This window comes from Schistocerca cancellata, chromosome 3 (assembly GCF_023864275.1).
Source record: "Schistocerca cancellata isolate TAMUIC-IGC-003103 chromosome 3, iqSchCanc2.1, whole genome shotgun sequence".
Lineage (NCBI taxonomy): Eukaryota > Metazoa > Arthropoda > Insecta > Orthoptera > Acrididae > Schistocerca > Schistocerca cancellata.
Window position 1 is genome coordinate 659,004,260 of NC_064628.1, and position 144,179 is coordinate 659,148,438.

Below are 144,179 nucleotides of genomic sequence, written 5' to 3' on the forward strand. Positions count from 1 at the left end.
TAGTACAAGTTCGGAAGCAGCAACGGGAATGAGACACGTGTTTCTCACATTATGCTTTATTTTGATGTGTACAAGTAGCTGTCGACGTGAAGCAAAATCTCCGCTCCGATGTTTCGCTTTCTGTAGTAACGATAAGTGAAACGTGTGAACAGGGTTTAGCAGGTGTAGCTGCGCGCTCCTCTCCTATGACACGTGAGCCACCAGACGTGAAAAGTTGTTTGCGCTGTGCTTAGTACGCATTAAGCTTCGCCTCCAGCAGGACAGGAGATTCATACGGCCTAGCAAGCAGTCAAGTTCACATGTAAAATGATGTAATGTGGCTGTTACATAACACAAGTTTGTGACAGAGGAATCTGGGTGATTTCTTGAGCGTCTCAGCTTCTGTTACAATACGTCTCTCCTCGTTCTTCTTCACCACTCTTCACATTTTCTTGTGGAAGCTTCTGAGTGAATAAAAACTGGCACACTAGCGCAGAACCGTGGAGTCGGTGGCGAAAGCGCGAGTCGCGAAACAGGCCTCCAGCAGTCGAGTGGTATACTTCAGAAACAGAATGACAACAGCTGTGACGGCGGCGCCGCAGGACAGCGCGGGTGAGCCATTGTTTACAACGTGTTTATGTCACTGGTTTTTTTCTAATCTCCTTCTTTTCTTCTCACGTTTAAACAGTACGTTTAGGCTCGTTACTTGCCCTGACTGTTTTTACTTTCTTAACATCTCCAAATCTCTTCATTAATCAATTGCGTTCTTTCTTGCAATTTCCTAATCGTTTCCATGAAATCATCATGAAGTTTACAAAACTAACAACGAGACGGCTAACATTTGCCGCCAGAAGGTCGCTACTGATAATGCACAAGCGCACAAGGCACTTCCTTCTTACCCTGCCCTCGACACTCTGACCGTGGGCAGTGGACATCTCGTGGGGCGGACCATAGTAACATGATTCGCCCCCCTACCCCAATCATACCTCAGATCCTGCATACATTCTTGGTTCACATCGTTGTCTGACACGTGTCCAACTTGTCATCATGTCTGTGGCTCTCGCACGATCGTTGACAGTCATGTACAGGTGATGATAATGATGATGATTATGATGGAAGTAGAAAGTGAAAGAGTGTGAAATCCTGCAGTGCCACATGATCCACGCTATCAAAACACAGAAAGATACGAATGGGGCCTAAATACTGTTACAGATGCCATATTGTAAATAAAGCGTCAATGAGCGTTTTTACATTGTTGTATCACATTATAATGACCTCCACGTAAATGTGTCTGAACTCATAATCCTCGGCGTGCGTCACGTGATGTGCACTGGCAAGCAGGTGTTGAAGGTTTGCATTTATCTTACTGTTGTCGTAAGTAAACAAAGTAATTTATTTGAGACGCAAAAGGGGATGTCTATTGGTTAACTAATCTCGAAAAGATAAGATTTTTTCTGAAAAACTGAAGTTTGTACTCTGTTTTCATGTCTTTACCATGAATGTCGTACGTATTTATCTCAGACTAATTCATTTAACCTCCGCCGACAAACCTGCACATCTGTATATCCTCACGGAATAATTCTGTACAATAGTAAAACGTGGCGTTATTATAATACGAGCCTATAGATAGTACCATTAATTGCCCTGTTGTCACTGTTGACGCCTGTCAGTATCACATTTACATCTACATCTATGTCTACATCTAGTTCATTAGTTACTTGCATGTTCTGTGGATCATAACTGAGTCCTCTCACTGCGATATGGAACACATCAGCTTTGCGGATATAGCACACCATCTCAGCATAAAATATTGTAACATGGTGACCGTTTACATGATTACTTAAGTGTTTTTTCCATGCATACAGTGGCTTATAGTTAACTCTGTTCAGTCCCTCTCTCTCTCTATCTCCCTCTCCCTCTCTCTCTCTCTCTCTCTCTCTCTCTCTCTCTCTCTCTTATGAAAATTTTTTATGGCTGAGTATCTCACGCGTTCCGGTGCCACACTAAGGATGAATGATGCATAGTGTAAATTATTTCTCCTTCTAGCCTTATGTTTATGAATGTTACTGTTGTTTTCAAACTGAAAATCACTGTTCACAACAAACTTCATGAGGAAGTAACTGTAATTTTAGTCTGTTGTCAATATTCGCAACTGGTTAAAGAGACGTCAACAAAAAGCTGTAGAGATGATACCAAGTATTATTCTGATTGCACGCTTCAGTGCAACAAACACTTTTCTCCTCCATGACGAGTTACCCCAGAATATCGTGCCATAATTAGCGAATAAAAATGGGAACACCAGTTCAACATTTTCGTCTCCAAACTTTGCTATCCGTAACGCAAAAGTTGCAGACATTTACGAATATCTGTAACAAGTGACTTCCAGTTCACATTTTTATCAATTTTAACACCTAAAAATTTAGAATAGTCTGTTTCATTTACTGCATGCATTATTTCTGAAGGCATGGTCAGGATTTGTGGAGTTGTGTGTGATGAAAAAATTATTTAAAGGCAAGAAAACATTTTATTAGCTTTGTAATTACACCCTGGTACGGAAAAACAACACATTTACTGTAAGAAAAACACAGAAGTTACACACAAGCCAAGAATAAAGATATTGACAGCAGAGTCATGGAGCAGCACATAAATATAGACGCAAGGATTTTTTTCTTTTCTTTTAACACTTCCTCGAAAAGAAAAAATCATGAAATTGTTGCTTTGTCTCTTGCATGCCAATTTCTGAACATAGAAAATTAAATCGAACTCGTTCAAGAGGTTTCGTCAAAATATCTGCCAACTGGTTGTGTCCATCAATGTGTTCCAAGAAAATCTCACCGTTCAGATGTCTTTCACGAACATAGAAATGTCGGACCTCTATATGTTTAGAATGTCGATGATATTCTGGATTTTTTGCCAACTTCAATGCACTAGCATTGTCAATGTAAAGAACTGGAGGCTGCCCCAACATTTCCACTAATTCTGATAGCAGACGACGTAACCAAACTAACTCTTTTGCTCCTTCACCTCGGTTGTGGATGTGGCCACTACTTTCTGCAACTGACTTGTCCATGACACTGCACCACCTGGGTACTTTGCAAGAATTCCAGTTGTTGAGCGCCTTGTCCGGTTATCACCTGCGAAAGCTGCATCAGCGTAAATCTTTAACTCTTCTTTTTTATTATATACAATTCCAAAATTTAAGGTCCCTTTCAAATACCGGAAAATGCGCTTTACTCTATTCCAGTCTTCAGTGGTTGGTTTCTCCATAGCTCGAGCAGCTTTATTGACTGCAGAAGTGATGTCTGGACGAGTTACTGTTGAAAGGTACATGAGACAACCAATTGCTTCACGGTAGGGTACAGATGACGAAACTTCTTCGTTTTGATTATTGTCCTCACGTCCAATAGGAGTTGAGATTGTATTGCATTCTGCCATTCGAAATCTTTGCAGAATTTCTTCTGTGTATTTCTCTTGACTTATCATTATTGCTCCATCTTCATATTGCTTTATTTTTATGCCAAGAAAATTGTCAAGACTGCCAGTTGTTATTTCGAATTCATGTTGTAAAACATCCATAAAAACAGCAATTTCTTTCTTGTTACTGCCGACAATCAGGCCATCATCAACGTAGGTTGCCACATAAAGGCTATTTCCATTTCGTCTACGATAAAATAGGCATGGGTCTGCATCACTGTTTGAAAAACCAGCTTTCTTCATGAACTCAACAAAACGTTTGTTCCAGCAACGTGGCGCTTGCTTCAACCCATAAAGACCTTTTTTTAAGAAACATACTCGGCCTGTACCATCTTCGAAACCTTCTGGTTGTTCCATATATACTTCATCTTCAAGTATTCCATTCAAAAAAGCTGTCTTTACATCGAATTGTTCTAGCAGCATTTTCTTTGAAGCAGCTACAGCCAACAGAGTTCGTATGGTGTCATAACGTGCCACAGGGCTAAAGGCGTCGTCATAATCAATTCCTGCTTTCTGAATACAGCCTTTTGCAACCAATCTGGCTTTAAAGCGAGTACCTCCATTGACTGCGACCTTTCGCCGTAGAACCCAGCGGTTTTGCAATACTTTGGCATTCTTCGGACGGTCAACCAGCACCCAGGTATTGTTTTCCTTAAGTGATTGAAGTTCTTCACTAATAGCTTGCATCCATTCTTCCTTCTCGTTTGACTGCAATATTTCTGAAAAACAGTTTGGATCTTTGTATCCAAGTGCATCAACTTTTGTTGCCATACAAAATTCACCACTTTCCATCCAGGTTGGTTTTCTTCGTTGTCTTTTATTCTTCTGTTTCTCTTCATTAGAAGATTCAGCAACTTCTGCTTTTAGAAATTCTGTTAATTCTTTATTTTCTTCAGATTAATCACGTTTAACACGGGAAAATGTTTCAATCAACATATTCAAACGCTGAGTACTGCTACGTTCAAATCGGGCGCGTAATTTGTCCCAGATTTCTTTAGCATTCTTGCGCGTTAAGACGAGTTCTGCAACAGTTTTACTTAGCGCACTTGCTATAAGACTTGCTGCCTTTGCGTCGTCCTTGAGCCATTCCACATACGCTTCTTTTTGTTCACTTGTCGCATCTTGCGGCAACTCTACACGTTCACGTGTACCGTTAATAATATCTTCTAGTCCATATGAACGTAGCACCATAGAAATATGCATTTCCATTTGGCCCAGTCGTCAGGTCCTTCAAGCTTATCAATGCTGACCTTATAATCGCCGCTAGCAGTCATGTTTCTTTACAGACATACGCTCATTTCCAATATTGTTTTAATTAAACTGTGTTGTTTGCCTTTACACGTGTACTGGGCCCATAACCTGATGAAAAATATTATTTAAAGGCAAGAAAACATTTTATTAGCTTTGTAATTGCACCCTGGATACGGAAAAACAACACATTTACTGTAAGAAAAACACAGAAGTTACACACAAGCCAAGAATAAAGATATTGACAGCAGAGTCATGGAGCAGCACATAAATATAGACGCAAGGATTTTTTTCTTTTCTTTTAACACTGTGTATTGTGTTTTATCAAAAAATAGTGACAGTACATTTACACTGAACCAGTTATTAATTTTCAATCAAACAGTATTTACATTTCATGTTTTGAAGTTACTGATTTAGGCTTGATTACAAAATGTACATCGTAAACAACGAGAATAATATCTGCTTTTTGGATATGTGCTCGAAGATATTTTACACAGAGTGAATCACCTAAAACTTGCACCACAAAGACTGCAGAAATGGAAAGTGCTATTGATGTGCGGTTTTCACAGAATGGATTGGTAGTCAGGGATTGCAATAAAACTTAAAAAATATTTTTTGTGCAAATATACACTTTTTAAATGGAACCATCGCTAATAACATTAACGCGCTAAAAGTAGGGCAAATTACAATGTCAGTGGTATCTGTTCCAAGAGTCTAGTGCAAATCATTTACGAGTTATTATATTTTAAAAAGTTTTCACACCGACACTTGTTTGTGTCATTCAATCTGCGTAGTTGCTAGGTATGATGTTATATTTGCTTACAATATGGTTGTGTGTACCTTTAGCGCACTGCTACTTACTAGTCAGTTAGTGTGTAACAGTCCAGCTGCAGGGTTCACCAGCGCAGAAAAAACCGACATGCCCAAGGTGCGTGGAGTGTGTTGAAAGAATGCAGTTCGATGCTGTACGGCGTATGCGGCAACATATGCCAACAGACGTCAAACATATGGTGCATTATTTATCAACTTCCTCTGCCAGTTACGTGAAGCTGCTAGTGCAACATCTAGGCAACATAACAGAAAGAAACAAGTAACGACAGAACAGGGGAAAATTAATTTCAAAGCTTCTGTGGCAGTTGATACGCACGTTAGCTCCCGCGCAGTCTCAAGAGGAAGTTGCATGTCACGCAAGTGTCCTACGCATCCTCCATCGACCTAGGTTCCAGTCCTGTCACATTTCTCCCATCAGGAGCTGCATGGAAATGATTATGAGAACTGTGTTTGCTTTTGTACATGGGCATTAAGACAGGTTACTCCAGATGTATCATGTACCCATATTCTTGTTCACTGATGAAGCCACATTTACCAATCATGGCCAGGTAAACTGCTGAAACAAACTCTATTGGTCTGTTGACAGTCCCCGTTGGTTTCTTCAGGTGGAAGGTCAGCGTCCATGGAGTGAAAACATGTGGTGTGGGATAGTGAACCATCAGCTCATTGGTCCGTGTTTCATAGGCGGAACACAGAAGGCGCACATGTATCGCAGCGTCCTAAAAGACCATCTTCGATGGATGATAGAAGACGTTCCTCTGCAGACTAGGAGGAATCTGTGATACCAACACGATGGCTGTCCAGCCCATAGTGCACGAAGTACTACTGCATGTCTTCATAAACTGTTTACAAATCGTTGGACTGGACGCAGAGGACTTATAACTTAGTCTGCCAGTTGCCCTGATTTGACGCCCGCAGACTTTTTTCTGTGGGTTAAGCTTGATGACGCTGTCTACAAGAACATACCAACTGCACCCGACGATACGCAACGACCTATTACTGCAGCCTGCTCGGACATCTCCGCTGAAATACTAGCACGTGTGCAGCAGTCGTTCATGCCAGACTGGAAGCGTGTATTGCCGCTGTGTTGGTCGTTTTGAACACAAACTGTGATGGCTAATTATCTCGTTACTGATCAGAATCCACTTAACTAGGTTGTGCACTTGTATTGTTCTTTAGTTTGTGCTACCATAGAGACTGTACTAGTTTCGTCGTGGGAACTTTTCAAAATATGATATCTCGTAAATGACTTGCACTACAATCCTGCAAGAAACACCATTGACATTCCAATTTATCCGAATTTTAGTCTGTTAATGAAAATAAGTGTTGTTCCACTGAAAACAGTGTGTGTTTGCACAAAAAATACGGTTTCTAAGTATTATTACAATCCGTTTATCGCCGAACAGTACGAACCTCTGACTAACAATCCATTCCGTGAAAACCGCACAGCAATACCACTTTCCATTTACACATTATTTGCTGTGCAAGTTTTAAGCGATTCACCGGGTATACAACAAGAACATTATCAACCCAATATCGATCCTTGTGATACGCCTGTCGTGATTACTGCCCATTCTTAAGGGGCTCTTTTAATTGTTTAGATTCCAGGAGTTTTTTAATGCAACATTCTGCAGTTGTTTAGATAGACTGGATGAAAACCAGTTACCATCATGATCTCTGATACCATAATACTTGAGCTTATCTAGCAGAATTCCATGAATTTCAACTCCCAAATCCTCTACAAATAAAGGAAAAACATACGTATTCAAAGAAGCAGATAAAAACTCGCTTGGCGCCTTCCTGAAAGAGAATATTCACTCCTTCCAAATTAACAATCTAATGTAACGGTAACTCTACATAAGCAACACTACAAATTGACATAAAAATATTGATACAGATACAAAAAAAGGTCGAAAATAGGTGTTACAGAAAGTGTAGACCAGATGTGACTTGAATTCAGATAAATAGCATCGACAGAAGTTCAGAGCTGATCCCCCATGGCGCACAGAGCATGTCAAAACACTATTGCAACAACAACAGGAAAAGCATACCAAATTTAAACGAAAGCAAAATCTCCAAAATTGACTATCTTTTACAGAAGCTCAAAATTTAGCTTGGACTTCAATGCGAGATGTTTATAATAGTTTCCACAACGAAACTTTGTCTCTAAACTTGGCAGAAAATCCAAAGAGATCCTGGCCGTATGAAAAGTATGCTAGCGGCAAGACACAATTAATGCCTACTCTGCGCGATGGCAATGGAAATACTATCGATAATAGTGTTACTAAAGCAGAGTTACGAAAGACAGCCTTCCTAAATTTCTTCACCAAAGAAGACGAAACAAATATTCCAGACTTCGAATCAACATTAGTAGTGAAACAATTTAATCACTTAATAAAAGCAACTCTTTCGGTCTAGACTGTATACCAATGAGGTTCCTTTCAAAGTAATCAAGAACAGCTACCAACATGAGAAGTGAAACAACTTAATCACTTAATAAAAGCAATTCTTCCGGTCCAGACTGTATACCAATTAGGTTCCTTTCAAACTATGTTGATGTAATAGTTCCATATACAACAGTTACATACAACCGATCGCTCGACGAAAGATCCGTACCCAAAGACTGGAATGTTGCACAGGCCACACCAATATTCAAGAGACGCAATTGGAATAATCCACTAAATTACAGCCCCATATCACTAACTTCGAAAAGCAGCAGGATTTTGGAAGATATATTGTGTTCGAAGGTTATGAATTACCTCGAAGAGGACGGCCTACCGGTACATAGCACGTATTTGGAAAACATTTGTGATACACTGTTAGCTCTTTGCACATGAACCGTTGAGTGCTATCGACAAGGGATTTCATGTTGATTTCGTATTTCTAGATTTCCAGAATGCTTTTGACACCGTACCCCACAAGCGATCTGTAATCAAATTGCGTGCTTATGGAATATCGTCTTAGTTATGCGACTATATTCGTAATTTTCTGTCAGAGAGGTCACAGTTCGTAGGAAATGACGGAAAGTCATCGAGTGAAACAGAAGTGCATTCTGTCGTTCCCCATGGTAGCGTTATAGGTCCTCTGTGGCTTCTTATCTACATAAATGATTTAGGAGACAATCTGAGCAGCCATATTATGATGTTTGCAGATGATGTTGTCGTTTATGTCTAATAAAGGCATCAGAAGATCAAAACCAATTGCAAAACTATTTAGGGAAGATATCTGTATGGTGTGGAAATTGGCAACTGACACCAAATAAAGAAAAATGTGAGGTTATCCAAATGAGTGCGAAAAGGAATCCGTTAAAATTCGGTTACACGGTAAATCAATCAAACCTAAACGCCGTACATTCATCTAAATTCGCAGGAATTACAATTACGAACAACTTAAACTGAAAAGAACACACAGAAACTGTTGTGGGGAACGCAAACCAAAGATTGGTTCTATTGGTAGAACACTTAGAAGGTGCAACACATCTACTAAAGAGGCTGCCTACACTACATTTTCCCGTCCTCGTTTGGAGTACTGCTGCGCAGTGTGGGATCCTTACCAGATAGTGTTAACGGAGTTCATCGAGAGATAGTGTCACGGACATGATACAGGATTTGGGGTGGAAATCATCAAAACAAAGGCCGTTCTGCAGGATCTTCTCACGAAATTTCAATCACCAACTTTCTCCTTCTATTACGAAAACATTTTGTTGACGACGAGCTACTTAGGGAGAAAAGATCATCATAATAAATTAAGCGAAATCAGAGTTCGCACGGAAAGATATAGATGTTCCTTTTTTCCGCACGCTGTTCGAGATTGGAATAGTAGAGAATTAGTGTGAGGATCGTGCGACGAACTCTCTGTCAGATGTGATTTGCAGAGTAGCCATGTAGGTGTGGATGTAGATGTAGAGTTTCCCATTGAATAGCGCTTAACACAAGGTGGCTCCGTATCTCCAAAACTATTTTTGTCAGTCCTAGAAGAAGCAGTATCTAAATTTAATTGAAAAACAAAGGGCATCCAAGTTCTGGGAAATATTTAAAAACCTGATATTTGCTGAAGATATTGTTCTGTTTGTGAGCAGTATAGCGAATACTAGTTAGCGAACTTGCAGTAGTCTGCTCTAAATTTGGTGTCAAAATGAACTATGACAAAACCAAGAGCATGAGGAGCGAACGGACAGCCGAGAAAAATAAATGTGTTGGCAGTAACAATTGAAAAGGGTCACAGAATATGTCTGTTTCCCTCAGCTTGTAAACATGAAAGGAAACTTAAAACCAGAACTGTTTCGATATTGGCTAGCAAACTGAAGGGAGCTCTTCAGTTCTTAGGCCTAAGATGTCGGCTGATCTGAAGCAAAGGGGTTTTTCATCCATGTATGTTACCAGTAAGAGCTTACGACTGTGAGACATGGATATTAAATGAGTTCAGTGCCAGAAAAGTCATAGTAGCTCAAAGAGGCATGGAAGGATATATGTTGGGTTACACATGGAAAGACAGAAAGAAATTAGTAAACATTAGACGCACAACCAAAATCAGTGACATAATGGAAAGAGCAGATTCCTTGAAATGGCGCTGGGCTGGCCATTTTTTTCCAATTTACCAAAAAAGAAACACTGAAATATCTCTGGACAAATGGGCAGAGACTTACGAAGGGCAGCTGGATTCAGCTGGCAACTGGAAGCTCAGAATCGACAGAAATGGAAGAACCTGGCGTTATGCTATGTTACACCCCGGCTCGAAGAGGCCGTATCAGCAAGTGACTGAACTAGCTGACGATGATGACTATATGAAGAACAAGATTTTAGTGCTTTACACGAGATAATATCAACTCCGTAACGATTTTTTATTTTGAGGGAGTTCATTACATTCCGTATTTCTTTGGAAGAGCTTGGAGTTATTGTAGCTTGCCTGTATTTACGTATTGTTCCTTGCGTTTTGTATCATTGCCCAAGCCCCTAGTGTCGTTAGCAAGATTCTAAGCCACTTCAAGGAAGGAATTGTTAAATGTATTGGCTACCTGACTGCTGTCGTTTATTATTTGGCTGTTTTGTATAACAACAAAATTCTCTTTTAATAATTGCACATATATATTTAATTTTGTTACATAAATTAATCATTTCAGATATTATAGAAAGATGTTTTAAACACTTTCCTTAAGATAAAACAGTATTTCTTGTAATTTGTGAGCAGTCCAATTTCTCTGTTTGTCTTAACAAAACAGTTTATTTCTTGCACATAATATTTTGTTTTCATTTGTAATCTAGGGCTTTCTTATGTTTTATTACTACCATACTTTATTCTTTATTGAGAAAGCAGCTGTTAAAGACTGAGCGAAAAATATACACTAAATTTAGAACTGACAACTTCCACATTATACCAGGTGAAGAAGTATGAAACCGGAATTTCCCTATAGATGGTGCTAGCAGCTATTGTAGAGCCCATGAGACCGCGCCTGCAGCGCCATCTCCTTCCTGTAACGGCTGACGACGAATGTCAACACACAACAACATCGGTGCTTGTTTCAAACCCGTAAACACGTCGAGTTTCATGCCTACGAACTACGGTTAGCGGACAGCGTTGGTTTTCTGTTATCATTTCAAGAAAACTGCTGCAGAACAGCATCGAATGCTTGTCGAAGCTTTCGACCGACATGCTCTTGGGAAAACACGGTGTTTCGAATGATTAAAAAAATTCAAAAGTGTTGATTTTGATGCGAGAAACTACGAGCGTTGGAAACCACCGAAAAAGTTCGAAGACAACGAGTTTCAGGCGTTATAAGATGAAGATGATACTCAAACCCAACAGGAACTCGCGAAACAATTGAATGCGACGCAGAAAGCCGTTTCTTTTAGGTTAAAAGCTATGTGAGAGGTGCAGAAAGTTGGAAAACAGGTTCCGCATGAACTGAATGAAAGACAACAAGCAGACCGAAAGACCACTTGTGAAATGCTGCTCGCCAGAAACAAAAGAAAGTTGTTTCTCCAACAAATAGTGACAGGTGATGATTTTGAGAATCCTAAGCGTTGTATATTCTGGGTCAATCCAGACAAACCATCGACATCCACTGGGAAGACCAAATCGCTTTGGAAAGAAGACAATGTTATGTGATTGGTGGGATCACAAGGGTGTCATCTATTATGAGCTGCTAAAACCTGGTGAAACCGTTAACACCGATCGCTACCAACAGCAAATGATCGATTTAAATCGAGCGTTACGTGAAAAACGACCGGAATATGGAAGGCAACACAAAGTCATATTGCTCCATGATAACGCTCCATCACATACAACAAAACGGGTTGGGAAGCGATCGAGGCGTTCAGTTGGGAAATACTAGGAAATACGGCTTATTCTCCAGACTTGGCTTCGTCCGATTACCGCCTGTTTGCATCACTGGGACACGCTGTCGCTGAACAATGCTTCAATTCGTATGAAAATGTACGAGAATGGCTCGCTTACTGGTGCGCTTCGAAAGAACTTTTTTTTTTTTGCCTTGTCCACTCATAGCCTGCCGGAGATGTGGGAGAAATGTATAAATAGTAACGGAGATTATTTTGTATAAAATGTTGTTTATTAGTTTCAAACAACAGTCGTGTAATTATTGCAACCAAATTCCGGTTTCATACTTCTACATCTGGTTCACATCCCTCCAGTCTGTTTCCTGTATTACTACCTTAAAGCTGTGTGTTGTCTGTATATTAATTGCTCTAACTGTGATCAGGTAAGTTGTTTAGCATTGCTACTTGTGCATATGGTCACAGAGATCATTCACTGCTGGATAAACATTCATATCACCTTTACATGTTCCCAAACAAAAATTTTGTTTGTTAGAGTATTACTTCCCTTCGTAATCTCATGGTAATATTAACATTACTTGCTGAAAGTGTTAAGTAACATTTCCAAACTCTAATTTTATTTGAATATTTCATAAAATTAATATTAAAAACTCCACACACTGTCATTTGCTCTCTTTTTCATGTTATGTTGTGTGTAATTATTTAGATTTGTAACAATGTTCGAACGTTTCTTATTGCGGATACGTATACACTGTAACAATTATAAATGACTTTTCTGAGAGCAGTACTTCACACACGAGGAAATACGCAAACAAATGAAGCACACCGGTTGTTTCTTCTAACGCTGAATAACCTTATATAAATTTATCGGAAATCAAACTCGCCTTAATTTCTGTGTATAAACGCAAAGTACTTCGCACTTAGCATTTTTCACGTAATAGAAATGTAAACAAAAAAGATCAAGACGAAAGTTGCCCCGTTTTTATCGTAAACAAATTAAAACCTGAATGTGTGATTTATCTTGTTACTAAATTTTCACATTTAAGTAGTAATCCGACTGGAATCGTGAAATTTCTGTATTCTGAAGCGGAATACACTTATTTATTGCGTAATATAGATCCGATTAATAGCTTTACCGTAGCGCGAAATGACAGCGTCTCGTCTGCAACCAAAGATATGACATAGTCCGCAAACCAATGATAAGTACATGGCAAAGAGTAATTCCCATCGAAACACGTGTTAGTTTTCCTTCTTACCCCATTCGCATATGGGAAACTTGATGCATGGTTGCTTAAATGCCTCTGTGTCTACTTCATCTATCGATGACTTCCCACCACAAAATCCTCTTTCCAGACACAAATTGATACCTCATATGCTGGTACCTTCGTTAATAATCGTTAGTGTAGTGCAGAGTCCAATGCTTTTCAGCAATCAGTAAATACTACACCCCCATGAATGCCGTTAGATTGGCTTTCATGATGTCTTACGCGAAAAGCGTGATTTAGTTTTGTGACCGCTGTTTACGGAATTCTTAATTAATGCCGTCGATAAGGTTATACTATTATGGATATCTCATTACGTTTGAGCTCGGAATATGTTCTAAGATTCTGAAACAGGCGCATGTTAATGATATTGAACGAAGATGGGTGTGAGCTGTGCCTTTGTTGTAATGATCTACGATGTATTATGGTTAAGGGAGGGGCTAGGTCGGCTGCAACTTCTGAATACAATCTGACAGGGACTCCATCACGCCCTGAGACCTCACCAGTTTTAGTGACCTCAGCTGTTTCCAGACACCACAGCCATTAACATTCTTATCACTCATTTCTGAAGTGGTGTAAGAATTAAGCGGGAGCTGTACATTTAGATCCTCCTTTCTACAAGAATATATGAAAATGGCGTTCCGCGTTTTTTTTTTCTTTTGCTTCGCTACAGTCATATCAGTTTCTGTGTCATCAATGAGTGTCTGGGCACTAACTTTTTTGCCATTCGCAGGTTCTACTTACTGCGTGCCCCAGTAGGAATCTTCATTATTCAGGAATATGACAGGAACGATCATTCGAGGAAAGAAAGTCTAGTAAACAAGGGCTCTGAAATGCGTACCTTGAGAACTATGTGCACTTCTTAATCGTTGATACTGTGAAAAAATCTCTTCTACGGCGAGCTCTTTGGTTTCTATTTGTTGGGAGGAGGTAGTACGGACCAAAACAAGAAATGAAATGAGCGTGTGGCATTACTGGCCGGGAGGCCCCATCTGGGGAAGTTCGGCCGCCGAGTGCGAACCTTATTGCAGTCGACGTCACAATGGGCGATCCGCGTTCCGATGATAAGGATGAAATGATTATGAGGATAGCAGAACGCTCAGTCCAAGAGCGGAGAAAATCTCCAATCCGGCTGGGAATCGAACCCGGGCGCACTGCATGAAAGGCAAGCACGTTACCATCCGGCTAGGCAGGCGGACGCCAAAACAAAACAAAAAAAAATTGTCTAGTAAGCATGTGGTCCAATGCTCCAAATTCCTTACCTTAAGAACTGTGAGCAGTTGTTGAGTAGAAGAGATGTGTTTCTCAGGGGCGAAGATCTAGAGGTACTCGTAGCCCGTAAGGTATACCCTTTAGAGCCGCTGTTTATCGGACAATTTTTTTTCTTCTTTTGGTTCATACTACCACTTTTCAAACTATGAACAGCAAATACCTTTACCTTTCGTAAATGGTTCAGAATCGTTGCCTTATAAAGTGTGTTTCAACATCGGACTCAACGAAATTAACAGTAAATATCAAAATGGTAAGCGTGGAGTACCAACTCCCCAGTATATAACCTTTGAACCTTTTACGAAAAATGAAATACTCTAAATCGAATAAACTTGCAGTGACATACAAAAGCTATTTGACTACACCATGAATTATACAAAGAAAGGCAGGAGACCCTTGGATAAGTATAGCAGAGGTAAGGTACATTTTGGTCCAAAAATACCGTGTAGTTTGTAGCCAATCCTCACTTTTCTTTTTACACTATGATTCCATTTGCTAATAGTCTCCTAATGCTCTAAGAAGGAGCTTATATCATTTACGTGACTGCCGCCTGTGTGGGTAACGTTCCTGGTGCAGCTATAGTGTGTGTCGCACAAAATTAACCGTAAGGGGCAGCTGGATCACCCTGTACATTCCATAATGACGTTTATCTTAAATTATTCATCACAATTTGAAAAGAATGGCGATGTTCATACTGCAACACTACAGGAAAAAATTACCTTTATTACTAATTACTGAAGCTGGCAGTGGTTCAAACAGAAGTTCAGTACACAGCAGCAAAAATTTTTGATTTGCCCATTAACATAAAATGTCTAACAGGTAACAAGGCCAGATTTAAATCTAACCTAAAATATTTCATCATGGGCAACTCTTTCATGGACGATTTTTTTATTTTAAAAAAAGTCCTCGTTGCTAAGTACTGTATAGTTGAACGAGGAGGACTAAAAAATAATACGTTCATTAATGTTAACAACAATCATGTATAAATATCCTGTGAACTCTCTCATTCCTCATTATTTCGATAGGAGAATTGTCAAGATGCTCCATGGAACATGTTACTAACTAACTAATATACTAGCTAACTCAGCTGAGACAATGATGAAGACAATTTGGTTCACGTCGCAGGCTTCTGGAAGACGCGCTACACCATCCTGCTGCTGAACTTGTCGGGTCTGGCCATCAGCTACGCAACGCGCGTCAACATCTCGGTGGCCATCGTCAACATGGTCAATGGGACGGCGTTGCAGGAGAGAGACGCCACTGGAGGTACGCAGCTGATCCGTGACCCAGACTCCTGCCCAGGCGAGCTGGTGCTCAATGGTCCGGACGGACACAAGGTGAGTTGCGACAGACGTAAAGTGTGCCATGGGTCAGGCAGCCGGATGAATCTGCGCGTAGCATAGAGATCATAAAATTAGCTAATAAGAGTCTAATGTTGTGGGTCGTATATTTTACAAATCAAGCCGTTGCTGATACGCCAATGCTATACCAACACACGTCCTTCCTGCTGTAGTTACAGAGAGTATGAGGTGCGACAATAAAGTAATGAGACTGATGTGAAAAAAATGTTGCTTATCGTTTTACTCAAGATTAATTGCCTCCTTCAAAGTAGTTCCCTTCTGAATGCACACACTTTTTCTAGAGCGTCTGCCATTGATCGTAACATTTCTGGAAATCGACTTCTGTAATAACCTCCAAGACCCGCGTCACAGTTTTTTGGACATCTTGTGTTGTTTAAAAACGGTGTCTCTTGACCGCCGTTTTGACTCTTGGAAATAGAAAAAAATCGCATGGAGCGATATCTGGTGAATAAGGTGGCTGTGGTAGTTCTGAATTTTGTTTTGAGGTTAAAAATTGCTGTACTGACAGAGCAGTATGGGATGGCGCATTATCGTAATGCAGAATCTAATTATCAGCAATGCTGGCACGGACACGAAGAACTCTTTTGCGAAATCTTTCTAAAATTTCATTGTACTAATATTGGTTAACTGTTTCTCCAGGAGGCACCCACTCTTCATGAACAATTCTCTATGAATCAAAGAAGCACACAAGCATGCATTTCACTTTTGACTTTGACATGCGAGCTTTTTTTGGTCTGGGTGATCCCTTTGAACACAATTGCGAACTTTGGCGTTTTGTCTCTGGATCGTGCTGAAAAAAACAACTTTCATCACCGGTGATAACACGGCTCAACATTCTAGTTTGATTTCGGTTTGCTCTAACAGATCAGCTGCCACATTTTTCCGTGTTTCTCGCTGTGGTGGTATGAGATTTTTGGGGACCATTTTTGCACAAATCTTTCTTATACCAAGATCTTCAGTTATTATTAGACGAACCATTTCTCGATTGATGTTCAGTTCTTCTGCAATCATTTTCACGGATAACCTTCGATCAAATCGTACGAGTTCACGCACCCTGGCCAAGTTGACATCTGTCCGTGAGGTTGATGGTCGTCCACTGTGGTCTTCATCTTCATCATTCGTTCTGCCTTCACTAAACATTTTATGCCAACGAAAAACTTGAGCTCTTGACACTCTCCAAAAGCCTTCTGAAACTTACAGTATGTTGTCGTCGCGTTTTCACCCAATTTAACGCAAAAAGAAATGGCATACCGTTGCACAATATTATGCGAATCCATTTCCATAACGAGAGATACAAACATGTGTTAACTTATTACAGCACAACTCACGACTGAGCAGTTGCATCGATGTACCGCTTGAGTAGAAGCAGCTTATAGACCAAAGTCAAATATATTGTGCCTACACAAGCCTGCAGGGTTGCCACATCTTGCAAAGAAAATCAGTCTCATTATTTTATTGTCGCACCTTGTATGACGATCTGAAAACACTGGCATCTTGGCGCTTCCTACATGTCGACTCACACGCTCTTACTGAAGCAAAATGGTTCAAATGGCTCTGAGCACTATGGGACTCAACATCTTAGGTCATAAGTCCCCTACAACGTAGAACTACTTAAACCTAACTAACCTAAGGACATCACACACACCCATGCCCGAGGCAGGATTCGAACCTGCGACCGTAGCAGTCCCGCGGTTCCAGACTGCAGCGCCAGAACCGCACGGCCACCGCGGCCGGCTTACTGACGCATGCAGGAGAGTAAGGTTAGCTGCGAATTAGTATGGAAGCTGAGTGCATGACCATGCTGTTGTAAAGTAGCATTGACAAGATGAAATGATCGATTGTCGTAATCAGGCGACCTTTAGAAAGCTGTATTTCGTGAGACTGTGGAGGATGTAAAACGAAAATTAATTATTCCAATGTACCCGTTTGCAAACGTGTTTCCTTAGAGGAAGAGTCGTGTCTGGAATGAGTTTTATGCTGTAGTCCACACCTCAGACGAAAAACACAAATTTCGTCGATTGCAAACTAACTGGTTATACTCTTATTTATTCCACCTCCACTATAAGAAAACATTTGTGCTGTGTCAAACGAATCCCACACAGAGAGCAACTTCACTGTTACGTCACTGCAACCAAAAAGCTCGTTTTTTCTGCATATTTTGATCATGACACTTGCATTTATGGGCTAATACAATTTCTGTACTTTGTCGAATACTCCTGTAAATTTATTCTAATAATAAATCACCATTTATAGGATGTATTTCATCCTGATGTGCAGTTGGTGTGTTAGCTGCTGTTGCCATGAACCCACACGTAAGTACACGGGACATTGCGAGAGCCGGTGAACTGAGTCAAAGTAGTGTCATGCGCATACTGCATCGTCACCGCTTTCACCCGTTTCATGTGTCGCTACATCAGCAATTACATGGTGATGACTTTAATCATCGAGTACAATTCTGTCAATGGGCATTAACAGAGAATGCGTTGCAGTTCTACCTGTTTACCGATGAAGCGGGTTTCACAAACCACGGGGCAGTGAATCTACGGAACATGCATTACTGGTCCGTGGACAATCCTCGCAGGCTTAGACAGGTAGAGCGACAGCGACCGCGGACTGTAAATGTATGGTGCGGAATCATTGGCGACCACCTCATTGGTCCTCACTTCATTGCTCTCGCAATGTCCCGTGTACTCATGTGTGGGTTCATGGCAACAGCAGCTAACACACCAACTGCACCCGCTTCTCCTGTGACGGGCCTGTTACGGACCCGTTTGCGTGCTACGACCATACCTCTTGCATACAGTTGGCGGTAGATGTTTTGCAATGTGCGGCACGTTGGATGCTCCCTGTCCGGGTACCGTTCTGCATACACCCTGCAGGCTTCAGCTGCATTTCGTCGACACTCGCCATAGATATGATCTCCGCCTTTTCAGAGTTCGAATACACCATGGTCACAGTTCCTACAACACTACACTATCACAGACGTCTGGTAACACGGTGTACTACAGTTGGTCTGTGTGCGGAGACGAATGCAGAATAACAACAGCAACAAGCGCTATATGCGGACACTGCGACAGCTAGACCAAACCACAACAGTGCACTACAGCCACACTCGTAAACACGGTCGTCATCGTAAACATGTCCCTGCAGATGCTGCTCGCCGACCGTGGCCCGTGTTTGTTACAACACGCAACTGAACGTCGGAGGTTTCAAGCGTCAACTTTAGGTTACAATATCTCCGGATGTAATTAACATTTCACAATGCAACAAACGGCACTGATTACGTATTTGTTTACATGTTCAGATGTGCTAACAAAACTAACGTGGTTCCATTAAAAAACGTAGGTTTGTGTTAAAAAACATACTTCCGTGCATTTTTGTATGGTTTGTATTAAACAATTACACTAGCCCCTCTCCTCACGTTCGGTCTGTGGAATCGGTTTGTCAGTATTTGATGTGGTTTACGAAATATATCCAGCGGTAACGTTAGGTGACTCACCCTGTGTATATACACTCCTGGAAATGGAAAAAAGAACACATTGACACCGGTGTGTCAGACCCACCATACTTGCTCCGGACACTGCGAGAGGGCTGTACAAGCAATGATCACACGCACGGCACAGCGGACACACCAGGAACCGCGGTGTTGGCCGGCGAATGGCGCTAGCTGCGCAGCATTTGTGCACCGCCGCCGTCAGTGTCAGCCAGTTTGCCGTGGCATACGGAGCTCCATCGCAGTCTTTAACACTGGTAGCATGCCGCGACAGCGTGGACGTGAACCGTATGTGCAGTTGACGGACTTTGAGCGAGGGCGTATAGTGGGCATGCGGGAGGCCGGGTGGACGTACCACCGAATTGCTCAACACGTGGGGCGTGAGGTCTCCACAGTACATCGATGTTGTCGCCAGTGGTCGGCGGAAGGTGCACGTGCCCGTCGACCTGGTACCGGACCGCAGCGACGCACGGATGCACGCCAAGACCGTAGGATCCTACGCAGTGCCGTAGGGGACCGCACCGCCACTTCCCAGCAAATTAGGGACACTGTTGCTCCTGGGGTATCGGCGAGGACCATTCGCAACCGTCTCCATGAAGCTGGGCTACGGTCCCGCACACCGTTAGGCCGTCTTCCGCTCACGCCCCAACATCGTGCAGCCCGCCTCCAGTGGTGTCGCGACAGGCGTGAATGGAGGGACGAATGGAGACGTGTCGTCTTCAGCGATGAGAGTCGCTTCTGCCTTGGTGCCAATGATGGTCGTATGCGTGTTTGGCGCCGTGCAGGTGAGCGCCACAATCAGGACTGCATACGACCGAGGCACACAGGGCCAACACCCGGCATCATGGTGTGGGGAGCGATCTCCTACACTGGCCGTACACCACTGGTGATCGTCGAGGGGACACTGAATAGTGCACGGTACATCCAAACCGTCATCGAACCCATCGTTCTACCATTCCTAGACCGGCAAGGGAACTTGCTGTTCCAACAGGACAATGCACGTCCGCATGTATCCCGTGCCACCCAACGTGCTCTAGAAGGTGTAAGTCAACTACCCTGGCCAGCAAGATCTCCGGATCTGTCCCCCATTGAGCATGTTTGGGACTGGATGAAGCGTCGTCTCACGCGGTCTGCACGTCCAGCACGAACGCTGGTCCAACTGAGGCGCCAGGTGGAAATGGCATGGCTAGCCGTTCCACAGGACTACATCCAGCATCTCTACGATCGTCTCCATGGGAGAATAGCAGCCTGCATTGCTGCGAAAGGTGGATATACACTGTACTAGTGCCGACATTGTGCATGCTCTGTTGCCTGTGTCTATGTGCCTGTGGTTCTGTCAGTGTGATCATGTGATGTATCTGACCCCAGGAATGTGTCAATAAAGTTTCCTCTTCCTGGGACAATGAATTCACGGTGTTCTTATTTCAATTTCCAGGAGTGTACATTTGCAACCGCGTAGCAAGTGGAATATCTTCGAGCAAGCGGGCCATTTCTACTTGAAGAAACTGTAAGTACGTCTCGCCAGTTAGACGTCCTGGGAAAATGAATGGTCCAATAAAGTGTGTGTTGATTATACCACACCATACATTTATGCTAAATCGCTGATGAAAATTGCGTTGCCCTGTTGCATTTTTGCTTCAGATCATACGTGCTCGTTATGGAAATTGTTTATACCATCTGGAGTAAACAGTGCCTGATCAATATATAAAATGTGTTTGCGAAACTGCCGATTAGTATTTAACCAATTGCACAACTCCAAACGAAGAGCAGGATCTCCCGGATGTGAATGATGCACTTTTTGGTCCTGGTGAGGATACAGATTATTGTACTTCAGTGTACGCCATACCCTAGATTATGAAATGCCTAATCGTTGAAAGATAAGTCGTGTACTGGTACTCGGGCTACGTTGAACAGCATCGATAATATCCTCATCATCATCTTCACGTATCTAGCGCTCATACTGATTATGAACGCTAGGTAGAGAATCTGTTTCCCGTAACATTCGAAATACTCGACAAATGGTTCGTGCATTCGGAATCCTTCAAGTTGGATAACGTACGCGATATTCGTTAAATGCAGCCGTAGAATTACTATCACATTTGCCACAAGTAAACACCATATCGGCTTATTCCTTCGTCGCAAATTCGAAAGACATCCCTATTTCGTAAATACTCTACAAACTACAACAGTTGCTATGTGGTTTCACTTAAATGTTTCACTTAAATGCACTGTTGTTGTTATGTTCTTTCACTGAACAATAGCGAAACCTAGTTCGTTTGAAGGTTAGGAAACGAATGAAACAACTCACTAACGGTTGCCAACAATGACATAAATATTTCTACATTCTTAATGGAAAGTAAATAAATTTACTTGTATAATAATCTTTGCTTCTCTGAATGTTCTGGAAAACTACTACAGAGTCACGTCTGGGACATGTTTTATTAGATTTACCAGACCAATAACAACAAAATAAAAGGAAATCGTTCTTTACTTTAACCTCGTACAGTTTTGCGATGGCTTCACATTGGCGAAGTTGCTAAATTTCAGGCAAAATCTTTTATTAGCCGTAACTGCATAACTAAACGTTTGCGGACCTATGTTTGTATGGACGTTTTTTCTTTAGTTTTACTTGTAGAATAACGTGTTAAAATATTTGCGTATCTTCGTGAATCACCCGATATATGTATACAGTATATTGTAGGTACGTACATGAATGTACATAAACCTACTTCCAAGTATACATCTATATCAATGAATGTACAAACAGAACAATATTCACTGCTAACCGATCAGTCATTCTATTAGTATACAATAATTGCCGTGCATAGTGGCTGCATGTGTAGCGGCAACGGCGTGAGTACGTTGTTGTACTTGGGAACTCATGAGCTCGTTCTCCTCCTACGCGGGACGAGTCAGCTTGTACCCGACCTTAGATTCAAGCAACGAGCTTTCAAATAAATGGACAGCGGCAGAAAATCGCTAGCTGTGTCTCTGAGCATGCGGAGAGGTAAAGATAATTTCTGTTGTCTGATGTAGCAGTGGGTTCTGAAGTTCATTAAATTTCTTTCGATTTAACCATCCGATTCTTTCCTTGTGATTTCGAGACCTATCACCACTATTGCCATCAGGAACAAACTTTTGACTGCCACGATTAGTTTAACTCATGTTGTTATTCTCTATACATATAAATGATATGGCTGACAGAGTGGGCAGTAATTTCCGGTTGTTTGCTGATGATGCCGTGGTGTACGGTAAGATGTCGATGCTGAGTGACTGTAGGAAGAGACAAGATGATTTAGACAAAGTTTCCAGTCGGTATTATGAACGGCAGCTAGCCCTAAATCTATAAAAATGTAAGTTAATGCGGATGAGTAGGAAGGTCAAACCTGTAATGTTCGGATAAAGTATTACTAGTGTCCTGCTTGACGTAGTTAAGAGTTTTGAATATCTGAGCATAAAGTTGCAAAGCGATATGAGGTGGAACGAGCATGTAAGGGTTGTAGTAGGGAAGGCGAATGATCGACTTCGATTTATTGGCAGAAATTTAGGAAACAGTGGTTCACCTGTAAAGGAAACCGCATATTGGACGCTGTTACGACCTATTCTTGAGTACTACTCGAGTGTTTGTGATCCGTAACAGGTCGGATTGTAGGAAGACATCGAAGCAACTCATAGGCTGGCTTCTACACTCCTGGAAATTGAAATAAGAACACCGTGAATTCATTGTCCCAGGAAGGGGAAACTTTATTGACACATTCCTGGGGTCAGATACATCACATGATCACACTGACAGAACCACAGGCACATAGACACAGGCAACAGAGCATGCACAATGTCGGCACTAGTACAGTGTATATCCACCTTTCGCAGCAATGCAGGCTGCTATTCTCCCATGGAGACGATCGTAGAGATGCTGGATGTAGTCCTGTGGAACGGCTAGCCATGCCATTTCCACCTGGCGCCTCAGTTGGACCAGCGTTCGTGCTGGACGTGCAGACCGCGTGAGACGACGTTTCATCCAGTCCCAAACATGCTCAATGGGGGACAGATCCGGAGATCTTGCTGGCCAGGGTAGTTGACTTACACCTTCTAGAGCACGTTGGGTGGCACGGGATACATGCGGACGTGCATTGTCCTGTTGGAACAGCAAGTTCCCTTGCCGGTCTAGGAATGGTAGAACGATGGGTTCGATGACGGTTTGGATGTACCGTGCACTATTCAGTGTCCCCTCGACGATCACCAGTGGTGTACGGCCAGTGTAGGAGATCGCTCCCCACACCATGATGCCGGGTGTTGGCCCTGTGTGCCTCTGTCGTATGCAGTCCTGATTGTGGCGCTCACCTGCCCGGCGCCAAACACGCATACGACCATCATTGGCACCAAGGCAGAAGCGACTCTCATCGCTGAAGACGACACTCCATTCGTCCCTCCATTCACGCCTGTCGCGACACCACTGGAGGCGGGCTGCACGATGTTGGGGCGTGAGCGGAAGACGGCCTAACGGTGTGCGGGACCGTAGCCCAGCTTCATGGAGACGGTTGCGAATGGTCCTCGCCGATACCCCAGGAGCAACAGTGTCCCTAATTTGCTGGGAAGTGGCGGTGCGGTCCCCTACGGCACTGCGTAGGATCCTACGGTCTTGGCGTGCATCCGTGCGTCGCTGCGGTCCGGTCCCAGGTCGACTGGCACGTGCACCTTCCGCCGACCACTGGCGACAACATCGATGTACTGTGGAGACCTCACGCCCCACGTGTTGAGCAATTCGGCGGTACGTCCACCCGGCCTCCCGCATGCCCACTATACGCCCTCGCTCAAAGTCCGTCAACTGCACAGACGGTTCACGTCCACGCTGTCGCGGCATGCTACCAGTGTTAAAGACTGCGATGGAGCTCCGTATGCCACGGCAAACTGGCTGACACTGACGGCGGCGGTGCACAAATGCTGCGCAGCTAGCGCCATTCGACGGCCAACACCGCGGTTCCTGGTGTGTCCGCTGTGCCGTGCGTGTGATCATTGCTTGTACAGCCCTCTCGCAGTGTCCGGAGCAAGTATGGTGGGTCTGACACACCGGTGTCAATGTGTTCTTTTTTCCATTTCCAGGAGTGTAGATTTGTTGCCGGTAGGTTCGAATAACACGTGTTATGGAGACGCTTCGGTAACACAAATTGAGAAAATTTAGAGAACGAGCATTTGTAACTGACTGCCGAACGATTCTACTGCCGCCGATATATATTGCACGTAAGGACCACGAAGATAAAATACGAGAAATTAGGGCTCATACGGCGGCATAGAGACGGGCTGTTTTCCCTCGCTCCATTTGCGAGTGGAACAGAAAAGGAAATGACAAGCAACGGTACACGGTGCCTTCCTCCACGCATCGTACGGTGGCTTGCGGATTATGTATGTAGATGTAAATGTAGATGTAGATAATGGCCATTTCTGACCCTTTGAGATTAGGGCCTTTCACCTTATATTTTCTTTAAGAGAGTAGTTAAATAAAGTGCAGAGAGAGATAAGAGAATAAATTACTGAAAGTTCTGTGTGAGAGTGAACAGCAGTTATGCATGAGGAAACGTAAACTGTAACGCTTTTTGATCAAGCGGAGATGCATAATGGAAATGGGCGATGATGATATGATCCTAGCAAACGTCTGTATGAGATTGCGTCTAATAAAGTCTTGGTTAAGTGGAAAGTTATTAAAAGCGTGGACACATTTACGTATAAATTTCTGAAACAAGAAGCTGAGATTGCTAATGAGTCTTTGATAGTTGTGGTATTCAGCTGAACTACCACCATGATGACTCTTACAGACGCCCAATGACGACAGCCTTTTGCTTTCCGTTTGTTACGTCAGTCTGTGACAACAGTACAATTGGAAGTATGTGTATACTGTATCTTGTGTCATGACATCATATAGAATTCACAATTCATCAATATTTTTGATTACTAGAAACAATCTTGAAAGAAAAACTAAACTTACGCGAATAGAAGCATGTCAACGAAATTTGTTGCCTGTTATTAAGAGAACCTAATAACGGAAGTGAGTACTGACTTGAATGTAATTATAGGACACAATGTCAACGAAAATAGTGCGACGAGATCTGCCTAGACAAAGTTTTGTAATAGAGCTGCAACTTCAAAAACTTCTCTGGGCCATGTGAATGCGAGGAGTAGTTTTCAGTGATGTAAGATGGGTAAAGTTGGACTGCTGACCGATGAAAACATTGATTGTTTTTGACTATCCTACTTTTACATTGTTTCCTACCAAAGGATATATTTAGATCTGTAGCACGCATTCCTAGCTGTCTCTAATATTTCAGGCGAGCATACCATCTTACCGTTTTGTGGTAGTGATCATTATACGCTTGTGTGCAAAAATTAGGTCGAAATTAACTTTCGCTTGCTGTGTCACAGCTCGATCAAACTTGGACCATGCATAGGAAAAACTACTACAGTATAACAAATAACTGAAAGTAATACGCAATGACACATACAGAAATCACACTTTTACTTGATTGCATTAGTCATCGCTATTCATGATCGCTCCCTGGACATTACAAACGGCGTGATGAAATTCCTAATAGAGTCTGTAATCACCACGGAAGGCAATACATACTCGGCAATGTTCTACCACTCTGAACAAAAGGCCGGTAAGGAGTCCTCGTGGTAAGGCGTTCAATTCTTCCACCAGCGCGGTTGACAGCTTCCGGACATGTTGCAATACGTCTCTTCAATGCAACACACACATGTTTGATGATATTGTTTGGGTTAACGGGCACGCTACTTCATTCGCCGAATATCCTTTCGTTCCCAGAGCTTTTCCGTATGCGCCTTTTGATAGGTCGCGCATTGTCATCCACGAGAGTGAAGTCAGGGCCGAATGCACACCTGCAAAGACGCGCATGGGGAAGGGGTACAGCGTCACAATAACGTTTACGTGTGAGTGACCCCATTCAAAGATTTGCTGGTCAGTAAGCCAATGTAACATTTTACTTTCCGATGCAGTAACACCTAGACCATCAAAATATTTATGTTCGACAACATTCCTTTGTGCATTACGTATACCAACGACTAGACATATAAGGCTACATCCAGCATCGCCGAATTTGATCGTTGTTGGGAGGTATCTACATATAGACTCCGCTAGCCACCAAGCGATGTGTGGCGGAGGGCACAATTCGCGCCAGTTATATTTCCCACCGTCTGTTCCACTCGCGGATCGCGCGAGGGAAAAACTGTCTGAACGCCTCAGTACGAGCTCTAATATCCCTTATCTATGAATGGTGATCATTGTGCGATTTGAAAGTTGGTGGTAATAATACGTGCTCTACATCCTCGGCTAAGATCGGATTTCGGAATTTAGTGAGCAGCCCCTTCCGCTTAGCGCGCCATCTATCTGCAAGTGTGTCCCACTTCAAACTTTCTATGAGATTTGCAACGCTCTCGCGATGGCCAAATGTACCAGTCACGAATCTTGCCGCTCTTCTTTGGATCTTCTCAGTCTCTTGAATAAGACCCAACTGGTATGGGCCCCATACAGACGAACAATACTCTAAGACTGGACGAACTAACGTCTTGTAAGCTAATTCCTTTGTTGAAGGACTGCATCGCTTCAGGATTCTACCAATAAACCGCAATCTAGAGTTCGACTAGCCCGTTACTTGTGTAATCTGATCATTCCATTTGAGATCCTTTCGAATAGTCACACCCAGATACTTGACGGATGTTACCGCTCCCAAAGACTGGGCATTTATTTTATCCTCGTGCATTCATGGGGATTTTCGCCTTGTTATACTCAGTAGGTTACACTTACTAATATTGAGAGATAGCTGCCAGTCATTACACCACGCATTTGTTTTCTGCAAATCCTCATCGATTTGTTCACGACTTTCGTGTGATGCTACTTTCCAGCAGACTACAGCATTATCGGCAAACAGTCTAATGCTGCTGTCAAAACCATCAATTAGATCGTTTATGTAAATCGTAAAAAGCAGCGGACCTATTACACTGCCCTGGGGCACACCTGAAGTTACGCTTGTTTCTGTTGAAGTCACCCCGTTAAGGACGACATACTGCTCCCTGTCTGTTAGAAAAATATTTATCCAACCGCATTTGTCATTGGATAGGCCGTAAGCGTGCACTTTTTGCAGCAAGCGACAGTGCGGAACTGAGTCGACCGCCTTTCGAAAGTCGAGAAATATGGCATCACCCTGGAGTCGGTATCTAGAACCTGTTATATATCATGCAAGAAGAGGGCCAGCTGTGTCTCGCATGACCATTGTTTCCTAGAACCGTGCTGGTTTCTGCAGATGAGCTTCTCAGAGTCTAGAAAGGTCATTATGTCTGAACACAGAATATGTTCCATGATTCTACAACAAATCGATGTCAGTGAAATTGGCCGGTAATTTTGTGCATCCGATTTTCTTTGAGTAAAAGTGTCAAGTCTGTTTGTGTCATTGCGTATTTCTTTTAGTTACCTTCTGTACTGTACTGTACTGTAGCAGTTCTTTCCATATATGGTCCAAGTTTCATCGAACTATATTACTTGACAGTGACACATTATGCGAAATTGCTTTCGTCCTTACGTTTTCATCCCAGGGTACAATGAAGCTGTGTTCTCTAAAGAGGATGTCGTTCAAAGATGAGGATGTACGCATTCATACGTTTGTAAAGTCTGATGATTTCGTTAGGATGCATGTGATGTAACACCTCTTCTTCGTTTCCATAATTGGCAGAATTCAGTATTATAGGTTATTTTGTGTTGGAGAAACAACTGACGGCTCTTTACACTCCTTCTGCATTCCTCAAGATACTGGCGACATTTTTTTGCGATGGGCAGTAAGTTGGGTTAAACTGTTACGGTATCTTAGACGCGACCACATTATACTAGATGGATCTCATATTAGGTCTTGTAACTGTAGAGTTTTAATACACATTACGAAATGAACATTTCACAAAAAAAACTTTTAACTTGTATCCACATTGCAGGATGGGGAATTTATGTGGGACAAGCAGATGCAAGGAGAGATCCTCGCAGGATTCTACTACGGTTTTACGGTTGGCCACATACCGGGAGGCGTACTCGCCGATCGACTCGGTGGCAAGGCCGTCATGTTGTTCGGCATGCTCGTCTCATCCCTCCTGACAGCCCTGACACCGCTGTCTGCGTGGGCTGGCTACTACGTACTGTTCACCAACAGGGTCCTCCAGGGACTGGCTCAGGTATCTTCTACACTTCTCTCATTCTTTCTTTACTTCATAAATGCCTATTGCTTGAATAATAGTGATCCAGGTAAGTGCTTTGGACAGCCATAATACAACAATAAATAAGTTAAACAAAATACTAACAAACGTATCTTGGGAGAAAAATATTTTAGGATTACCTTGGCTCTCGCTACCGTCTTATCAAATAATCGCAAATAGCTATTGACTCCGTAATATCTCTTCGTTCTATTTTACTGAGACTCTCTCCTAGTACTCTGTGTTACCTTTCTGGCACCCACAAAACGCCGCTCGTATCGTCGTCACATCTACTGAATCAATAACAACATGTACTGATAAGCAGAACATCCCTGACCCTACTCTATACCACCCTCTTCACCTTGAGAACGACAGTATGGTTACACACGTTAATATGCTCATACTACACAACAAAAACATAAATACAGAACAATGATTTACAATAATGTTAAGTCTGCGATGGACTTGCCTGAGGTAGACGACAGTTTCTGGTAGCAGAATGATGGACGATGTGATTTCCGGGTACTTTCGCCGCTGCTGACCAGAGACGGCTGCAAGATGGTGTGATTTTATTAAGTGCACTGAAAGCTACAAAGGCTTTGAGAGTCATGAAAAATAGAAAAGCTACTGGAATACATGGAATAAATGCAGAACTAATTAAAATGGAGGGTTATAACTAGATAAAAGCCTTTTACAATTACTAAATAAATGTTGGACGAACTGCAAGAACCGATACTCTTGGTATACAGCAGAAGTTCTTTATTTTTTCAAGAAAAGGAAACATAATGACTGTACAAATTATTGTATCATCAGTCGCCTAAAGACTGGCTACAAACTATACCCAGAGATAATCAATAACCGCATGAGGAACAACGTCACATAAGCTGTTACTTCAGAAGAACAAACTGGCTTTAGATCAGGTCATTCGTACACAGAAAATATCTTCGTAATTAAAAACATTATAGAAAAAGAGAGGGAGTTTAATATAGAAACCCATGTAGACTTAATCGAACTTGAGAATTGTTTTCACCATGTGAGCCGTGATAGTTCATGGAAGATTATGTCTGAATGTGGATATCCTTGTCACCTAATAGAGGTAATGAAAAGCCTGTACAAACATACAAGCATTGCAATAAACACAGGTAGGAATCGATTAGAAGAAATAATTCTTAGCCAAATTGTTAGACAAGGGTGTGGACTATCACCTATCCATTTTAATATTTACATTGACTTCATTCTTTGTAAATGGAAATGTATAGTAAATAAAGTCATTAAGCTAAAGAATGCGCAAAATCTGAATGTACTTTTGTTTGCAGGTGATATCGTTATTATTCTCAAGAATGAAGATGACCCCCAAAGATCAGTATACAGTTGAACGAAATATAGAAGAAATACAACTCTAAATTTCTAGTAATAGAACGGAAATAATGGCTTTCCGAGGAAAATATCCTGTCAGATCAAAAATTGTTTTGAATAATTCGGTTTTAGAATAAGTCTCTCAAATCTCTTATTTAGGCAATGCTATAACTTTTGGTTTTGACTCATACATAAAATAAAATACATAAATTCTAAGCTGTTTCATATTTTTGGCCATGGAGTACAAAAGGAGACCATAATATGAAACTGTTTAAAGTGATCTCGGTTCCTGTGTTATTCGATGAAAGTGACAGCTGAGTTACCAGAAAAAAACCTAGAAAACAAAATTCAGAAAGTAGAGATGAGATTCCTAAGGAAGACGAAGGACTGCACAAGAAGGGACATGATTGGAAATGAAAATATTAGAAAAGATTTAAATATTTTCAACACGAATGAAGACTGGGAACAACATTTCAAGGAACTGCCAGGTAACGGAATTCCACAAAAATCCTGGACTACAAGCTGAATGGGAAGATCATAAAGAGATAGGGATGATTTGTTTGTAAGTTCGGAACAAGCAATAGCCTACTCGTTGGAAGGAAGATGATGATGGTGACACTGAAATTCATGTCCACTAAAATTGAAGTTCCAGAAATAATCCAAACGGCAAGAAATGTTGTACATTCTCGAGGGAAAACCCCTGCACGGGATTCATTCTCTGAATTCTATTAGACAGATGTCCCTACTGTGTTAGGTTATATTGAGTTTGTGACGACCCTGCATCCTCCCTTATAGATATATTTGTCACTCTTTCTGAACTTGGGTCGTAAAGCTATTAATGTGCTTCACCGCAGATACTTTGCTACTTTGGTTCCCACCCTGGGGTAAGTACCACATGAGGGGTAAAATCAAATTTCCTGAGGGGTATACACAAGAAGGCCACGAAACAAATGACCTTTCTAGACTCTGAGAAACTCATCTGCAGAAACCAGCGCCGTTTTAGGAAACAGCGGTCATGCGAGACACAGCTGGCCCTCTTTGTGCATGATATACAACAGGCTCTAGATACAGGCTCCCAGGCTGATGGCATATTTCTCGACTTTCGGAAGGCGTTCGACTCAGTTCCACACGGTCGCTTGCTACAAAAGATGCGCGCTTACGGTCTATCCGATTATATATGTGGCTGGATAGAAAGTTTTCTAACAGACAGGGAGCAATATGTCGTCCTGAACGGGATGACTTCAACAGGAACAAGCGTAACATCAGGTGTGCGCCAGGGCAGTGTAATAGGTCCTCTGCATTCTACGATTTACATAAACGATATCTGGTTGATGGTAGTGACAGCGAACTTAGACTGTTTGCCCATGATGCTGTAGTCTACAGAAAAGTAGTATCACACGAAAGTAATGAACAAACCAATGAAGATTTGCAGAAAATAAATGCGTGGTGTAATGACTGGCAGTTATCTCTCAATATTAGTAAGCATAACATACTGCGTTTAACAAGGCGTAAATCCCCATTAATGTACGAGTACAAAATAAATGCCCAGTCTTTGGTGTGACTATATGAAATGATCTTAAATGGAATGATCAGATTAAACAAGTAATGGGTAAGGCGAACTCTAGATTGCGGTTTATTGGTAGAATCCAGAAGCGATGCAGTCCTTCAACAAAGGAAATAGCTTACAATACGTTAGTTCGTCCAGTCTTGGAGTATTGTTCGTCTGTATGGGACCTTTACCAGTTGGGTCTGATTCAAGAGATTGAGAAGGTCCAAGGAAGAGCGGTAAGATTAGTGACTTAGCCATCGCGAGGGAGTTACAAATCTCATAGAAAGTTTGAAGTGGGACACACTTGCAGATAGACGGCGCGCTAAACAGAAGGGGCTGCTAACTAAATTCCGAAATCCGATCTTCACCGAGAACGTAGAGCATATATTATTACCACCAACTTTCAAATCGCGCAGTGATCACGATTCAGAGATAAGGGAAATAAGAAATCGTACTGAGGTGTTGAGACAGTGGAACAGAGGGGGGGAGGGGGGGGCATATGACTTGGGAGCTATTGGAGTCTATATGTAGATGTAGAAAAGCATTTTTTTTTAAATGATTACTGTTGTCATTACTTCGTAAACCTGAAGTATTGATTACTAATGTTGCTAATAAGCAGTTTACCTGCAAACGATAGAATTAATGTGTCACAAAATGTAGTGGAGGTTACAGCTTGTCAAATAAATGTATAAACGCCTTCCTCACATAGTCACTCACTACACACATAAATTGTATGAAAAAAAACTTTGTGTTCTGCCTTGCGGCAGGTCTTGTCATGGGAGACGCCTCGTCAGAGAGGTCCACCACATGAGCGTCTAGGGAAGTGATTCCAGAGGTGGTTTCCCGTTGCCTTCCACTGATGATGATGAAATGATAATGAGGACAACACAACACCCAGTCCCTGAGCGGAGAACATCTCCGACCCAGCCGGGAATCGAACCGGGGCCTCTTGCCGTGACAAGACTGCCCTGCTGACCACTCAGCTATGGGCGCGGACTACATTTTATACTATTATTATTAGTCGCAGTGATCGGACACAAAGAATTCTGAATTATTCTAGTTTCAATAGTTGAGAAATAAGGTGTCCAGTCAGTGTATATCCTCCGCATGGATAGTAAGCTTAGCTTTCTGAGAAGGAACTGCAGGCAGTGCTCTTGATACATTGACAGTTGCTTCATTATTCTAAATGGAAAAAGACTTGTTATAAATAAGTAGTATTAATGGTTCGTTGACTCAAGTTAGTTGTTTAGTAAAACATCTGCAAAAAGTGAGTAGCATTTATCTTTCACCATTTTAAAAATAAAAGTGTTCAAAGAAAATTCAATTATAACTTAAAGTTCAGTTCTGTTGGTGATGAAGAGAGGGGCGGGGGCGTAGAGGTACTAGTTAATATCTGAATTTACTAACGGGTAAGCCGGCCGCGGTGGTCTAGCGGTTCTAGGCGCTCAGTCCGGAGCCGCGCGACTGCTACGGTCGCAGGTTCGAATCCTGCCTCGGGCGTGGATGTGTGTGATGTCCTTAGGTTAGTTAGGTTTAAGTAGTTCTAAGTTCTAGGGGACTGATGACCATGGATGTTAAGTCCCATAGTGCTCAGAGCCATTTGAACCATTTTGAACTAACGGGTAATGGTGTCGGAAAGGTTGGGAACCACTGTGTTAATCCACCTACCGTTGGATTAGCCGAGTTCAGCATTGCAGAGTAATCGTTGCCGACTGAAAATGCTGTCAGCAGTAGTGATTGTTGTTGCTTGGCACTAGTGCTCAGCCCGCCGCTCAAGTCAGTGCCAGGCGGCAAGTGGTGTTCAGACGAAGTGAGCACCGGCGTTGTTCGGACGTACTTCCGAATTTGCTTCAGGTATAATTATTCCTGCCGCGTTATGTTCACTATAAGGTTCAAATGTGAAATCGTTCATGTCGTATGTTAGTATGTGGAATGTTGCTAAAACCGAGAATATTTAAAAGTGTCTGAAATCAGTAATGAGTTCGGTAATAAACCGTACAATTTGTGATCCGACCGCAGCTACTGTTCTTAATCGAATCCACAATTATTCGCTTCCTCAAACTATCAGTAAATGAAATAAATATATTGTTAACTTATTGGATCGAAGAGAGGCAACGTCGTCGTAACATAGCACATCTAGCAGTCGTGTTAAAAGGTCATCGGTGCCATGCTATCTCACAAAGCAAAAGCTGAGTATCCACTTTCGTATGTACTGTCAACTGGGGCAACATTGGCTCATCTTTTCATTTTCTTTGACATGTAAAGCTCTGATTAGTGGATAGGATGCTGGTACACTGCAATGTAACATTTCTTCAAGAATCTGTATCTCATGCGGTATTCTCATATTTTCGAAACTGTTTCTGCCTGAAATATTTTTTTCCAAAGAAATTGGGGAAATATTACTTTTACTTGTGATAACTTTGATCTAGATGTTGAAATTTGTTCACAGTAACCTAAAGAAATGCACTGCACCAATGTTCGGTGAAATAAGAATGATCGTATGTTTAGCCAGTTGCTACCTAAGTTCAATGAATTGTTTGTTTCCAAAAGCTGAGTTACATAACTAAAATTCATAGAGATAAAATGATCAAGGAAAACACTATTTGCTTCATTTTTATTAAATCAATCATTTCAAAAGCACAACGCAATTTGAATGTCAATAAAACTGATTACGCTAAGCTGTCTACTGCTGCAACAGAAAATACGTTCATTTTAGACCCGTTTTTCGCTTCGTGTATTTTGCGAAACATTCTCCCAGTAATACACCTTCTTAGCATCAACTGAGAATGTTAAAAAAACACCTCTTTTTTCTTTGGTTCTTCTAAGAATGCCTCTCCTACCATGTCGCTTCAGTTTTGTTCATTGGCAAACACCTGCTGCCTGTTTAGTGGAACAATTTCACACTTTTTGTACCCAGAAATTTTGTGATGGGTAATGGCCTTTTTTAGACCCTTCAACAGATCATTTAGTAAGACAGTGAACATATGTCAGCTTGATAGGAAATAATTCCTTTTAAAATAGTAAAAAACTTTTAAGGTAATTGATAGTAGGTGACAAAATAAACAAAACTTCAGCCTAAATTATTTGGGCCAAAGTTATCCCAAAACATGAAATAGTTTACCCCATTACCAAATATTGTGTTTATTTCATAAGAAAACGAAGCATTAGAAGTTTCGTCTTTACACCAAAATTTAAAATGAAATCCATGACAAACAGATGAAAGTTGGAACACTGCTATTCTACCTCGACTGGCAGACCTGTCACATAACAAGTGCTGCTGCAGCAGCAGATACGTGAATTACAGTAACAGTGCAGTAGGAACAGAATATATGTTGATGTATGTATGAGCTGCATGGCACAGAAACATTTTTTTTTCTCTGGGACAGTGATACCAACAAAGTGCCAATGTTACCCCAGCTGACGGTATATGCTTTTAATAAATTATTGTTTTTGTACTCATGTATTACTGCTGATGATTCTCTTTTACAGACGTTGCCCTTTGAAGAGTGTGCAACTAGCGTACCAGCAGGGCACACCCATTCAGATACATGTATCTGTGGCAGGTCTTAGCTTAATCCTACCTTTACGTTGGACACTTACCTTAGGTGTACACAGCACTTACTATGCTCTCAGAGTTAACTAAGCTGAGCTAAATTCTCTCACATGGAATCCAAATAACATTCATCTTTTCATGAACACAGTTCATTAGTTTCCTGTAACTTGTCTACATTGCACAGGCGGAAAATGCCTTTCATGAGGCATAGCCGCACGCTTTTTAAAACACAGTTCACTTACCTCTTCTGCTCAACAGATTTAAATGACTGTCCAGTTAGATATTCCAATTTTTGAAAATAATCTAGCTGTCATTGACCATTTAACTATTCAAAATTACTAAGAAAGGTGTTTAAAAAGTCAAGGAACATGCGCATAATGCCGAAATCAGTGCTTCCAACAGCAGACTTAAAGCTATATAGAATGTAGTGAAACGACAGAAAGCATACCAGCCACAGAAAAAGACAACATCAGTACCAAACTGAATGGAAGGGCTATAAATGATTGGGTAGCAAATGCATTTAATAATCATCTCTTACATATAGTAGAAAGCATAGGAACAAACAGTTCAAGAACAAAATCACAGCAGTATGTCGAATATGTAACTTTCATAGAATTTAATCTTATGAATATGTCACGAATCTCACCTTCTGAAGTTAGGAAAATTATACAGTCTCTCAAAAATGAAAGCTCATCTGGTTTTGATGGTGTTTCCAATAGAGTACTAAAAATCTGTTCCCATGTAATAAACCTAGTCTTCTTTTAAATGTGTAGTGCATTACTAACTAAAGGCATTTTTCCAGAGAGACTGAAATATGCTATTGTTAAACTCCTCTTTAAGAAAGGTGATAAGAGAAATGTCAACAATCACCAATGTGTTTCACTGTTGACATCATTCTCCAAAATATTTGAGAAGCTGGTGTATTATAGAATAGTATCTCTCCATGGCAACAACAGTGTTTTTAGCAAATCACAATCTGAGTTTCAGATGGGTTGCTCTACTGAGAATGTAATTTATATGTTCACTCATCAGATTGTACAAGCATTAAATAGTAAAATGGCACCAGTTTATATTTTCTGTGAACTCTCTAAGGCATACAACTGTGTGAATCACAGTATTCTAATAGATAAATTGATGTCTTATGGGATCGATGGTATAGCTAACCAAAGGATAATGTCGTATCTAACTAAAACAATTCAGAAAGTTGTAATTAGTAATTCAAGTAATGTAGTTCAGGGACATAATTCTGACTGTGGAGAAAGCACATAAGGAGTTCCCCAAGGTTCAATCTCATATATGTAAAGGCTCTTCCATCTAGTATACAACAAGTAGAACTAGTTCTTTTTGCAGGTGACACTAGTATTGTAATCAATCCAAGCATACGTACAGAAACTGAAGAAATGGTAAACAAAGTTCTTAAAAGTATCACTGACTAGTTTTCTGCAAACTTGATTGATGGTCTCACCACCAATTTTAAAAAAGATACAACATATTTAGTTCTGCACGTCTAGAGGTATTACATTAATGATAAGTGTAACACAAGGTGAGGAAATAATAAATAAGGTCGAAATTTCTAAATTCTTAGCAGTCCATATTGATTAGAATTTAAACTGAAGAAGAAACACAGTTTGAAACTCCTCAAACAATTTAGCGCTGCCACATTTGCACTTAGAACCATTGCAAATTTTGGGGAGGGGCAAATCAGTAAGCTTACGAAACTTCCTGGCAGGTTAAAACTGTGTGCCGAACCAAGACTCGAACTCGGTACCTTTGCCTTTCACGAACATCTTCTGCGAAGTCCTGGAAGAAAAGATACTACGGAGACGTGGCTTAGCCACAGCCTGGGGGATGTTTCCAGAATGAGATATTCACACTGAAATGGAGTGTGTGCTGATGCGAAACTCCCTGGAAGATTAAAACTGTATGCTTTGGTAGCTCAGTTGGTAGAGCACCTGCCTGCAAAAGGCAAATGTCTCGAATTTGAGTCTCGGTCTGGCACACAGTTTTAATCTCCCAGGAAGTTTCATATCACCACACACTCCGCTGTAAAGCGAAAATCTCATTCTAGAAATATCATGCATAATTTCATACAGTAATGGCTTATGTAATAATGTTCTTAGATAACTCATCTTTAAGGAAAAAAAGTTTTCATTGCCCAAAATCGTGCTGTAAGAATAATATTTGGTGCTCACCCATGATCATCTTGTAGGCATCGGTTTAACGTGTTGGGCATTCAGACTATTGCTTCACGGTATATTTAAACCTCATGAAGTTTGTTGTAAATAACCCACTACAATTCATAGGGGACGCTAAGCTACATAATTATATTACCAGAAGGAAAAATGACAGTCATTACTCCACATTAAGATTATCTTTAGCACAAAGAGGGGTGCACAATGCTGCACCAAAAATCTTTTATCACTTATCCAGTGATATAAAATGTCTAACAGACAGCAAAGTAAAATTTGATAACAAACTGCGAAAGTTTCTCCTTGACAAAACCTTATGATCTGTATAAGAATTTTTATTACTGTAGTGTGAAAAGATGGTGGGTAGGGATTACTAACTCGTATATCTTCTTACTTTTGGAAAAAAAAAGAAAGCTTAGAATGGTCAGAATGTAACTATGTACGAATTAATTCGTAATGTGAATGTATAATGACTCATTGCCCATCATTATGATCTATTGTGCAAAAGGGTCCATGGAACATGTAATCCACTAACTAACAGTTGTTATATCCTCTACTTCTCTTGAAATATCAAATTAACTCAGCCTCTTCTTCAGTCCTCCTATAGGCTTTTCTTCCTTCTGGAAACATCTCCACTCACTTCAAGTAATTTTTATATATGTGTAATGTTCGACTAAGAGCTCACCAACACGTTCCACTCATTTACTCAGTCTGCAATTACCCCAAAACAACTTCACTTTAACTTCTTCTCATTACACTGCTCCCTCTTCTCCACGCATCACACTATAGACTTTGTCTCAAGAAACTTCTCCTTTCCTCCTTACTCTTCCTACCTTAGAGTACTTTCATCTCTCTCACACTCTTGTTGCTCTAGACTGTCTTCTCTTTCATTGCAAACATAGATGATAGTTATAACGTTCTGGGCATAGTGGTTCAAATCAAAAATTTACATGAATATTACACAAACGTCAACAAAAGTAATGTATTTCCAAATAAGGTGTCATACATGCATATATACAGACTTTGCACTTGGCATTAATAAAACTCAGTTATAGAACATGAAGTGACATAAAATTGAGAACACAAACAATAAACAAAATATTATTGAACTGAAACATATTATTTACATTGGACAGAAATCTCCGTCACATCTCTCCCTGAAACTTTCGTAAAGTTCAAATAGCTTTATGAAAGTTTCTGGCAGTTACTGTCATTAATTAGATTAGTATTATATATTTGACCATTTAAAACAACTTCAATTATTCTTAATTCATATCCCCACTCATACCTCGTTCGTTTATAAGCAAGGTGTGACATTGTCTCGCTTCGCCTGTTAGCATCAGCTGGTGACAAGCACATGGCTGACACTACGTCTTTCATTCATTCACATCTTGTCACTGCACTTGATACTTTCTTACAATGGACAAACCACTCCTTTAGGCAACACAACTACTGTCTGGCACATTCAACCATCTGTAGTGGATTGTAAATTAGCAGTGCCAGCTCCAATCTGTCTGAACACATCTCTCTTTCATACATAGACTTTGTTATATTGAGTCATTTCACGAACATACATAGAATAAACAAAGAAAATACTATTGCAAATAATGTCTTCTAAGCTTCCTTTCTTAATAAATCTCCTGTAAATGCACCCACTTATTGGCCTCTTTCACATATCAGTATCACCTGTTTAATAAGTACCTTCATAAATCGTTGCTTCGTTAGAAATACTAACATTTTGTCTTGACAGGAAGCATTTTCTCAGTACCTTCACCTTCTTCTTCTTCTTCTTCTTCTTCTTCCATCTTGTCAGTAACACTCCTTTCCTCATTATGAAATAAATCCGGCTGCAGTCACTGACTAACTCAGACTGCTCTACTTATGTGATATCTTGCCTCTTCAGATGCATATACTTGCTAACAAAATTTTCTGCTGTTGCTAATCTCTTCAGTTTCTCATCGCTTGCTTCCCTCGGCTCTCATTGCACCTCCTCCTCTTCGTCTTCTTTCTTTTCTTCAGACCCTTCATTTTCTTTCTTCTCTTCTTCCTCTTTAGTGCTATCTTCCTCTACCTCAAGACTATCTCCTCCTCTTCCACGTTCTTCATCCTCTAATTTATGTGTAGTCACATAGCAATATTACTATCACCTCACCTTCTACCTTCTACAACACTATTTTCCTCTTCTCTGTTACAGATTCCTCTTTCTCCTCTCCTGCACTTCTGCTTTTCGTGATTTACTTCTGTCTTCAGCCTCTGTCTTCTGCACTGTCTTTTAGTCTGTTTTCATTGCCAATATGCGCTCTGTTATCGGAAGAAATGGTCCATATAATTTAGCTCTTATCTTTTCTTTGTCTCTTCTTCAGTTGTTATTCTACTTCCACCAGTTACGAAGACAGTTCCTTAAGTACGTGAGTTCTTTCTTCTTCTCTTGTTTCTTCTCTCCTCTTTCCATCATTACATTCTATTCCTTCCAAAAATATTTTTCTTCCTATTACCTATATGTCTCTCTCTTGTTTTTCCACCTCTGGGGTTTTCTAAACAACTGGTATTTAATGATTCCCCATTTCCCCGGTTGACAAGTGTTTCTGCAGCAGATAACTTCTATTCAACTTATCTCCCGCCCTACATTGCCGCTTGTGACGTCACTCCTGTCAGTGTATCTTCCAAGTTACTAAGAGTTCGCTTCACACACTTAATCACTGCGTGTAACGTCACTTGTGTTTTTATTTTTAATGCTCATCCTGCTGCGCTGATTGCTGTATATGATTCCTTGAAACTTGCCAAACAATTTTCACAGTAGTATCTAAGGTTGATTTCTTGCTAACTAGCAGTTACTGCCTCATCTTCTCAGCATGTTTAGAGCTCCTGGTCCTGACTGTTGCCTCGCATTTGTGTAGATATGCTGATAATTCCATCTCCTCTTATCGTCCTCTTCCAATCTTCTGTTATTCCTCTTCTTGTTTGGTCTTGTATCATCACCAACTATAAATCATGCATGTCCATCGTAGTTTGCACATTGCTCTGGTGTATGATTACCGTTAAAGTTGGCTTCTGCCTATTCCATTCTTCTCATATGACCGTCCAAATTAGTCCATAGCTCTGTGCCTACCGATACACAGATTTAGATGGTTTTCTCCACAGTCCAAAATCTTTACTTCATTGCTTAAAAACAAATCCATGCTCACTAACTTGTTAAGCATGCTCTGACACTAGGCTGATATACTGCCCCCCACCCAAAAAAAATAATAACTGAAGCTCCAGATAAAACCTCTCGCTACATTTTCCTGGATTTCACGTGATCAAACTTTCCGAGTAAACTTGTGGATAAACTCCCTGAATATTTCACATTGATCCTGTGCTTTCTATGCCCAATGCTGGTTGTCTTTCTTCATGAGACTACAGGATGCCTGTATTTGACTCACTTCACTCCAACGTACCAGTATGTTCTTTCATAGGCCCTGCATGAAATCCGTAGAATGGACAGATCCTATTTTTAAATTCCAGATAACTGAATTTTGCCTTTTCACAACGTCAATCGTATTTTTCGTGCGGTACCATCAACAATATGCAACCTTCTTCTGTTTGTGGAATCATCATATTTATTTCTTGTTCCACTGCCGTGGTACATTCTAGTAGAGTTTCTACTTTGTTTCTCCCTATCTGCTTAAGCTGTTCAGATATCTTTGAATCCACTTGATCGCTGACATTTGAGCATTTTCTTTCAGCAACCTGTTCAGATTCTTCTTTTGTAGCTCTGATGTTGCCTTCTGCTTCCCGCCACCGATTTTTCAGCTCATTTTTCGGTCTTACTGCCACTTCAGCAATAGTTAATTCCAAATTAGCCAGACCTGATATGATTTTACTATCGAGTTTGCTTTGGTCTTTTCGCATTTAATTTGGCTTCTGTCACTTCTATTTTCTTTTCTAATTTCCTTTACATAGTTTTTCTAATTTTCTTTGACCATTTTTCACTTCCATTTCTAATCGACCTAAAATATTAAGTACCAGCCACCTAGACATACTATTGGTGTTCATTTCTCCCAGAGGCACCACTACTATTGCCGCATTTGTTTTCTGATTCAGTTCTTCCACTTGGCCCTGTTTCTCCTTGAACAACTGTACCCCTAGTCAGATTGTTGAATTCACGTAAACTACCGTGTCTACACAAGACACAATGTGAGTGGACATAACTTTTGCAACATGTGTGTGAAGTGTACATGTTCATCAGCAATGTCTACGCGTAACATCAGACTGTTACAACCGGCCCACATCATCACGTTTTAGGAAGTAATGTCGAATGGAGGTGTTGTATGTTGGACTATTGTTTATATCGTTGTAGACGACGTCACACTGTGGATTACGACATATTCTACTCGAATTATGTACATCACCACTTCAGATTACAAAACTAAGTGATGTGGTATTGAAAAAAGTCTCGTCAGTCTCCACTCAGATAAATTCACATCCAACTATGTACACAGTGTATAACTGCTTATTGTCCACAACGAACATTCTTACCATTTCTCTGTCTTTCGCTACCTTTTCCTCCTCCTCTTCTATTCTTATTCCCTTCTCACGACTGCCAAAGTATCAAAATCTAAGTTCAACGGTGTTTCTTTCAAATTTGAGTGCCATGTGGCCGTTTGTAAGAGTAAATTTTGAGGTTTACGTTAATTGTACCTCCTTTAACGTATACATATTACATAATAAAGCATTTCAATATCTTGTAAGATCTTTCTCATAAATTTATTTTTCATTTTCATCTGATTGTTCAGATCAGACTTGAAGAATGTCTCTTTCGTTTACAGGGTGGCATAATACCAGCTATACAGACGATTGTTTGCAGATGGGCACCAGATCACGAAAGGAGCTTGTTTTCCATTATTTTTCTCGGTAAGCGTCAACAAAATGTAATTCTCTGCAAACATGTGACTAGTGTGTCTACAGGCCTTTGGACCGCAGTTTATAAGCGTAGTGCCATAATATGCTAAGCAGCGTTTGCGTGACATCACACACCCTGGTTGCCTACAAGCAGAGGCGAGCGTGGCATTAGGGATGGGAATAGGCGCCTGAACGCGCGCGCACACACATATGTAAATATATAGCAATCTGTAACTCCTTCTTAAGCGTTGCCTCTTTCTTGGAAGTGGGAAATTAGAAAGCTCCTGAGCTAAAACACATGCACACAAACACACATTTTCCCCTCCCAATCACAGTCGCACAATTTTACGTATGATGAAACCCAGTTTTAGTCATCGTGTTCTCTGTAGCCCTCATTTGGTGACAAAACTCGACTGAAGATCGTCTTTGTACCCATTCCGTACAAGGTACAATGCGCTCTCAAATTAAATGCCACAATGTTATTTCCATATCTAAACAGTCTATATTATTTATCAATATGAAAGTTTCTTCTGACTTATTTATTGGCACTACTGGTGTAACAATAATTATGCTCACTTGATGGAAGACAAAATGTATCCTCAAATAATGTGCGACAATGATTTTCCCATATCTAAATTTCCTGTATTATTGTTTATAAAAGAATATGTCATTCACTTTATTCTTACTACTGGTGTTACTTACGGGTTGAGTTACAGCTGAAGCCTAAAACCTGAATTCCGATCTTTATACCCAGTTGATACAAGGCTCAATGGAACCTCAAATTACGTGTCACATTGTTCTTTCCATATCACACACACAGAGACACACTGCCACTCATAATCACCAAGACAGATTATAGGGGAAAGGATTGGTTCAACAGGTGAAAGCCTTTCTTCTACTGTGAGTCTCGGGAGTAGTTGTATCTTTGGATAAGGTTCCGCACAGAGGAAAGTTCGATATCTGACTATAGATGAAAATTCGATTTTTACATCAAAGGTAAAATAGCACTATAAAATAAACAAAAGTTGTTTGTATTACTTATCATAATATCTAAAGATATGTTTTATACTGGTACAAAATTCATGCTCACTTTATTTGCACTACTGGCGTGATTTACACGTTAATCTACACTTGGCACCAAAAACTTGGCCGTGATTCGAACCTTGTACCAACATGGTGCAAAGTGCAAAAGCTTCCTGCACTACACGGCTATGAACCTCAGAAGCAGTAATATCTTTAGAGAAGTATAATATTACTGATATTGACAAAAAATATTATAAAACTTTTTAATCACTTCTGCTGATGGAAAAGCTCCTAAAATGGTAGAATGGAGCATAGAAAATTTTCACTTGTTAATAATGAAGTTAACACGGAGCATAGATTTAAGTTTCAGGAAGTCGTTTCTTAAAGTATTTGTATGGACTGTAGCCATGTATGGAAGTGAAACGGGGAAGATAAATAGTTTGGGCAAGAAGAGAATTTCGAAATGTGGTGCTACAGAAGAATGCTGAAGATTAGATGGGTAGATCACATAACTAATGAGGAGGTATTGAACAGAATTGGGGAGAAGAGGAATTTGTGGCACAACTTGACTCGAAGAAGGGATCGGTTGGTAGGACATGTTCTGAGGCATCAGGGAATCTCCAATTTAGTATTGGAGGACAGTGTGCAGGGTAAAAATCGTAGAGGGAGACCAAGAGATTAATACACTGAGCAGATTGCGGTAGGTACTGGAAGATGAAGAAGCTTGCACAGGATAGAGTAGCATGGAGAGCTGCACCAAACCAGTCTCAGGACTGAGGACCACAACAACAACAACAATAATGAAATTGCATTCCGCCATCCAGCATCAGATTCCCACAGACAGACGAGAATGTTGGCCGACGGCATTGTTTAGACTTTAGAGGCCAGTGACAGATCTCAGAATTATGCAGTTTGCGTAATTACGTTGCCCAGATACTGATAGAAAAGATCGGTAAAAGAGATCTCCGGGACGCTGAATAAAAGTTTGATAAAGAAATTGCCAACTGAACACAAGTGGCGTTCAATTGTAGCCACCATACAATTCGTCGGCGACTCTCCATCGCTGCAGCTTGAAAAAGTTCTAAAATACAACATAATAAATTTAGATGCGGCATTAATGGAAGAGGAAAGTCGGTTTCTTGATTCAAACGTGGCACTTATAATTATTTAACCAAAAGTTGCAGATACGGGAGCGACACTTACATTTTGTGATACAGCTATCGAAAACAAACGAGAGAGAGAGAGAGAGATCACAGCTCCTACTTTTATTAGTCCAAAACAAATTACTGCGACAGCCTTCGACTTGCTTTATAGAGCATTCTTTTTAAATTAAGTTTCAATGTATAAACATTTCTCTGTAACATTCTTTATCAGAACAGCACAAAAATACATCCCCTATATTAAATCATGACCTTTTCTCCTCACTTTACAGATTTATTTACACAGGAAAAAATTATTCTTAATGTCATTTAGCATTACTTAAACGTTTGGAACACATTTTATTAATTATTCAAAAAGTATCATTTCAGAAGATTCTCTACTGAGGAATATTCAATCTCTGGCCGTGAACGAAAACTGAATCCTTGCACCAAAAGTAAAATAGAGTTTAAAAGAAAGGAAGAATTGTTTGCATTGCCTATCAAAACACTTCAAGATATATTGTTTAATTTACACGTTTCGTATTGTTTACTAGTTAGATAGACGCGATCTAGGCCTACATGTTCCGACTTATAAAGTTTAAAAATCTGATCAAACACACTTGATAACGTAAATTCTCTGAAAGCAAAGTAGTTACTAATTCATTCTTCTGTCATTGTATCTCCAAATCCGTACAGAAACAACAACAACCTCACATAAGACCCTTGTGTCGTTTTTGTTTACATATAGCCAATCTCGCGTCCTTGTCAAATTTAAATCATTCTTTATACTTAATTATTCTTTAGAAACTGACCTTGAGTGAGAAATGTGGGAGCTGTTATGGGTAGCGAGTAGAGGGATTTGTTGCCAGTCTTGTAGGAAATATTTTCACTGGGGGAAGGGGGGATGCAGCGGGGAGAATGTTGGGAGAACAGAAGAGGCTCTCTCCTGAAACTACAGAATATGCAGTAGGAATATTTTGATTAGGGAACAGGAAAGAAAAATCTGTGCCCTTCAGGCACAGTTGGAGGAAGCAAGGAAGGCACTGATAATGATCAAGGGAGATAGGGGGAGTAGGGCGGTTGGGAACTGGCAGCTGGTAGGAGGATAGGAAGAAAGAGAACCTGATCTGACAGTTTTATCATCAACATCAAAGACAGTTAGCTACCACTACCAGAGTTAAGTGGAGAAGAGCCTAGGGTAGCACAAGGAGCAAGAAATGTGCAACACACTTCAACTGAGGCCAAGAAGCCTAGGAATGTACAAAGTGTTAGGAAGAAGAAAGTTCTGCTGCTAGGTAGTAGCCATGTAGCCATGGGTGAGGTGTAGGCCCTCAGTTACAGGAAAGTTTAGGGGCAGCGTACCAGGCCACCAGTATCTTCAAGCCAAATGCAGGGCTGTCATGTGATAGAGGACTTAGGGTCTTTATGTAAGGATTTTACAAAAGAGGTCCATGTAGTGATAGTGGGTGGGATGGGAAACGATTTGGACAGGGATGGGGCATATGACATAGGTGGTGACCTGGACAAGATAGCTTCCCTGACTCATGGCACCAACGTAGACTTTGTTGAGCTGTTCCAGCATCATAATCGACCACACCTTGACGGAGCTGTGAGGCGATTCAATGTCGAGTTAGTGATGGCTCTGAGGATAGCCAACTTTGCTCATGTTTCTCTGGTGCCCATCAGGACTATCGACAAGGGGGTTTCACTAGGCATGGCCTACACCTAAACAGGACTGGGTAGGGAAGGTTCACGAAAATGTTGGGGGGGGGGGGGAATCTCGGGCCCACATGGTCAAATACCTGTTGTCATGGGTAGGAAAAGTAAGTCTTTCTAGGATATATCGAGACAACAGGTTCCCCTGCCTAAAGGATATCTCCAGCACTTTAAAAAATATTGAAACAATCACTCACAAGACAGATTTTAACACTCCAAATATCATGCATACCGGATGTCACAGAGAAAAACAAACCACTGGAAAGAGTAACATGGGGCATTTCAGAGACTTAACAATTCTTCATAAAAACATGCAATCAATAAGAAATAAAATACAGCTGCTGGAAGTTGAGCTCCAATCGTTGAAGTGGACAGTAGTTTGTGTTGCTGAGTGCTAGTGTAGAGAGACAGAAATTCAACACATAGTATTATCATTGTATGAAAGGGCAAACTCTAACTGCAGAACTGCTTCAACAGGTGGAGGATCATGCGTTTATATCGGAAAAGTAACACAGTTCAAATCAAGACATGATCTCAGTACAGAAATTGAAGACAAACACTTTGAAATGTCAGCTATTGAATTAAGAGGGCTTGATATCACCAAGAAATTAATCATTTTGTGTTTGTATGGATCTCCCAGTGGTAGTAAGGACACTTTTTTCAATAAATTAACAGAAATTCTAGATAAAGTCTCAAGCACAAAGGTCAACATAATTTTGTGTGGGGACATAAACATCAACACTAATATCATAAATGAATCCAGCAGCACCCTCATATATACCCTTCAAAGTTTTGGCAAGACCCTATTGGTCAATAGTGCAACAAGGGTTACTACAATGACTGCATCAGTAATTGACCATGTGACCACAAATATGGACATGGAAAAATGTGATGCAGCTGTAAAAGATCTCAGACTATCAGACCATCTCTGTCAAATAACAACAGTAAAATCAGGCATCGAATCATTTTCAAAACTACAAGCCTACAAAGACACATATCAGAAATAAAAAAAAAGATTTTTCAAAAGACCTAGCAAAACAAAGCTAGGATGAAGTGTATAAGGAAACCAAGGTGAATATGAAATTCTCCACATTATTTAAATTGAAATTTGAAAAGGCATTTCCAAAAGTATGCATGTCTGTATCAACATCTCACAAAAACAGATGGATAACAGCAGGTATTAAGAAGTCCTCCCAAACACTTAAATATCTGAGTAACATGAAAAAGAGTTGCAGTGATCCATTATTCTTAAATTTTTATCATAGATACAAAAAGATCAATAGAAAAGTCATTTAATGACAAAATAACATATAATGCAGAGAATAAAAGTGAAGCAATCTGGGACGTTATAAAAAAGGAAATGGGGAGAGGCAAACAAATGCAGAATAACATGCTGCTAAGGTAGGGGGATAATGTAATAAATGATCCACAACACTTAGCAAACTATTTAAACGAGCATTTTTCAAGCGTTGCAGAGAAGTTACACCAAAAATTCCCCAAAACAAATATAACACCTGTAAATAATGTTGCACTAAATACAATGCTGTTACTTCCAACCACAGAGAATGAAGTCAATAAAACTGTTCCAAAACTAAAACATAAGAAGTGAGTAGGCTTAGATGAAGTACCAATGTGCTTACTGAAACAATGCATAGAGATTATACAAGGCCCAATAACAAATATAATAAATGCATCCTTCACATCAGGGACATTTCCAGAGCAGTTAAAATAGCAAGAGTTGTATCTTTGCTTAAGAAAGGTAATGCAGAAGAATTACTGGCCCATGTCCCTGCTGTCACCATTCTCAAAAATAATAGAAGCAATTATGAAAGACAGATTAATGAATTACCTGAATACATACTATCTTTGAAGCGAATCACAGTTTGGTTTCCAAAGTGGCAAAAATACGGAGTCAGCCACAGTAGAATACACAAAAGATGTACTTGATACTCTTGACAAAGATGAGTGTGGCACAGGCATAGTTTTGGATCCTTCTAAGGACTCTGATACAGTCGACCACAAGATTCTATTAAATAAATTAGAAGCATTAGGAATAGGAGGGGTAGCTAATGACTGGTTTCGATCATACCTAGCAGATAGGGTACAAAGAGTAGAGATACACATACTTCAAATAGATCCAAATATTTAGTAAACCACTTATCAGAACCAAAATACTTTAACACTCTGCCGTCCGGCGACAACACGGTGATATTGTGCGCGAAATAGCAGTCAACGGTCGCCGACACCACAGTGGTGTCGTGAACATAGTATCGAGCAGTGGCCGGCGACTGTACTTTAGTATCTTTTCCATTCTGTTGGTGTTTTGTTTAGGTAACAATAAGTTACACATGTCAACAAGTTTTTTTTATTTTTATAAGTACTTGTGCCCTTTCATCATGGCAGATGAAAGAGACAATACGATTTTTTGTGATGAAGGTGCAGAGAAAAACTTGGAGGTTGCCACTACATCATATATGTCTCATCGTGATCCGGTTGACAGACTTTCCAGTCAAGTAAACAGCACCAAGTAATAGGCCTACATATTTCCGAAACGAATAAATGAAAACGAATAAACTGCTATGTATGTTCCAAAATCAAAATCAAAAAGAACAACAAACTACATGAGTAAGTCTTGTGGAGTTGAGTTAAATCTTGGAGTCTGTTTTGCTGCATATCATATGAAAGAGAAATACTAAGTACCAAAGACAACAGAAATAAACAAATATATGAAACAAACAAATTTTGTATTTATTTACATACGTAAATCTTCGAAATTTCATGAAAGTAGGGGAACAGGGGTGAGAACTTATGAGAACTAACGATGAGATAATAATCTCCCGATAATGTCAAGAACAGTCGGAGACAAGCCAAGTAATCCGAATTAGCGCTGCCGGCGCCAAGTGGATAAGTTTTACGTGACGTGCAGAAGGCAAAAATCTTAATGTAGGGGTTCTACAAGGTAGCATAATAGGACCAATACTATTCCTGATGTACATCAATGACTTTCCTGGTAGTGTTACTCATGGTGAACAATTTCTCTTCGCTGATGACAGCAATATTATAGTCACCGAGAAAAGAAGAGAATTCCTTGCAGAGAAAGCAAATGAAGCGCTCAGGGAAGTGACATTGAACATAAAGAAAACTAATGCCATGAATTTTAGTTTGAAGAAGGAAAATGACAATGTTAAATTAAATGTAGATGGCACCTCTATAGACTGTGTAACAAATGCAAAATTTCTAGGAATGAATATTGAGTCTCAGTTGAAGTGATGTGAAAACCAAGCGAACATACAGTTTTCAAATTCCAGGAAAGAGCCATAAGAATAATAACCAAAAATAGCAGTTCAGACCATTATAAAGACCTATTCAGAACACTGGGATTTTAACTGCTCCATATGAATACATTTACCAGTAAGCTGTACACATCAAAAATAACATTGGTAATTACAGCACAAATGGCTCTGTCCATGACCATGGAGCAAGAGCTGTCTCAACTTACATTTACCAAGAAAAATAAACCTAAAACTCAAAACAGATTTTCTACCAAGGAATAAAACTGTACAATAAATTACCAAAAGAGATTAAAGAAATTGCAAAATACACTTATTTAACAAGGCAGCTAAAATACCTGTAATGTAATATATTTTATACATCGAAGGATTACTTAGACAAAACAGAATAGGGGTTTGGTTAAGAAAGATATACAAATCAATAATAATAATAATGATTACAAAACATTCAACATTCCACATAACACTTTCACAATTTTTCCTTCTTTTTACCTTTTCTAGAAAAACCTACCCCTCAAGCTACACATAGCACAATACTAACACCTCTTCCTCTTTCTGAGCTCAACATCTCACTCATTATAGAGGGATGCTGACTCAGTTTTTCAGGATACCAAATAGGCAGTTGCGGTGCAGAAAATGGCCCAGAGATCACAGTGTGTGTGTGTTTGAGTGAAGTGTTATGAAACACTGCGTGTATAGTGTGTGCAGTGACTGGTAGTGAGATATGAGTAAACAGTGTGGCATTAAATTATTTATTATGTTATTTGTAAAAAAAGTATTGTATACCAGGAGCAAATGTTCAAAAGTTCAAAAAATGTTTGAATGTGTGTGAATTCCTATGGGACCAAACTGTTGAGGTCATCGGTCCCTAGACTTACACACAACTTAAACTAACTGATGATGCTAAGAAAAACACACACACCCATGCCCGAGGGAGTACTCGAACCTCTGGCAGGAGGGACCGAGCAATCAGTGACATGGTGCCTGTAACAGCGCGTCCACTCTGTGCGGCCAGGAGCAAAGCTAATGATTGTCTCTAACTAGAAGACTCTAAATGTATGTGTATACGAATAAGCTTATTTTAATTTGGTCTAAACTTGTAAATACTTTGACATGTCCTATATCCTTGTAAAAAGAGATCTATGGATGAATAAAACTGCTACTACTACTACTACTACTACTACCACTACTTCTATAATGGTACATAAAACACACAGCTCATTTTTTTGGAACTATTAGTCTAACTTACAGATTAAGTGACCCTTGACGCCAAAAACTGGCTGTGGTTCTATCTTCCTATAAAAAGGAAAACAGAACTTTAAAAATAGAAAAAATATCTGCATTATTTGTCAAAATACGCAAATACTGGTTCTATATCAGTACAAAACATATGAGGCTCACTTTATTGACACTACTCGTCTAATGTAAAGGTTAAGATACACTCAGGAGCCAAAACACGATTGTGGCTCGATTTTTGTATCCACATGGTGCAAGAAACAGTGTTACAATGTTATTTCCACAACTCACACGCAAACACACCGTCAGTCATAACCTCCAAGATGGGATAGAAATTTAATGTGGAACATCACTTAATCTGCACACTTTCGTAATATGCAATGATAACGTCAAAAACAGTAATACTTTACATCACCAAGCGCTTTTTACAGGGAAGAAGATAATGCATCATGTATTATACATAAATAATGTAATATATATTACTGACTGTTTAATATACACTCCTGGAAATGGAAAAAAGAACACATTGACACCGGTGTGTCAGACCCACCTTACTTGCTCCGGACACTGCGAGACGGCTGTACAAGCAATGATCACACGCACGGCACAGCGGACACACCAGGAACCGCGGTGTTGGCCGTCGAACGGCGCTAGCTGCGCAGCATTTGTTCACCGCCGCCATCAGTGTCAGCCAGTTTGCCGTGGCATACGGAGCTCCATCGCAGTCTTTAACACTGGTAGCATGCCGCGACAGCGTGGACGTGAACCGTATGTGCAGTTGACGGACTTTGAGCGAGGGCGTAAAGTGGGCATGCGGGAGGCCGGGTGGACGTACCGCCGAATTGCTCAACAAGTGGGGCGTGAGGTCTCCACAGTACATCGATGTTGTCGCCAGTGGTCGGCGGAAGGTGCACGTGCCCGTCGACCTGGGACCGGACCGCAGCGACGCACGGATGCACGCCAAGACCGTAGGATCCTACGCAGTGCCGTAGGGGACCGCACCGCCACTTCCCAGCAAATTAGGGACACTGTTGCTCCTGGGGTATCGGCGAGGACCATTCGAAACCGTCTCCATGAAGCTGGGCTACGGTCCCGCACACCGTTAGGCCGTCTTCCGCTCACGCCCCAACATCGTGCAGCCCGCCTCCAGTGGTGTCGCGACAGGCGTGAATGGAGGGACGAATGGAGACGTGTCGTCTTCAGCGATGAGAGTCGCTTCTGCCTTGGTGCCAATGATGGTCGTATGCGTGTTTGGCGCCGTGCAGGTGAGCGCCACAATCAGGACTGCACACGACCGAGGCACACAGGGCCAACACCCGGCATCATGGTGTGGGGAGCGATCTCCTACACTGGCCGTACACCACTGGTGATCGTCGAGGGGACACTGAATAGTGCACGGTACATCCAAACCGTCATCGAACCCATCGTTCTACCATTCCTAAACCGGCAAGGGAACTTGCTGTTCCAACAGGACAATGCACGTCCGCATGTATCCCGTGCCACCCAACGTGCTCTAGAAGGTGTAAGTCAACTACCCTGGCCAGCAACTACCCTGGCCCCATTGAGCATGTTTGGGACTGGATGAAGCGTCGTCTCACGCGGTCTGCACGTCCAGCACGAACGCTGGTCCAACTGAGGCGCCAGGTGGAAATGGCATGGCAAGCCGTTCCACAGTACTACATCCAGCATCTCTACGATCGTCTCCATGGGAGAATAGCAGCCTGCATTGCTGCGAAAGGTGGATATACACTGTACTAGTGCCGACATTGTGCATGCTCTGTTGCCTGTGTCTATGTGCCTGTGGTTCTGTCAGTGTGATCATGTGATGTATCTGACCCCAGGAATGTGTCAATAAAGTTTCCCCTTCCTGGGACAATGAATTCACGGTGTTCTTATTTCAATTTCCAGGAGTGTAATTTTATTACGTTCGATCTTGTGCCTGCTTGATGCTATGTTACTGGTGCTAAGAGATAAAATCTTCATCATCTAACATTTTAGAATTTTAAAGCAGATTTTTTTTGTAAGCAAAGTTTAGGTATCAGTGTTTTTATGAGGAGGAGAACACGCTTTTTAAGGACCGGCCATGAAAACCTCTCATCCCCAACTGTGTGCATTAAATCATCAACATAACATCAAGAACGATGAAGGTGCGCAGCTCACAGTGGAAGAGGCGAATGCTTCTTGCACGTGCATTTAGTGAAATATGATGTGCTTGGAGAGAAGAACAAGGTTTTCAGTCAGCAAAGCTTTGTTGTATTTCCTATGAAGAATTTCAGGAAGATGAAATAAAATATAGAGATCACTGTATCTTTACTGCTGCGTGTAAAGGAACTTCACGTCCTGGTTAGAATTTGAACTATAGACCTAGTTTTACAATACCCATTTCATTTCACAAATTGAGCAATTATGATGCTCCATTTTTATTACAAACATAGATGAAGATGTGATGATAATCAGTGACATAGAAATAAAAGTAATCAGGATATGCTAATTGTTATCATCGAACATGAAGAAGTATAAATCAGCTTTGAGAAACATTGCTGTAATTCACCAAAAAAGATATTGTGATGTAAGATTCAAGTATATAGACTCGTTTACTTTTTAGGGTGTTCTTTAGAAAAGAAAGGATCATATTTAAAAACAGACGATCTTAGTGCAATAAGAAAAAATTTTTCCAATTGAAACAGAGTTTAATCATGAGATTTTATATATCTCTGGTCCCTTTAGATGTAACTTCTCTTTAATGGAATCCAGCATCGTTTGCACTCATGCTGGAGGCGGCAGACATATTTTATTTGCTGTTTCTTGAACAGCCTGCCTATCTCAATGGACACGCCAGCCACCACCATAGCGAAGAAAAACCAGTCCCGCATCGCGCATGCGAAGAGTGTAGCACCTTCTTCAGTAGAGGGCTATGGATGTCAGTGTCTCTGATCCATCTACAATGATGTTGTAGCGCCATCCTTTGGTACCTGTGTTGTTCCAGCGAGGAATATATTGGCGAGTCACTGCATCAAATGTCAGTAAGCACCTGAAGATGACGAGCAGCCATCTTGAAATATTATGCAACTGTCACAACATTATATGACGTGATACTCATCAACCATTGTAGCAATTAATATGTCAGGAAACTCTCAGACAGCAAAAACTATATTATTTGTGGAGGTATGTTCCATCTATGCATCTAATTGAAGGCCAGCCGAAGTGGCCGTGCGGTTAAAGGCACTGCAGTCTGGAACCGCAAGACCGCTACGGTCGCAGGTTCGAATCCTGCCTCGGGCATGGATGTTTGTGATGTCATTAGGTTAGTTAGGTTTCACTAGTTCTAAGTTCTAGGGGACTAATGACCTCAGCAGTTGAGTCCCATAGTGCTCAGAGCCATCTAATTGAAGGCAGTTCATATATCGCCATACACGTTTCGCTTCTTTTATTTGTGAACCATCTTCAGTGGCCTGTAATATACATACACTCCTGGAAATTGAAATAAGAACAATGTGAATTCATTGTCCCAGGAAGGGGAAACTTTATTGACACATTCCTGGGGTCAGATACATCACATGATCACACTGACAGAACCACAGGCACATAGACACAGGCAACAGAGCATGCACAATGTCGGCACTAGTACAGTGTATATCCACCTTTCGCAGCAATGCAGGCTGCTATTCTCCAATGGAGACGATCGTAGAGATGCTGGATGTAGTCCTGTGGAACGGCTTGCCATGCCATTTCCACCTGGCGCCTCAGTTGGACCAGCGTTCGTGCTGGACGTGCAGACCGCGTGAGACGACGCTTCATCCAGTCCCAAACATGCTCAATGGGGGACAGATCCGGAGATCTTGCTGGCCAGGGTAGTTGACTTACACCTTCTAGAGCACGTTGGGTGGCACGGGATACATGCGGACGTGCATTGTCCTGTTGGAACAGCAAGTTCCCTTGCCGGTCTAGGAATGGTAGAACGATGGGTTCGATGACGGTTTGGATGTACCGTGCACTATTCAGTGTCCCCTCGACGATCACCAGTGGTGTACGGCCAGTGTAGGAGATCGCTCCCCACACCATGATGCCGGGTGTTGGCCCTGTGTGCCTCGGTCGTATGCAGTCCTGATTATGGCGCTCACCTGCACGGCGCCAAACACGCATACGACCATCATTGGCACCAAGGCAGAAGCGACTCTCATCGCTGAAGACGACACGTCTCCATTCGTCCCTCCATTCACGCCTGTCGCGACACCACTGGAGGCGGGCTGCACGATGTTGGGGCGTGAGCGGAAGACGGCCTAACGGTGTGCGGGACCGCAGCCCAGCTTCATGGAGACGGTTGCGAATGGTCCTCGCCGATACCCCAGGAGCAACAGTGTCCCTAATTTGCTGGGAAGTGGCGGTGCGGTCCCCTACGGCACTGCGTAGGATCCTACGGTCTTGGCGTGCATCCGTGCGTCGCTGCGGTCCGGTCCCAGGTCGACGGGCACGTGCACCTTCCGCCGACCACTGGCGACAACATCGATGTACTGTGGAGACCTCACGCCCCACGTGTTGAGCAATTCGGCGGTACGTCCACCCGGCCTCCCGCATGCCCACTATACGCCCTCGCTCAAAGTCCGTCAACTGCACATACGGTTCACGTCCCCGCTGTCGCGGCGTGCTACCAGTGTTAAAGACTGCAATGGAGCTCCGTATGCCACGGCAAACTGGCTGACACTGACGGCGGCGGTGCACAAATGCTGCGCAGCTAGCGCCATTCGACGGCCAACACCGCGGTTCCTGGTGTGTCCGCTGTGCCGTGCGTGTCATCATTGCTTGTACAGCCCTCTCGCAGTGTCCGGAGCAAGTATGGTGGGTCTGACACACCGGTGTCAATGTGTTCTTTTTTCCATTTCCAGGAGTGTATAATAAATTAATGTGTTATGTGGTAGTTACAATATGTTACTATGTTATATTTTGTCATGTTTTTTTTTCTTGTTTGTCAGGTTGGAATCAGCCTTTGTAGCACCAATTTCGTGATGTGAAATCATCGTTCGGTGTTACGATTTTCAGTTCTCTTAGCCCATGTGTGTGGTCCTGAAGATGTGTTCATTAGGCTCCATGCTCCATTTATCTGATCTCTGGCGGTCTTTCACCCATATTTGTTTCAATACATCACATACATCACTTTGACTTTACACTTTGTGTTGAACATGTGCATGTTTACAGTGTGTAGCATTGCCAAGTGGCATTGTATGTTTATCTTTTGTTTGTGTTGTGTGTGTGTGTGTGTGTGTGTGTTTGTTGTGTGTAAATGTGTTGTTCTTTGTGGGAGCACTATATTTTTAAATGTATATTAGTATGTGTGTGTGTTTCTGTGTGTATGTGTGTGTGTGTGTGTGTGTGTGTGTGTGTGTGTGTGTGAGAGAGAGAGAGAGAGAGAGTGAGAGAGAGAGAGAAAGAAAGAGAGAGAGCGAGAGAGAGAGGAGGGAGGAGAGAGAGAAAGAGAGAGAGAGAGAAAAATGATGGACAGGAAGGTTCTTTAATCTCTGATTATGTTTCAGCTCTCTGTTTGTTATTGATTTACTGGCTTATATGATCAGGGAGTTAATGCTTGTATGGGTTTAGTCATTAAGTACAATCTTTTCCGTAACAAGGGCTCTTTGTATGTGAAAATTTTCTTGATATTGTCAGGAGCTTTTTGTTGACATTACTCACTCTAATAACTGTCTTATGTTCCATGTTGAATTGTTCACATTCATGTTTTATCAACTGTGTTTCGAAGATCGTATAATGGTTCTTTTCATATTTCCAGCTTCTTATATGTCCTTTATATCTAGTTTTGAAGTTCCTACTTGCCAACCGCAGATATAATGATTCATATTCTTGGCACTCTGACTGGTGCATACCTGTTCCTTGATATTTATATAGTCTCTCTGTTGTTTTTAAATGTGATTGGAGTGTGTTTCTTGTTCTGTAAACAATGTGTAAGTCCAGTTTGTTTAATATATTTGCTATCTTGTGTGTTGATTTGTCTTTGTAGGTTAAATTGCACCTTTTTTCTGTTAGCTGTGTCATTGTGTTTCTGTTTTGTGTTTCTGTAAGTGCTGCAGTGTCTTTAGTGTTGGTGTTCCCTGCTTGTTTTCGTTTTTCTTTGCTTCTATTTTAATATTTTGGTTTGACTTTTTTTTACTATAAGGGTGTTGTAACCATTGTTTGTGGTTATGAGTGGAATATTATTTAGTCTGTGTGACATCTGTTCTGGGGCCACTAACTTCTGATTTTGCAGGTGGTTGGATGAAGCATGTATAATTGTGTCTGTGGCTGTTGGCTTTCTGAAGATGCCAAATGTGTGTCTATTGTGGTCTCTTGTTATATCCAAAAAAATCTGTTTGCTTTATATTTCTTTCTCCATGGTGAATTGAATATTTGTATATATATTGTTTATGCCTGTGTGAAGTTTGCCAGGTTTCTATGTTGGTTCATCTACCATACAGATTATGTCATCCACATATCAGAACCAGTAAATAATTTTGTATCCTTTCTTTGGGGTGACTGTATCAAAGAGTGTGTTTTCTACATCTACATCTATATTTATACTCCGCAAGCCACCCAACGATGTGTGGCGGAGGGCACTTTACGTGCCACTGTCATTACCTCCCTTTTCTGTTGCAGTCGCGTATGGTTCGCGGGAAGAACGACTGTCTGAAAGCCTCCGTGCGCACTCGAATCTCTCTAATTTTACATTCGTGATCTCCTCGGGCGGTATAAGTAGGGGGCAGCAATATATTCGATACCTCATCCAGAAGCGCACCCTGTCGAAACCTGGCGAGCAAGCTACACCGCGATGCAGAGCGCCTCTCTTGCAGAGTCTGCCACTTGAGTTTACTAAATATCTCCATAACGCTATCACGGTTACCTAATAACCCTGTGACGAAACGCGCCGCTCTTCTTTGGATCTTCTCTATCTCCTCCGTCAACCTGATCTGGTACGGATCCCACACTGATGAGCAATACTCAAGTATAGGTCGAACGAGTGTTTTGAAAACCACCTCCTTTGTTGATGGACTACATTTTCTAAGGACTCTCCCAATGAATCTCGCCGGCCGCGGTGGTCTAGCGGTTCTGGCGCTGCAGTCCGGAACCGCGGGACTGCTGCGGTCGCGGGTTCGAATCCTGCCTCGGGCATGGGTGTGTGTGGTGTCCTTAGGTTAGTTAGGTTTAAGTAGTTCTAAGTTCTAGGGGACTTATGACCTAAGATGTTGAGTCCCATAGTGCTCAGAGCCATTTGAACCATTTTGAACCAATGAATCTCAACCTGGTACCCGCCTCATCAACAATTAATTTTATATGATCATTCCACTTCAAATCGTTCCACGCGCATACTCCCACATATTTTACAGAAGTAACTGCTACCAGTGTTTGTTCCGCTATCATATAATCATACAATAAAGGATCCTTCTTTCTATTTATTCGCAATACATTACATTTGTCTATGTTAAGGGTCAGTTGCCACTCCCTGCACCAAGTGCCTATCCGCTGCAGATCTTCCTGCATTTCGCTACAATTTTCTGTGTGGTTGATGAATATATTTGCCAATGTTCCTGATATTGGGAATCCCATTGGAAGCCCATCTTCATATAAGTAAAGTTCTTTTTCAAATTAGAAGTAATTTTAGGATGCATTGCTTTGATGGTTTTAGTTATGTTGGCTGCAGGTAGTGTTTTGTATGCCAGTAAGTTTTCTTCAATTAGTTTTATTGTTTCTGCAGTGGATATTGAGGTGTACATGTTCTCTACATCAAAATAGAAGAATGATGCTGTTTGTGTCTTTTATTTATTTTATGAGTTCATTTGTATTTTTCGCTGTTCTGCTGTTCTTCATGTCAAAATGTTGCATTATGATTTTGTTCATGTGTTTTGCCACATGGTTAGATGGTGCATTCATGAAATTAATAACAGGCCATACTTTAGTATGTGTCTAATGTCATTGAGGCTGTTTATTTTGTATGTCTGGGAAAGTACTGTTGGATCAGATTTGAGTTTTGAGATATTGTTAGAGGAGATGAAGTCTCAAGTTTTTTTCCATATACTGTTCTGTGTAATGCTGTTCCCTTTATCAGCTCTTGTGAGTGTGATGTTGTTGGCTTCTACTTTTCCTTTCTTTTTGGTGCTGTTTTTGGTTTTGCTCTTTCTTTGAGATGGTGATAATGTTGCTTATTTCTTTCTTCACAAGTTCTTGTGTAAGCCCCATATTTGTAGTGTTATTTTCTTGTTTCTCTTCCTCTGTCAGCATGATTTATGTTTCTATAATCAGATTTTCTATGTAGTGGTTATCTATTTTTGTACTGATGCTTCTCTAATAGCTGTGTTTCTTTTTCCATTAATTCTGTATCTGTGAGATTTTGGGTGAAATTTTGATGTTGGGTGTGTTGTACTTTGTTGGGATTTTGTTTCTGGTTATTTTTGCTAGTGAGTGTTCTGATTTTTCGTTTGTATTTGTTCTGTGTATATTGCAGTGTTCTTGCTTCAATGTGTTCAATACGCGCACACACACACACACACACACACACACACACACACACACACGCACACACACACATATCGATTTAAAAAATCAGGGTCCCACAAAGAACGACACACATATTCACACACACATGTACAAATACCCACACACAGACACATACACAAAACAAATGGAAAAAATCAAACCACACACACAACACAAACAAAAGTCAAAAGGTAAACATACAGCTACAGTTGGCAATACTATACACTGTAAACAGACATATGTTCAACACAAAATGTAAAGCCAAGTAATGTATGAGGTGTATTGAAACATATACGTTGAAAAACGCCGGAAATTGGCCAACTGGAACATGGAGAATAATGAATACATCCCCAGGATCACACACATGGGCTAACAGTGTTGATAATCGTAAGTAACACCGAACGATGATTTCAGATCACGAAATTTGTGTTACACAAGTTGATTCTAACTTGTCAAACAAGAGAAAAATATGACAGAATGTAACATAATAACATATTGTAACTACCAAATAATAAATTTATTATGTGTATATAAAGAAACATGTGTTATAGGCCACTGAAGATGCTTCACAACTAAAAGAAGCGAAAATTGTACAGCAATAAATAAACTGCCTTCAATTAGTGGCGTAGACGGAACATTCCTCCGCGAATTTTGAAACAACTAAGGAATGATGGAAAACAGAAAAAGACTATATTACTCACTAAAGAAATTTAAAACAATGGTTGCATCATAAATTGGAATTAAAAAAAAGATTTATAAAATTTTATCATTTAACAACCTCCCTAGGTGTAACTATACATTGAGGTAAATGCACAGAAAAGGGTGAATACAATTATGATTTCAAAAAATGGCTCTGAGCACTATTCGACTTAATGTCTAAGGTCATCAGTCGCCTAGAACTTAGAACTAATTAAACCTAAATAACCTAAGGACATCACACACATCCATACCTGAGGCAGGATTCGAACCTGCGAGCATAGCGGTCGCTCGGCTCCAGACTGTAGCGCCTAGAACCACACGGCCACTCCGGCCGGCAATGATTTCAGGAAGAATTTTTGAAACATATGAGTAACTGCATATTTGGTAAAATGATGAAGAAAAGTGTATACTTAAGGAAAATCGTATTTCTATTTAATTGAATAAACTTGATGTTGTGTTTGATTAACTAACAGAAATTGGAATAATTAGTTTAGACAATTCAAAGATTCATCATGTTGACATTCCCTATGGCTAGATATTCAAAAATTTTCCACAAAATATGTTAAACTGTGTTATACTGAACCTAATAGTTTATTTTATCATATTAACCTCCAAATATTCATGATGATACCAATAATGACATCCCTACCCAGTCTGATACCTCAGGTTTCCTAGAAGACATCAAACAGAACATCTCACTTCTAAACAAAAAGAAAACAGTATTAGTGAAAGACGAGTTAAATAGAGAACCTCTGGTCGAATTTACTGGGCTGAAAGTTAAAAACGAGGACCCACAAGGCTGGGAAACAGCGGGCCTCCCCCTCAAAAGTCGACTCGTATCCCAGATGGCTTTGACGCTGTTTTACGTCCAGAAAACAGGTGCTGCCAAACCCCGCCTCTAATCAAGCTGCATGTGCGACTTTCTTCTCTCAATCGACTGCTCGTAGCAAGCGCACCTGGCTGATTATTTCTGTACTGAGACTCCCTTATCAAGTGCATTCAGTTTAGTGTGGACGTTGGAGCAAAAATTACGTGTGTTGCCAGTGTTGCGTGTTGTGAAAGTGAGGTTATGATGGAACATCCTTCTTAGAACAGTTGAGTTATCGTAACAGCATTAAGTGGATGGGAAATGAATCGTAACTTTATCTACGGCCTGTACTTTAGTTTATAGCCTATGGAACTTACATGCTAGATGCTCATAGTTGTTACACAGAAAGTTCAAAAGTAACTTGAAGAAATCATACGTCTGACTGTAACGTGCAGTGAGTATTTCCTGTTATTACAGAGCTGCTGTGTCGTTTGTTTGCCGACAGGGATATTTATTGGAACCCTCGTATCCATGGCGGTGACGGGCGTCCTGTGCGAGACCATCGGTGGCTGGCCGCTTTCCTTCTACGTTTTCGGAGGCGTCGGACTGCTGTGGTGCGTGCCTTGGTTCTTCCAGGCTGCAGATTCGCCGTCGCAGCACCCGTACATCGACCCAGCCGAACGCAACTACATCAAGGCTACGATACGGTCAGCTGCTAAGGTAACGTGCGCTTTCACCAGCTCTTCCTGTGCCGCAAAACAATGACCCTGTAAATTTACTGTAATTTCCCTGTTGTGACGGTCTGCAGGTGTCCCATACGGCCTCTGCTAGTTGAAAGTTGTGAGAGGTTTACCATACTATTTTTTTAAATCACATTTGCGATTTCGCATAAAAATACCTCAAACTTGTCAGCCGCTTTGCTACAGTTGTGGTGCTGTCTCTACCAAGGACAAAGTTTAAAGTTGATCAGACATGCTCATCGTTTTTGAATTTTACTATTATTTGTATTTTTCTTGTTATATTCGTCAGACACGTTGTCATAGAGTTGTCATAACCTAGTAAGCTGAACACCGTCAACAAGATAGTGCTTGCCATGTATAAGCTACCACTTCAACGCTGACTTAAAAATGTAAATGTTCGTAGCAACCTAAGAGCCATTTTATTACGCCATCGCTTTTGCAGTAACAGACACTGACCACCGAGAAACAGAGAGAATTGTCACTGAACTCACTGTCAGGAGACGTGGTGTTCAAGTCGTCATCTGTGTTTTGTGCATTGAGTAAATAAGAGGCAAAATCCTTGATGGTACCACTGAGAATGTTACGATCGATTTCCTTCCTTATCCCTAAAAAATACGAACTTGGGCTCTTTACCTAACCACCCTGTCGTCAATGGTACGTCAAAAATCAATCTCTATCCTGTGCGTCTTAAAAATATATATCACTAAATGAGTCATTTATATAAGTTTTAATTGTTAGGCTTTTTCATGATGGTAGGAAATTTCACCTGCTGGTTTTAAAAATCAATGGTTATAAAATGTTAATTTAAATTAGCTTCTAAATGAGACCAATATCGAGAAATATGAAGATAATATTTTTAATTTTTCCAGAATATAATTTTGAGCATTATGCCGTCACTTTCATAGAGTACGGTTTGTATTATGCTCCTGCTATTTAAATCTATAAATCTATTTAACCTATTTTTATACGAAACATTTTAATACGATTAAAGTTGATATTTAAATTTATATCCACTCCTGGAAATTGAAATAAGAACACCGTAAATTCATTGTCCCAGGAAGGGGAAACTTTATTGACACATTCCTGGGGTCAGATACATCACATGATCACACTGACAGAACCACAGGCACATAGACACAGGCAACAGAGCATGCACAATGTCGGCACTAGTACAGTGTATATCCACCTTTCGCAGCAATGCAGGCTGCTATTCTCCCATGGAGACGATCGTAGAGATGCTGGATGTAGTCCTGTGGAACGGCTTGCCATGCCATTTCCACCTGGCGCCTCAGTTGGACCAGCGTTCGTGCTGGACGTGCAGACCGCGTGAGACGACGCTTCATCCAGTCCCAAACATGCTCAATGGGGGACAGATCCGGAGATCTTGCTGGCCAGGGTAGTTGACTTACACCTTCTAGAGCACTTTGGGTGGCACGGGATACATGCGGACGTGCATTGTCCTGTTGGAACAGCAAGTTCCCTTGCCGGTCTAGGAATGGTAGAACGATGGGTTCGATGACGGTTTGGATGTACCGTGCACTATTCAGTGTCCCCTCGACGATCACCAGTGGTGTACGGCCAGTGTAGGAGATCGCTCCCCACACCATGATGCCGGGTGTTGGCCCTGTGTGCCTTGGTCGTATGCAGTCCTGATTGTGGCGCTCACCTGCACGGCGCCAAACACGCATACGACCATCATTGGCACCAAGGCAGAAGCGACTCTCATCGCTGAAGACGACACGTCTCCATTCGTCCCTCCATTCACGCCTGTCGCGACACCACTGGAGGCGGGCTGCACGATGTTGGAGCGTGAGCGGAAGACGGCCTAACGGTGTGCGGGACCGTAGCCCAGCTTCATGGAGACGGTTGCGAATGGTCCTCGCCGATACCCCAGGAGCAACAGTGTCCCTAATTTGCTGGGAAGTGGCGGTGCGGTCCCCTACGGCACTGCGTAGGATCCTACGGTCTTGGCGTGCATCCGTGCGTCGCTGCGGTCCGGTCCCAGGTCGACGGGCACGTGCACCTTCCGCCGACCACTGGCGACAACATCGATGTACTGTGGAGACCTCACGCCCCACGTGTTGAGCAATTCGGCGGTACGTCCACCCGGCCTCCCGCATGCCCACTATACGCCCTCGCTCAAAGTCCGTCAGCTGCACATACGGTTCACGTCCACGCTGTCGCGGCATGCTACCAGTGTTAAAGACTGCGATGGAGCTCCGTATGCCACGGCAAACTGGCTGACACTGACGGCGGCGGTGCACAAATGCTGCGCAGCTAGCGCCATTCGACGGCCAACACCGCGGTTCCTGGTGTGTCCGCTGTGCCGTGCGTGTGATCATTGCTTGTACAGCCCTCTCGCAGTGTCCGGAGCAAGTATGGTGGGTCTGACACATCGGTGTCAATGTGTTCTTTTTTCCATTTCCAGGAGTGTAAATTATTTTTATGCGTGTGTGTGTTTTTGATTCTTTTAACTGCGTTCTGTGGTATTCTTCCTGCTGAGACTGTTTTGGCTGTTGAACATAAATTAGAATTTTTTGTGATACAGTATGAGATTATTGCAGATTTTTGCGTTAATCAATTACCATTCAATCCATCATTTCTACTGGGTCATTATTTCATTTTATTTCACGATAATCAGACAAGAACTAGGACTTAATAGCGTAAATAAACAGATTAAGGAGATTAAAAGTAAATGGAGAGATGATGTCAGAAGTATGAATAAAAATAGAATGCCTACGACAATAATGAGATATCCACCAACAGGAAAAGATCAGTGGACAGACCAAAAAACCTTGGAGAGATGGAATAGAAACAAAGCAAAGATAATATAGGAACTGAACAAGAGGTTGTAACAGACAAATGTCTATCTTTTAAAGAATGAAGATGTTTTATATTAGAATCGTTTTAAGTATAAAAAAGAGATTAGAGGAAGAAAAGAGTTTGAAATGGCGTCTTTCCAGTTGGTCAATAGCGCATTTCTTGATGTGGTCTGATTAGGAACGTAGGAAGTTTCACGTGTATGCTTCTTCAGTATGACAGCGAAAAGTAATCTGGAAGCACTAGTAAAGTGGTCTATTAACAAACGATCAGCAACAAGTCATACACTGGCAGTTTAATTGGAGACTCCCCTACCCCCCACCACCCCCCTCCCAGCTCAGGCAATATGGCATAGGATACTGTGTCTTCGCGTTGTGTGCTACGTTCATTTCGACGGCAACGTGTATCGATCCAGGTAAAACCTTTCTTATAGGATTGGTCTTATATTCAAGAAAACTGTGGCTCAAATCGCCTTCCAGTCATCGATATTTATATTTTCCGTAGTTAACCTGAATCGACTGCGGTCAAGGGTGAGAAGGTCCGTTTGAAAATGACCCATGCTTCCCCATTGTCCACATCGAGCCTGTGTTCTTTCTTTAGTGGCCTCGTCGTCGATGGGGCATTGAACCCAACTCTTTCATGGAACCCTTACCATACACTGCGCTACCCCAGCTCCAAACACAGATCCTAGATAAGCTGTCCGGCTGCGCTATCATAATGCGTCAACAAATCAGCCACAGGGAACTGTCCTTGTCAGATATTGTACATAATCCGTAATTACGTAATTGAACCAGAAAACATATGGAAATGGAATATTTGAGTTTAACTTCCCGTCGGCAAAGTGGTCATTAGAGATGAACAGGAGCTTGATTAGGGAAGGATGAGGAAGGAAATCAGCCATGTCCCTTGACAATCACAGCTTCTGGGTTAGCCAGGGCGATTTAGGGAAACCACGGGAAACCTAACTCTGGTTGGGCAGATGGGGATCAGAACAGTCATCTTCCCGAATGCGACTACAGTGTGCAAACCACTGCCTCAGATAGCTCGGTGCATTAATCCAGATTTCATAAAATCGTTCAGTTACCCTTTAACTTTGGGAACTACGTGAACATTACTGAAGAGTATAAAGTTGACGGTGTTGCGTCTTTGGTGTTACAGAAGAACCTGCCTGTGCCGTGGAAGAGCATTATGTCATCGCCGGCTGTCTGGGCTCTCGTCGCTATCATGGTTACTTTCGACTGGATCTTCTATCTGCTCATCACGTCGCTGCCGCAGTATATCGCTCAAGTCTTGCACTTCGATATCCGCAGCGTGAGTCACATAACAGTGCTTCTTCCATAACTGAAAGAGTAATCTACAGTAATACAGATTTTTTTGCTGTAGTGTTTCATTTGCGCAAGATGATCGCTGTTTGTTATGAATAATGCTAATATACTGTGTATGTGCGTACACAGAAATTTACCCTTGCGGACTCTAGAATGGTGTTTCTTGTGTAACACATTTGGTGAGTTTGGGTGTATGTCATTGGTACCACACAGTCTATTTTCGAAAGTACTATCATATGGGATATCGAGTGAGATTTGTGACTGGCCTGAGGACTTTCTGGTGAGGAGGACACTTCATACTCTTTGTATAGAGATTCATCGACAGATTTTGAAGTTAAATCGGTTGTGCCCCAGGAAATGTATTAGAATACTTGCTGTTCATTTTGTATATTGATGATCTTGCAGAAAATATTAATAATAAGCTCAAACTTTTTGCAGATGATGCAGTTATCCATAATGAAGTAGGCGAGAATGTTGTACCTGAAGATTAGTATACCTAGGAACACATGATGTTTTGTGCTCGGTGTTTCAATCTAGTGACTAATTTTAGAATCACACGAAGGAATGCGTTCTAGAAACCGCCATAAGCAGTTTCCAGCATTTTCTTCTGTTTTGTTGTAGTGAGATGTGAGACTGTGTCTTGTGCAGTGATTGTAACTAATACGAGTTCTACATATTTAAGTGTTGTATAGTATATTAAAGCTACTCGGAGGAAACTTAATTGTTCAGTCACACCGCTTTAGGGTGTGGAAAATTCTGTATATTTTTAAAACTAGTTACATAATGTGTGGACGGTTAAACTATACAGGGCTATTACAAACGATTGAAGCGATTTAATAAATTCACTGTAGCTCCATTCATTGACATATGGTCACGACACACTACACATACGTAGAAAAACTCATAAAGTTTTGTTCGGCTGAAGCCGCAGTTCAGGTTTCTGCCGCCAGAGCGCTCGAGAGCGCAGTGAGACAAAATAGCGACAGGAGCCGAGAAAGCGTATGTCGTGCTTGAAATGCACTCACATCAGTCAGTCATAACAGTGCAACGACACTTCAGGACGAAGGTCAACAAAGATCCACCAACTGCTAACTCCATTCGGCGACGGTATACGCAGTTTAAAGCTTCTGGATGCCTCTGTAAGGGGAAATCAACGGGTCGGCCTGCAGTGAGCGAAGAAACGGTTGAACGCGTGCGGGCAAGTTTCACGCGTAGGCCGCGGAAGTCGACGAATAAAGGAAGCAGGGAGCTAAACGTACCATAGCCGACGGTTTCGAAAATCTTACGGAAAAGGCTAAAGCAGAAGCCTTACGTTTACAATTGCTACAAGCCCTGACACCCGATGACAAAGTCAAACGCTTTGAATTTTCGGCGCGGTTGCAACAGCTCATGGAAGAGGATGCGTTCAGTGAGAAACTTGTTTTCAGTGATGAAGCAACATTGTTTCTTAATGGTGAAGTGAACAGACACAATGTGCGAATCTGGGCGTAGAGAATCCTCACGCATTCGTGCAGCAAATTCGCAATTCACCAAAAGTTAACGTGTTTTGTGCAATCTCACGGTTTAAAGTCTACGGCCCCTTTTTCTTCTGCGAAAAAAACGTTACAGGACACGTGTATCTGGATATTCTGGAAAATTGGCTCATGCCACAACTGGAGACCGACAGCGCCAACTTAATCTTTCAACAGGATGGTGCTCCACTGCACTTCCATCATGATGTTCGGCATTTCTTAAACAGGAGATTGGAAAACCGCTGGATCGGTCGTGGTGGAGATCATGATCAGCAGTTCATGTCATGGCCTCCACGCTCTCCCGACTTAACCCCATGCGATTTCTTTCTGTGGGGTTATGTGAAAGATTCAGTGTTTAAACCTCCTCTACCAAGAAACGTGCCAGAACTGCGAGCTCGCATCAACGATGCTTTCGAACTCATTGATGGGGACATGCTGCGTCGAGTGTGGGAGGATCTTGATTATCGTCTTGATGTCTGCCGAATCACTAAAGGGGCACATATCGAACATTTGTGAATGCCTAAAAAAACTTTTTGAGTTTTTGTATGTGTGTGCAAAGCATTGTGAAAATATCTCAAATAATAAAGTTATTGTAGAGCTGTGAAATCGCTTCAATCATTTGTAATAACCCTGTACATCGTCGGTCGCACACCACCTTTTACCTTAAAAAGACAGAAGATTTTCTACCGTGGGACACGTGATATTTCAAAATGAACTAAGTGTCATTGCACTCTTAACAATTTTACGCGCCTCGAAAATGGAATTTGTGTTGGTTCCTAATAGCTACTTTTTCAAAATTTCTTAACTTAAACTGGTTTTTGATAATATTACTTCTTAATTTGGTTTCGCTTCCTGATTATCGGTGTGTTGCAGAGCAGCGATGTAATATGGAGATAACCAAATACATTATTGACAAGATCTTCTCGAGTGCAACGCACAGACACAAAGTACCTCAAAGTGAATGCTATCATTTCAGTAACATCACTTGCGCACTTACGTAGTTCCCAGTATTAATCACCATATTATCGATGGCTTTATACACTGTAGGGCAAGTACGCCTTCTCCTTCTATAATAACGTGCCATCTTCTGTGAGAACGGTCCAATGCTGTTGCACGAGCGGCTGCACGAAGACTGACTCCTTCCTACCAAAATCATTATTTATATACGAAATACTGTTGCGTCCTTGAACCCCAGGTTCTATATAAGTCTATTACATGGCTTGCTAGAGGCAAAAGTCTGCAAACAGTTCCAAGGTATAGCAATCTCCCCTACTGTTGAAAATAGCTGCACAAATACTGTCAAAGTGATATAAAGACTGGCAACTCACCTAAAATATTCAGAAATGTAAGGCATACCGGTGGCGCAAAACAGGTCTTAGAAAGTTTTGCCTACTACGACGTAATATCGGATGATATATTCTAGTTATAATATTTATGCTACAGCAGACAACCTCAGATTTAATACAAAATGTTTTCAAAGTGGTACCCTTCTGCAGCAATAAGTGTTTAGAGCCCCGAACTTAATTCTGTGATGATTTTCTGAAGAATATGTAGACATACATTAGTGAACTGGCAAAAACTCATCTTTCATTGAAACCTGGCGCTTGGTGAGGTAAGATGGCGGCGTCAGGAAGTTTGTGCGTGGTACTACTACGATTTTCTGAAACGAAATGTTGTAAGTTTTACGAGGTGGTCCACACTAGTTCAGCAACTGAGCAAATATTTGTGTACTAGTTGAATTCTACATCTACATACATACTCCGCAATCCACCATACGGTGCGTGGCGGAGGGTAATTTAACACTTATCCTCTTATAAGAAAGACATCAAGGTACATACACACGCGTTTAAAGCATATTGTAGTTTTCGTAAGAATGCTCAAATGAATAAAGACACACTTGTAATCAACAACAATTAGCACCTTCTATTTATAGGGGCACTTTCATAACAAGCATACTATCTGAAAGAAAGCCGAAGTTGATCAGAATTGGTGAAAAACACATGATTAAGCTACGTCTCTTAACACTAAATTTACTAAACATAAACTATTTAAACACTGCCGATATTTCAAATAATGCAAACTGTAATACAATTTTTCAGCTTATATACAGTACAAAAGCAAAAGTACGTAAGATATTTCTGGTTAAGCTTGCACTGGTACGTTTACCTTTCCTTGTGTCTTCCGTCTGCTGTACGAAAAATTACAGCCAAACACAACGGATGTATTGACCACTATTTCAAAACTCTGTATGGTAACGTAGTTATACCAGTTTATCCCCATTTCTCACTCTATTTTGTCAGTAAACAAACAGCTTGGCTCTCGCCGCCATATTGCGATCAGTTATACTGTATACAGTATTGCCCATGGAGGAAAAAAGAAAGAAGGGAGTTGTCATTACGTCACAAATTTGAAGCCAATGTCCGCCTACTTTTATATTCCAAAACATTAGGTTCATCGCATTTATTACTTCCATGGTTTACCACAATAATACTTCCCTGTGACGTTACCCTGACTTGCCTGTGCTGTTACGAACGTTCGGGATATTTATTGATTTCATTATAGTATCCCAAATAGCATCTGGTGCTTTGATTGTGTAGAGGTGTAGTTTTTACATCAAAAGTGTCAGCTTGCGTCGTTTGCGGGTGTGGTAATCGATCCGATCGTAATTTAAGTTTAAACGATGATTATGATGATATTCATCTCCCCATGAACAATGGACCTTGCCGTTGGTGGGGAGGCTTGCGTGCCTCAATGATACAGATAGCCGTACCGTAGGTGCAACCACAACGGAAGGGTATCTGTTGAGAGGCCAGACAAACGTGTGGTTCCTGAATAGGGGCAGCAGCCTTTTCAGTAGTTGCAGGGGCAACAGTCTGGATGATTGACTGATCTGATCTTGTAACATTAACCAAAACGGCCTTGATGTTGTGGTACTGCGAACGGCTGAAAGCAAGGGGAAACTACCGCCGTAATTTTTCCCGAGGGCATGCAGCTTTACTGTATGATTAAATGATGATGGCGTCCTCTTGGGTAAAATATTCCGGAGGTAAAATAGTCCCCCATTCGGATCTCCGGGCGGGGACTACTCAAGAGGATGTCGTTATCAGGAGAAAGAAAACTGGCGTTCTACGGATCGGAGCGTGGAATGTCAGATCCCTTAATCGGGCAGGTAGGTTAGAAAATTTAAAAAGGGAAATGGATAGGTTAAAGTTAGATATAATGGGAATTAGCGAAGTTCGGTGGCAGGAGGAACAAAACTTCTGGTCAGGTGACTACAGGGTTATAAACACAAAGTCAAATAGGGTTAATGCAGGAGTAGGTTTAATAATGAATAGAAAAATAGGAATGCGGGTAAGCTACTACAAACAGCATAGTGAACGCATTATTGTGGCCAAGATAGATACGAAGCCCACACCTACCACAGTAGCACAAGTTTATATGCCAACTAGCTCTGCAGATGACGAAGAAATTGAAGAAATGTATGATGAAATAAAAGAAATTATTCAGATAGTGAAGTGAGACGAAAATTTAATAGTCATGGGTGACTGGAATTCGACAGTAGGAAAAGGGAGAGAAGGAAACATAGTAGGTGAATATGGATTGGGGCTAAGAAATGAAAGAGGAAGCCGTCTGTTAGAATTTTGCACAGAGCATAACTTAATCATAGCTAACACTTGGTTCAAGAATCGTAAAAGAAGGTTGTATGCATGGAAGAATCCTGGAGATACTAAAAGGTATCAGATAGACTATATAATGGTAAGACAGAGATTTAGGAACCAGGTTTTAAATTGTAGGACATTTCCAGGGGCAGATGTGGACTCTGACCACAATCTATTGGTTAGAAACTGTAGATTAAAACTGAAGAAATTGCAAAAAGGTAGGAATTTAAGGAGATGAGACCTGGATAAATTGACTAAGCCAGAGGTTGTACAGAGTTTCAGGGAGAGCATAAGGGAACAATTGACAGGAATGGGGGAAAGAAATACAGTAGAAGACGAATGGGTAGCTCTGAGGGATGAAGTAGTGAAGGCAGCAGAGGATCAAGCAGGTAAAAAGATAAGGGCTAGTAGAAATCCTTGGGTAACAGAAGAAATATTTAATTTAATGGATGAAAGGAGAAAATATGAAAATGCAGTAAATGAAGCAGGCAAACAGGAATACAAACGTCTCAAAAATGAATCGACTGGAAGTGCAAAATGGCTAAGCATGGATGGCTAGAGGATCAATGTAAGGATGTAGAGGCTTATCTCACTAGGGTAAGATAGATACAGCCTACAGGAAAATTAAAGAGACCTTTGGAGAAAAGAGAACCACTTGTATGAATATCAAGAGCTCGGATGGAAACCCAGTTCTAAGCAAAGAGGGGAAAGCAGAAAGGTGGAAGGAGTATATAGAGGGTCTATACAAGGGCGATGTACTTGAGGACAATATTATGGAAATGGAAGAGGATGTAGATGAAGATGGAATGGGAGATACGATATTGCGTGAAGAGTTCGACAGAGCACTGAAAGACCTGAGTCGAAACAAGGCCCCGGGAGTAGACAACATTCCATTAGAACTACTGATGGCCTCGGGAGAGCCAGTCGGACAAAACTCTACCACCTGGTGAGCAAGATGTACGAGACAGGCGAAATACCCTCAGACTTCAAGAATAATATAATAATTCCAATCCCAAAGAAAGCAGGTGTTGACAGATGAGAAAATTACCGAACTATCAGTTTAATAAGTCACAGCTGCAAAATACTAACGCGAATTATTTACAGACGAATGGAAAAACTGGTAAAAGCCGACCACGGGGAAAATCAGTTTGGATTCTGTAGAAATGTTAGAACACGTGGGGCAATACTGTCCTTACGACTTATCTTAGAAGAAAGTTTAAGGAAAGTCAAACCTACGTTTCTAGCATTTGTAGACTTAGAGAAAGCTTTTGGCAATGTTGAGTGGAATACGCTCTTTCAAATTCTAAAGGTGGCAGGGGTAAAATACAGGGAGCGGAAGGCTATTTACAATTTGTACAGAAACCAGATGGCAGTTATAAGAGTCGAGGGCCATGAAAGGGAAGCAGTGGTTGGGATGGGAGTGAGACAGGGTTGTAGCCTCTCCCCGATGTTATTCAATCTGTATATCCAGAAAGCAGTAAAGGAAACAAAAGAAAAATTTGGAGTAGGTATTAAAATCCATGGAGAAGAAATAAAAACTTTGATGTTCGCTGATAACATTGTAATTCTGTCAGGGACATCAAAGGATTTGGAAGAGCAGTTGAACGGAATGAACAGTCTTGAAAGGAGGGTATAAGATAAGCATCAACAAAAGCAAAACGAGGATAATGGAATGTAGTCGAATTAAGTCGGGTGATGTTGAGGGAATTAGATCAGGAAATGAGACACTTAAAGTAGTAAATGAGTTTTGCTATTTGGGGAGCAAAATAACTCATGATGGTCGAAGTAGAGAGGATATAAAATGTAGACTGGTAATGGCAAGGAAAGAGAAATTTGTTAACATTGAGTATAGATTTAAGTGTCCGGAAGTCGTTTCTGAAAGTATTTGTATGGAGTGTAGCCATGTACGGAAGTGAAACATGGACAATAAATAGTTTGGACAAGAAGAGAATAGAAGCTTTCGAAATGTGGTGCTACAGAAGAATGTTGAAGATTAGGTGGGTAGATCACGTAACTAATGAGGAGGTATTGAATAGGATTGGGGAGAAGTTTGTGGCACAACTTGACTTGAAGGAGGGATCGGTGGGTAGGACCTGTCCTGAGACATCAAGGGATCACAAATTTAGCATTGGAGGGCAGCGTGGAGGGTAAAAATCGTAGAGGGAGACCAAGAGATGAATACATAAAGCAGATTCAGAAGGATGTAGGTTGCAGTAGGTACTGGGAGATGAAGGAGCTTGCACAGGATAGATCAGCATGGAGAGCTGCATCAAACCAGTCTCAGGACTGAAGACCACGACAACATGATGATATTTGGAGCTTATGGGCGCTCAACAGCGAGGTCATCAGCGCCCTAACACTTCTTATGACAAACGAATGTGGTTAAAAATCTCGAACATCGTTCCACACTCATGCACTGGAACCGAGCACCCAATCACTCTACCTTACATGCTCTAAAACAAATGAGAAAGGGTGAAAATAGCTATAAATAAGATTAAAATAAAAGAAAAACGACAAAGGAGCTAAAAGAAAGGCCCAGGCAAAAGTAACTTGCTGACCAATTACAAAAATATGGGTGAGCCAGGCACCCTGTTAACACATTAAAACCATCGCCCTAAAATCTTGGGAAAATGTTGGTCAATTCCCAAAACTTTGCAACTCTAATCATGTTCGTTTGAACATTACTAAAAAGAGAGGGCAGATATTCGGCAAATCGGCTACGGCCTGCTGGTCGGAAAATAAAACTCACGCACAGTTATCTGTAAGCCACAAGCATCACACATTGCACGGTTCTCTCGCCGGAGCAAGAAGCCAAGCGTCATATGGCTGCTAGGGTTTAAGGGATTCAGATTTAATTCGTAGTTGGAGCCTTTCAAGCAATATTTTCTTCTGTATACACAAATTTTGCTTGCGTTGTTTACTTTTATTGCAGTGCTCTTACTGTATTTCTGTCACTTAACGTTAGATTTCCTATCAACCAAATACACAGTTCTGTTTCATTGACATTTCAATAATCGTTCTCGTTGTTGACATACACAAGATACGATAGCATGCCTTGCTTCTTTCTCATTGCACACTTTTATGGGCTAACAAAGAAGGCGTACGGAAGTCTTTTTTACAAACTTGAGCCTACGAGTTAAAAGCTGAAAATGTGACAAACAAGAAGCAGCACCAGTAAGTTCGGGGTTCATTTGCTATCGATAACTGCACTAGAAGTGGAATTAAATGGATTACGAAAGCATCCTTTTCGCATCACATCCGTCTCTTCTTGGTTATCCAAAATTTGTCAACGAAAAACAAGTTACACTAATGAGGCCAAAAGTGTCGTATTACTAGAGCAAAAACGCATTCGAGAATAGAAAAAAATTCGAAATTGCCTTAGTGACAATACGTTGTTCACGTAAGCACTGTAATTTTTAGTGTTTAAACCAGGTGTTGTGTGCACATGACAGAAATAATGAACAAGAAGCAACCGTAAACAGTAGTCTGCTAATGTTTTGGACTGTATAAAATGGCGGCAGGCCCCGCCCACTCTGGCTTGAAAACAACATACAGCTTAAGTCTATAGTGCCATCTCCTTTCTTTTCTTACCTCCATGGCGCCATCTCCTTTATTGTTTAGCGTCTGTGCTATTGCAAGTCTAGCAATGTATGTCTACGGAAGAATATCATTTTCTGCTGCACGAATATCTCTAAAAATTGCAGTACGAAGATCCTGGAGTGTTGCAGGGAATCTTTGAGATTCTTTCTTTTCGAAAGTCACATAATAAATTATCTTACGGGTTAAGATCGAGACTATGAGGGCGCCGTTCAACACCATTTCCAAGGAATGGCAAGGTGTCTAGGTCGTCGATCTGGTATCTAAACGTCGCTTGAAGGAAAGGAAGACGTCTGCAGTACAGCGTGGACGTGAGTCATTCTGTATGAACCAGCAGTTCCACTGCATTCGGCGGCCTCGTGCTGCCAGTACTAATTCATGATGCAAGACTTGCTTGTATTTTTCTTCTGTGACAGATTTCTCAACAAATTTGGGCCTAATAATGCATTGTGCACAAATTTCTCACCAAACAGTGACTTTTTGTGGATAAAGTGGAGCACTGGCGTGAACGTGTGGGTTTGAAGTTCCGCTGTTCCAATGGTTCAAATGGCTCTGAGCACTGTGGGACTTAACTTCTGAGATCATCAGTCCCCTAGAACTTAGAACTACTTAAACCTAACTAAACTAAGGACATCACACACAACCATGCCCGAGGCAGGATTCGAACCTGCGACCGTATCGGTCGCGCGGTTCCAGACTGTACGCCTAGAACCGCTCGGCCACTTCGGTCGGCTGTTGTTCCAATGTTAGTGCTTCCATTCTGGAATGTGATTTGAGAAATTAGTGTATGAGCTATAGCATTTTCAAAGGTATGGTACAACAATATCACAAGGAGAATCATTTATGGCGTGTAATTAAACTACTGTAGACAGTACTTTCTAACACATATTTCGCGCCACTCTGTGGTATACTATGACTACTATAAAATAGGTGCCAGACTGCGGTTCATTGGTAGAATAAAAGGGAAATGCAATAAGTCTACAATGGAGATGGCATACAAATGACTTGTACGATCCATCCTAGAGTATTGTTCCAGTTTGTGGGACCTGGTCCAAATGTGATTGACAGGGGATGTTGAAGCGATACAAAGTAGGGCAGCACGGATTGTCATAGAGTTGTTTGATCCGTGGGAGAGCATCAGTAAGATGCTGGTAGAACTTAACTGGTAGATGCTTGAAGATAGACGCCAACTATCCCCTGAAAGCTTACTTCGTAAGTTTCTAGAAACGCTATAAGTGATGAATCCAGGAATATACTACAACGCCTTACAATTGAACACCATCTGCCATGCAATTCACTGTGGTTTTCAGAGTATAGCTCTAAATGTAGATGTAATTGTGAGTATATGGTGCGAGGTGTGACAAAACTGCTATAGAATGACGATATTGTGGATGATTATTTTTCTGAATAAATGACGCTTGGAGTCTTAATCCTTCATATTACACAATGATGAATTCGGAAACAAGTTATTTCACTTGACTTTTGAAACTACAATGAAGAAGACATTACAGTCTCAACACTTCGGCGTGCTGGTCACAGCATGTGCGACACCAACTGCTATTTGATGATCAGACTTTCTTATTACTACAATAATATGACGCATAGACTCTTAGTTTAGTCGAGAAGTACGTTGTCAATAACACTCTGTATTCCTGCTTTTCCGCAGAATGGGATCATATCAGCCATTCCTCACATCACTGGTGGCGTTGGCAGTTTGGCATTTGTGTGGCTTACTGACTTCCTGCTCCGGAAAGAATGCATGTCCAAAATGTGCAGTTTCCGCCTAGTAAATGGGTTCGGTAAGTGCTGGCTGACTAAAATTTCAAATCTTACATTAGCAACAACTTACATCGATATTCGGAACTGCGCAGATGTATGCATAAGACAGTAACTTTTCTGTTGTAACTAATATTTTGCTTTCTCTATTACTCCCGCTGCGTAGAGTTAATTATATTTCAGATGGCTAGCAGCCACTATTACAAACAAGAAGACAGCCTAAGGAGGGCGGGATAAGAAATACATTTAGTTAACGCTGACAGGTGGCACTGCCTGACAAAGTTGTGCTGCTGAACTTACTATCGCGAGGTGGCAAAAACAACTCCATAATTATTTTTCCTTGGAAAACAGGTAAAGTAGTGAGTTCGACAAAACGAGGGTGAAAAGTAAACTTGGGTTTAAGGCCTTGTCGAAGACAAGGTAATTAACGACGGAGCATAAGCTCGACGAGATTAAGGATGGGGAAGGAAATCGGCCGTGACCATTGAACGCAACAATATGGGCAGCTAGAGCAATCTAGAGACATAAAAGAAGACCAAGTTTGGATGGCCACACGGTGAATTGAAACGCCGTCTTCTCGAACGCGATGCTAGTGTCTCACAACTGCGCCACTTCGCTCACTTTGACTTTACGACAGTCTCTGTGACGTTACCGAGATAATAGGTTTTTTGCTCTTTAGTGCAGATAGTTCTACCCCATCATTACGAGACTCTGTGGAGTATGGAAAATCAGAAGAGGAACCAGTGATAGATAGAAGCTTTAAGTTAGTACGCAATGGCTGCCAGGAGGATACAGAGGAACACATCCATGTTCGAGTCCTGGTCTGGCACTTCGCTTTTACTTGGCAGAAACTTCCAGAAGCCTTACAGTTCACCGTATAGGGTAATTAGTACGTAGCTCCAGGGTGTCAGAAGACGACTGTGTGAAAAATGTAAGACACACAGGAAAATAACACAGATCAGTAGGGCATCTCTCCAAATTTCTATATTTTATGATACGCCCAGTGACGTAGTTGGAAGAGGGGGCAGCCACGTGACAACATGTAGACTAATGATGCAAAAGAAATACCGGCTTCAGCCGCATTAGGGTAGTGAAATAATTCAAGATGACAAGTGAAAATTGTGCCGCACCGTGACTCAAACCGGATCAGGGCGACAATTATTGAACTGTATGAAAAAAATTGCTAATTAGTTACAAACTACGGCGTACACCCACTTTAGTCAAAATGTAATCGTCGCTACAGATATTCGGATATAGGTGTTCGATACGCCTCCCATCATTGAAGTATCGGAACATCAATACTGTCGATGACCTCCCGAATGGCTGTTTTCAACTCAGCGGTGGTTTTGGGGTTATTGCTGTACACCTTGTCTTTAATATAGCCCCACAAAAAGGAGTCGCATGTGTTCAGATCTGGAGAATATGGCGGTCAATCGAGGCCCATGCCAGTGGCCTCTGGGTACCCAAGAGCCAGAATACTGTCCCCAAAGTGCTTCTCCAGGACATCAAACACTCTCCTGCTTCGATAGGGTCGAGCTCCGTCTTGCATGTACCACATCCTGTCGAAACCAGGGTCACTTTGGATAATGGGGATGAAATGATCTTCCAAAACCTTCACGTACCGTTCGGTAGCCACCGTGCCATCAAGGAATGATGATGATGAGGTCCCATACTCCGAGCAGCATAGGGGACGAGGCGGAAGACCCGCACCGCCGTCTAGGCAAGGTCCTAGCGGAAGTGGTTTGCTATTGCTTTCCTCCGACCGTCAATTTGGTTACTCAATCTCTAAAGAAGGAGTGTTGCAAAAGATCTTTTCGAATATAAAATATCAGCCTAACTTTTTTAATAAGTGCTGCTTATCAATTAATCTTTAAAATGAACAAATGCCTGGGCATTTGTGAATTTTGGGCAGTTTCTCAGCCATTTATCCTGAGAATCTGCCCAAACTTATAAATGCCCAGGCATTTTACACCACTACCTGTTATTATTGTTCCATCCTCCTTCCCAGCCCTGTGTCGGCTGTTTCGTTCTGCCAACGAGTATTTGTGTCACACCGTACACACTAACCACACCTCCTTCATCAATATCATATGCTAATTTTATTATTGATCAATCGTCTGCTGACCAGTCAATATCTTCACATTTAATCCTATTTGTGCTGCTGCCATACATTTCTTCTTCCTCAAATATTTCTACTTGTGCAGGTTATTTATGAAGCCTCTTCCATTGTTCTCTTTTTTCTCACAGTCTACGATTCAGCATTTCCTCCCATTCTACTACTCTCAGATTCACATCATCCGTCACTTGGCCTCTCCATCTTGTTTGAGGTCTTCTCCCAGGTCCCATCCATTCCAGGGTTCCTCTTGGTAGTCTTTCTTTTCCCTTTTTGTTAAATCAGGTAAACCATTTCACCCAATTCCTCTCCACACTTCCTTTTAGGGGGATCGATCTGAGGTGCATTTAGTGTTATTTCACTTTTTATACCGTCCTTTCTCATCCCACACAGAATCCCTTGTAGAAAGAACACCTTTTTCACTTGTATTCAGTTCTGATATTTGTTTGTCCAGATACAACATTCTGGTCCATGGGTCAAAATTACTAGATGATTTGTATATCAAGATCTTTGCTTTGCCAGGAATTTTGCAATTCCTAATTGTGCCTGATATACAATAATAAAATTCTGGGCAATTTTCTATCCTTTCCGATATTTGTTCTGTGATGTTTCCTTTCTTGGTTAAATTACTTCGTTTATATTTGAAAGCATCTACTTCCCTAATAAGTTTTCCATTAAACTTACAACGTTAATATTTTTTATTTCCCCTGCTAGTTTTCATTACCTCACTTTTTGTGAAATTTACTTTTATGCCTGTTTTCTCCATTACCCTCAGACAGGTATTTAACAGTTCTTACAGTTGCTGCTCATTGTCTTCACATATCATGATATCGTACATATACGCTAAGATTTCCATATCCTCTGGTGTTGACCTGTGGCAAACTTTCCTTATGATGTTATCTGTGACTATATTGAAGAATGTTGGTGAGAGGACACTTCCTTATCAAATCCCTCAGTTTGCCCGAAGAACATACAAAGGAAATTGCTTAACACACTATTATAAAGACTGACATTTATGAAATATGTTATATTCATTCGTGTAACTATTATCATCATTTCTTCCCTCGAACCGATTATTCCGTGACAGGACATTGTACACCACACAGTCACCCATTGAGGGTGAAGAGACTTCCCGACTGCGAAATGCGGATTCTCAGTACCTCAAATGCCCAAATTTTGCTTATTGACGAACCCATCCAAATGAAAGTGTGCTTCGTCGCTAAACCAAACCATACAGCGCATACCAATTCGCATCATGCGGCCAACCGTACAGTTTGAACATCCTAACACAAACCATTCAGAAGTTATGACGATTTTATTTCATATATTTCAATAAATATCACCCTGTATTTCTGTTATATGTGTGGTGTCTGTCCTTTCGGGCATATCAGAAAGAAGACACCACACATACAACAGTAATGTAGAGAAACCATCTTCTCTGCACTGTCATATAGAATTAGTTCGCGCCCGCAGATCAACAATCCACTTAACAGATTTCCAAATCATCATGCTGCTGTCGTGCCTTCCTGGGATACTTGTGTCAGCGACTTCAATTAGAACAAACGAATTCGCAGTTACGAATACGATTAGATTTCATCAGCACAATTGATTAGTGACATATGAAAAATTGTACTGGACTGGGAAACGAACCCATATTTCTCGCTTTACGCTATCAGACGCCTTGACAACTTTGAGTATCTGAGCTCGTATCCTGGACCGACCCAAACCCCTATCTTTTTACAGTGTGTCCACGACCTGCAGTAGCACAGTTGCTGTGATTCGCGCACAGGGAGAGACTTATTTATTACTGCCGCAGCCTGTCGTGGCATTCTGAGTTTTTACAATTTACTATGCAGTGTCCTTCAGAAAGGCTTGTTTGGGCCAACCTGTGACCTGAACGTCTACATGTAACGTAATGCATGTAGATACATGAAGATGTCCAGTACCATTCGACTATGCAGTGGCGTCCAAACATGGATGCATGTCTGAAGGACATTGCACAGTACACCGTAGAAATACAGTACCACTTCAATGGATTGCATTCATATATTGAAGTCTGCCGTGTCATATATGGCTGTCTATATTGAGCACCTGTCATATGACTTACAAACATGGAGAGATGCCTTATCCACCGATGTACATGCATTGTACACTACTGGCCATTAAAAATGCTACACCACGAAGATAACGTGCTACAGACGCGAAATTTAACCGACAGGAAGAAGATGCTGTGACATGTAAATGATTAGTTTTCAGAGCATTCACACAAAGTTGGCGCCGGTGGCGACACCTACAACATGTGGACATGAGGAAAGTTTCCAACCGATTTCTCATACACAAACAGCAGTTTACCAACATTGCCTGGTGAAATGTTGTTGTGATGCCTCGTATAAGGAGGAGAAATGCGTACCATCACGTTTCTAACTTTGATAAAGGTGGGATTGTAGCCTATCGAGTTTGCGGTTCATCGTATAGCGACATTGCTGCTCACGTTGGTCGAGATCCAATGACTGTTAGCAGAATATGGAATCGGTGGGTACAGTAGAGTAATACGGAATGCTGTGGTGGATCCCAACGGCCTTGTATCACTAGCAGTCGAGATGACAGGCATCTTATCCGCATGGCTGTAACGGATCGTGCAGCCACGTCTCGATCCCTGAGTCATCAGATGGGGACGTTTGCAAGTCAACAACCATCTGCACGAACAGTTAGACGACGTTTGCAGCAGCATGGACTATCAGCTCGGAGACCATGGCTGCAGTTACCCTTGACGTTGCATCACAGACAGGAGCGCTTGCGATGGTGTACTCAACGACGAACCTGGGTGTACGAATGGCAAAACGTCCTTTTTTCGGATGAATCCAGGTTCTGTTTACAGCATCATGATGGTCGCATCCGTGTTTGGCGACATCGCGCTGAACGCACATTGGAAGCGTGTATTCGTCATCGCCATACTGGCGTATCACCCGGCGTGATGGTATGGGGTGCCATTGGTTACACGTCTCGGTCACCTCTTGTTCGCATTGACGGCACTTTGAACAGTGGACGTTACATTTCAGATGTGTTACGACCCGTGGCACTACCCTTCATTCGATCCCTGCAAAACCCTACATTTCAGCAGGATAATGCACGACCGCATGTTTCAGGTCCTGTACGGGCCTTTCTGGATACAGAAAATGTTCGACTGCTGCCCTGGCCAGCACATTCTCCAGATCCCTCACCAATTGAAAACGTCTGGTCAATGGTGGCCGAGCAACTGGCTCGTCACAATACGCCAGTCACTATTCTTGATGAACTGTGGTATCGTATTGAAGCTGCATGGGCAGCTGTACCTGTACACGCCATCCAAGCTCTGTTTGACTCAATGGCCAGGCATATCAAGGCCGTTATTACGGCCAGAGGTGGTTGTTCTGGGTACTGATTTCTCGGGATCTTTGCACCCAAATTGCGTGAAAATGTAATCACATGTCAGTTCTAGTATAATATGTTTGTCCAATGAATACCCGTTTATCATCTGCATTTCTTCTTGATGTAGCAGTTTTAATGGCCAGTAGTGTATATCTAATTGTTCTCCCTCAGTAATTTTCTGAAACGCCAGAGATACTTACGAATAATACTATATAAGTAAAGTATCCTCCAGGCGAAGTTTATGGCTCTTTGAAGCATTTGGTAGACAGGGAAGCTCCGTTACTAGAAAACTACTATCACCTGTATCACATCTATCGGAGGGACGCTTGGTGAAAACTCTGTGACCTGGACGTCTACACGTATTGCAATGCGTGGAAACACTAGAAATTGTCCATTGCCATTTGACTATGTGAACTGTCTCAATCGTCAGGTTACTAGAAATGCGCGTTAGGATTTATCTGAGATGAAATAGACACATAAATTAATCGTCGGAAAGAGGAGTCTTGGACTAATATTTATCGACAGAATCCGCTTTCAGAACCCTCCTGCGACCAATTCTTGAGTAGTGTTTGTTCATCTGTCAAAATTTTGGCTTGAGCAATGGTGCACCAACTATTCTTCATCCTACGCAACGTCTACGAATGAAATATGAAGGTGTGAAATTGATTTTGGTATAATCTGTTCCGCCTCCCTCCTGAATACCAGTGTGCATGTACTGTATTTGAAGGGTCTCCTCTTCATATGTCTCGCAGAATTGCCTGTCTTAATCACGAATTTGACCTAGAAAAATTGCCCTTCCCCTTTCACACTTTCCTCATGAACTCTGCTAATCTTTTCTGCCCCCCAGTAATCAGGTACAAACTGTCATTATTGTATTTCCAACTATCTCTTACAACAAAAAGTGCAACGCAAATTTGCGTCTTTGTTGTATTCAACATAACTTTTATTTCTTATTTCATTATTTCCCTGACGGGCGGATGGGCGTCTGCTCCACCGTCTGCTGGTTAATAAGACAAAGTTGAAGTTGAGAGAAAAAGCAATTTTTTTTATATAAAAGGGTAATGTGATGTGACGATGATTGACTGTGGTGGTAACGGTGATGGAGATGGCGTTGTGGTGTCCTTAAGTCTTTTGACGTTGTAGCTGCTGTGGCTCTACACTCTTAAACGGAACGCTAATACCTGTGCCATCCAGAAGTTGATGATGCTACTGCAAATTCTGGATACGTTGATTAGTTCTGCACGGACTGTCCTCGTGTATCATGATTTTTCAGGAATACTGAACAACTAAACTGGAACCAAAATAGCTTCTGTAAGCACAGATCGTATGAACTCACTTTGCTTTGTTATAGGCCGTAAATGGAGCTCACTTGATACCATACGTCTAGGCGTCCATAAAAGCTTCGACACAATTCCAGACCATCACCTAATAAACAAAATACTTACTTACGGAACATACGAAGGGATATGCAATTAGACTGAAACAGTCCTAATGATGACCTGCCTAATAAATTTTGTAGAAGTGTGGCGCTATTCGCAGGGAGGCAACAGCCTCGAACACTTATTACGAAATGGAGAGAGATTTGCAGACGATCAGTGTTTGATGGAAATTTATTTCCATATTCAGTGGTATTCCGAGCTATCTGTTCTAGAACCCACACACAAGATAAAATGTAGGACTTTTTTTTCAGTCATCAGTCTTATGACTGACCGTTGCCCGCCACGAATTCCTCTTCTGTGCCGGCCTTTCCATTGCAGAGTAGCAGTTGCAGCCTATGTCCTCAATTACTTGCTGGATGTATTCCAGTTTCTGTCTTCCTTTATAGTTTCTACCCTCTACAGCTCCCTCTGGTACGATGGAAGTTATTCTCTGATGTCTTAACAGACGTTCTATCTTCTTGTCACTATTTCTTGTCGATGTCTTCCATACATTCCTTTCCTTGCCGATTCTGCGGATGACCTCCTCGTTCCTTACCTTACCAGTCCACCAAATTTCCAATATTATTCTGTAGCGCCACACCTCAACTGATTCGTTTCTCTTCTTTTCCGGTTTTCGCACAATCCTTGCTTCACTACCATACAATGCTGTGTTCCAAACGTACATTCTCAGAAATTTCTTTCCCAACTTAAGACCAATGATTGATACCAGTAGACTTCTCTTGGACAGGAATGCCCGTTTTGCCAGTGAAAATCTGCTCTTTCTGTCCTCATTGCTTCGTCCGTCATGGTTTATTTTGCTGCCTAGGTAGCAGAATGCCTTAACTTCATCTATTTCGCGATCCAATTCTGATGTTAAGTTTCTCGCTGTCTCGTTTCTCCACTTCTCATTACTTTAGTCTTTTCTCGATTTACTCTCAATCAATATTAGATTGTTCATTCCATTCAACAGATTGTGTAATTGTTCTTCACTTTCACTGAGGACAGCCATATCATCAGCAAATCTTGAATTTTAATCCCACTCTTGAACCTTTCTTTTATTTCCGTCATTGGTTCTTCGATGTGCGGATTGAACAGTAGGGGCGAAAGAATACATGCCTGCCTTACATCCTTTTTAATCCGAGCACTTCGTTCTTGGTCTTCCAGTCTTACTGTTCCCTCTTGGTTCTTATTCATGTTGTACATTACCCGTGTTTCCCTATTTTTCTTAGAATTTTGAAAATCTCATACTGTTTTACTTCGTCGAACGCTTTTTCCGTGTCGACAAATCTTATAAAACTGTCTTGATTTTTCTTCAGTCTTGCAGACCACGGATGCACCTGGGACGCTTAACAGGTTATATTAACAGAAAAGATAGAAAACATTCAGAGAAGCCTTGCAAAATTAGTCATGGCTTTATTTATTCAACAAAAGAGTGTCACAGAAACGATAGAAACCACTGTGGCAGACTTCACAGGAAAGACCGACCGTATCGAGAAGATCCTTACCGACTAAATTTCAGCAGACTGTGTTCCAAAATGAATAAAGATACATATTACTTGTTCAACATTTGTCTCACAGAACGACTACAAAGTTACATTTCTTTAAAGTCGGTACCGTCATTAGACTTTGTTTATTTACTGTGTTACATTTACACTTACACAATCATTATTTCGGCTTCAATGTGCCATTATCAAGTGTTTTTTTAAAGCAAGTTAGACAATAACAGTGAAATACATAACAAGTGATATAACCGTATTACAATCCATACTTGTAATGCTTACTTTAAAGTGTTACAAATTGCCTAAGATAGCATACTGTCGTATTAAAATACACTATTAGACACATTGTCTAAGAGTCGATATTTCTGACAGAGCCTACTGCTTTGTTTCATTATGAGTACACCATCTTGACTGAATGACAGTTGGCTAAGTGTCAAATTGTCTTGGTCAAAGAAATTCCTGTTACAAGAGGAATAATTTATTTTCTTTGGTAGTACATCTTTGCAGTACCTGTTTATCTTAGTATACAATTAAGTTGCCTGCTCATAAACATAAACAGTAACAAATTTCCCGGTAATATTCGCTGCATCCATAAATATAAAAGTCCAGCTAGTCATTGACGTTGTTTAAAGTACATTTTAGTAGGTAAATGTACAGCTTTGTACATGAAATTAATACTTGCCCATCTATAAGTTGTGTAATTTTGCCTCAGTTCCGAATTAATACAACAAAGTGCAATTACTTATTCTACTCACTCATTAATTAACCAGTGAGGTTTGAAGCGATATTTATGATGTACGTATCATCTGGCATGTAAATCCTGCTATACGCGTGACCGCTACGGTCGCAGGTTCGAATCCTGCCTCGGGCATGGATGTGTGTGATGTCCTTAGGTTAGTTAGGTTTAATTAGTTCTAAGTTCTAGGCGACTGATGACCTCAGCAGTTAAGTCGCATAGTGCTCAGAGCCATTTGAACCAATCCTGCTATATGTGATGGAACATTACTTAGGAATAAGTGCAAATAACACAGGTATGTGAAACATGTCATGTACATAAGAGCATTTAAGCAAATAAAAGAATCAAAAGATTTAATGTTAAACAGCACATTTAAATTTAACATAATATAAAAAGTAGGGATATCCTAGTGTTTGTTAATGGTTGATGAGATACAATTACAAACGTGAGTGCACCGTGGTATTGACAAATTTGGCTGCAATCTTGGTGCTATAAATCTTATTTACATGTTATAGTAGTGACATCTTATTTATATGACGTAAAGATGACACAGTAAGTTTAACAACTTGAACAGTTACTACATATGAAAGCTCCAAGTAGGTTAATTCCTATTTCTTAACAACAAACATAAGTGTACCTTAGAAAGGTAATAAACAACAGAGAAGAAACTCATTCATTGAAGATTGTAGGCATGTAGAGTGTAAGTGTAAGGGGGGGATGTAGAATAATGAATGGGGGTCTATAAAATGAGAAATGAAATGAAGAAGAAGCTATTATAGTGGGATGTGGGCGTGGTGGGGGACAAAAGAGTAAGTAACGAAGGAATAAGAAGAATAAAAATGTGAAGTGAATGAATTTTTAGGCAATTTATAACACTTGTAAGTAAGCATTACAATGTAATACAGTTACATCACTAGCTATGGATTTCACTGTTATTGTCTAACCGGCTTTCAGGAAACATTTGATAATGGCACTTTGAAGCCGAAGACATGATTGAGTAAGTGTAAATATAACACCGTAAATAAACAACAGCCTAATGGCGGAACTGACTTTAAAGAAATATATTATCACTGTGGCCCCGCATTATGAAAAAATTACAAAGTTAAAGTTTGAGAGATTCAGGATACCGACTTTCTTTCTTCTCACATAGCGTCCTCGAATGGTACAGATGAATGGAGAAATTACACTTGTAGTCTATAAACCCTCCGCCATCCACCATAATGTGTCTTGTGGGCTGCAAATGTATAGTATATGCACTATAGAAGTATGCGTTCACACTTTTCTGAGCGGAGAATATTATTTTTGAATTCAGACTCGACCGAAAAACTAACAGTACGTAGGAGATAGCAGAGTGATATTTTAAATTTCGGTGAGTGTAAATTATACATATACTAAAGATTCACTACTGAACAAAGTCATTGGTGTAATATGCTATATCTAACTTCAATTCTAAGAATTTGTAACATTAGTCTTCACTGGTCCTTTGCTCAATCTATGATAGCCCATTTCTCTTTCACACTATTCAGAAGTTGTGTATACTGTATTATATTGCAGTTAAGCACAATCCATTCTCTTACCCGTTACAATATCTATTATATCATTTACATTACATCGCGTTCTTTCACAATGACAATAGTCCTCAACATATCTTTACAAACAACAATAAACTGCATTTTCCGTGACTGCTCCCTTTATGAATTCCAGCTAAGAGTCTCAAAACAAATTATGTGTCGTGAGATGTATCATTGCCCTCTTATACCATATGTTTTCAGAACTCTTGGGAATCAGCGATAGCAAACAAATTTACCATTTTCTCCCTTTCTTTAAGACGAGGTTGTAGTAACGATCATTTGATTTGTCTGAGAGTAGGGGCGTACGGAGAAAATTAATGTAGAACGACCACATAAAACTAATCACAGGAAAGGCAGATAAATGCCAGAATGAGATTCGTTGGAAGAATCCTCAGGTAGTGTAGCGAACCCATGAAGGAGGCAGCTGACAAAACCTTCGTTTGAATGATCCTTGAGTAGTGCTCGACAACCTGGCATCCTTACCAGTTAGGATTGATAGAGGAAGCAAAGAAGATCCAAAAGAGTTTGCTTACACGTTCGTTTAGTAAGTGCAAAACCGTCTGAGATGTTCTGTCAACTTCATTGCTCCTGCAGTGATCACTCCTTTTCCGCCGTCAGGGTACCCAGGGAGGAGGGGGGGGGGGGAGGAGATATGAGGCTGTCAGTGGTTGACAGTTCCAGCATTAGATGCATCGTGACTATTTCAAGGTAAATAGCGCCACGGGACGGAAAAGAACCATATGTGCAGTCGATGTGTATCCCGAGAGGAATCGCCCGCCAAATGGAAGAGGTCGTCCTGGCAACAATTGAGAGTACGGGTTGCAGTCAGTTATAGATCATCGCTCAGCTCGAGACCAATGAGGTTTGCCGCCTGGGTTCTGAGACCATTCTCAGCTCTTCCCGGAGACTGGCCAATGTGGTAAAGGAAGCTAGCCTTACTCGTGGGGACTCGCCACAGTTGTCGATTTGCAGCATCATTCCAATTGAAACGTCCCCTTAGAACAATTTATACACGACTGTGCTTAAACTGACAGACTATAATTTTAGCGCAACGCAATCTGACTATCAATAATCCCTACAAAACAATGGCCCTGACTAGCTTTAACCTATACCTTTCACAAATCACTTACCTCACAAAAATCTTCGTTACTGGAACTACTGCAATACAGCGAGCGCCACTACTGCCAGCTAAATAGAAGATTCAAACTACTGAAGGCACTAACTACTGATAGGGATAGTTAGCAAATGAAAGATATTAATAGAGAACAAACAATGTATTTACCTTAATATTCATAATTGACATCCAGTCTTACAGATTATCAAACCTCCGCCATCTCTCTCCCCACATCCACCACTGCTGGCGGCTCACCTCCAACTGCGCAACGCTACGCGCTGTTCACATCCAGCTATAGCAGTTCATGACAACAATGGCAGACAACAATGCAAACTAGCCACAGGCTGCACACAGCACAGCCAGTGATTTTCATACAGAGAGCGCTACGTGGCGGCGGCGTTACCAATATAAGAACCTAAACAGCCTACTTACATAAAGAAAACATAAACAGCCTACTTACACAATCAATGGTCTGGAGCCGACTGGAGGCTCTAAGCAAAATGCGTCGCCAGCTCTGTGGCGAGATAGGCTGCAGATTTTCCGACCTACAATATAGGGCAGAGACTTTTACGGTGACTTGGATGCATTAGGTGAGCACTATACACCGGAAACGGCCACAATGGTAGCAGAGTATGTGTGGAACGCACATAGCTTTTCTCTTCTTTTTTTTTAATTATAGAAACTCCAAGACCCCAGTATAAAAGTCAACATTAGATAAGCCAGTTATTTCAGCAGGCCGTATGGCAAAAGCAAAGACTGAGAATCTCAATATGTTAGTTGTTAACTGCCAGCGTATTCGCAGTAAAGACCCAACGCTCACGGCTCTCGTAAAAAGTAGTCGCCCGACGTCATACTAGAACGCGAGAGTTGGTTAAAACCCAAAACAGTGAGCGGGGAAATTTTCCACACACGTGAAACGTTCATCGGACTGATAGACTCTTCAAGAGGAGGATGTAATAACGACAAGAAGAAGTATTAGATCTAATGAGGTCTAAAACGAATCCGATTGCGAACTAATATTGACAAGAGTAACCTGGATCGGTGGACTGAGACTAATAATTCAGATACATTGGTCAAAAAAGTTATACAATAATAGCCTAAACTCGATAGTACGCAAACGTCGTGAGCATACGGTAGCAGTAGGTGGTGACTATAACGTGACCAGCCTGACAACCACATGTTAAAGGAAACTCTAGACCTCCTAGTTCCAAACAGAGAGTGTCGCCAATAAGAGATAGATAAACGACCAAGTTGTTATTACAAGAATAATCGTTACCAAAAGCAAAAACGTCGGCAAGAAAGCTAGAAGCGTATTCGTTTTTGACCAAACTGATAGTCATTATCAACTTATTTAAAAGATGAACTGGGAACATTTATTTCTGAAGTGGCAAATGCCGAACAACTGTGGTTAACGTCGAATGGAGTTATAAATGACAGTGGTGACATGTTTTGCACATTTCTACTTATTGATTTATAGAATAATCTTCTGTGATATCTCACCACTTAGAAAGAAAGTATCGTTTGCACAAAAGTGAGCAGTAAGAATAATATGTGATGTTCACCCACGGACGTCATGTAGGTACCTCTTCAAGAAGCTAGACATTTTAACTGCGTCCGCCCCCGGTAGCTGAGTGGTCAGCGCTACAGAATGTCAATCCTAAGGGCCCGGGTTCGATTCCCGGCTGTGTCAGAGGTTTTCTCCGCTCATGGACTTGGTGTTGTGTTGCCCTAATCATCATCATTTCATCCCCATCGACGCAGAAGTCGCCGAAGTGGCGTCAAATCGACAGACTTGCACCCAGCGAACGGTCTATCCGATGGGAGGTCCTTTCACACGACATTTACATTTAACTGCGCCATTATAATATATATTCATTAATAAAATTCATCATAAACTGTCCATCACACTTTGACAAGAACCTACAACACTGGAGGGAAAAATGACCTTTATTACCCAGTATTAAAGCTGTAAGTGGCTGCGAAAGGATTTTAGTATGATGCAACAAAAATTTTTGATTATTTGCCTGATACCATAAAATGCATGACAGGTATCAAAGGTATCTAACATTGAATCATTTTTCCTGGACAACTCCTATTCAGCTGTCGAATTTTGTTTAAAAACTGGCAGCCAATGAAAAACTTGTTCTGCATGAGCAGAACTAAAAAAAATAAAGTGTTCATTAATATCAATCCGAATCATGTATGTCCTGTAAATTAACCCGTTCCACATCATTTCGATAAAAGAATCGTTCAACTGATCTATGGAACATGTAACTAACTAACTAAGCTGCAAGTAAAGTAGTAAAAGACGGCGAAGATCTGCCCTGGCTTAATGCCAACAGTCGTAGAATGGATTGCAAGGACGGTAACAGACAAACGTTAACGGCAACTCGTGCATTTGTAACTAGAGCCATGCGTGAAGCCTATTACAGCAAGCGGGTTGTGAAGCAACCGATGTTAAGTGGCGGAAGTCGACTTGGTGTTTGTCAGGAGACGTTTGTCTCCCACCTAGACCTTTCTCGTTCGTATGATGGCAAGGGAGACAGAATGTGACGGTTCTTCTGGCGTCGTGTGATTCTTCAAGGAAGACAGGAGTGATCCCAGAACGTAGCGGCATCTGGTTGCAGACTACCAGTTCTTTACTTCCAAACGTAAATAAACGTAGAGCAGTGAGTCCGCAGCAGGTGAAAGGCAGGGGTCAGAAAGAAGGGGCAGCGGCACGCTTACCGGTAGTCGGAGCCAGGCAGCCCAGCCCAGCGGAACTGCCCAGGATATTGAATACGGGACCACAGACTGATACATGGCAGGCGTCGTAACGTAGCCCTGCCGTACCGATCGTCTACACGGCTGGCCCGGGAGCTTAAACACAGCGGTCTGGGTCGGTCACGTGGAAGACAGATCTCCGCCTCATCTCTCCACGACGATGAACCCTCTGGCTACTATGGAAGCATCCTGAAGAGGTAGTCAGATTCCTAGGCATGGATGTTGCCTTGTAGTACTAGACACTGGCTGCGGTCCACGCCGTTACATTTACTTCCCCCTACGAAGAATCTGGCCCACCGGATTCTTGTGTGTGAGCTATCTGAAACGGAAGCGCATATATATTGCAATTACTTTTACACTTCACCCTCTAACTCCAGAGCTTGGTAATTACTTCTGAATGTCCTTCGTATTTCAGAGTCTTCTTTAGTGTTCTGTGCCACAGTCTGTAAAAACGGAATCCTTAAAGCATCGCTTTGTCGGGCTTCTATCTGCCTGTCTGGAACTATCAAGTTCAAATTTATGCCACATATTGAGGCCTATAGTTGCTTGGCAGTGTGAAAATTTCAAGCTTCTTAGTCAATTCAATCAAAAGATACTGCTATTTACGACACATACTACGATACTCTCGAAAACTCACTCATCAAACCCTGTAGGGTGCTTTCAGTTAACCTAGAATCATGAAATTTGGCTAAAAAACAATAAGAAAACAAAGTTTCACAGTACACGTAAAGGGAAAAATCCGAAATTGTTAATTTGTAATTATACCACACGAAAAAATTGTTTCTTATGTCATTTGTTATCAGACTTAAAACTTGAAATTAAAACATTCACGAAAGTCATGGAATTCCTGGGCCCATATCTAGCCGTATCGATGTCGATAACAGGCAAAAATCTGCAGTATCCTCGATTCCTGGGATGCACAAACTGTCTATATGCACTAAGGAGCCAAAACATTATGACCACCTGCGTAATAGCTTGTTTGACCGTTTTTGGAACGAAATACATCGCTGATTCTGCGTAACTAGGATCCAACAGTTTGTTGGTAGGTATTTGGAGGTATATGGTATTAAATGTCTACGTGCAGGTCATTTAGTTCGCGTAAATCACGGGCCGCTCATTTTCGTACGCGCTGATGCCGCCCAACAGCGATCCGGATGAGTTCGGCAGGATTTACATCAGGCGAATTTGGTCGCCGAGATATCAACGTGAGTTCACTATAAAGCTCCTCAACCACGGTAGCACGATTTTGGATTCGAGACACGGAAAATTATACTGCTGAAATATGACATCGCCGTCGAGGAAGACATCAGACACGAAGGGATGCAGGTGGTTCCCAGTTGTGAGCGTGTCTTCGATTACTACAAAGGTCCCATGTAAGCGCAGGAGAATGTTTCCCGTAGGATAATGCTGCTCCCACCTGTCTGTGTTCGTAGCGCGCTGCATGTGTCGAGCCACCGTTCACCTCGGTGACGGCGTCTGTGCAGACGACCATCGACCTAGTGTAGCAAAAAAGTGATTTCCATTGATCGACGGTCGAATCCCGATGGTTCCGTGCCCGCTACGATCGTAATTGACGATGTCGTTGGTCAACATGTGAACACGAAGGTGTGCTCTGCTGCGGAGCTCCATATTCAACAATGTACGATGAACGGTGTGCTCCGAAACACTTGTGCGAGCACCAGCGTTGTTATCTTTGGTACAGAGATGCCACAGATCACTATCTATCCTACTTTACAGAGCATAAAAGCCTCCGAACGCCACGTTCTGTGAAGTTGGGGAGTCCAACCATTTAGCACCTATTGGTAGTTTCATTGACCTTCTACCTTTTTCTGTAGTACGTGAACATTCGACCAGCTTCGCCATTTTCGAAAAACTCGTTCAGAGGCTCTGCATAACAATAATCTGTTGCTTATCTCAATGGATTTTCCCACTTGAAGCCCACGTCTTCACTCGGGTGAGACACCCCGTGCACGTCTGCTCTACTTACATAATTTTGTTACTGCGTCACGTGTCCTCAACGCCACCGGGCGGCATCCAAAGTCGCGGTGGGCAGCGGTCATAATGTTTTGGCTGAACAATGTATATAACTAAGTTTGTACTACATAACCCTCAGTGCGCGAGTCCTACTCGCACATCCCCAGTTTTTATTTTTCCTCTCTACACTAGCCTCGTAGTTTCACTGACACATTCTCTAGCTCCTTATTTTTTCTTCAACTCTCACTTCTTTAGCCTGCTTAGCAGAGGTGTCGTTTCACGTCGCAGGAAGTGAATGGGGATCAAGAAGGCATCCTATCAGTTTAGACTCGCTAGTCTTCTCAGTTAATAAGAGAGTGTACTGAAAAGTAATGCCTCTAAACATTTTCATATGAAAAATCTTGAAGGGTTTTTTTTCCTTTTATTACTTATTTCGCAACAGAGTCGCACTGACGACTAACACATTGCTCCCAGCGAGGCCAGTTTGTTGACACCGTCGTTGCTGAATATGTGACTTTGTTGATGGAGTCATAACCTCACCTCTACTTGCACAGCTCCATCACTATCAAAGTGAAGACCTCTAAGGTATTCTTTAAGCTTTGGAAACAGATTAAAACCCGGATGTGGCCACGTAGGAACTGTATGGAGGATGTTCGATGACAGTGAACTCAAGGCGTCGGCTTGTTGCAGACGTGGCAGCGCTCCTGTGTGGTCTGGCATTGTCACGCTGCAGGAGAGGATTCTCCATGAGTGGGAAAACTCTTCGAATTCGAGCTTTCAGTTTTTCTGAGTTTTCAGTTCTCGCAGCGACGTAGTTAGATGCCACACTGCCACGTTACACGCTACAATTCGGAGCCCTCCTGCGACAGAGGGTTGCGACATGCGTCAGAGAAGTGGGAAAGTCGATCGAGTAATACGAGTGACATGTAATACCTCAACCGCTATTGAGAATAGAATAAAAAATTTGGAGGCACTCCTTTACAGCACACCCTAGTATTTTCTCGCTAACGCTACCAACATTTGTCTCTAGAATCATCAGAAGTGATGAACTCAAAGCCTCTTCGTAACTGTATCTCACGCTAAAATTCGTTTCTCACAACCTTGTAATATATACACTACATACCTCTAGTAACGGATATGAAGAATTCAAACAAAAATTCTCATATAAAGTAAAGCGATTCGTTAAGCTGTACAAACAACATCATTTCGTAGAGCTCCGGTACTCAAAATCAAAAACCAGTCACTTCTTGACCACTGAGAATTCGTTAACGTTTATCTGTATGCACACTGTTGTAGCCTTAACACTGTTATATAACAGCTAATGGAAACTAATTACAAAATAAAATAGTTATTCGTAGTGTTGCTATGGTCGCATTCTCAGACACTTTGACTGCTAAAAACACCGTTGTTCTATGACTCAATGGGCACAATCCATTACGTCTTCAAGATAATACTCCTAACGCAAAATTCGCCTTCACAGTGCCACATAATACTTCATTATCTCCCATAATACAACATAATCGTTACCCTAACTCATCGTCATAATAGTATCACATGATATGAAATCGTCAGTTCATCATAAGAAATCGTAATACCTCAGTTCACACGCACCTCGCAGCCATTTCGTAGAGCTCTGGGATACGACGGACTTAATTCCTGGGACGCAATCTCTTTTTAGCTATCCCTCCTGTGCTCTCCGTACATCTTTGATACTTCATAATATTTCTTAACATCTGATCCGTTCTTCTGTAATGTCAAATCTCCAGCCTGGACAGACAGCGTATGAAGATTTTCATACGAAATGTTCTGCTGCAGTTCTTGAATACTATGAGGCTTGTTGTGATACAAGTTAGATTTGACGACTTCCCACACAAAGAAATCGCATGCTCACAGATCAGGTGACCTGTGGGATAGAGCCTAGGGCTGTGGCCAGACCGAGCTGTGCTAGCAACGCTGTCAGGTGTGAAGATTGTGTCAATCTGCTCCAAGATTCGCCCGGGCGTATGGGCAGTTGCTCCATCCTGTTGGAAGTAATTGTAATTTTTTCCTTCTCCGTTAATGTTGCCACAAATGGTCGACCAATCGTTTCATTATTTGGTCCATCCTGTAGACATGTACTAGAGAGGCGTTCTGCATCACTCTGTGGGGTATTTTGAAATTCTGAGAGCGTACGCTCTTAGAAGAGACAATGAACATATTGCTTCCTCCTAAGTACGTCCCGTGAAAAACCATGAAGGTGAAAGTAGAGAGATTCGCGCCAGTAAAGAGGCTTACCATCAATCGTTCTTCGAGCGAACCAATCGCAACTGAAAAAGAAAAAGGGATTGGTTCACAAAGCACATTCCACGACAGGCGATAATGTGGATTACGGCCGGCCGGTGTGGCCGTGCGGTTCTAGGCGCTTCAGTCTGGAACCGCGTGATCGCTACGGTCGCAGGTTCGAATCCTGCCTCGGGCATGGATGTGTGTGATGTCCTTAGGTTAGTTAGATTTAAGTAGTTCTAAGTTCTAGGGGACTGATGACCACAGAAGTTCCATAGTGCTCAGAGCCATTTGAACCATTTTTTGTGGATTACGAAATACAGATGTGGATTTAGATCTGGAATCTGACTGGACCTGAAAAGCATAAAGCCCAGGTGAATGAGTATATCACTGGTAAGTGGTGCACTGGTCTTTAGAAGTCTACTTGATATCTCATCGTATCCATGTGATTCTTTACCCTACAGTGGTTTGGTGATTACTTAAATTTCTATGTTTATTCTTTCCTGGAGCTGCATGTGACATAATTGTCTTAGAACAATACTTTTTATAATTCCTTCCTTGGCCTAAAACATCCCCATCGTATACATTGAGGTATGTTTGGTCACCAATTTATTCGCCACTGGCCTCCAGTAACTGCAGGTGGTTCTTTGTGGAATAGCGTGCAAGTTGCGTGGGGAGAAACTCACAATTACAAATCCGTCCTGTCTTTAATTTCATGTCATTACGCTCAGAATCTATGCTGACAATACGTGTTACATTTCGTTCTCAGTTTTCAAAGCCAGAGTCACTTGCAGCTGTGTAACCAAAACAATTCGTGTGCAGGTACTCTGGTGCCTGCCGCTACAATGATCATCGTAGCGCTGGTGGGTTGCGACAGCACCGTCATCATTGCGATGTTGGCGCTCAGTGGCTTCTGCACCGCCACCGACTTTACGAGCTCCTACCTCAACATGCAGGCAATCGCCCCCAACTACGCAGGCACCATCGTCGGCATCGTCAACATGTACGGCAATCTGACGGGCATCGCAGTCCCTTACATCGTCGGTATATTCACCAGCACAAACGTAAGTCGTTACAGCTCTTCTGGGGACAATACACGCTGCATTTCAAAATGATTCATTAGGCTATATGCGAAGGTCACTGAACAAAAGGACGGAAATGTGTTCCAGTCTCTTAACAGATTCTTTTAAAAAACGACATTTATTTTTCAACGTAATTATCCTCTAGTTCAATACACTTAAGCCAGCGCTGGACAAGCTTCTTAATTCCAAGTGCAGAGTTCTTAGGGTCGTATGATTAACCGTTACGCCCTGCTGCCTGGACTTCACCTCGATTCACTAAGAATTTTTTCAAGGTGTTAAAAATGCATCCAGCTTCCATCTCGAGTTACAATGCGGTGAAGCTCCCCTTCAGCCTCGTACTGACGCGAAAGCACCCCGCACACATCCAAGCGCCTTTCTTTCATTTCTGGTGTCACCCACCCACCTCTCACACACTTTGTTGAACGTCAGTACGTCCTGGGCAATATGATGGCTGATCCAAGATTAATTGCTGCTGTAATATCACTGACCGCAATACGCCTATTTTCCCGTATCGACTCATCAATTTTCGCAATGTTGTTCTCCGTGACTGCGCAGACAGGGTGTCCTGGGCGTGACGAATCTTCAGTACTTGTTACACTCCATTTGAATTTATCAGCCCGCTCGAACACTTGTGTTTGACTCATAAAACTTTCACCATTTTACGCTGCCATCAGACGATGAGTTGCGATTGGTTTCAACCCTTCTGCTAACAGAAATCTAATGACAATCTGGTGCTCCATGTTGGTGAAAACCTGCAAAGGTGCCGACACTTTGTTTCACTGATTCCCATCATACTGTTCGCGAGACAGGCTGATAATACACTGATGTTCAGAAAAAACGAAACACCTTGAACAACTAGAGAGAGGACGTTCATATTCACATGCCATGTACATTAACATGTTCAGCAGGAATGATTAGCATTTCAGTCAACTCGGTTCATTACGTGCCCTGCTGCCTAGTTCACACACAGTCCGCCGTGGGCCCGCATGACTTGTTCCATGAATGATGGCATCGAAGCGTATAAGACGCTAATGGTGTCCTGTGTTATATACAAACAAACTTTTTTCACCTGTTTCCAAAGTTCATCTGTGGTAGTTGGTATTGGGTCACAGCACTGCACCCGTCGTTTCACCATATGCCACACAGTTTAGATTGGCGACATGTCTGGTGATCTGACGGGCCAGGGCAAAAGGCTGACATCCTGTAACACCAAAAAAGCACGTGTTCGTGCAGCACCATGTGGTCATGCATTGTCTTGCTGAAAAATGGGGTCTCGAGTGTCGTGCTATGGGTTGCAAGATGTCATTCACGTATCAGAGTGGCCACAGTGCCTTGGACGCATTCAAACTGTGATTTGTGGTTGCGCCCAATTGCATCCCACAACATAAGGCCTTGAGCTGGCCCCCTATGTCTTGTGCGAATGCAGTAACTGCGATACCGCTCCCCCTACCTGCGGCGACAAGTGATGTCATTCGACACAGCATTACCAGCTAGCATATTTCTGCACATTCGTCAAAGGTAGGCGGAGAAGTGTACGACGCGCACGCGTACCATAGTAAACAGCGACGGATTTACTGCCCTGATAGGGTACAATGTGATGCACTGTTCCATTGTTGCACCAGATCTGAGGAGGACGCACATCTGTCCTACAATGTCATTCCGATGAAGTGTCGATCTTCACGGGGAGGGGGGTCTGGGTGATGCGACGTAACCCATCTCGTCGTGGTCTATGACTTTCCATTCTGCATACCCCCGTTGCACTGCCGGAACACTTCGCCCTACACGAGCAGCAATTTTCCGGATGGATGCATCACATTCTCTCATGCCATAATGCGCCCTCTTTCAAACTCACTGATTTGACAGGTTCGCGCATACGTCTGGGAGGCATCCTGCACATCTGCTCAAGTCACACTGATCTGTTACCTTAGGTTTATAGAGACACCGAGAGCCGCAGGCACATTTTACCGGTAGGCGGCGTTGCGCCGTTATATCGATGTTGATCACGAACCCGCGGACAGTAATGTACATGTCTGTGAAAATGAACGTCCGTTCCCTAGTCGTTCAGGGTGTTCTGTTTTTTATAAACATGAGTTTAGTTCTAGAACACCACCGTAAAAAAAGCAAAGAAAGATAAACTTTACAGAAGTATTATATTTTTTATACAGCTTTTTCAGTTATTTATTGAATGAACCTTGTATTCTAGATAAACAAGAGAGAAACCCGGGATGGGTTTTAAGTGACGTTCAGGACTGCAGAGTTTTTGTTTCCGAAAGGACTATCCGATTTTACAAGGGTATACGTTTTACACGCAAGCAAATGCATCCGCGGAATACTTTTTACAGTTACATCTAGGAGCAAACGTTTCATGTAGGGGAAAGTCGGGTAGTGTCGGACACAAAAAATTTTTGAGAATTACAAGGTGTGTCTGAAAAGTTCGGTAAATGGTCTCAGAAAACAAAAAAAAAAAAATACAAATAAAATAACTTTACTATCCTTCAAGTACATCATCATTGGACACAGCACACTTCCGACATCACTCCTAAAGCTGTTTGAAACTACCAGCAAACGGCTCTTGTGGAATCGCTCGATGGACCGTGATCAGGTGCAATCTGCGAACCGTAAGTCTTTCAGGGGAAACCAAAAAGAAGTCTGCCAGTGTCAAATATGAAAAATAAGGAGGAAACTGAAAAATAGTCACGTTGCGTCGAGCGAGAAAGTGGAGCACGCAGACGTTGCGGATTTCCAACAGCGCGTGACCAAGGTGCTTCGAGGCATTCCGCAAGAAGTTTTGCTGACAGTTTTCAACCAATGTGAGAAATGTGTTGTAGCTAATGGTGATTACCTTGAAGGACAGTAAAGGTGTTTTGTTTGTATCTCTTGATTCTTTTATTTTCTGGAATCACTCACGGAACTTTTCAGATCCAGCTTGTACTGAAACATTCTTCATACTAACACAACGCCCTAATACGTTACTAAATACAGTTATAAGACTCAGTGGTATTATGTATGTACGTTGACTTTTTAATATCTTGTTGCCCTTTTGCATTGTGACCGTTTAAATTTTTGGTTTATTTTATTGGATATGAAACTGTTATGTATAAAAAAGTAATTTTTGTTGCAAAAATTATTCAAATAGATAGTAAATGATTGTAAATTTGAACAGGTTCATTAGCTCGTCTAGTTTTTTTAAGACTCTGTCAACGTGTTCCTTGCTAAAACTTGCTATTTGCTGTAAATTCGGCGTCTCAACCGTCCTCAGCCTTAAGTCATGATTTCTTTTGCTAAAATCGTAGTAAAATTCGTTACCGACTTTCATTTTTGTTTTATTGAACTTATGCTTTATTTTCAACTACCCTGTATGTTTATACGCTAGATTTAATAACTCGTATTTACACAAAGGCGTAAGCTGACTATCTAAGAGTGTACTGTGATCGTACAATACAGTTTTCTTTTCATCACTGGATATTCTCGGGTAAAACTTATTTTCCTAAAAGGGGTCCATGGTCACTTCTTTGTTTTCCGTTAAAGCCTTACAGAGGTTGCCCTCTCTAAACGCTTGAAACATACGTGACTTTCGTGATTTTTTCAAGTAAAATAAAAAGTAATGCTAAATCTACAATCCCTAACACTTCTCTCTTAAAGGAATCATTTTTGTGTCCACATCGGACGCTTCCTGTCACCAGTGCAGCCAGGTAGGTTGGAGGACCCTTTCTAGCCGAAACATTGGTCATCGTCAGGAATTCCCGAAGCCCTCCTACTGGAGCTGAAACGAAACAATTTTCAATAAGTAATTTTCAATGTATTTTCTTTCTGCGTACGAAGGATAATTGGAAAATATAAAGTTCTAACAAAATGCTGACATGTTGAAACAAATGTCATTTCCATCCTCCACAACATCGAGACAAAAGACTTTTGAAGATATCGCAAAACGGCCACGTACGCTGATAGAGAATTCAATTTAGAATTTCGGCATCAAATTCTGATCGAAATGTAGTGCACCCTTTTATTGTTGTAGCAGTTCATATGGTGTACATGAAATGATTACATTTACAGATCAATAGCACAAGCAGTTCTGAGGTACTAGGTATCGACCCATGCATTCATATTAGTAAGTGGTGTAGCGTCCACAGGCGGCAGTCCAGGCGCCGTCTCTGGTATCCAGCCTACCTTACAGTAGCGAATACTGTACTGGAATACGCAGTGCAAGCCTGCTCGACTTGCTCACGTAGTTCTGTAGGAGTTGTTGGTTGACGAGTCGTACGGGTCTAACAACATCTGCACGTACCGAGCTCTACTTAGCGTCCCATCCAGAGATACTGAAGGTGAACAAGAGATGTAGGTTAACGCACCCCAGACCACAAATGGTTCAAATGGCTCTGAGCACTATGGGACTTAACTGCTGAGGTCATCAGTCCCCTAGAACTTAGAACTACTTAAACCTAACTAACGTAAGGACATCACACACATCCATGCCCGAGGCAGGATTCGAACCTGCGACCGTAGCAGTCGCGGTTCCGGACTGAAGCGCCTAGAACCGTTCGGCCACCGCGGCCGGCCCTAGAGCACAAGGTCAAGGGTGGGGCCAGTGTGTCTTGGAGGAATGCAGTCTACGAGACAACGTTCATCGGGTCTACGTCATACTCGCAAATGACCCTCACTTGCGTGGCGTGCAGACAAAATCTGCTTTCGTCGCTGAAGACCACGACACGCCATTCCATCTTACAAGTGAACCTCTGAGGCACGAGTTGACCCGTGCACGTACATGCTGTGGCGTGAGTAGATGATGGGCGAGAGTTGTGCTAGTCAGTAGTCCCACTGCTAATAACCAGTTCACAACAGTTCACATTGACACTTCTGGACTCACAAGCCCTTGTATCTGTGCTGTGGCAACTGTACACTCTACCACTGCTGCCCTTCGAATATGGCAATCCTTGGGGGGTGGGGGTCCTTGTTGCGTGGGCTTGTAGAACATCTTTGGGTGCGAAATGTTCACATGACCACCGATACCAACATTATTGCACAATTGACGCAGCACTTCAACTCGTGTGGCAATTCCCCGAAAGTACTATCCCAGCACTCGGAGGGTCACAGTTTGACCCCTATCAAATTCTCTCAGTTAGTTGTAAGAACCACAAGCGCATCTTCGTGGCATGGTTGCCTGCTTGCCTCACACGTTTGCCCCACACTGAGCCTGGTGAGCATTTCCACTCTCAACTTATATTTGTCGCCAATTTGAAAAATACGATTTCGATGGAAATTTGTTTAAACTTTTGAGTTATATTTTTTGTAGTTAACATACCTCTGGCCAGCGATCCCTGGAACATACAGCAATCCTTCAGGATCCAAAAGGAGGTCCTCCTCCATCTTCTTCAAGGCCACGGTGGTCCTGAGGGCCTCTTTGGCCGCTTCTGTTACCCGCTGCTCTGCTCGCTCGATAGGCTTTTCGTCCGCTTTTGAGCAGAAGCTGTGACAGGTTAGTCTGATCTTAAGCTCGAGCACGTTCATAATTTCCATGATGACTGTTAGGCCGCCGTTGAAATAGCATGTCGACTATTTTGCTCCCGCTGTGAATGATTTTCGGACACAAGTTTTGACAAATTGCCTTATAACTCGATAACTGGGGATGGCTGATCCATCGCTCATGCAGCCCACTGCTAAAAATGCTCTTACATTCAGGTTGTTAGCTGCTTGTTCTTTCATTTTCAGGTTGTATGTACATACACATTCTGCAATATGCCCCAAGTAAAATATCCTTTTACATGCGTAACTTAGACGCATGAAATAATGTGATAATGCTGTCTGACTGCACCCTTAAAGACATATGACAAAATGACACAGTAACTTATTTCGCGCAACATACACACACTACGCTTAAATATTTGACTGAATATCATGAACGTACTAAGCTGTAGTAAATATATAAATTCATCGGAATAATGTGTAAATAATAGTTTTAGTGGCCAAATTGGTGCACTGGACGTGCTTGTCCCTGTTTCTCGCCCTAGCCTTTCCATTTAGGAATCTGAAAATCACGTTTTATACAAAGTGATGATCTGTCAGCTCCTTTCGTAACTGCAACCGTTGACTTGCTCCTGTTCTGTGAAAGCCTCCAGGGAAAAATGTAGGAGGGGTCCACTCGCTGTGGCCTTTAAATATAAAAGTTATTTGTAATAAAATATCTGTTGAACTGTATTTCTTCCGAAGGCAAAAAGAACTTTGTTAGAGATAGTTACCGCTGATTGCCAAGTACAATTCGGTCGAAAAGATGTCAGGATTTTAAAATATCGGCAAGTAAGCATGAATAAACTTTGGGAAGAAACGGCACGATCGCATTTAAAGCATGATTAAGTCGACCACGGCCCACTTAACAGCAGTGTGTAAAACACGTGGTACAATGACCACCGAAAATAACTTTCTAAGACTCAGAAAATACAGAAAAAAATTCACTGAAAGGAAGCGAGAAAGATTAGGAACGACATCGAGGTCATTAGAGAGAAAGCACGAGCACGTGATGTTTTAAAGATGGGGTAAGTAAATCGACCGTGCCCATTCAAAGGAACCATCTCGCCATTTGCTTGGTGCGATTTTGGGAAATCACGAAAACCTAAATCTGGATGGCAAGACGCGAATTTGAGCCGTCGTCCTTCCGAATGAGTCCAGTATGGTAACTACTACACCACCTCGCTCGATGGAGAAGCTCGTTGAGTGGGAGCGTGATGAATTCAAACGCCCTAGTATTATTAATACTGTGGTAACGTAATCGTACTCAAGTCCAAAACCGAAAGCAGACTCGTCAATGAAAAGAACATTTAGCATAGAAGGTACGTTCATTTCGATCACCAACGTTCAGCCAGAGCAGAATTGACCTCCTTCACGGAGAGTGCAGCTATTTATACAAAAGTCGAACTTTCCAGGATTCTGGTATTTATAGAAAACTCGAAAATCCCAGAATATACAACTATTACAAACATAAGATATTTCAGTAACCTTGCAGAAATGATAAACAGTAAATAATAAATAACTGGTTGCTGAGAGGTTTGAATTGGCGAGCTGCAGAACGTCCGACAATCCTGCTAAGCACTGGGCCACACTGCAAAAGTTCGCTGAAATGTTAACCGTTAACCATTTCACCATACAACATACGTACCGACTTTACATAGATTCTGCCTAAATATAACTCTATTACGTGGCGTCTTACTGTACGTTCGTGTCCAATACTATAGCCTTTGTGTGTTTTCAAAATGAAAGTTCCCGTGGTCTCGTCGCTTCTTATTGGTAAGTCACAACCGGCACTTCAGAGAGTTTCCTATAAGCATACTACCGAGTGTATCAAAGACAGTCATGCTTTCAGAGATCGGTTGCTCGGTACAAAGTACATCTTGCAGAATATCTGCGATTTCAAATGCGTGAAAGAAAATCTGTGCTCGAGTTTGTGATTTTGATAGACGACTTTCAAGGTGACAATACAGTGCCACACTTCTTCTAGAAAATCTAAATTTTCGACACGTTACCGCAGTTGTGCAAAATAGAAACAGAGATTACTGCATAATAGGTGTAAAACAAATTATAGGGCTGTAGATAGAGAGATGCTGAATGAAAAGAGTTTTGCTGTCAAGGGATCAACGCGTGAAGCCTTCAGTGGCTACGTAGCATAACACTGTCAAATGATCTGTCACAAAACCCAAAGCATTTCTGGTCGTATGTAAAGGCTGTTGGTGGCATCAAAGTTAGCGTCTGGTCACCCGCGAATGGGGCAGTAACTGAAGCTGAGAGTAGCAAAGCAAAAGCCGAAATGCTTAACGCTGTTTTCAAATGTTACTTTACAAAGAAAAACACTGGTATAATGCTACAACTTAATGCTCGAATAACTGCAAAGATTACGAAACAGATAGTAATATCAGTGGCGTTGAGGAACAGCTCCAGAGTAGTGATGGGGAGCTCGTGAATGAGTCGTTCAAATGAACGCTTCACTCCTGTGAAGTGTGAACTAACCACTCAATTTCAATGAACTGGTACTTCAAACTCTTCACAGATGGCACACTCCACACTTTTTTCTAGTTCACTCACTCTCTTCCCCTCTCCCTCACCCACGTCACTCATTCTCCCTTCACTTCAGTCCTCCCTGTGCTGCCTGTCGACGAATCGCGCGGTGTTTGTGGGGAACGATAGGTTTAGGAGTGGCGGGGAATGTGAGGGGCAAGGAGAAGACAGCGTCAGCTGCTACCTGCAGTGCTGACATCATTACCCGTGACTATTTGTGCAGTTAAACTTCGCGTCTACGGGTAGCCTACCGTTGGCAGCGCTTGAAGACAAATGAATATTAAAGATGGAAACGAAGAGGCTATCTGTGTGATCACGCACAGCCAACATGAAAATAAAAGGTTTGTTAATAACACTGAAAGAGGGATTTTACCTGAAATCGTACCGATGACTACACGTGACAGTTTACGTTTTGAATCTAGTGGGTTATTATTGTCAACAAAATAAAATCTACAGGTAAACTTCTGAATAATTACTTAACGTAGGTATATAGACTTTGTGACAGTGTTAAACATACTCATTCTATTTTGGATTAAATTTTAAAAGGAACATAAAATTGGACCGCATTTCGTTGGTAGCCCTATTTTTCAGTCCATGAATACAACAAATAATGTTTCATTTAGCAGATAAAGACTTTTTTGGGCGCTTCACGAGAAAATGTCGAGCAAGATTAAATGTAGTACCTTCTTTATACGTGACAGCCTTCTCTGTTTGTCTTTCCTTTGTCCCCTTCGACCATGCTCTATTTAAGATAACTCAGACGCTGTAAGAGCGTAAAACGTTGCGTGCACGTTACTCCATAGTTCCGCCATCTGTTGGTAAATTTGTGAAGTATTACGAAGCTTTATTGTACGAGCGAGGCGAAGCGAAGCGAGCGTAGCAGCGGCTGAGCGGCGGACTGGGCAACTTCGCTAGGCTTCCGTACTTCACGAATGAACTACTCCATTTGAACGCTTCACGGCAAAGAGTGAAATGAATGAAGTAGTTCACGGGAATGAACGAGTCCGACCCACCTCTACTCCAGAGGTTCCAGAGCCTGATGGAACCCCTATACCGAATTTGCTCCAGAATTAGGTCCTCTTTTAAGAATAATATACTAAATATTCCTCGAACGAAAAACTGTGTCCAGTGGTAGGAAGAAAGCACAGGTCACGGACTTTTACAACAAGGGCAGTAGAAGTGATACACGAAACTACCTCCAGTATCCTTGACAATCATTTCTTGTAGAATCTTAGAACATACTCTGAGCTCAAATGTCTTGAGGTAACTCTAAAAGAATTACATCCTCGACGTCAACCGGCATGGATTCCTCAAACATCGATCAAGTGAAACCCAACTCGCGCTTTTCTCCCATGACATCCTCGAGCCACTGAAAAGATGAGTGAAATAAGTGGTAGTGTTGGTCGTGTTGTGAAACAGCTGAAATCGTTAAAACTGAACGTAGCTCCAGGGCCCGAAGGAATCTGTGTCAGATTCTGTACAGAATTAGCGGTTGCGTTAGCCCCTTTTTTAATTATAATCCGTCTTAGATACCTCGAACAAAAAAACAGTGCCCATTGATTGGAAGAAATCACAGGTCAACCCGTTTAGAAGAAGGGAAGTGGAAGCAATCTACAAAACGACAGTCCAATATCTATGACATCAAATTGTTGTAGCATTTTCGAACATATCCTAATGAGATATCCCGAGCAAAATGACCGCCTCTTTCCCAACCAGCACGGATTCCGAAAACTCACACTTTTCTCATACGTCATACTGGTAGAGTCTGCCATGAGACGTCTCAAAACAACATCTTTTGCAAATACGCTCAACAGCAGTATCCAGTGAGATTGTATGTTTTTCTTGAACTGCTCAGTTGTATGAGCTTTCCTAAACATATGTTATCCGATGATGATTACTCGAAACATGTCATAAATAAAGCTTTTAGCGTCCAGGATGTTTCCTTGGAATTACTAAGTGCCAAGTCTGGATGATCGCATATTTCACAGATGGAAAACATCATCAGTCAAATGGTAGATTTGACTCTGTACCACGCCAAGGCTTATTATAAAAAGTACGATTATATGGGTGCCAGCTGAAATATGTGACTGGATTGAGGACCTCTTGTTAGGGAGGATGCAGCATGTTATCTTTGATGGAGAGTTGTTGTCAGACGTAGAAGTAACTTATGTTGTCCTCCAGTGAAGAGTGTTGAGGTTTTTGCTATTCATGTCGTATATTAACGACTTTTCGCACAATATTGATATGAAACTCATACTTTTTGCAGATGATGCAGTTATCTATAATGTGCTGTCTGAAAGAAGCTGCATAAATATTCAGTCAGATGTTGATAAGATTTTAGAGTGGCGCGAAGATTACTACTTGCTTTAAATGTTCAGAAATATAAAGCTGTGCAGTTCACAAAACGAAAATAAACCTATTATTCTATGACTATAACATCAATGAGTCACAGATAAATTAGTCAGCTCATATACACACATCAAAGAAAGTTTTGCATCACGTGGGTTCCGAGAGTTCCGGAACCTGTACAGAAAACTGGAATAAACGTAAACATCATTTCCGCCCTTTCTATTGCTCATGAAACCCACACATTGCATGTTATACCACCATACAGCAAGATATTCAGAGGTGGTGGTCCAGATTGCTGTTCACGCCGGTATCTCTAATACCCAGTAGCACGTCCTCTTGCATTGATGCATGCCTGTATTCGTCGTGGCATACTATACACAAGCTCATCAACACACTGTTGATCCAGATTGTCCCACTCCTCAATGGCAATTTGGCGTAGATCCCTCAGAGTGGTTGGTGGGTCACGTCGTCCATAAACAGCCCTTTCCAATCTATCCCAAGCATGTTCGATAGGATTCATGTATATAGAACATGCTCCAGCATTCAAGCAGTGTTGTTACCCTGAAGGAAGTCATTCACAAGATGTGCGCGATGGGGGCGCGAATTGTCGTCCATGAAGACGAATGCCTCGCCAATATGCTGCCGATATGGTTGCACTATCGGTTGGAGGATGTCATTCACGTATCATACAGCCATTACGGCGCCTTCCATGACAACCAGCGGCATACATCGACCTCACCTAATGCCACCCCAAAACAGCAGGGAAGCTCCACCTTGCTGCACTCGCTGGGCAGCGCGTCTAAGGCACTCAGCCTGACCAGCCACTCAGCTTCCAAAAAGTCTCCGAAGATTGTCTGGTTGAAGGCATATGCGACACTCATCGGTGAAGAGAACGTGATGACAAACCTGAGTAGTCCATTCGGCATGTTGTTGGGCCTATCAGTACCGCGCTGCATGGGGTCGTGTTTGCAAAGATGGACCTTGCCATGGACGTCTGGAGTGAAGTTGCGCATCTTGCAGCCTATTGCGCACAGTCTGAGTCGTAACACGACGTCCTGTGGCTGCACGAAAAGCATTATTCAACATGGTGGCGTTACTGTCAGGGTTCCTCCGAGCCATAATCCGTAGGTAGCGGTCATCCCCTGCAGTAGTAGCCCTTGGGCGGCCTGAGCGAGGCATGTCACCGACAGTTCCTGTCTCTCTGCATCTCTTCCATGTCCGAACAACATCACTTGTATAAGAACGTAGGCTTCCGCGGCCGGTGTCATAATGATTAAAATTCTTCTCGGTATTATGCCGCGTCATTGGTAAAAACTAACAACACTAATAAACTAAAACCGACGTTTCGGCCAAATTGCCACGGCCTTCCTCAGGGCACGACTGGTTTTGCATGGGAATAGGTGTTTCTATTTATTACAGACTATCCATGTCTGACGTCACTGTTATAAAACTTTTAAATGGCCCTCTAATATGATTGGCTAGTCATGACGTAAGGGAAGATGGAAAGAAAGAGGCTATTCGTGGATGTCCATCTCGTCAACGATTGGTAGCTGTCCGCCAATCAGCGTTCGGCTTCTGTTCGACAAGTTTTCCTCCTGGTGTGCGCGGAAGTCGACTGACAGTTGCTCTACATCTGTTTGTGCAGATACGTGCGTGTCCCGTGTAGCTTCTGCACCGCGACCGCTCGCGGCCCGTTGGACTGGGATGGCCGGCAACCAGGCTGCCGAAGGTAAACTGGGACACAAAATGTACCGGAAACCAACGCACACTAATCGGTCCCTGCACGCGGAGAGCCACCACCACCCAGCTCAAAAGTATTCTGTCCTGTATACGTTAACTGCCCGAGCCTACCGGATAAGCGATGAAAATAAGATCAAAGAAGAATTAAAGCAGCTACACCACACGTTTCGTGCCAACGGATATGATGACAACATCATAAGAAAGGTAGCTAAAACCAAAGGGAGCAGAACACGAGAAGAAGGCAAAGAAGAGAAGCTTCCACTGGTACACTTACCATATGTAAAAAGCGTCAGTGAATAGCTAGCCAACGTCCTCCGCCGATGAGGTTTCAAACCGATTTTTCGAAGCAGTCACAGGATCCACGAAATGATAAGTTCCACCAAGGATGTAGTCAACAATCTTAACACTGCAGGTGTTTACGAACTACGGTGTGAGAGCGGAGCTACCTACATAGGGGAAACAGGGAGACCTGTCAGCTTACGAGTAGCAGAACATGAACGCTATGTACGACTACAACAACATAACAAATCGCTGATAGCGGAACACCACCGTGACTGTGGACCACCTATCAGGTTCGAGGAAGCCCGAGTACTGGCGAAGAATCGTGGATGCGAGAGCGCAAAATACGGGAGACGATTGAAATTATTAAGCAGCCTGACAACATCAACAGGGAACATGGCTACGAACTCCCGGCGTCCTGGCTGCCGGCCATTCCAGTCCAACGGGCCGCGAGCAGTCGCGGGGCAGAAGCTACACGGGACACGGACGTATCTGCACAAACAGCTGTAGAGCAACTGTCAGTCCACTTCCGCGCACACCAGGAGGAAAACTTGTCGAACAGAAGCCGAACGCTGATTGGCGGACAGCTACCAATCGTTGACGACATGGACATCCAAGAATAGCCTCTTTCTTTCCATCTTCCCTTACGTCATGACTTTTTTTTTGGTCATCAGTCTACTGACTGGATTGATGCGGCCCGCCACGAATTCCTTTCCTGTGCTAACCTCTTCATCTCAGAGTAGCACTTGCAACCTACGTCCTCAATTATTTGCTTGACGTATTCCAATCTCTGTCTTCCGTTACAGTTTTTGTCCTCTACAACCCCCTCTAGTACCAAGGAAGTCATTCCCTCATGTCTTAGCAGATGTCCTATCATCCTGTCCCTTCTCCTTGTCAGTGTTTTCCACATATTCCTTTCCTCTCCGATTCTGCGTAGAACCTCCTCATTCCTTACCTTATCAGTCCACCTAATTTTCAACATTCGTCTATAGCACCACATCTCAAATGCTTCGATTCTCTTCTGTTCCGGTTTTCCCACAGTCCATGTTTCACTACCATACAATGCTGTACTCCAGACGTACATCCTCAGAAATTTCTTCCTCAAATTAAGGCCGGTATTTCATATTAGTAGACTTCTCTTGGCCAGAAATGCCTTTTTGCCATAGCGAGTCTGCTTTTGATGTCCTCCTTGCTCTGTCCGTCATTTGTTATTTTACTTCCTAGGTAGCAGAATTCCTTAACTTCATTGACTTCGTGACCATCAATCCTGATGTTAAGTTTCTCGCTGTTCTCATTTCTACTACTTCTCATTACCTTCGTCTTTCTCCGATTTACTCTCAAACCATACTGTGTACTCATTAGTCTGTTCATTCCGTTCAGCAGATCATTTAATTCTTCTTCACTTTCACTCAGGATAGCAATGTCATCAGCGAATCGTATCATTGATATCCTTTCACCTTGTATTTTAATTCCACTCCTGAACCTTTCTTTTATTTCCATCATTGCTTCCTCGATGTACAGATTGAAGAGTAGGGGCGAAAGGCTACAGCCTTGTCTTACACCCTTCTTAATACGAGCACTTCGTTCTTGATGGTCCACTCTTATTATTCACTCTTGGTTATTGTACATGTTGTATATGACCCGTCTCTCCCTATAGCTTACCCCTACTTTTTTCAGAATCTCGAACAGCTTGCACCATTTTATATTGTCGAACGCTTTCTCCAGGTCGACAAATCCTATGAAAGTGTCTTGATTTTTCTTTAGCCTTGCTTCCATTATTAGCCGTAACGTCAGAATTGCCTCTCTCGTCCCTTTACTTTTCCTAAAGCCAAACTGATCGTCACCTAGCGCGTTCTCAATTTTATTTTCCATTCTTCTGTATATTATTCTTCTAATAATATACGTCATGACTAGCCAGTCATATTAGACGGCCAATTAAAAGTTTTACAACACTGACGTCAGACATCGATAGTATGTAATAAATAGAAGCAAAACCAGTCGTGCCCCGTGGAAGGCTGTTGCAATTCGGCCGAAACGTCGGTTTTAGTTTATTATTGTTGTTAGTTTTTAGCAATGACGCGTCATAATATCCAGAAGAATTTTAACTACTATCAACATCACTTTGGTTCACTCCGAGGCGCCTGGACACTTCCCTCGTTGAGAGCCCTCCCTGGCAGAAAGTAACAATGCGGAGGCAATCGAACCGCGATACTGATCGTCTAGGCATGGTTGAACTACAGACAACACGAGCCGTGTACCTCCTTCCTGGTGGAATGACGAACTGATCGGCAGTCGGACCCCGTCCGTCTAATAGGCGCTGCTCATGCATGCTTGTTTACATCAATTAGCGGGCTTAGTGACGTCTCTGAACAGTCAAAGAGACTGTCTGTGAAACAATATCCACAGTCAACGTCTATCTTCGTGAGTTCTGGGAACCGGAGTGATGCAAAACGTTTCTTGATGTATGTAAATACCAGAGTGTAACACTTTATAGGGATATGAAATGGAATGATGACATAGGGTGCGGCGTGGGTTAAGCAGATGGTAGACTTCGATTTCTTGGTAGAATACTGGGGGAATGCTTTCAGTCTAAAATAAGATTGCATACAAATCACTCGTGCAACCAATTCCACAATATTGCTAAAGTGTGTGAGACCACTAATAGGGGATATTCAATTAGATATTGAACGTGTGCAGAGAAGGACAGCACGAATGGTCACAGGTTTGTTTGACCCGTTGGAGAGTGTCACGGGGATCCTGAAGAAGCCGGCCGGTGTGGCCGTGCGGTTCTAGGCGCTTCAGTCTGGAACCGCGTGACCGCTGCGGTCGCAGGTTCGAATCCTGCCTCGGGCATGGATGTGTGTGATGTTCTTAGGTTAGTTAGGTTTAAGTAGTTCTAAGTTCTAGGGGACTTATGACCACAGATGTTAAGTCCCATAGTGCTCAGAGCCATTTCAACCATTTTTTTGATCTTGGAGAAAATGAACTGGCAGGTATAGATGTTAACTCTTCCAATAAAACCTACTTGCAAAGTTTCAGGAACCGGTTTTAAATGATGACTCTAGGAATATACTGCAACCCCTAAGTATCGCTCATTTATGAATCGTGAGGATAAGATTAGAGTAATTACTGTACGGAGAGAGACATTCAAACAATCATTCATCTCACGCTCCATACGTGAATGGGACGGGAAGTAACCCTAATAACTGGTACAGTGGGACGCACCCTCTGCCATGCACTTCACGGTGGTTTGCCGAGTATAGATGCAGACGTAGAAAGCCAGATCTCGAACATATCCGAGTGCCCGATACCTGTAACTGTTTTTTCCGCTATAAAAGAATGGGCTCAAAATATTTCCTCGGGAAACGCAGCAAAATGCAAGCAGAGAAATAACGATATTTACGTCACGTTACACTGCAGACTAGAAGGAACATGTGCTATCAGCAGTTGTGGTTATCTAGCGCATAGTGCACGACACATTATGGCTTGTCTTCACCGACAGTTTTGAAAATGTTAGATTGCACTCAGGAGACCTGTACGTTGGCTGACCAGTTCACGGGACTTGACTTTCTTAGATTTATTTATTTGTGCAAGTTGAAAGATACGCGACAGCAGGAAAAATGTCAGTTAGAAGTAAAAAAAGACGTGGATAGAGGGTGAAGAGTGATAAAAACATCCAGGTCCGAAAGAAAATCCACAGACCAATTACTAGATGAAATTAGCGACAAAAGAACATTAAAATTTTGGAGAGAAGAAAAACTAATTAACTGACGCCTAATTACATATATCAGCTTCATATAACACACATTACAGTAAAACTTGATCAAAGCGGAACGTATTTAATTCGGTAATTTGCACAAAATTGTACAAGTACCGTATTTCAGTCCCGACGCATTCAATACAATTTTATACGCCAAGTTTATGTATAAAGCGGAACGTGCCCAATGCATAAACGGAATGCAAATGTTATGCGTGAATCAGTAGTTCATTGTATAATGTGGAAAAGAGTTTATACAGTACTGCTGTATTACAGCATACATTAGTTACTCACGACTCTACAAGAATGTCGTGCTGTTAGCAGAAGCACTCGCGGTCGTTTGCTGCCACAGCCCATTGACGCCAAGTTTCGCCGCACTGTCCTAATGGATACGTTCGTCGTACATCGCAAATTAATTTTTGCGGTTATTTCGCGCAGTGATGCTTGCCTGTTAGCACTCACAACTCTACACAAACGCCGCTGCTCTCGGTCGTTAAGTGAAGGCCGTTGGCCACTGCGTTGCCGATGGTGAAACGTTATGCCTGAAATGAGGTATTCTCGGCACATTCTTGACACTGCGGATCTCGGAATATTGAATTCGCCAACGATTTCCGAAAAGGGGAGTGTCTCATGCGTCTAGCTCCAACTATCATTCCGTGTTCAAAGTCTGTTAATTCCCGTCATGCGGTGATAATCATGTCGGATATCATTTCACAAGAATCGCCTGAGTACAAATGACAGCTCCGCCAATGCATTGCCCTTTTATACCTTGTGTACGCTATACTGCCGCTATGTGTATACGTGAAAATCGCTTTTCTGTGACTTTTGTCAGCTTATTGTGGAGCCAATAACAATTTTTAAGTTCAAAAAATAAATTCTTGAGATCCGTGTGACTGGCAGAGCACAGACTGTATACGAGGTGCATTCAAGTTCTAAGGCCTCCGATTTTTTTTTCTCTGGACTGGAAAGAGATAGAAACATGCGCATTGTTTTAAAATGAGGCCGCGTTCATTGTCAATACGTCCCAGAGATGGCAGCACCGTACGGCAGATGGAATTTTACCGCCAGTGGCGAGAATGAGAACTGTTTTAAATACTTAAAATGGTGACGTTTTCCTTACTTGAACAGCGTGCAATCATTCGTTTTCTGAATTTGCGTGGTGTGAAACCAATTGAAATTCATCGACAGTTGAAGGAGACATGTGGTGATGGAGTTATGGATGTGTCGAAAGTGCGTTCGTGGGTGAGACAGTTTAATGAAGGTAGAACATCGTGTGACAACAAACCAAAACAACCTCGGGCTCGCAGAAGCCGGTCTGACGACATGATCGAGAAAGTTGAGAGAATTGTTTTGGGGGATCGCCGAATGACTGTTGAACAGATCGCCTCCAGAGTTGGCATTTCTGTGGGTTCTGTGCACACAATCCTGCATGACGACCTGAATGCGAAAAGTGTCATCCAGGTGGGTGCCACGAATGCTGACGGACGACCACATGCCTGCCCGTGTGGCATGTTGCCAAGCAATGTTGACGCGCAATGACAGCATGAATGGCACTTTCTTTTCGTCGGTTGTGACAATGGATGAGATGTGGATGCCATTTTTCAATCCAGAAACAAAGCGCCAGTCAGCTCAATGGAAGCGCACAGATTCACCGCCACCAAAAAAATTTCGGGTAACCGCCAGTGCTGAAAAAATGATGGTGTCCATGTTCTGGGACAGCGAGGGCGTAATCCTTACCCATTGCGTTGCTAAGGGCACTATGGTAACAGGTGCATCCTACGAAAATGTTTTGAAGAACAAATTCCTTCCTGCACTGCAACAAAAACGTCCGGGAAGGGCTGCGCGTGTGCTGTTTCACCAAGACAACGTACCCGCACATCGAGCTAACGTTACGCAACAGTTTCTTCGTGATAACAACTTTGAAGTGATTCCTCATGCTCCCTACTCACCTGACCTGGCTCCTAGTGACTTTTGGCTTTTTCCAACAATGAAAGACACTCTCCGTGGCCGCACATTCACCAGCCGTGCTGCTATTGCCTGAGCGACTTTCCAGTGGTCAAAACAGACTCCTAAAGAATCCCTCGCCGCTGCCATGGAATCATGGCGTCAGCGTTGTGAAAAATGTGTACGTCTGCAGGGCGATTACGTCGAGAAGTAACGCCAGTTTCATCGATTTCGGGTGAGTAGTTAATTAGAAAAAAAATCGGAGGCCTTAGAACTTGAATGCACCTCGTATAACATAAAAAGCTCTAACTTCAAGCGACACAGACTTCACGCTATGATGCTGTCAACAACCTGTGGTTCAAAAAATCTTGGACAGTTTCAAATGGTTCGAATGGCTCTAAGCCCTATGGGACTTAACATCTGAGGTCATCAGTCCCCTAGACTTTAGAACTACTTAAGCCTAACTAACCTAAGGACATCACACACATCCATGCCTGAGGCAGGATTCGAACCTGCGACTGTAGCAGCAAGCCTGTTCCGGACTGAAGTGCCTAGAACATCTCGACCACAGCGGCCGGCTCTTGAACAGTTTCTCTAACCCTATGCTGAGTTCAGTTATTCCACATATACGCCAAGCACTCGTAGATACAAGTCAGAATGTTGGTTCCTTACGTATACTATATATGAGACCGTAACGTTTCTAACTCACAAGGTTCATCAGTGTACAGTTAAAGGATAACTTTTATTGATTTTATATATTTATGAATCGCTCAATCACTTTTATTATTTCGTAACTGCTATTAAATATTTTGTATGTAATGTTCATTGCAAGTTATGCAAGAGTATTGCTAGCACTTTCTTCTAAAATTTAAAATCTTTCACGCTGTCAGGCGACAGCTGAGCGATCCACCTTCAGTCTCAGTGTGATGTTTCAAATCTGCATTTACACAAAAGAGTAGTCATAATATCATTTTATGGAAATGAGTCCGCCTTGGTCATTACAACGAACATTTTCCTGTACGCAGTAGAAAGGATACATAGATATAATTCGTTCGACTCCCTGAGCAGTGAATGGTACAAAGTGCTGATTTAAGCCAGCAGACGAAACGCACCTTACGAATTTCTGTAGGCTGAAAGTGTATCACAGAAACTGTGAGGCTCTTCAGATGTCCATATCCTGCTGTCATTAGTATCTCTCCACAGTGAATCGATGACTGTTAAGCTGGTAACTAACTTTCAGTGTTGCGACAAGAATACAGGATCATTCTCCTGCTTAAACTACGTTGAGTCAATCACACAGCCTGCAACACACGAGAAACACAAGGCACGTGTTCAGAGGAACTTCCACTCATCAACGCCATCTACCATGGCAACAATGCTTCCCGACACATATTCATAGCACCTTTTTTCCTCCACTTAGAGTCAGGAATCCGTCCCTGTAGTTCGTCTGTTTTTCTAATGTCTTTTTATCCGCGGAGAGTTACGAATTCTTTCAAACACCAACGCGTCCGCCCCCCTCCCCCCCACCCCCCACACCGAACTATCATCTCAAAATTATTGACAAGACCTTAAAATCGCTGATCAAATTCTTCAATTCTATTAACGGGAGTACTGTAGCCTTCACTTTTGTAGCTGATCGCAGCCAAAAACCTGTGGTACTGTGGTCAGTTGAACTTGGAGGCCAAGGCACAGGTCCTGCTCGACCTATAAATCTTGAAGCATTTTGGTACGTTATATATCGTCTTACATTAGCAGCAAAATGTGTCAGTGCTCCATTCCACATGTCTCACATTCCACAACCATGGGACATGGCTCAAATTTGAGTTCGTTTAGATACGGTTCACCGAAAAGTTTACATTTCAAATACATGTGTACTAACTACGACAGTACTTCATAGTAAAGTCGGTGGACGCTCGTAACTACACATTCGTAAACGGCTCGTTAGTTAGTGTTCCGTTGGTTTCATATTCAGCTACCGATTGTTAAAATCGCACATAGCTGGGGACTCACACTAAAACCGTTTCATCTGAATGTCGTAAATGAGGCATAAACTCGCCTTCGTAACTGAGTTTGCTAACACTCTCTAGAATGATAATGCTCAGCTGCTTAGTATCCTCTTGGCTCATGAAACCGTCTGCATTAGAGTTTGACTCGTAACAGGAAGGAGCATAGTGACCTAAAATTTCTGGTCAGCAGGTTGTATGCAAATATCCAGAGTTAAATGGTAAATTCATCTGCTGCAGCTCATGGAATTTTGATGGTGGGTCATCCATTGGTTAGAAACTTTGTATTCATAGGCAACGTCGTTCTGTCAGAGAAGCAACGGGTTTCATCCTATCTCTTCTTTCCTTTGTAGGGTCCTGGGAAGCGTCGACCTTTACAGTGGGTGGTAGATGAGTCATTCTTGCTATTTGTCGTCCGCTCCCGGTAGCTGAGTGGTCAGCGCGACAGACTGTCAATCCTAAGGGCCCGGATTCGATTCCCGGCCGGGTCGGAGAATTTCTCCGTTCAGGGACTGGGTGTTGTGTTGTCCTAATCATCATCATTTCATCCCCATCGACGCGCAGGTCGCCGAAGTGGCGTCAGATCGAAAGACTTGCACCAGGCGGGCTGTCTGCCGGACAGGAGGCCCTCGTCACACGCCATTTCATTTCATTTTTTTCTATTTGTCAGGATGGCGTTCGGTTCTCCCACATGGGCATTGTGGCTTCGGCGGGTTGCGAGCGCAACAGGGATCTTTTGGAGGTGAAGATGGCTGCAGTAAGACAGACGGCGTTTATTGTTGCAGCGAGCTATGCCTGATACACGTGCGAAGTAGTGATGGGGAGCTCGTGAATGAGTCGTTCAAATGAACGCTTCACTCCAGTGAAGTGTGAACTAACCACTCAATTTCAATGAACTGGTACTTCAAACTCTTCACAGATAACACACTCCACACTTTCTTCAAGTTCACTCACTCTCTTCCCCTCCCCCTCATCCCATTACATCGGCGTTACGTCACTCATCCTCCCTTCACTTCAGTCCCCCCTCTACTGCCTGTCGACGAATCGCGCGGCGTTTGTGGGAAACTATAGGTTTGCGACGGGTTGGGTGGTGAGGGGCGAGGGGAAGGCAGCGTCAGCTGCTTCCTGCAGTGCTAACTCATTACCCGTGACTATTTGTGCAGTTCAGTTATACTTCGCGTCTACCGGTAGCCTACCGTTGGCAACGCTTTCGGACAAATTAATATTACAGATACAAACGAAGAGGCTGGCTGTGTGAGCACGCACAGCCAACATGAAAATAAAAGTTTTGTTAATAACACTGAAAGAGGGATTATACCTGCAATCGTACCAATTACTACATGTGACAGTTTACGTTTTGAATTTGGAGAGTTATATTATTCTCAACAAAATAAAATCTACAGGAAAACTTCTGAATAATTACTTAACGTAGATATATAGACTTTGTGACAGTGGTAAACATACTCACTCTATTTTGGATTAAATTTTAAAAGGAACGTGAAATTGGACTGCATTTTGTTGGTAGCCCTAGTTTTTCAGTCCGTGAATACAACAAATAATGTTTCACTTGGCAGATAAAGACTTTTTTTGGCGCTTCATGAGAAAATGTCGAGCAAAATTAAATGTAATACCTTCTTTATATGTGACAGGCTTCTCTGTTTATCTTTCCTTTGTCCCCTTTGACCATGCTCTATTTAAGTTAGCTCAGACGCTGTAAGAGTGTAAAACGTTGCGTGCACGTTACTGCATAGTTGGCCATCTGTTGGCAAAATTATGAAGTATTATGAACCTTTATTGTACGAGCGAGGCGAAGCGAGCGTAGCCGCGGCTGAGCGGCGAACTGGGCAACTTCGCCAGGCTTCCATACTTCATGAATGAACTACTTCATTTGAACGCTTCACGGCAAAGAGTGAAATGAATGAAGTAGTTCACGGGAATCAACGAGTTCGACCCATCTCTAGTGCGAACCCTTGTCCAGTGGCGCAACATGCCTTTGGCCCACGTGTCTACGTATCAGCGTAGCAGATGCCCCTGAAGGTACACGTGCCGCTGGGAGGCAGCACGCTGGGTAGATCCTGAGTGGCACCAGCGGCCAGCTGAGACTAGGGCGGCCTAGCTGAGGGCCAGAGCGACTATGCTTGGCCCAGTCGTCTGTGTTCAAGCAAAGATTGCGGCATGGAGGGAGGCTGACACATCGACTCGAACTTAAGACCTGGGCTGCGTGCCTTTAGGGCAGCAATTGGAACACAGCGTCCAGAATGTCCTTACTTCGTCTGTACCGCAACACCCTCATAGTCATTAGCTGACGTACTTAAGACCTTCGCAGAATGATGATGATGATGATGATGATGATGATGTCCTCCTCGCTGTGTCCGGTGACAGCAACACCGTCAGTCGTTTAGTCTGTATTGTGGCGGGCTCGGTTGTGGCTTGCAAGATCCGGTCGCACGAAGAGCATTACAGTTGCCCGGTAGAGGTATACATATAGATGTAATTAGGCTTAGGTTTGCGGAGCTTTCGTTTATCGTCCAGGTTCTTTAGGCGGATATGCTCGAATTGTTTCTCACTCTTGTGTACAGTTGAGCGCCACTCTGATCGGTGCAATGCAAGCTCCTCCCAACGTTTGCTCGGAATGCCCCAGGATATGAGTGGCGTTTGATGGTGTCTTTATATCGCAGATGTTGGCCACCTTGATGCTGCTTTCCACATGAGAGCTCTGAGTAGAACACCGCTTTGGGAAGTCTGCTGTCATCCGTGCGTGTGATATGGCCACTCCATCTCAGTTGGTGTTTCATTAAGAGAGCTTCAATGCCAGGCAGTTTTATGCGACACAAAATCATCGTGTTTGGAACACGGTCTTCCCATTTCATGCGGAGAATTGACCTCAGACAGCGAAGATGAAAGGTGTCTAGCCTCCTAATGTCAGCTTTATAACAGCACCAGGTTTCCGGGCGTAAAGTAAAGTTGGTAATATTATTGCTTTGTAGACCGCAATTTTAGTTTGTAGTCTGAGATCATGTAGTTTCCATACTCGGTGGTTCAGTTTGCCGAAAACTGAGGCTGCATTGGTTATACGACCTGCAATTTCTGTTGTCAGGCTGTTGTCGCTTCTAATTTGGCTTCCTAGATATTTGAAGTGTGACAAGTGTGATATTCGCAGAATACTCAAGTCATAAAGCTGAACCTTCAGAGAGAGCCTCAGAAATTTAGGTATGATTTACTTCCTGGTGCAAGTTTTTCAAGTGGACCCCGTTTTGGTTACTTGCATGTTCCGATTTTAGATGTATTACTTGTCAGTAATTGTGATAAATGCATTTTATAACATTTTGAATTATTGAGGGACACGAAACAACAGAGGTCCTAGCACCCTGTTTCCCACATTGAAACTGAGTTTATTGCGCGGCATGCATGATTTTGTTTTTAATCTACAGCAAACACGGGCGGGTTGGAATGCCGTCTTCTACCTGTCAGCTGCGGTGTCCACCGTTTCGTACTTAATTTACGCTGTGTTTAGCACCGACGAAGAGCAGCCGTGGAATGAACCACCACCCGGTAAGTAATGAAACATGAAAATCAGTGTATTTAATTTAAAGTAACTTAATTTATTTAACCTGTGGGATTATGGTCTTCCAGTCCACTCTAACACTGAGCCAGGATTTTACACACACCATAATTTTTACGTGGAAGTTGCTTAAAGAATGATATCATTTTCAGATCACATCTTAGCAAATTTGATATATGATTTCAATTTATTAATCCCTTTTGGAATAATAGGATTGACTGAGAAATAAATAACAATAATACTAATGACGACATTAGTTACAGTAGAAGACCCAAAAAGTATTTACTGGTATACAAAAGAGTTTTTGACAATGAGGTCTGAAGGAGAGAAAATCAGATAGGCTGCATCAGAATGAAGCTTTTGGAAAAGAAGGTCCCACGTTTTCATTAATGGAGACACGACCTCCAGGCCGTCAGTTTCAGTACTCACATCCAGCGACTCCACCTCGGGTGGTGTCCGCAAATGTCCGTCAAACTCGGCTGTCCGCATATCTCCCTATCCGTATTTCTCCGGCATTCGGCTGTAAGGGACGAAATATCGAAATACGAAATAATTATGTCCCGGATGCATGCCGGAACGAGGTGGAATGTTCCGGAGGTCGGTTCCTGTTACTGAAAACTACACTCCTGGAAATGGAAAAAAGAACACATTGACACCGGTGTGTCAGACCCACCATACTTGCTCCGGACACTGCGAGAGGGCTGTACAAGCAATGATCACACGCACGGCACAGCGGACACACCAGGAACCGCGGTGTTGGCCGTCGAATGGCGCTAGCTGCGCAGCATTTGTGCACCGCCGCCGTCAGTGTCAGCCAGTTTGCCGTGGCATACGGAGCTCCATCGCAGTCTTTCACACTGGTAGCATGCCGCGACAGCGTGGACGTGAACCGTATGTGCAGTTGACGGACTTTGAGCGAGGGCGTATAGTGGGCATGCAGGAGGCCGGGTGGACGTACCGCCGAATTGCTCAACACATGGGGCGTGAGGCCTCCACAGTACATCGATGTTGTCGCCAGTGGTCGGCGGAAGGTGCACGTGCCCGTCGACCTGGGACCGGACCGCAGCGACGCACGGATGCACGCCAAGAACGTAGGATCCTACGCAGTGCCGTAGGGGACCGCACCGCCACTTCCCAGCAAATTAGGGGCACTGTTGCTCCTGGGGTATCGGCGAGGACCATTCGCAACCGTCTCCATGAAGCTGGGCTACGGTCCCGCACACCGTTAGGCCGTCTTCCGCTCACGCCCCAACATCGTGCAGCCCGCCTCCAGTGGTGTCGCGACAGGCGTGAATGGAGGGACGAATGGAGACGTGTCGTCTTCAGCGATGAGAGTCGCTTCTGCCTTGGTGCCAATGATGGTCGTATGCGTGTTTGGCGCCGTGCAGGTGAGCGCCACAATCAGGACTGCATACGACCGAGGCACACAGGGCCAACACCCGGCATCATGGTGTGGGGAGCGATCTCCTACACTGGCCGTACACCACTGGTGATCGTCGAGGGGACACTGAATAGTGCACGGTACATCCAAACCGTCATCGAATCCATCGTTCTACCATTCCTAGACCGGCAAGGGAACTTGCTGTTCCAACAGGACAATGCACGTCCGCATGTATCCCGTGCCACCCAACGTGATCTAGAAGGTGTAAGTCAACTACCCTGGCCAGCAAGATCTCCGGATCTGTCCCCCATTGAGCATGTTTGGGACTGGATGAAGCGTCGTCTCACGCGGTCTGCACGTCCAGCACGAACGCTGGTCCAACTGAGGCGCCAGGTGGAAATGGCATGGCAAGCCGTTCCACAGGACTACATCCAGCATCTCTACGATCGTCTCCATGGGAGAATAGCAGCCTGCATTGCTGCGAAAGGTGGATATACACTGTACTAGTGCCGACATTGTGCATGCTCTGTTGCCTGTGTCTATGTGCCTGTGGTTCTGTCAGTGTGATCATGTAATGTATCTGACCCCAGGAATGTGTCAATAAAGTTTCCCCTTCCTGGGACAATGAATTCACGGTGTTCTTATTTCAATTTCCAGGAGTGTACATACAAAAGGTGGCTGAGTGACAGAGAGACAGATAGCATTATACCCTCATGAGGACGAGTTTTTCTGCTGTGTGGTCCTGGTAAGAGACTTAGTTTAGAGGGACGATATCACATCTTTTTTTCTTTATACCATACCTGCATGGGATCGGCATGTTAATTATTGGAATTTGCAGTGTTAATGATAGAGGGTGGCCCGATGCCCTTCCAGTCGTCACCCCTTTAACCCCAGGGACGGAATTTGTGTAACGCTACTGTTTGCATCTAGTGTTATCCATGTAAAGTGTGCGAATGTTTTCAAAATGTTTGCGGAGCGTATAACTGAGGCGAGATGTGGGAACTAGTATGGTATTCACCTAGATGGATGTGGAAAACTGTCTGGAAACCACAACCATTTTGGCCAGCATAAGGGCCCTCGTCGTTAATCCGCCAAGCGGATTCAGTCCGGAGCCACACCAATTCTCGTTTCCCAGAAGCGGCGTGCTAACAAGCAAGGCTATCCAGGGGGGCCATATGATTATGACTTACATATTCATAATACAGTAAAGAAGTCGATGTGAGAATCTTTGATGATGACAAAGTACAAATGACCAAATGCTCAACCGGCGACTTTTTTCGTTTTCACGTCGATAGAGCTGGGCTCATATCTCGACTTTTTAGGCGTTTACCATATACTGCAAATGTCGGACTATGGTTAAATGATCACAATTCATAAAATAGGTCTTCATGGATTAACATGTTCGGGTCTTTCTTGACATGACTTGTCGTTTATTTGAATGAGACTGTCTTTTGAACTGACAAACCGTTTGTGTCATTCTTCCACCCAATGCGTTCTCCCAATAAACAGCAGAAACGTTTCAGACACCCTCCGCCGCCGTTGCTCTGTTACTAAAGTAAAATGAAGAATATACATAAGTGATTTTATTTCCCAATCGACACATTCTTCTGCTACTCACAGATAAAATAAGCCTTGTTCAAAACTGAAAAATTCGGATAATTTTTACTATCATACAACTACAAATATCGACTGTCAAATGAAAAACTTAAATACTTATCCTAGAAATGTTTCGATGGTAAGAAGCACAAATGTTACGGAGTTTCACCACAAATATAATCTGCACCTTGTAGACGCTGGAGTTTCCATTAGCTTCAACCAATCTGTACACTAAAAGTATACATCATTAACTAATCCCCCTTTCGTCTCTTTCGGTATGGTACCTAGTATTATCGATGATTTTCATCTCAGTCAAAGTTGACATTGCATCAGAACTACGAGGCGTGATCAAAAGTAATAACTCCGAATTTTTTACATAAAAACTATTAAAGCTTCTTAAATAAAACAAACATTATTAACATTCTGCATCTTTATTCTTCATGCCTACATATTTATTTCTAAATATAGTCACCACGGCGACAAACACATTTCTTCCGACGAGAGACGAGTTTGTTGATACCGTCACAGTAGAATTTTTGACTTTAGTCACAGAACCCCAACGTCACTTCTGCTTCCAACAACTTATCACTCTCAAAATGAAGCCTTCCAAGATTTTCTTAAAGTTTTCGATACAGGTAAAAATTAGATGGGGCCAACTCGGCATTGTCTGAGGTATGATCGATAACAGTGAACCCAATGCGTCAGATTGTTGTAGTGAGTGATCTGATATTGCCATGCTGAAGGGGAGGGTGCTCTATATGTGGACGAAGTCTTCGAATTCCTGCTTTCAGTTTCTCACATATCGATACAGATACATTTAACACCCCCATGTTATTAGCTACAAGCAGAGGGTTGCAACTTTTGTTAGCGAAGTGAAAATAGTTGACCGAGTAACATTCATGACCTTTATCGATATTGAGAATACAGGTGAAAATTCGGAGGCATTATTTTGCAGCATACCCTCTTATATTATCCGCCATACGACTAAATTATACGTCATTATTAAAAAAAACTAGAGCGATTATTAATAAAGGTGTTATATTGTTTTTGTCATTTCTTTGTTTCAGATACAGCACGCAGAGCGAACACCAGTGAAGGAATCGAGAACGCAGCATTCGGTGAAGGCATAACGCAAGTGGCTACCGAAGAAATAACGCAGAGAGGTCATCGGAGGAATGTAATTCCTTAGGGGCCATTCATTGGACAATGAATCTCCAAAAAAAGGCACATGAACAAATATGAGTTGTTTATTACACAAATCGTCATCATCAGCAACTACTTGACATCCACTGCATAGGCTTCCTTCATTTACTTCCGTGTTCTGTATCAACATCTACACTTCGCAAACTACATTGTACTTGTGTACCACTATCATTTCTCCTCTCTCCCGTTCCATTTGTGGATGGTTACCGGGAAGTGCGACTATAGAGAAGCCACCGATGAGCTGGAATCTAAGTTTCTCATCATGGTCAATTCTTGGGATGTATTTGAAAGATGTTGCCTCACACATCGTGAAATTTTAGCAATAAACCTCTCCATAGTGCACAATGCCTATCGTGTAGTGTCTGCGACTGGAGCCTGATGAACACTTTGTTGCTCTCTTGGTCTAGGTAAACGAATTCGCGACGAAGCACAATTCTTAGCGTATTTGAATCTTCCCGTCTCCTTTATTAAGACTCGCAGACTGTCGAGTGTTCTGTGAGCTACCTGCTTCTTGAGAAAGTTACATTCCGTAAGGATTCTTCCAATACATTTGACTTGCATATGCTTTCAATACAACTGGTTTCATCTCGTAGTTGTTTACATCGCTGCCGTCAGATACTCCCTGATATTTTATGGTTCTTAGTGTTTCCAGTGCTTTATCGCTAATAAAGTAATCGTACAACAGAACAGGTCATTGAAAAAATATTTTTTATTTATTTCGTTAGGAGACAGCTCAAAGCTGCGGTATTTTGGGCATTAAAGACGTTTCTGATATCCGTTTTTTCTATAATCTATAGTTTTGCGTCACACTGTGAGTCTGTTATAAATTGTTAAATGTTGTTGCTGTTATGGTCTGGTTTGATGCAGCTCTCCATGCTACTCTATCCTGTGCAAGCTGCTTCATCTCCCAGAACGTACTGCTGCCTACATCCTTCTGAATCTGCTTAGCGTATTCATCTGTAGGTCTCCCTCTACGATTTTTACCTTCCACGCTGCCCTCCAGCACTAAGTTTGTGATCCCTTGATGCCTCAGAACACGTCATACCAACCGATCCCTTCTTCTAGTCAAATTGTGCCACAAACTCCTCTTCTCCCCAATTCTATTCAATACCTCCTCATTAGTTCTACCCATCTAATCTTCAGCATTCTTCTGTAGCACCATATTTCGAAAGCTTCTATTCTCTTCTTGTCTAAACTATTTATCGTCCATGTTTCACTTCCATACATGGCTACACTCCAAACAAATACTTTCAGAAACGACTTCCTGACACTTAAATCTACACTCGATGTTAACAAATTTCTCTTCTTCAGAAACGCTTTCCTTGCCATTGCCAGTCGACATTTTATATCCTCTCTACTTTGACCATCATTAGTTTTTTTGCCTCCCCAAATAGCAAAACTCCTTTACTACTTTAAGTGTCTCATTTCCTAATCTAATTTCCTCAGCATCACCCGATTTAATTCGACTACATTCCATTATCCTCGTTTTGCTTTTGTTGATGTTCATCTTATACCCTCCTTTCAAGACACTGTCCATTCCGTTCAACTGCTCTTCCAAGTCCTTTACTGTCTCTAACAGAATTAGAATGTCATCTGTGAACCTCAAAGTTTTTATTTCTTCTTCATGGACTTTAATACCTACTCCGAATTTTTCTTTTGTTTCCTTTTCTGCTTTCTCAATATACAGATTGAACAACATTGGGGAGAGTCTACAACCCTGTCTCACTCCCTTCCAAACCAGTGCTTCCCTTTCGTGCCCCTCGACTCTTACAACTGCCATGTACTTTCTGTACAAATTGTAAATAGCCTTTCGCTCCCTGTATTTTACCCCTGCCACCTTCAGAATTTGAAGGAGAGTATTCCAGTCAACATTGTCAAAAGCTTTCTCTAAGTCTACAAATGCTAGAAACGTAGGTTTGCCTTTTCTTATTCTAGCTTCTAAGATAAGTCGTAGGGTCAGTATTGCCTCACGTGTTCCAATATTTCTACGGAATTCAAACTGATCTTCCCCGAGATCGGCTTCTACCAGTTTTTCCATTCGTCTGTAAAGAATTCGCGTTGGTATTTTGCAGCCGTGACTTATTAAACCGATAGTTCGGTAATTTTCACATCTGTCAACACCTGCTTTCTTTGGGATCGGCATTATTATATTCTTCTTGAAGTCTGAGGGTATTTCGTCTGTCTCATACATTTTGCTCACCAGATGGTAGGGTTTTGTCAGGACTGGCTCTCCCAAGGCTGTCAGTAGTTCTAATGGAATGTTGTCTACTCCCGGGGCCTTGTTTCGACTTAGGTCTTTCAGTGCATTGTCAAACTCTTCACGTAGTATCATATCTCCCATTTTATCTTCATCTACATCCTCTTCCATTTCCATTATATATTGCCCTGAAGTACATCGCCCTTATATAGACACTCTGCATACTCCTTCGACCTTTCTGCTTTCCCTTCTTTGCTTAGAACTGGGTTTCCATCTGAGCTCTTGATATTCATGCAAGTGGTTCTCTTTTCTCCAAAGGTCTTTTTCCTGTAGGCAGTATCTATCTTACCTCTAGTGAAATAAGCCTCTACATCCTTACATTTGTCCTCCAGCCATGCCTGCTTATCCATTTTGCACTTCCTGTCGATCTCATTTTTGAGACGTTTGTATTCCTGTTTGCATGCTTCATTTACTGCCTTTTATATTTTGTCCTTTCATCAATTAAATTCAATATTTCTATAACTATAGAAATTCCTTAAATGACATCAGCAAGTCTGAACTTCCTGACCACACATTTTGCTTGTTGGAACAATTCCTGACTTGCAGGCATTGACTACTCATTAGAGCAGTCAAGAATCTGCGCTGTAGGTCAGTATAATGTAATGCTTTTAATAAACTCATGATTGTACACAGGATCAGACATACTGCTACTCAAGGTAGATATGGAACACTTTGCAGTATCACGTTAGTTCTCGATTATTAATCCTTCCATTTCCATAATATTTGCATTGTCGTGAACAGCACATCAGCCTTCTAAATTTAAGAGGCATAGTGCAGCCATTTTTTGCAGTTTTCGTTTGGATGTTGAACGAGACAGAGTGTTTGTTGTAAGCAAAGACAGGCAGACAAAGCTATAGTAGAGAAATGGACAACATATCCAGCTTCAGAAGACAGTTAATGAGATATCTACTAAATAAACAATAATGATAACCATTGCCCCTGTTCACACTCGTTACCCTTTCACATGCTTCTTCCCAACCAGATCTTCCTCTTTTCCAAGCATTTTTAGCTAGTGCAGTCTCCTAAAATTCCCTTTCCCAATAATTCTTTATATTTGAAAACATATAACTTGTATGCCTATAAGTTATTTTCATACCTTCCACTACCGTTATTGTTATTATTGTCATCATCATCATCATTATTATTATTACTATTGCTGTTCTTACTATTAGCACTGAAACGTCCCCTTAGAAAAATTAATGAATTACTGTGCTGGTAAACCCCTTACATTATTTGATTTTCAAACAGCTGAGCAAAACTGAATGAACTCAGACATTTCTCTCTTTACTTATTCTGATCATCACTAAACTGACACACAATATTTTTTTAGCGCAACACAATCTGACTTTCAATAATCCCTACAAAAGAATGGCCCTGACTAATTATAACCTATACCTTTCATGAATCACTTACGTCACTAAAATCTTCGTCACTCAAACTACTGCAATACAGCGTGCGCCAATACTGCAAATGAATAAAAGATTCTAAGTACAGAAGGCACTAACTGCTGATAGGCATAGTTAGGAAATGAAAGATTTTGATAGAGAACAAACAATGTATTTACCTTAATAATTTTCTAAAGTCATCTCACACACACACACACACACACACACACACACACACACACACACACACACATATATATATATATATATATATATATATATATATATATATATATATATATATATATATATATATATATATATATAAGTTCATGATATCCAATATTACAAATTTATGCTTTCTGATGGACACACATCCAGATCGTCCGCTCTCAAAATTCTGCCATCTCTCTCCCCACACCCACCACTGCTGGCGGCTCACCTCCAACTGTACAACGCTACACGCTGTTCACATCCAACAGCCTAACACTACAATAGCGAATATTACAACAATGCCAAGCAGCCACAGACTGCACAAAGCAGAGTCAGTGATTTTCATGCAGAGCATTACGTGGCGTTACCAACATAAACACCTAAACAGCCTACTTACAGCACTACTAGTGGCAGCAGCTGCAATAGTGTAAATGCTGTCAGAAATAATTTCATTGGTTCATGGTCAGCATTATTTACTCACATTGCCACTTCAGACATTCAAGTAGCTTTAATACTATTTGTCATATTTAAATTGTTGTTTCTTAGGAAACAATGGTGTGAAAAAGGTATTGTATTGGTGAAATCCTGGTCTGATGTAAGATACAGTCTGATGACCATAATCAGATCAGGTTAAATAATAAGTAAATAAATAAATGGACTGCAGAAGGTATGAAAAAAGAAAAACAAGGTGCTGCTCAAGGTTTATCGATTAGAAAGGCTGCTGAAAATTTTAAAATAACTTATTAAAAGCATAACATTATACTGACCCACAGTGCAGATTCTTGACTGCTCCAATGAGTAGTCAATGCCTGCAAGTCAGGAATTGTTCCAACAAGCAAAATGCGTGGTCAGCAAGTTCAAACTTGCTGATGTCATTTAAGGAATTGCTAGAGTTCACTGAACCGACTTAAATGCAGTGTCAAGAATCATGAGCTGACTAACAAATACGTTGTAACGAAATTACAAAATAGTTTATAGAAACATTGAGCAAATTTTAAAATATTTCGTCAACCATTTGTTATATCAATAACCTACATCCATTATGTAAGTACTATCATGGTTGATTGTGGTAAATAATGTGGGTCTCATTAAAACACTCAACAACTATTGTAACCGTCCAATAAAAATGTTCCACTTGAATATGTCAATCAGAATTATTTTAAGCCTCAACTCTATGTAATTGCACTTCTTCAAGCATCAGTCATTATTTGCTTTCATTTTCATTAAACTTCATCCATAGTGTAAGTAGTATGGTTATGTACTGTTGTTAATTATGATCAATAATGTAGCGTTACTGAAGCATCCAACGCCGATGGTCGTAACTGTCCAACGAAAATTTGCACTTGACTATGTCTATCGAAATTATTTGAGTTCTCGACTTGATGTAATTGTATTTCATCAAGTATCGGCCATATCATTAATCTACAGCTGTAACGTAAGTAGTATGATTGTTGCCTATCATAAATAATGTGCCGTTATCGAAACGTCCAACAGCTAAAACCGCAACAGTCTCACAAAAATGTTCGACTTCAATATGTCTACAAAAATTATTTAAAAAATCGACTCAACATAATGCTAGTTCATCAGACATTATTCATTCACATTCATATCATTGTCCATCATCTATAAGAATTGTGATTCTGTACATTTGCTGATAGTGATAAATAATATAGCATTAGTAAAACATACAACACAGTGATAATTAATAAGGCCAATATCAACTATTCAGAATGGTGTTCTTCAATTTCATTACAGTAGGTTGTTGGCTTGTCTGTAACAGTGTCTATAGAGACTGCAGTCTCTGCATGTTCCAGTGTGTCACTTGAGCTACAACTCATATGTCTGTTGGCTCCCTTTGAGGCAGTCGGGCACATCTCCGACACAGTCTTTCAAATGCGACATGAGTGCTATTGACGTCTTTAGATTTTAAAAAATGTCTTGAGGCTGCGTTATAAAATCGATTCACTCCTGAATATAAATCTTTATTGAAACTCATTCAGTCTATAATACAAATGTGGAAATACTATATTGTTAATACCTTTACACAATTTGACATATGTTTTAGACATTGAAACACTGAATTCTTGATCATATCCTTTCATACAGACCTTTTAGATTTAATGCGTCATTTCAGATTACACTGATTTCAAAGTGGATCAAAATTTTATGAGGAAATATTATAAGTTCCACCAGTACTGTCTCAGACTGTCGTTATAATCAAAGAGCAAGAAATTAAGGAACTGAAGAAATAATTGGCTATTCCGAACTGTATGAATGCTTTAATGATGCAAAAAATTGAAGCTATGAAGAAAATTATAGAACAGGGCGTTGCTTTCATAACATCTGTTCTTTAAAATAAGCCATCAGGTGTGGCCGAGCGGTTCTACGCGCTTCAGTCTGGAACCACGCGACCGCTACGGTCGCAGGTTCCTAAATAATATACCTCTTTTTCCAACAAACAGCTCATTTCATACAAACAATATCAGGAACAAAAATGATCTGCACAAGGACTTAAAAGCACTTACTTTAGTTCAAAAAGGGGTCCACTACTCAAGAACACTCATTTTCAATAATTTGCCAGCAAACATAAAAAATTTAGTTACAAATAAAGATCAGTTTAAAAGGAGCCTGAAAGACTTACTAGTGGCCAACTCCTTCTACTCCACTGACGAATTTTTTGATAGAAACAAATGATGTATATACTCATACTATTAGTATTGGTATTTCAGCTTAAAAAAACTGACATCTTCCACATCCACGAGGATCTTCTCAGCACGGATCTGTGGAATGAGAAACTAATATAATCTAATCTCCTGCCTCGGGCATGGATGTTTGTGATGTCCTTAGGTTAATTATGTTTAAGTAGTTCTAAGTTCTGGGGGACTGATGACCTCAGCTGTTAAGTCCCATAGTGCTCAGAGTCATTTGAACCATTTCAAAATAAGCATGAAAGCGTAACGAAGTAAAACTGTCTCAGGGTTACCCACAAGAACATGTTTGGTTTCTGAAAAGAGAAAATGACACATGGAACAGACGGCATTGGAAACAACCTTACGTTGAGACTTTTATCATCAAACTCATGTGCTTATCGGAGGAGAAATATCATCAAAATCGAATGATTATTTGGGGATAATATCCTTTGTCCTGCCGATTAACACTCCAGAAAACCAAAAAACAGTTTAAATGTCAACCTATATTTTAAAGGTGTTAAGTTTAATTAAAGCTAGTTCAGAAATATTTCACCAAAATAAAGCAATGGCTGTCCTAAGCTTTGACGAAAAGTACATCAACAGTAGTGTGAACTGCAAATCATCCTACAATATGATGCCTTAGGCACACAAGAATGTTGAAGTATCCATGATCTGAAGTTTATTTTTAACATGAGTGCAGCTAATACATTATACTTTTGAGGTCACAAAGGCAAGCACTGTATTGCTGAAATTATAACAAAATTTGAAGCATTTGGGGTTCCATGTTTTACTTATTAAATGTACTACGAGGGCGAAAATTTCCAAAGTGTAGAAACCGTTTATCTTCAATACTTATTTTTCTAGTCCTGTGGGCAATAAAGGGGAAAAAAGCTATGTCTTTTTTTCAGTGTACTGCATTTACTAATATTATTATGCAATCATTTTGTTGACAAGAGGAGCGCCCTGCCTGATGGTAACATGTTTACGAAGACTGTAACAGAAGATCTTCTGGGGCACCAGCAAATAATCTGTCAGCTACCCACCGCATACCAAAAGCTCACCTCGCTGTCAGTGGATGTGGGTGTCAGAATGGGTGTCAGAATGGTTCTACAGAAAGTTAATGAAGGAAGCGCCATCATATTTGTAAACAACGTTTTCAACATGTTGAACTGAGCTACATCCAAAATAAGAAGTGGGTGTGGCTCAACCTCAGAAGTTAGGAAAATTCTCTGAACAGATTAGAGGAAATTTATTCAAATATGGAAGCAGCGAAAGAAACAGCCTCTTAGCTTTTCAGACAGTATTTCTCAGTTCAATGAATTAACTATTTGGTCTTTTCACGTACGTGGAAATTGGCGTGGCAAGGTGCATACTGATTGAACTAAAAATTTTTTATCCAGGATTCATGGTCTTGGTATGTTCTATAATACCGCCCTTTCGATGTGAAAAACAAAATAAATCAACTAATACTGACTCACAAAGTGAGAAATATACTCTTGTGTGAAACAACCAAGGATGAATGAGAATTTTATGTCAATTGAATTGCACATTAAAGATACTGGCAACCTGTATGGCGAATCTAAAGATGAAAATGACTTCCTTTGAGACTGTGGACTTGGTAATTCAGTAGGCTCGGCAATGACGTTACTCAAAATGCCTTAAAATACCAAGCAGGATACATCACATTATGGTGCGAAAATAATTACAGTTCTTCAGACAATACAACCGCAGAATGTCATTTCATCACAAAATTAACAGAAAAACAAGACTGTATAACGTCCCTATGACAATATGTAATAATAATACGCTGAAGCGCCAAAGAAACTGGTACAGGTATGCGTATTCAAATACAGAGATATATAAAGTGGCAGAATACCTCTCTGCATTCGGCAACGCCTATATAAGACAAGTGTGCGGTGCAGTTGTTAGATTGGTTACTGCTGCTACAATGGAAAGTTACCCAGATTTAAGTTTGAACGTGATGTTACAATCGGTGTACGAGCGATGGGACACAGAATCTCCGAGGTAGCGATGAAGTGGGGATTTTTCCATACGACCATTTCACGAGTGTACCGTGAATATAAGGAATCTGGTAAAACTTCAGCTCTTCGACATCGCTGCGACCAGAAAAAGATCCCGCAAAAAGATCCCCGGGACCTACGACGACTGAAGAGAATCGTTCAACGCGACAGAAGTGCAACCTTCCGCAAAATGCTGCATACTTCAATGCTGGGCCATCAACAAGTGTCAGTGTGCGAGCCGTTCAACGAAACACATCGATATGGACTTTAGGGGCCGCTGGCCCGCTCGTGTACCCTTGATGACTGTACGACACAAAGCTTTACGCCTGGTCTGGGCCCATCAACATCGACATTGGACTGGTGATGACTGGAAACATGACTGGTCGGACGAATCTCGTTTCAAATTGTATCTAGCAGATGGACGTGTATGGGTATGGAGACAACCTCATGAATCCATGGACCCTGCATGTCAGCAGAGCACTGTCCAGCTGGTGGAGACTGTGTAGGCTAAGCGCAAATTGAGACGCGTATAGCATGTGTGACGTGAAACGACACTACAGCGTGACGCGCACGTTCCGATCATGTCGCCGATGGGCGACACTCTGCACTGACAGAACCAAAGCCCGCGCCCTGTTATCTTACTCAAAAGATTTTACAGGAACTATTCTCTGAAACTATTTGATTTTTGCCCCTTACTTGCAGTATTATATGTCAGCTTCATGTCAAAGTGCCCGTCATCTCGCTAAGGATCAATCTTATTGTGATGTACACATTCTAGTAAGACACTAAGCAAAACTCAAAAAGTTTGCAATGAAAAATAGGGGTCGCTATGATTCTGCGTTTGGTGCCATTTACACCATATGTTTTTGCGTATGAAATGTAGCTAACATGTTGAATTTTTGTTTAGACTTGGGAGGAGATCTCTGTCTGTCTCCGATCTCGAGAAAATGGATCCTATGTAGCGCATTCACTCCCGACCTCGCGCCCACAGGAATGAAATATTCTTACACCCCTCGTATCTTCTAAACCGAGCGAGACATCGAAATGAGATTTTGGTGAATCATGGCACACAAGGAGGAGAGTACTTTGTCAATTCGTAAGCACACTGAACTTTCTTGTCTATGACGATATGTGACACGTTGTACTTTCTATTTCATTTTTCTCATTCCAGTGACTGTAATTCTTAGAGTTATCGACAGCTAATGAGACAAGTGTTTCTCAGTATGAAAATAACCATGAAATTTCTTCTCTCATGTAACCACAAACCGACACAATGAGGTTTTTCGTAAGCTATTGAGCGCTCTGGTCGCCAATTACGTGTTTACTAAGTCACTCTGTTTCCGAATTCTGTCACAATAGCTGTTGCAAAAATGACTTTGTGCAAATTATTGTGTTTTAGCAAAAGAAGTATTATCAAACCTGTCAACAAGAGAAATGTGGCCATTACTCGTAAATGGTGATGCTTCTTCCAATGAGAAAAGGTTAACAATTCACACAAAAATAAATCGCCAATTCTCTTGGAATTCTGCTTGAATTCCCATTGAATTTTTAACACTGAGCGACTGAAATGGGAACTTATTAAGGATTTTATTCCTGTTCTTCATCTGAGCAGTATCAAAGTATTGACAAGCATATCCTTCAGGTGAAATGACACGAACATGCCTGATGCCTTGCCAAACTGTCAGTAGGGGGACAAGGACGACACCACTCCATGTTGCACTGTAGCAAAATTTATTCAAAATGGCGGATCCTAGATGATGGCGACAGATGTCGCAATATCGTCATTGCGGGAAGTTCAAATTTTGGTGGCAAAATAGCTTGATTGGGCTACCTCCACTAACCTATCCCCCTCCTCCCCTCCCCTCTTCCCCTCCCTCACCAAGAAAATGGCGGTAAGTTCTAATTTTGGTTGGAAAAAGGTAAACTGGGCTACCTCCACTAACCTAAGTTGTCCGACCACCACCTATTCCTTGGAATTGATGGGGAAAGGACTCAGCATGTGCTGAGTTGCTGGATAGCATGGACGTAAATATTTTGCAAGCAGTATTTATTTAAACAATTTGAATTGTCGTAGGCAGTAGCTTCATCCAGTGTGTCCACCATGAGGTCCAGAGTCCTACTGAACTAGTACACAGTACTACCACAAGAGGGCTCTGTTGTCCCATTGTGGTCTGGACAAAATGTTGGGTAAAGGACTCAGAGTCCAGCTGCTGAGGAGAGGAAGGAGCATACTTGTATTTATTTTTTCAGTGGGAAGTTGGAACAATTTATTTAGGGATGGATTTTACATAGCATATTTACTACACTGATACAAAACACTCACCATGACATGCTTGGGGTCACAGTAAATAGCCTAAAGACCTGCAAACTACGCATAAATCACCGAAATAATGCAGTACACTGATGTACAGACACAAAAGCAACTCATAAATTCTCAAAATAATGCTTGTAAAATGCTATGCAAACACTCTCACTACTTACAAACCTTCAAAATAAAGCCATGCACAGCCAACAGACCTATTCACAAAATAATGCAACAAACATGTCCACTATTAGTGAAACCGTCAAAAAATAATGCATCCATAACACTATGTAAGAAACACGCTCACAACACTTAAAAAACCAAAAATAACACAGGACACAAACACTCATTGCAAGTAAAAAACGTTTTCGAATTATCATTGAGAAATTCAACCACAACATATCAGCGAACTGTCTACACACTGGGCATGAGTACGTCTGTCCAGCCTGTGAGATACTTCTGGGATGCACGCATGTGTTTACCATTCCTGGTGCCATGATGCATAGCCTTTGTACCTGTGGTCAATCAAAGACCTAATTGCTGAATGACTCACCACTGCAAGTGCAGCTAAAATGTTCTCAATGTGATACTGATGTCATATATCTATGTAAATAAGAGCCAAGTCTTCCTCTGGACGTGCTATAGAAATCTTTTGCAATACTTCCCTGAATAGCACAGAATACATTGTTCCTAGCCATCCTAACAGGGCATGCGAGACACGTCTAGCCATGTACATGTTTACCATGGCTGACGCATAGCTTTCAGAGTTGCAGATCCAGTGGAGTCCTAATTGCCAAGCAAGAGATGTCTGTGTAGCAACTCACTAACGCAGGTGCAGCTAAAAGTCTGTCAGTGTTATACTGATCGCTCATGTCTATAAAAATAACAGCAAAGTCTCCCTCTAGATGTGCTATAGAAATCTTTTGCAATACTTTCAGAAACTGTTAACGAAAATAGTCCCGAATAGCACCAAATGCATTCTTCCTGATGCTCCTAACGGCAGACCTCGTAGGCTATTTTCGTAAACAGCTCCTGTTAGGGCAAGAATTTCCATGCAGACAAGCAGAGACATCACGAAAGCTCCTATAATAACAACAAACGCTATCATTAACATTTCTGTGACAGTTTACGCTTTCTGTAAGGGGCTGATATGAGAACTTCCTGCCATACATCATTGTGGCCTTCCCACATTTAACGCCGCCATCTTAGATCCGCCAACTTGAATAAATTTGGCAACAGTGTAATGTGGGGTGGTGCCGCCATTGTCTCCCTACTCCTGAAACGACGTAATTTGCGAATAAAATAGTTGTTACTGATAAAAGTGAACAATTGATACATGGCACAACACAATTGTGTGTATCGTCAGGAACTGAGAATAATGCGTGTGACAGGAATGCAGAAGCTAGCCAAGTGTACTTTGTGAGAGGTAGAGTTTACGTCGTTAGAGAAACATTGTCATGAAAGCAGATCTGCCTTTATCAGCAATACATTTCAACAAAATGAGTATATCAGATCACCACACTCTTTCAGGATACTCATAGTTTCGGAATAACACTGACCACTGCTTCATTTGTCTAGCCTGTTGTGTAATTAGTTTATTAATGCTGATAGTGTGTATGCAACCACAGAAATTCTTTTTCTCATCAAAATGAGCCGATTAAAACATACTTATTCATAAGGGCTTTTCGGCTGTTTCAAGTTTGAAGTGGAAATGTGATGTCCACATGTACATAGTATAATGTCTCTTATTACATCCATATCTAAATAATGATAGTTATACTTGTGTATTTCATATCTTGGACGCTTTTTGCCAGGAGCACAAAGGGGTCATACTGTGGAAAATATGCCTTTTCGACTTTTTGTATCAGATCATAGAGATACGTCGGCATAAAAGGCAGCAAGTGATTAACCTTAGTGTACTTTCCTTCCTCACTTCTAGATCACATGATTTCATAATATTCCTTACTTCCTCATTTACTACCCTCATGATGAATGTTATGCCCCTTTTTACGCTCTGAAAACATTGTGGAGGCAGAAGACATAATTCCAGTGGTTAATGCCTCACCAGTTATTGCACAATGCAGTGTTCTTGACAAAAGAATAAACAAAACAAAAAATTATAGATATATATGTAACTGAAAATTATTGTGAACTAACGAAAAGATATGGAGCGCTTAAATGGGACCTTACGGGAATATCGGTTGCAGATAATGTATATCAAAGGAAAGGATAAAGTGATTGCCAACGCATTATCACGTCACAGGGTTTATCTGAATTCACAGGGTTGATTGAGCAAGCCTCCGAGTACAAAATATTCTTGCTAAAAGACCAAGTACACAGACAAAAGTTTTTGCGTATATGCAACAACATAGTGGGGTTGCAAAAACCTAGATCCTACTGTGAGTGGTGTAAAGAAATTTATATCACAAGATAAAACCAGTGGTTTGAGGGACAAGTACAATGTAGAATATAATGTCTTATTTTAAAGGTAGAGTGTAGACTCTGAGGTGTGATGTAAGTGTATTCTGCAGTCGTGTGTAGAAAACTGTATCTGGTATACACACCTCGCCTGGGGGTATGTAGCCATGGGAACTGGTGTTGCAGTCTCAAAATGATATTGTTATGTCCCTAATTTAAGAATCCGAGTACAACAAATCATGAGAACCTGCGATATTTGTCAAAAGACAAAGCATGTAAATAGGTCCTGAAGAACTGATCTATATTCCGTAGTCCCCACAGGTCCACTACCGCCACTTCTGTAGACGTAACTGGGTGTTTACCCATTGCAAGTGGCGGGTAAAGTATCTGTTAGCTGTGTGTGACACATTCTCTACGAATGTAAAACTCTACCCTATGAAAACCTCTACAGCGATTCCTGTTGTCAACAATTTCTTGAAAGACTGCATACCTAAGGTAGGTAATCCAAAGGGCACTATCTCAGACAATGCTACATACTGTACTTTACCACGCTGCCACCCAGATATCAAGACCAGTGGAACGAATACTTAAAGAGTTCAGTAAATTCATTAGATCCTGTATCCCTAACCAGCACAGTAAATGGTTAGCTTATGTAACTGTTTTCGAAAGAATACTCTATAACCTAACTCGTGCTTCGATTGACTACACACCAGCAGAAGTAATGTTAGACAGAGGGGAAAGAAACGAGTGTCTTATTCCTTTACCTCAATTGCCATGACCGGCAAGAACCAAACAATAGACATTAGAAAAGATTTTTGGGAATGTAATGAAATGTGCTCAGCTTAGGAAAATAAAATATGACAGGTGTGTGAGAAATGAACAACAATTTCAAATCAACGATTTAATGTTACTTCGGGTCTACCCCAAATCGTCAACCTCAACTACGAAAAATAAGAGTTGGTAATCTCTAGATACCGGATTATATGCATCACAAAAACCTTAAAATATGCAAGCAAATATGCATGAAAAACGCTTAAAAATGCACGAAAAGTGTCGAAATATGCAAGATCAAATAACAGAAAAATGTGGTAGCTACTGCGTGCATTATATCTCAAAGTCGAACCTGTGCATATCAATTACGAGGAAGAGCGCCGGCCACGCGAAAAATCGGTACATTTAGAACGCTGATACCATTTTCTGAATACTTTCCGACAGAGGTTAGTAAGGGGGCCTTTCTGGGATTATTTTCTAAAAATTTGCAAAATGGGGACGCATGCCGTGTTCCAAGAATTGTTCCTTCTTTGCTATTGCTATCGGTAATAAGTGGATGCGATGCGAATGAGTCGAAGCGAAACAATACATATTTACAGGGCCAACTTCGAGATATATCGCATGCAGAGGGGCACGCTCAAAAAAACTCCATAATATTTTATTTAAAAAACAATATACAAACATGAATTTTTTGAACAGCATTAACTTTTAATTAATACTATTGAACCAAAGTATCATTTACAATTTATTTTACAAATGGTTCAAATGGCTCTGAGCACTATGCGACTTAACGTCTGAGGTCATCAGTCGCCTAGAACTTAGAACTAATTAAACCTAACTAACATAAGGACATCACACACATATATGCCCGAGGCAGGATTCGAACCTGCGACCGGAGCGGTCTCTTGGCTCCAGACTGTAGCGCCTAGAAACGCACGGCCACTCTGGCCAGCTTTATTTTACATTTTTCTACTATTGTAAACATAAACGACCAAATACTGTTCCAACTGTTCGGTAGTAAGATTCTGTCTTTGATCACTAAAAACATTTTTATAAGCAGAAAAGGACCGTTCTACATCAACTAAAGTAACTGGGCAGTATTTGAATTTGGGTGCTATATTGGAAGTTATTGTTTCTAGTAAAAGTTCACCCATCCCACTAATAAAACTATCAATTTGGCACAAGGGTTCAAAGCTTGGGTTATTTTTTAAAATATTTTCAAACTTTTCTTTAAGTTTTCTTGGGAATACCTCCTCTGGGAATGAGGAGTTCACTAGAATAATTTTATTCATTAACTGAATAAACTCGTTCAACGCCAAGCCTTGCGTTTCAAGCTAATTAATGCTTTCAGGTATATGGGAAAAATGTGTGCTAATCACAGCAATGTCTTTTTTAATTCCGGAATCATTAAAAGCTTGCACTGGCAAACTGCCAAAGCCTCTGCACTACCGAAGCCATTTGCTACCCCTCTAATGGCCTCGAAATATTCATTGTAAGACAACACATCTTCGACCCACGTACCCCAGCCAGTTACCACTGGTTCAGGAGGTAAAGGCACATTGGATAATTTTTCTTTGTAGGTCTTGATGCGCCCAGGAGTCTTTAGAAACACACTCTTTGTGGATGAAATCAGGTTATTTACATTCACAAACGGGGAACGTACTTCTTCAGCACGACCATGTACCCCACGAACAAAGCATGTCACATGAATCAAATTGTGATCAAATACTCGGAGGACTTTTCCTGCTTTGATGAAATGGGAAGCAGCATATGAAATAAACACAAACACCCTTTCATTTGAAGAAGACTCTGGAATTATTTTTCTAATACCCTCATTCACAAATCATTTCAAGTTCTTTGCAGGCCGCTAACAGGAAGAAGAATGCTCTTTTTTTAAAGCGCCAACAAATAAATTTGTAATGTAACGGCCACAAACGTCTGTAATTCCGTCAACTGAAATCCAGATAATGCTGTCGTTGAGTTCATTGTGTATTTCTTGCAGAACATTTACGTAAATTGTCGGTGTAATTTTTACGCGAAGTTGATTCACCCGGTATATTGTGATTTAAGCAATATTTGCGCAGGAAGTCTTTGAGGATGGTGTTGGTAAGTTTGCGAAGAGGAATGTTGTTTGCAATGAATGCTTCACATAGATCCATGTTAAACCGACTTTTTGGTTACCTTTGGACGAATCCCTGCTCTGCCACTTGCTGTTGTCAGAAGTTGTTGTCGTGATCCTGTGTGTGTGTGTGTGTGTGTGTGTGTGTGTGTGTGTGTATGAATTCCTAAGGGACCAAACTGCTGAGGCCATCGGTCCCTAGACTTACACACTACTTAAACTAATTTAAGAACAACAAACCCACCCATCCCCGAGCGAAGACTCGAACCTCCGGCAGAAGTGGCCGCGCAATTCGTGTCATAGCGCCTGAAACCCTACGGTCACTCGGCGCGGCCGTGGTCCTTTCTTCTGCATTCCTACGATATAAAGACTTGTCTTGACATGCTGGTCTATTTGAAACTTTACGAAACGTTTTTCTCGCAAACTCGACAATATAAAAAACAATTCCGTCTTATGTAAATGTTTCAGGATGACCAGCTATCCACGAAACAACATTTACTTTTTCGGACGCCATGACGCACAACACGTTACACACTACACGTCGGAAATACGTTCAACTATGTACAAGTAAATAGAAAGCTTAACTGAAACAATGAACGAGCCGTGGATTCCAAGGCGGCTATGAGGAGCAAACAGCTGTACTTTTTACGAGACATTTCTAAGAAGCCGATCTCGAATAACTTTTGAAAATTTTCTTAATATCTTTATCCGTTTTCTGGGTACAGAGGTTCAAAGTTACGCTACTTGTTCACGTAAAATACGCATGTAAACTCCGGTATGAGGTGATAAGGTGGTTTACAAAGTGACATAGAACGGGGACATATGCTGTGAAGTGGCTCCGTTTTCGTCAGAAGGGTTCTGGGAACTTCATGTTGCAGAACATGCAAAACTTTTGTGCACATAAAATCCTGTCTGAGATGTAAAATTAGTTTTGCGTTATTTCAATTTCATCTAAGTAAACCGTCAAAATTTTATTGACCCATGAATTTCTTTTCATATGAATGGCATGCCGTGCTACAGCAGGCAAAAGAAGGAAACCAGATGAAAAGTGCTCTACTTGATCACAAAGAAGGGGAATATGCTCCTGTTTGAAAGATTAACTGAAATGTGGGGTGCCACCTGCTTCATTCTACCTTCTTCAGCACCTTTAAAAAATTTTACAAAAAGTTAGGAGTGCGAAAATATTCGTGCTTTACTGTGCTGAGAGAGAAGGAGACTCTGGCAGTGGAAAAGAGACAGAAAAGTAATAAATACTGAAAGAGAAGATAATAGACAGTGATTGTGGAATAGAAAGAGCGAAGAAGACAGTGGCATGTGAGAGAAAGAGAGGAATACAGTGGCAGTGGAATATAGTTGATAGACAGTTGACAGAAAACTGCTAAGAAAAGAATGAAGAAAGCAGTGCCAGTGGGAGAGGAACCAAAAGAAGGAAAAAGTGGAATTGGGAGAGAGTCAGTGATAATGAGTGACAGTCTATGGCAATGACAACGAAGAGGGAGAGAGAGGGAGAAAGAGAGAGAGAGAAGAGACAGCAGCAGGAGGAAGGAAGAAGTGAGATATTAGCAGTAAGAGAGAGCAACAGGGAGACAGTGATAGTGGTAGGAGGCAGTAGTAATAGGACAGAACGAAGGAGACTGTGGCTATGAGACAGGAGGCTGTGACAGTTAGGGAGACACAAAGAGATAATGACAATGAATTGGGTTGATTGAGTGAGTGAGTGAGAATTGGCAAGCGGTAGTGGATGGGTATGAGCGACTTATAGTCATGGACTAGTGGGTGTGAGCGCATTACAGTTACAGGAGGTTGTGGGAGTAACATGTGAGTTATGCGTTAAAAAGAACGCGAATATGTTAGCATGCCAAAATTTTTGAGAAAATTCCTAAAGTTGCTGAGCAGGGTAGAATGAGGCAGCTGGTATCCGACGTTTATTTACTTTATTTATTTATTTATTGTTCCGTGGGACCACATTAAGGAGAAGTCTCCATGGTCATGGAACGAGTCAATACATGAAATTGCAACACGATTGTAGAAACAGATAAAATGAAATATAAGAAACATATTCAGGCGACACGTCATTAGTCTAAATAAAGAAAATCAAGAATGTAACACTGGAATTTGCTTAATTTTTTAGCCTTTCCAGGAGCTCCTCGACAGAATAGAAGGAGTGAGCCATGAGGAAACTCTTCAGTTTAGATTTAAAAGCGTTTGGGCTACTGCTAAGATTTTTGAGTTCTTGTGGTAGCTTATTGAAAATGGATGCAACAGAATACTGCACTCCTTTCTGCACAAGAGTCAAGGAAGTGCATTCCACATGCAGATTTGATTTCTGCCTAGTATTAACTGAGTGAAAGCTGCTAACTGTTGGGAATAAGCTAATATTGCTAAAAGCAAACGACATTAAAGAAAATATATACTGTGAGGGCAATGTCAGAATTCCCAGACTATTGAATAGGGATCGACAAGAGGTTCTAGAACTTACACCACACATAGCTCGAACATCCCGTTTTTGAGCCAAAAATACCTTTTTTGTATCAGAAGAATTACCCCAAAAAATAGTACCATATGACATAAGCGTATGAAAATATGCAAAGTAGACTACTTTTCGTGTTGAAATGTCATTTATTTCAGATACTGTTCTAATGGTAAATAAAGCGGCATTTAGTTTCAGAACAAGATCCTGAACATGGGATTTCCACAACAGCTTACTATCTATCCGTACGCCTAGGAACTTGAACTGTTCCGTCTCGCTTATAACATACCCATTCTGTCTGATTAAAATATCAGTTCTCTTTGAATTGTGAGTTAGAAACTGTAAAAATGAGCCTTACTGTGATTTAGCATCAAATTATTTTCCACAAGCCACGAACTTATTTCATGAACTACATTATTTGATAATGTTTCAGTATTACACACAAGATCCTTCACTACCAAGCTGGTGTCATCAGCAAATAGAAATATTTTTTAATCACCTGTAATACTAGAAGGCATATCATTTATATAAATAAGAAACAGCAGTGGCCCCAGCACCAATCCTTGGGGAACGCCCCATTTAACAGTGCCCCATTGGGACTGAACATCATTACCACTCTCAATATTGCGGAGAATTACCTTCTGCTTTCTGTTCTTAAAGTAAGAGGCGAACCAATTGAAGCTACTCCCCTTACTCCATAATGTTCCAACTTCCGCAGTAATATTTTGTGGTCAACACAGTCAAAAGCCTTCGTTAAATCAAAGAAAACACCTAACGTTCGCAACCTTTTATTTAATCCGTCCAAAACCTCACAGAGAAAAGAGACTATAGCATTTTCAGTTGTTAAGCCATTTCTAAAACCAAACTGTACATTTGACAGCAAATTATGTGAATTTAAATGCTGCAGTAACCTTGTATATACAACCCTCTCGATAACTTTAGCAAACACCGATGACATAGAAATAGGTCTATAATTATCAACATTATCCATGTCTCCCTTTTTATAAAGTGGCTTCACTACCGAGTACTTTAATCGGTCAGGAAACCGACCACTCCTAAAGGAAAAGTTACAGATATGGCTAAGTACTGGGCTAACATACATGGAACAATACTTCAGTATTCTGCTAGATACCCCGTCATATCCATGAGAGTTCTTGGTCTTTAGTGATTTAATTATTAACTCAATCTCCCTCTTGTCAGTATCATGGAGGAGCATTTCACGTAACAGTCTCGGAACACTTTTTTCTACGAACGCTATATGATTCCCTGTTGGGACTAGGTTTCTATTTAGTTCACCTGCTATATTCAGAAAGTGATTATTGAATACTGTACATATATGCGACTTATCAGTAACACGGACATTCCCACTACGCACTGATTCTATATCCTCGACCTGTCTCTGCAGACCAACCACTTCCTTTACGACTGACCATATGGTTTTAATTTTATCCTGAGACTTAGCTATTCTATCTGCATACCACATACTTTTTGCCTTCCTATTAACTTTATTAAGCACCTTACAATACTGTTTGTAATGGGCTACTGCATTTAGATTGTGACTGCTTCTAACGTTTTGATATAATTGGCACTTTGTTCTACAAGATATTCTTATACCTTTAGTCAGCCACCCAGGCTGCCTGTTTGTGCTAGTACCCTGTTTTGAACGTTCTAACGGAAAGCAACTTTCAAAGAGCACGAGAAAAGTCTTGAGGAAAGCATTATATTTATCGTCTACTGTATCAGCACTATAAACATCTTGCCACTCTTGTTCCTAGATAAGGTTTACAAAAGTCTCTACAGCAACTGGATCAGCTTTCCTAAAACGTTGGTGACTATATTTAACCTGCGTTGCAGCACAAAAATCTTTTAGACTTAAAATTTGTGCATCATGATCTGAAAGGCCATTCACCA

The 144,179-nt window shown here is 41.7% G+C and overlaps 1 protein-coding gene across 1 annotated transcript; it reads left to right on the forward strand.

Annotated features, from left to right (window-relative positions):
* The first annotated feature begins 494 nt into the window (after window positions 1–494).
* Window positions 495–116,679, forward strand: LOC126176490 (sialin-like). Its single transcript, XM_049923645.1, has 9 exons — window positions 495–591; window positions 15,479–15,690; window positions 28,196–28,429; window positions 41,903–41,987; window positions 60,906–61,120; window positions 65,119–65,271; window positions 75,719–75,851; window positions 95,509–95,750; window positions 116,551–116,679. The coding sequence occupies exons 1-9, from the start codon at window positions 552–554 to the stop codon at window positions 116,677–116,679; spliced, it is 1,443 nt and encodes a 480-aa protein (XP_049779602.1). The 5' UTR covers window positions 495–551.
* Window positions 116,680–144,179: the final 27,500 nt, after the last annotated feature.

Coding starts and splice junctions, on each gene's coding strand:
- LOC126176490 (XM_049923645.1), top strand. CDS start 552: ATGACAACAGCTGTGACGGCGGCGCCGCAGGACAGCGCGG. Junction 28,430..41,902: donor TCCTCCAGGGACTGGCTCAG/GTATCTTCTACA, acceptor TTTCGTTTACAG/GGTGGCATAATACCAGCTAT. Junction 65,272..75,718: donor TGCACTTCGATATCCGCAGC/GTGAGTCACATA, acceptor GCTTTTCCGCAG/AATGGGATCATATCAGCCAT.